Below are 114,381 nucleotides of genomic sequence, written 5' to 3'. Positions count from 1 at the left end.
CCCCTACTGACCGTCTATAGCTTGTTTGTACACCGTAGTCTGAGGGCGGTCTCCCCACCCTAGGGCAGGCTTTTATCTCTTTCCAAAACCCCGGATTACACAAAATGGGGATTTGCTGACTTTTTATGCCTGGTCCAGGCTGTCGCCCTTCCCCCCCATCCCCCACCCTGGGTCGGTCTCCTTCCCCCCTCCTCTTACCACAACGCGCCCCACCCCAGGCCTTCCTCTTCTTCCCCCTAGCTCCTCCTCTCTGCTCCTCCTCCTCCTCCTTTGCCCTGCCTCCCCTCCCTAGGCCGCCTTCCTCCTTTCTCCTTCCTCCTCTTCCTCATCCTCCTCCTTTTCCCTACTCCCCCGCCCCCAAAAGACCTCAGATCGAGGGGTTCCGAGGTGGAGGCGGGGCGGACGGCTGCGCAGGCGCACTTGACGAACTGAGCCTGTCGCCATGGAGCAGGGAGCTCCCGAGCTGCCGCCAGGGCCTCTGGCCGAGCCCCTGGGGGGCCTGGACACCGACCGGGTGGCGGCCGGGGAAGAGGAAGCAGCCGAGATGGGAAGCGGGACCGAGGGCCACCTTACAGGCTCCGGAGACGCTAAGGTGAGGATCGGAGGAGAATCGGGCCGTGCTCGGGCCTGAGCCGGGCGAGGAGGCGGCGGCAGCGCCGGCGCCTTGGTTCCTCTGGACCGGCGGGCGGGGGTGAGGGGAGGCCCGGAGGGCCGGGAGGAGAGAGGCTGGCGGAGCTCCTGACCGGAGATGTTCGAATGTGAACTGAGTGTATTGTCAGTATTGTCAGAGAATGGGTGTGCCTGGGAGCGTGAGTTTGTGCGCGTGAATCAGTGTCAGGCTGAGCTAGTGACTGAATGGGTGTGTCAGCCTCCAGTCTGTGGTCGTCTGTGTGATTGTGAATGCGTGTTTCCCGGTGAGTGAGTTTATGAACGTGTGTACCCTGTGTGAGTTTATGAATATGTGAATGTGTCCGCTGGAGTGTGATAGTGAATGGGTGTGTCCCTGTGAATGGATGTCAGTGTCAGTGTGTGTGAACGTCTGTCTGTATGTGAACATTGGAGTTTGTGTGAATTTCAGTGTATCAATGTCAGTGTGTAAATTCCAGTGTGTCAGTGTCTTCCTGTGGGAAGGGTTGAGTCAGTATCAATGTGTCCATGTGTGATTGAGCTTTTTAGTTATGACATGGGTAGACTCGGGAAGAATTTAATTCAAATCCTGACACAGATATGTATTAACTATGTCATCCTCAGTTTTCTTTTCTGTAAAATGGGGATAACAACAGCACCTGTCTCCCAGGGTTGTGACAATCAAATGGATAATATATGTAAAAAATTTTTTTGATTCAACCTTAAAAGTTCTGTATCAGTGATTTGTGTAGATATGAATGTATGTAGGAGTATGTATGAGAACAAGCCATCAGGTGCAGAGACTGCAACGATAGACCATTGGATAGTAAATGAGGCTCAAAGGAAGAGAAGAACAAGGAAGGAAAATGGGTTAGGGAGTGGGGATTTGAACCCACTAATATTACTTGAGGGTGGCATAGACTGTCCAGGGTAGGCTTGAGTAACTAGGTTTGGAAGGGAGTTGGATTTAGTAAGCCATAAATCTGGGAATTTGGAGAACTACAGTTGCAGTCTGTAGAACTTTGAGCACCAGGTTGGGGATGGTAGTATTGTGTGGGATGGGCTTGAGATGAGTTTCAGTCAATCTAGCAGCATTTACTAAATGCTTATATTGTACCAGGCACTATGCTAAGGCCATGGAGACACGGAGACAAATATAAGGTAGCCCTTGACCTCACAGAGATTATTAGATTTTTGGGAAGGGGGGACATAACATGTATATACATACATACACATTTGAGTGTAGATGGTTCCTGGTGAGAAACTTCTCTGCCTTTTCAGATCAAGTGCCTTCTTTATAATTTATATTCATAGACCTGGGGCACTGAGAGATGGGGTAACTTAGAATCCCACTGTGACTTGATGCCAGCCCTCTTTCCTAGTTGAACGATTTTTTTGTGTTTCTAAGTATGTAGAGAATAAATATGAGTCTCATTTTTTAGGGGAAGGCGTTGGCAGCTGGGTGAATTTCATATAGAACTGGGCACTTGAGGTCAGTTTTAAAGGAAAGCAGAGGTGAGGAGGGAGTACTTTCTGTGGGTATGCGGAATGTGCCAGACTAAAGGCACAGCTATATAGATGGAAGTGTAAAAAATAGCAAGACTTCTAGTTTGACTCTGCTACGGAGTGTAGGAAAGGGAGTAATGTCTGATAAGGTTGGAAAGATAGGTGGAATGTTCTGATGTGGGAGTTTAGGGCTAGAGAATGGGATGGGGGAGGAGTGTACAATCAAGTGACCATGGTTCAGTTATTTTTTCTTTTTATGTGACTTGTTCCTGTGCCTCAAAGACCCAGTATAAATTGATGGGTGTGAAAAGTAGGGGTTGGAAATTTTTTTCTTCCCTCTTTAATAGTGATTTATTTGTCTAATTACTGCTCTCATTTAGAAAACTCTTACTGAGGTCAGTGTTCCTAGCTCCTGACTTTGCAAAAGTTCTTTGGTCTATCTTTTAAGTTCAGCAATCCAACTAAACATTAAGTGATGACTTTGTTCTAGATGCTGTGTTAGGAGCTGGGGATACAAGGACAAAAAATGAAACAGGGTCCTTCCTTAAGGAACTTACATTTCACTGAAAAATATAGCATGTAGCTAGAGAAGTAATACAAAGTAATTTAAGGAAGCAAAAGGCAATCCTTAATAACTGGGATGGGTGTGTGAAATCAAGAAAGGTTGGGGGTGGCACTTGCTGTAAGAAGAAAGCTTCTAGGACTCAAAGATGAGAAAAGAGGACATGTTAGACTTAGGAGAAGCCCAGACTGGGATATGGCATAGCCAGTCCAAGGAACAGCTGGTTGGTAAGTTTAGATGAAATGTAATATGTGAAAGATCATAGGATCCTACATTTAGAGATGAGGAAAAACCTCAGAGATCATTTCGTTCAGCCCCCTCATTTTAAATATAGGCATTTGAAGCCCAGAAGGAGAGGTACATAGGACTTGCTTTCAAGGCCACACAGCTAATAGGTGCCAGAGCTGGGACTTGAATTTGGGTCCTCTGAACTCCAGAGCTCTCTGTGCTTTTCCCACTATTATCACACTAATTCAGGAAAAATAGGTGAATAATACATTATGATGATTTTTAAGGACCAGGATTAGGACTTTGTATTTTATCTTGCAGATAAATAAGGAGCCACTGAAGATTTTGGAAATAGTGGTGTGAGGTGGACAGACCTTATCAATATCACTTTGGTAATCCTGTGGAGAGCCTGGTAGCAGGAATTTCAGTTAGAAGGTTGTTGCTGTAGTTCAGATTAGATATGATTAGGGAATCTGTCAAGAAGTATTTATTAAATATATATTATAGACACTGCTAAATGCAATCTCTCACCCCAGAATACTTAACATTCTAAGTCTATGGACTTTCTCAGAATGTTTTTAAGTGCACACCAAAGTACATACGAAAATCATTTATAATAGGAATACATAAGAAAATCAATTACATTGAAATATAATTATCAAAATAAAACATGGGCCATAGTTTAAGAACTCTTGGAGTACGGGGGTACAATGTGCTTATAGATAAAGAAAAAATATATACATATATATGTGTGTGTGTGTGTGTGTGTGTATGTATATATGTATATGTGTGTGTGTATATATATATATGCACACATACACACAGATTAGATTAGTTAAGACTTGATAACTAGATATGTAGAATGAGGGAGAATAGATTTGACAAAAGTTATTCCCACTTTGTGAACGTAAGTGATTGGAAGAATAGTAATAGTAATACTCTTGGCAAAAATAAGGAAGAGAGGAGGAGAAAAGCCCCAGGTTTAAAAAGAAAATTCTGTTTTTGGATGTACTGCATTGAGATGCCTATGGGACATACATGTGATGATGTCTAGTAGATAGAAGAATCAGGAAGAGGATAGTTTAGGAAAAAACTGGTCAATACAGTCTCCATTGTAGGGATCATAGGTGGCTTGGCTTTGAGTGGTATATGATCAGCCAGTGAGATGATGGGAAATTGAATTGTATCCCATCTTCCCTCTCTTCATAGTCTTTTTGGGCCTTGTCTCCGGCACAAACATTCCAATTCCATTTATCACTTAGGTAAAGTTTTTTGTTGAAATATGACTAATAAATTTCATCTTCCCTGATGACAGTCATTTGTTCTTACAAACTGTTGGAAGACTTCTTTAAAAATACATTTTTTAAACAAGTGGATTCAAAACCCACTATAATTCTTCAGTTAGAAAGTTTTAAAATAAGGTGGAAGTTTCCAAGTTTGTTTTTTTTTTTTTTTTTAATGAGAGTTTTTATAAATTATATGATTTTCAGTAGAGAGGAGAGAATAAGTATGTAGAAAAGGGGTGATCACCAGAATCAGATGCTGCAGAGAGTTCTCACTGGTGATTATATACATAAAGATGTGTGAGAATTGAGAAAAGGCCACAACTAGATGTGGCAATTAAAAAACCATTGGTAAAATTTGAGATAATAAAGAGGTTGAGATCTTGGAAGACTGAAAGATGTGGGTATCCTTAAGAGTAATAGGCACATTTGGAAGAGTAGTGTGTTAAAGCAGGGAAGGTAATCATTTATGCTTACCTTGTGATACTCATTCTTTTCCACTGAGAAAATGAAAAATAAGGGTGTGGGAGTCCTTATTGGCCACTATATCAGAGAGTCTGTCTGCTGATACATGTATGGGTCCACCATGAGGTGATCTAAAGAATAAATAGTATATAATAATTCTGGGCAGGAGGGTAAAGGATTTCATCTGCACAGCTGACGCCATGCTGACATTACCATCCTAAACAAGTAACTTATTCTTCTCCACCCTGGGTGATGGAAGGTAGTTAAGTGAGGAGTGTTAAGGGATTTTGAATGGTGTGGTTGTATTAGAGACAAATGGAAGGTGTCACACAACCCTTTTTTTCATTTTTCAGTTACATATCTTTGTCACAGGCCCGGTCCCAAGACCCCACTTTGAAAACCTTTAGACCACCTTTCCTAATGCCTTTTATCATGTTGCATTCTTCTGCTTTTTTCCAATCACTATGTTTGCTTGAAATCCATGCAATGTGCTGATGTAGAACTTTTCATTCTCCATAATAAAGTGAAAAGGAAAAGTAGCGCAGTTTGCAGATGTTCTAATCTTGAATTTAAGAACTTGTTTTTAAATATCCCAAATAAAACAGTTAAGATAGTGTCTGCTTACCAAGGAAATTCGTGAATTAGGGTGGCTGATTATATATGTAGGGTAGATAAATATTTCTTAGAAGTTAAAAAGAATGTTAAATGTTTAGGAAAATACTTGGATATGAGATCTTCTGGTTATCTTTGTTTTTACTGGTATTTTATAATGCAAAATTTATTGATCCTTTTATTTTGGATATAAGACATTTTACAACAAATCACAAACAAGCCTTTCTCCAATATACATTCTCCCCACATTTGGATTATTGAAAAAAAATTGTTTTTCATACCAATTATTTCCTGATATTGCACAACCTTTCCCTGTTGAACTATTCCTTGTAACAAAGAAATAGTTCAACAAAACTAGAGTATTTAACAATCCTATACACTATGTCCTCTACTTTTTTTACTGAGACAAGTTGACCATTTCATCACGTTAATTTTTTTAATATATCTCCGTTTTGTCTGCCTTCCTATAAACCAAGTAAGCTTGGACCAATGTACTTGGTGTTTATTTTATTTATATCATTGCTTCGTACGCCTTTTAGGCTCTACTTTTTTCCTTCTCTGCATGCATCACTTCATACATGTTTTTCCATATTTCTTTGCATTCTTCATAAGGTGAGCATCTAATCCAGAAGTTCTTAACCTTAGATCCACAGATAGGTGAGAGGATAGGTTTCCATGGGGTGTAGAGGAATATGATTACATTCTTATTTTATTATAATTGGTTTCCTTTGTAATTATAAGTATTTTATATTTTGAAAGTCATATTAAGGGTCCATAGGCTTCACTAGTCTGCACAAGGGGTCCATAACATAAAAAAGGTTAAGATTTCCCTGATATAATGATAAATGGGAAAGAAGCATGTGTTGCTTTTGCATCTTATAAAATATTTGCTGCCTTATAAATTTGGCTTCTTCAACTAAAAAAAATAGTTTACATTTATATGCCATTATATATGTTTGCCTTTAAATTGTTTATGTTAAGTTATAATTTTCCAAAGGAAAGGACTCGTGTATTTTTATTTTCTGTTGACTTTTTCATGCTTTTTCATGCTGTAGTGGTGGTTAGCACATTTTGATTGTGAACCATTTTGAAAACCATTTTGAAAGTGCTTGTAGAATTTTAGTTAACTGTTTGGTTGCAAACATTGTCTATAAATTCATGTTAATAAGATTTAAAAATTAATATTTTCATGACTTGAAGTTTTTCTTAGTTACTTTCTAGAGCTGCAAAGGCAGTTTGGTTGTGCAATGGAGTGCTGGGCTTGTAACAGGAAGACATGGGTTCAAATATGGTCTCATATACTTAGCTGTGTCACTTAATCTCTGCTTCAGTTTCTTCAGCTGTGAAATAGAGATAGCACTTATTTCCCAAGATCCAATGAGATAATATTTGTAAAGTAAATGATTTAATAATAATATATTAATAATTTAATAATATTTGTAAAGTGCTTTGTAAACTTTTAAGCACTATATAAATGTTAGTTATCCTTATTACCTACATATGTTACTTCAGAAGAGAAGACTTTTGGGACACTGTATAGTGGCCCTTCATTTTAATATATTTTAAAGCCCAGAGGTAATAATAGACTAGAGGTTATGAATTCTAATTATATAATATTTGAGATTATTATATTCATATAATATTTTAAGTACATAAAATTCCTACTGTAGTACCTCATCATGGTGCTGAAGTGACCCTGAGTTCTTGAAGGCCATGTCAGTGGGGTACAAACTCAGATAAGCTTCATTAAGTTGTAAAGGCATTAATTGTGAGTCTAGTGAAGAAGTCTGTCACATGAGGAATAATTTGGCAAATTTAGGAGAGCTTTATCATCTAAAGATTGGTTACTAGGTGGTGAATTGTTCAGGTGGAAAAATTAGTAAGATCTTTTGCTGAAGTGTGAACCTTGTTTGAAATTCTGTGATTGTCAGCATAGAAAGTTCCCTCACTTATAAAATTCTGAGGCTTGTGAGGAAAATTTTCAGGCATTTTACAACTATATTACATCAACCAAGGGGCCAAAGGAAAAAGAGCTGAGTTTGGAGTCAGAGATCCAAGGGTCAAATCCTGACTCTGCCACTTCCTGTTTGACCAGGATCAAGTCACTTGATCTTTTTGGTACCTCTCGTTCCTCATTTAAGTGAAAGGATTGAATTTTGTAAGCTGTAAAAATTCTTTCAATTCTAAATCTGTAGTCTATGCTCTTTTGTATTCAATTTATAGTTTTAGAAGTATATCCATCCATTTATTAGTTTATGTTTTTTCTATCAGCAATAACCCTAATAGTTATCAGATTGATAAAGGCTTACAGTCCATAACTAGCAAAAATGAGTTTAATGCCACACAGGGAAGAATACACACAAACATAGCTGGTCCAGAAATATATTCTATTTTGTTAGGATTTTTACTAGGTGCTAAATCACTGGAATGATAAAAGACAATAATTGTCTAATTTAGCATGGTTCAGTATGATTGATCTGATCCTACGAGGAGATGTTACAGAGAAACAAAAACCCATTACTACCATGAATATTTAATCAAAACACATTCCTGCATTGACCATGTTTATGTGCAGTTTGTCTTATTCTATATACTCCATGAATCTTTCACCTACCAGGAAGTGGACAACATACTTCATCATTTAGCCCCCTTTGGAAACATGGTTGGTCCTTATAATGATAAAGGTCTCGTTTATTATACTGTTGTCTTTGTATAAATTGTTTTTTTGATTCTGGTCATTTTACTCTGCATAAGTTCATACCAATCTTATAGGTTTCTCTGAAATCATCCTCTTCATCATTTCTTACAGCAAAATGTACTCCATCATTAAATTATATCCAAACTTGTTTATCCATTTCCCAATTGGTGGGCCCCTACTCAAATTCCCATTATTTTCCATTTCAGAAAAACTATAAATATTTTTGTACATTGTTAGAGTTTGTTTTAGGATTTTTCCTCCTTTAATATATTCTTCCTTCCTCTTGCCCCTTCTATTTTCCATATCAAATGGTGTGATGTTCTTTTTCTCTAAATTATAATTATTCTCTGGGAGCAGATCTCTTGGGGAGCTTCTGGAGACAGTCTTAGTTTCAGTTCAGTTTCATTAATTACCTCAAATGCAGCCAGGAGTTAAAGGCCAGATCCTTTATTATTTCTTCCAAAATCTTATCTCCTTCACTTGGGGCTTGACTAATTTTCTGGAGGCCTTCCTCTCTCCTTAGTTCCTGAGAGCTCTTGTCCGAATGTCTCCAGCCTGCACAAACATGGAAGTGGGAATGACTCTTGACTCTGAATCTCCTCTCAGAGAGTGGGCTTGTGGGTGGGCTTGTGAATCTCCCAGAAGTCCATCCTAGTTGTGAATCTCCCAAAATCTATTAGCAGGCTTTTCCTTTCCTCTTTATATATGTTCTCTAAAGATGTGAAGTCTAATGTGTGAACCAATGAGTGAACTCCTTTAAAAGTGTGAACTAAGTACATAAGTATCTTGTTTCAAGTTCTGGCCCATAAGATCTCCTTGTAGGATCAGATCAATCATACTGAACCATGCTAAATTAGATAATTATTGTCTTTTATCATTCCAGTGATTTAGCACTTAGTAAAAATCCTAACAAAATGGAATATATTTCTGGACCAGCTATGTTTGTGTGTAATTCTTCCCTGTGTGGCATTAAACTCATTTTTGCTAGTAAGCCTTTGACTGTAAGCCTTTATTCTTTGCTTTTTAGAGTGTTATATTCCAAATTCTCTGCTTCATTATAGTGGTGGCTGCTAAATTGGGAGTGATCCTAACTTGGCTTCTCAGTACTTAAATCTTTCTTGCAGTATCTTTTCTTTAACTTGGAATCTCTGGTTGGGGGTCTCTCATGTTCTTGTGAGTTTTCATTTTAGGGTTTCCATCATGAAGACACTAGTTTCTAGAGACCTGGGTAGGGTTGGCTTTCTTTTTTTTAAGATTTCTTGAAATTTGGTGTCTGGGTTCTGATTTAGTTCATGGTATCTAGGTTGTTCCTCAGATCTTTCACTGTTCCAGGCTTCCTTGGGCAGTCACCTTGGTTTGTAACCTCGGAATAATCTTTGATTCTTCAATCTTCCTAATCTCCCATATCTAGTTGATTGCCTAATAGTTTTTTTTTTTTTTTTTTTTTTCATCTCTACAGCATCTCTTGTATCTATCTTCCCAAAAGCAAAACCCTAGTTTGGGCTTTTATTATATTTTTCTCTTAAACTCTCACCATATATATGAATGTTATGGAATATTATTGTTGTGTAAGAAATGACCAGCAGGATGAATACAGAGAGCTTGGAGAGACATGAACTGATGCTGAGTAAAATGAGCAGAACTAGATTTTTGCATTTTTGTTTTTCTTCCTAGGTTATTTTTACGTTCTGAATCCAATTCTTCCTTTGCAACAACAAAAACAAAAAATTCAGTTCTGCACACATATATTGTATCTAGGATATAGTATAACATTTAATATGTATGGGACTGTCTGCCATATAGGGGAAGGAGTGGAGGGAAGGAGGGGAAAATTCGGAACAGAAGGGAGTGCAAGGGATAATGTTGTAAAAAATTATCTATGCATATGTACTGTCAAAAAAAGTTATAATTATAAAATTAATTTTAAAAAAAAATAATAATAAAATAAACTCTCACCATAGCTTCTTGATTGGTCACTTTACCTCCATTCTTTCCCCTTCCCAGTCATTCTCTATATAGCCTCCATTTTGTATTCTTAAAGTATTGGGCAAATGTTATTTCATTGGTTTTCTACACTAAGATAAAATGCTAATTCCTCTATTTGGCTTTTAAAATCCCTCACAGTACCAATTCAATTTATTGTTCCAGACTAATTTCACTTTACTCTCCCTTATATACTCTTATGTTTCAGACAAACTGTATCTGGTATTACCCACACATGACAATATAATTTTACTCTAGCCTATCATGTGTATTAGGAATTTCCTTCTTTCTCATTTGTATTTCTTAAGCTCTTTTCTACTCTTTCTATTCTATTCTATTCTTAACCTAGGATTCATGAATTTGCTTTTGGGAAAAAAAAAAAGTTTTAATGACATTTTTATTTTATTTTTTGTTATTAGCATTATTTGTTATATTTTATTTTCTTCATAATCCTATGTGTTTTATTTTATGCATTTAAAAAACATTTTGAGAGTTACAAAGGAGTCCTTGACATTAAAAAAAGGTTACAAAGCTCTGCTTGAAGGTGTATCTCCTACCTAAAGCCCAGTCTGTTTAGTCCCTACTTGCTAGCTTCCTCCATCTTTTGTAAGTTAGCTTCTAGTTATAATTGTTGTTTACCCCCAACTATGCTGTTTCTTCACAATAAAATGTAAGCTCTTTGAGGACAAGGATAGTTTTGTTTTTTATCTTTGTAATTGCTTTATACAGGCTCAGGCAATTCCAAAAGATCTGGCTGATCATGCCAGGGCTTGGGTTCTGCCTATCAGTGGCCACTAGTTACTAGTGTGGGAAAGTCTTCTTGCCAAATAGTATATTTGACCGCTGCTTTGAAACCCAGGAGACCTGACATTTTGAATTCACTTTGCTACCAAGACAAGTAATGTCTAGCTTTAGTGTGTCTGTACCTAAGCTCTGGTAAAGACACAAAGCAATCCAAAAAGCAATAAAACCTCTTTCCTAGACTTGTATATTTGCTCAATTTGTCTAAACCCATTCAAAACTAAACAATATAGTTTCCATTCACACTCAAATCCAAATCCCTTAAAACTCTAAGGGGACCTTATTTCCTTAGACTTTCCCTGAAGCAATTAGATGAAGACCTTTAGCCACTAAAAATTAAGGGAGATTGAAGCCTCTGGTTCTTGTCTTGGCTTCATTCTTCTGCATTTGTCCTTTTCTACTGAGTTTAGGTGTTTGAAAATCCTTAATTCCCCCAAATTCCGATCATTCTGGTGACTTTGAAGGCAAACTTAGTTCTGAGAATTACTCCAGTAAAACTTGAAGAATGTTTAAATTACCATGCTGGGAGGCCCAGAAGCAATTTAGCTAGTGGTTCTGAAAGATAATTTGCTGCAGTTATCTTTAAAGTATCTTTAAAGTAAAGTCATTTTAAGGACGCTGGGCCTAGTCACCTTGGTCTCTCCTTGCTTAATGATTGTGGGAAGTTATTCTCTAATCTCCTAGGAATGGGTAAGATTCTCATCGCAATTCACTAACCTTCTCTGTAGGCATCCCTTAAAGCAGGAAGCCAGAATGGTCTTTCCCCCTGGTTCATCCCGAGCTTGAGTTCCAAAAATCTGACTGACTATACCAACTGCCCGGACTGGGTCTGACTCAGTCCATTTTCCAGTATATGATCGATAATTAGATATCAGATTAGAATGAGACACCTTTGGGTCATTCATCAGTTTGAGGTTAAAGGAGATTCACTTAGTCATAACAGTAGAAGGGTATTCATCAAGGATATATATGGGTATTAAGAATAGTCTAAATTCTTTTTTGTTGTTCAAATGAAGTTAGGAATTTTTTCATTGTTTTACAACTCACACATGCTAATAATGTAACATTGATAAAATATACAGTTTTCATATATTATTAAAATAATATGTGATAGATGGGCTTATCTATAAATTTGTTCAAACAGTGGACTGTTGCCACTCAATTATTTTTTAACCAGTACTCAAGACTAATATTTTATCTTTAGTAGCTACAGTAGAAAAATATTATATACATAAAATTTTAGGAACAGCAATAGAATTTATATTGCTTTTCGTAATAAAGGATGCTTTTTATTCACCATATCTGAAAATTCACCAGACTATAATTTTCATGTTCAATGTTTATTTCAACAAAGAATAGCCTAAGTTGATTGAACTAAGCCAGCTCCTTTGCCTGGATTGCTCATGGTTTTCCATCAGCTAACATTAGAATCATTGTGCTGGGAGTTTGTCCTGGTGTTTTGAACTCAGCTGATCAGGAAGTGAGGGCCACAGCCTGAGCTTTTAGCCCCCTGAGCCAGTCTGGTCTATTGTTCAATCATTTCAATCTTGCCTGTCTCTTCATGACCCCATTTGAGTTTTTCTTCGTAGACATACTCCAGATGAGGAAACTAAAGCAAACCAATTAAGTTAGTTGGCCAGGGTCACACAACTAGTAAGTATCTGAACTCAAGTCTTTGGGACTTCAGCCCTTTCACTCTCTCTACTGCTTCACCTAGGTAGCTGCCCCTCATCTGATTTAGAGGATGATTGTAAAAGAAAACCAAACCTCTGTGGTGAGGGTTAGGTTATTAATCCCATCTTTTCACTTTTTTCCCATTGCCTACAAACATGTTCAGGTTTCCCCTCTTCTAAAAGTCCTTCCTTGATAGTACTGTATGTCTCTCTCTAGCTGTCATTCTATTTCTCTATTCTGATTTCATTGCTGTACTTCTAATAAAGAACAGCCTATATCTGCTGCCTCTATTTCCTCTTAATTTCCTTCACAAATTTGTTTCCATCAGTCTAATGAAACTGTTTTCTCAAAAACCATTAATACTTTATCTATTTCCAAATGAACTTTTAAAAAAATCTTTATCTGCCTTGACTCATGTATAGTATTAAGCTTAATGTCCTCCTTATCAAATCTCCTACTTACCTCTTTATTTTTCCTTTTAGTCTTCATCTTTTTTTACCTCTCTGCAATGTTGTACTGTTGCCTATTCATCCTCCCATTGATACTACTTTTATATATCTTTTCTTCTGTTAACACTGTAGTTTCTTGATGTCTTATGCCATTATTACTTCTAAGTAAATTTGTCTCTGTGGTTATGCAGTTTGTATTTCTAATTATCTACTATTTTCCTATTAAAACCTCAAAGGTAGCATGCCTAAAACCAAACTTATCATTCCCCATCTCCCCCATAAAAAAGATCCTCAAAGAATCTTTTCTTTTTCCTGATTCTGAGGTTCTCCCCAATCTGTCACCACACTTTTTGTCTGTCTTATCCCAGATTATTTCTCTTCATGTACTGTATATATAGACTAGTGACCAAGTTAAAAACTATGTGATTCTTTCTTGTACATACTTTATGCTTTTCTATTTCTCTGCCATTGTTCTACATTGATTTTTTCAGGATCACATATGGTGATCACATGCACTAATAGTGCCATTGTTACTATAATATGCATTTTTTTATGCTATAACATTTTTAGAATGAGGTATTTTAATGATTTCCCTCAGTAGTATAATTGGATGGCATGTTAAAGTGAAATGGTATTTCACCCTCATTTCTCTCTCACACTATTTTGAACCTTCTGTAATGTGGCATCTGATCTCACTCAACTGGGATTGACTTCCCCAACACTGAGATTGATTGTTTTTAATTGCAAAATATCTTTGTCTTCATCTTTCTTGACTTTGTGGCATTTGACATTGTTGATCACTCTCTCATTCTGAATACTCTATCCTCCCTGAATCTTCATGATTACTCTTTATTTATTCTCTTCCTACTTGTCAGACTTCTTTTGATAACTGGTGGGTATACTCTAGATTTCTTTCTTGATATGCCTTTTCTTTCTGCATTCTATCTGATAGCCTTTTTGGCTTAACCTTGGTTTAATTACCATTTCTATAGGATAATTTCCAGATTTATATTTCTTCCTCTTATGTCTCTTTGAGCTCCATGTCCACAGCATTAGCTGTCTGTTGGACATTTCAGACTGAAATTCCCATAGTCATCTCAAACTCATCATGCCCAAAACTAAATTATCTTTCCCCCCAGGTTTACTTGTCTTTAGAACTTGCTTAGTTCTGTTGAGAGCATTACTATTCTCAGTTTTCAACTTCAGAGTCATCCTTGACTTTTTACCCGCACAAACCCCATATACCATTCAGTTATATAAAAATATAACATTTTTCAATGTTATATCTGCTCTCTTTTCTCTTCTTACGTGGCTAACACTCTAGTTTACCTTTCACCTAAACCAGTGATATCCAGAATGTTTTGATTGCTTATTCATTTTGATATGCACTGTCATTATGTGTAGATTTACTCATTTTAAAATTCATATACTAATAATTTAAACAATTACATAGATTATAAAATTTTCACAAAAGGAAAAAAAATTTAAAGGATGAGGTAAATATTATTATTATTATTTCAACATTTGATCATAGAATCAATTCAGCACCATTAGAGTTTAAGTAGAACAGTGATCCGGTTTTGTGGAGGGCAGATTGAAAAGGAGAGCTAATGAAGGCTGCAGCAGTAATCCAAGAGAGGTAATTAGGAGCTGGTGGAATTTTAAGCAGGAAGAAGAGGAGAGAGATGTGAGAGATGTCATGGAGGTAGAAATGACAAGATTTAGTAAATAATAGCATATGTGAGGTAAGGCAAAGTAAGGAGTCAAGGATAATATTGAGATTGTGAAAGCTGGGTGGTTCAAAGAAGAGTTGTACTCTTCTGGTCAGATGTCCCAGAACACAGAGCCCACCTGCTCAATGGTGCCTGTTACAACCATGAGGTGACCTGAAGGAAAGGGTATAGAGACAATGGTGGGAGCCAAGGAATTTTGCTTGTTATATATGCCTCAGTCCTAGTTATATTAGAACTAGAAGCCAAATTCCAAATGACTTGTAATGGAGAAAACCATCTGTATCCAGAAAGAGGTCTATGGGAACTGAATGTGGATCACATCATAGCATTTCTAACTTTTTTGTTGTTGTTCTTTTTTTTTTTTTTTCATTTGTTTGTTTGTTTTCTTTCTCATTTTTTCCCTTTTTGATCTGTGCAGCATGATAGTTGTGGAAATATGTATAGAAGGATGGCATATATTTAACACATATTGGATTATTTGCTAAGGGAGGGGGTAGGAGAAGGGAGGGAGAGAAATTCGAACACAAAGTTTTGTAAGGGTGAATATTGAAAACTATCTTTGTATATATTTTGAAAATAAAAAGCTATTCTTAAAAAAAAAAAAAAAGTACAGTAGCAGTATTGTTAGCCACTATGAGAAAGGATATTGATATTGTTTACATGTCATATACATCTATCTTATGTCATCATGTAATTATAAGCATATGTATTATCTCCCCAAATAGAATATACAATCTTTAAAGAAAGGGATGCCTTCTAGTACTTCCTGCTGTGCCTAGGACATTGTTTTTCTTATATTAGATATCCAGTAAGTATTGATTAAGAAGTTAAAAAGAAAAAAAGAATTAGAGGCCAGTGTTGGGAAGGGGCAGAATAGGGAAGTGTTGACCGATATTGTATATTGGGAGCAGGGTGTAATTGTGTTGGAGGCAAGCTTATGATTGGTTGCCTCACTGAGATTGGATTGCAGCCCATCTTGCTCTGGAGAGCACAGTCCCAGGCAATTTTCATAACTCACAATAACTCTTCCTATCTTAGATCTCTTTCACTCTGAAATTTATCCTTCATATTGCTGCCATATTGGCTGTCCTGAAATGCAAGATTGATTGTCACTCTCTTAAGTTGTAAATTCTAGTGGATATCCTCGACTAATGGCTTCCCAGAATCTTTCCTAGATAAGTGAGGAGCCAGAAGATCTGCCATTCTTAGAGAGGGAGGGAATCCTCCTTCCTTGACTTCCTAGAGAGGGGAATAACCAACTCTGATCCTTCAGGTAACATGGATGTTCCTGGACCTTACCTGTTTTCCCTTTTACTGCCTTCCAAAGTCTTCAGGGTCCCTTGCCATTTTTTATCTGCCTTGCAGGTGAACTTTCTTTTATGTGTTTTGTCTACCACTTGTGAATTCTTTGAGAGAATTCTCTTTGAAGATCCTCTTTGAGAGGAGGATTATCTAGCTTTTTCTGTTTTTATTCCCAGTGTTAGGTACAATGCTTGGAACATACTGAGCATTTAATATATTCATTTTCTTTCATTCATTCATTCATTGATCACCTTCAAGATCAAATATAAACTCCTATTAGGCATTTTAAAATCTTTCTCACTCTTACCCCACATATTTCTCCAGTCTTGTGAAACGTTAGTGCTCTCTCCAGATACTGTGGTCCAGCCAAATTGTCCATCTTGTAGTTCCTCATACATGACACTGTATCTTTCTGCCAGGCCTTTGTACCTTTTGTCCTTCCTGCCTGCAACAAAATACAGTCAGTACACATTTAAGTTCCTTCTCTTCGCCAAGCTTTGCCCTCTAAGGCAAAGGATCTGCTCAGAGGGGCAGAGAGTACTGATATGATAAATGAGTACCAGGTGTATTCAGTCTTACAGAGTAATAAAATTTCCTAAGGATGAGTTTCCTGGGGAAGGAAGGCAAGCATATGGGGAGAGTTTTGAGGAAGATAAGAATTAGTTGAATTTGTACTGACCAGTTGTTAGAACAGTCTAACCCCAGGGCAGAATTTCAAAATAGGGAGAGTAGGTGACAGGATGCTCAGAGGACTTATCCCTATTAATTATTGCAGCACAATCTACAAAAACTGCCTGGAATTTAAGACTATTTTGAAACAAAGGAGAGTTTGGACTTTGGTTTGAGGCTAAAATAGGGAAACCTTCCTTTCTGAGGAATATGTTTTTTATCTGAATTTTTCTAAGACCCAATTTTTGTTGTAGTTGTGAGGAAAGTTAAATTGCTTTAATAAGTTTGATATTGATACTTATGAGAATCATTTATCATTTGTAAATATTATGTAACAAATCTTAGCAACTTTGGTTAGGCTGAAAAAGGTAACTGCAAATATGGTAGGTGGTAATTAGCTTTCAAAAAATTATTGTATGTCTTAATTCATTAATGACAGTAATATTACTGCCAGATGCCAGTAGTTTATCAGCCAAAAACACAGGTATAAGAGATATGAAAGATAAAAAAGTTTAAACAAGCTAATTTGAAAGATTTATGCTTATAATCTGAAAGGTTTTATACCTGTGTCAAAAATGGCTTCCCTATGTTCCTATGTTATATGTTTATTTTTTCCTCTTTACCAATGTGAAAATTTTGTTTTTCCCTTTTGTTTTGGTTAGATGACAGAAGGTACTTTTTGGTCGAAGAAAATTGAAATAACTGTTTCAGAAGCAGAAAAAAGGACTGGAAGAAATGCTATGAATATGCAAGAAACTTACACAGCTTACCTCATTGAAACAAGGTGGGTTACAAAAATTATAGCAAGTCTGTCTTTTAGCAATTAACAAAGTATCTTTATTCAGCTATAATATTTCAACTTACTACTTTTGTTTTGTGGGGAAGATTTTCTTTCTTTTGGGAGGGGTGGTATGGAGTGGGGTTTGTGGACAAAAATATATCCACATATTTTGTCCAAGCTGATTCTAGTTATATGTGAAAGAATGCTAGGGTCATCAATTGGACCATGAACCAGCTTATAGATAAAAGTCTTAGAATGTGCAAGATAGAAATTTGCAAGAACTGGGGCAGCTAGATGGCAAAGTGGATATAGCACTGACCCTGGAATGAGGAGGACCAGAATTCAAGTGTGGCCTCAGACACTTAACACTTGCTATGTGATTGGGCAAGTCATTTAACCCCAATTCCCCCCCCCAAAAAATGTAAGAACAAAGATTGATAGAAATTGGCTAGGACTAAATTTAGCTGAGACAAAAGAATAAAAACTGAAGAAATAATGGAGGAAAATCTCTAAGGCTTAAGCAGATAATACGTTTGCTAAAGGAAATAAAAGTTCTTGGTGATTAAAAGTTTTTTTGGAACTTAGAATACATTTTTTTCTATATTAATAATATAAAAGGTGATTGATTGTTTTGGTTAACCTACTAAAAAATTCAGCTTGTGATATTGTATCATGTCTAGAGCTGGAAGAGATCTCAGAGTTTCTCCCATTGATTTTTCCCAAGCCCATACCAACAATAATTGATGGGATTTGAATTGAGATCTTCTGACTCCATAGCTAATACTCTTTCCATTGTACCATACTGCCTCCTATGTAGATTTGATACTATTTAAGCAGATAGGCTAACAGGAAAGGAATTCATTAGAAAAGCATTTGAAATGTCTCTTGAGTGAAACCCTCCATTGACCATTAGCTTCTCTGTAAGAAGGAAATGCAGTGGTCTGAAGAATAATTTTTGTTCTCTTTCTCTTCTATCTCAGTATGATACAGGACAGTTTTGTTTATATGTTGACATATATATTGGATATTAAGAAAAAGTTGGTGCTTGTAGAGTACCTAAATATTTCCATGTTAATAATTTTAGCAGAGTTGTGATTTTCTTTCATATTTTTTGATTTCTAAATCCAGCAGTCTTTTCGAATAAGTATGAAGATAAGGAAAATTCCTGAAGTAACATGGAAAGAGGGAACATATAGAGGGGATAGGAGCTTAGTCTGCTGAGGAGCAACATCTTGGTCATAGTTCTCAATTGCTTTCCAGAATGGCAGTACCAATTCATAACTTCACTAGCAGCACACAAATATGTATGTTTTCATATGGCCCCTCCAGTGTTTATCATTTTGTTGATTTGCTAGTAGTGTTGGCTATGAAGTGGAGACTCAGAGTTGCTTTAATCTTCATTTCTTTAATTATTAGTGATTTGTAGCATTTTTTTAAAATATGCTATATCTAGCTAGCTAGGATTTCTTCCTTTGAGAACTGCCTATTTATGTATTTTGACTATTAATTGAGGAATGGCTCTTATTCTTTTAAGTGAATTAGTTTCATATCACGCAAGTGTCTTAGAAGATTTTATATCTTATAAGTTTCATATCTTTCAGTATTTTGTAAATGAGATGTTTATCAAAGAACCTTGCTCCAAATATTTTTCCCAGTCAACTATTTCTGTTGCAGTCTTAACTAGATTTATTTATGCACAAACTTTAATTTTAGATAATCAAAATTATCTATTATTTTCTTAAGAGGTTTCTTATTTATGTAGTCATGAATTCTTCCTTTATCTTAGATCTCAAAGATAATTTCTGATTTGCTTATGATCTGACCTTTTATATTTATGTCATGTATCCATTTGGAGCATATCTTTGTATATGGTGTGTTAGTCTAAATTTAATTTCAGCTAGATTCTTCTCCAGTTTTCTCAGCAGTTTTTGTCAAATAGTATTTATTTTAGTACCTGATTTCTGAGCTTTGGTGTTTTGTGTACCTTATTTGTTTTGTTAATCTACTGCTCTTTTTATTTTACCAAATCATATTTTATTTATTTATTTAACTCATTGGTTTGACCTGTCTTTGAATTCCATTTCATTCTTAGCTAGGGGCAATTTACATTGATTATTATGTATAATATTATTATCACAACATACATGTGATTATTATTATTATATTATTATGATGTAAAAAGCCAGTATCCTGATAGTGTTGAAAATTCCGTTTCTTTCCAGCAATAGTTGCAATCAGTTGGCATTATTGAATAATTATTATTTAAACTCTTATTTAAATTTTTTTTCAACATGTATGTATTGAATCTTGCTTTTTTCTTATTTAATCTCATGTTTAAACATCTGTGATATGAAACATTGATTACTGGCTCTTTAAGATTAAAATGTTTTCAAATCACTATTGATTAGAGAAATACAAATTAAGATAACTCTGAGATACCACTACACGTCTTTCAGATTGGCTAAGATGACAAAAAAAAGATAATGATGAATGTTGAAGGGGATGTGGGAAAACTGGGACACTGATGCATTGTTGGTGGAGTTGTGAATGAATCCAACCATTCTGAAGAGCAATCTGGAATTATGCCCAAAAAGTTATCAAACTGTGCATACCCTTTGAACCAGCAATGCTACTACTGGGCTTATATCCCAAAGAGGTACTAAAGAAGGGAAAGGACCTGTATATGCTAAAATGTTTGTGGCAGCTCTTTCATAGTGGCTAGAAACTGGAAGATGAATGGATGTCCATCAATTGGAGAATGGTTGGGTAAATTATGGTATATGAAGATTATGGAATATTATTGCTCTGTAAGAAATGACCAGCAGGTTGAATACAGAGAGGGTTGGAGAGACTTACATCAACTGATGCTGAGTGAAATAAGCAGGAACAAGAGATCATTATACACTTCAACAATGATATTATATGAGGATGTATTCTGATGGAAGTGGATATCTTCAACATAGAGAAGATCTAATTCAGTTCCAATTGATCAATGATGGGCAGAATCAGCTACACCCAGAAAAGGAACACTGGGAAATGACTGTAAACTGTTTGCATTTTAGTTCTCCTCAGGTTATTTTTACCTTATGAATCCAATTCTTCCTGTGCAAGAAGAAATTCGGTTCTGCACATATATATTGTATCTAGGATATACTATAACATATTTAACATGTATAAGACTGACTGCCATCTAAGGAAGGGGTGGAGGGAGGGAAAGGAAAAGTCGGAACAGAAGTGAGTACAAGGGATAATGTTGTAAAAAAAAAATTACCCATGCATATGTACTGTCAATAAAAAGTTATCAAAAAAAAAAAAAAGATTAAAACATTTTTCCTTGGAGAATTTGGAAGAATATTGATAGATCTGATGTTTATGTTAGGTTGAAATATCTCATCTTAATCGGTGGTACCCTGACCATTGTGTAAAGTTAGAATTGAATTTTGATTCTCGTTTTTGAAAGTTATTTTTTTCCAATAATATTTTGTTTTACCAAATACATGTAAAGATAGTTTTCACCACACATTTTTGTAAAACTTTTTTGTTCCAAATTTTTCTCCCTTCCTCTTTTCCTCCCCCTTTCCTAAGACAGCAAGCAATCTGATATAGATTAAATATATGCAATTCTTTTAAACAGTTCCATATTTGAGATGTTTGCAAGAAAAATCAGACCAAAAGGGGAAAAAACTCACTAGAAAAAAAACAAACTAGCAAAAAAGTGAAAATACTATGTTTCAATCCACATTCAGTCTCCATAGTTCACTCTCTCTGGATGTGATTGGCATTTTTCCTTCCTAAGTCTATTGGAATTGCTTTGGATCATTGCATTGCTGAGAAGAGTCAAGTTCATCACAACTGATCATCTAAAATCAGCCTGCTCATCATATTTTATAGGACAATAATATTCCATTACCTTCATATATCTTAACTTATTCAGCTATTCCCCAGCTGTTAGGAAGCCACTCAATTGAAAGTTAATTTTAACACTTTTCTGGAACAATTTTCATGGATTGAATTTATTTGAATTGGGATTTTGAAATCTCAATTTGAAATTATTTTGGTCATGATAAAGACATCAGTGAAAAGAAAGTTAGATAAATGAGCTTTTACTATATTCTAAATCCATTCTTTTAGATTAATTGACTTGTTTTTAAGAGTACTTTAAAATGTCTTTATTAAAAGAGTTCTCATTAATTTTTTTTGAGGTTTTGTCTTACATAAGTTTAAATATGTGTGATAAGGTTTTTTAAAAATTTTTTTAATTAATTTTAATAATTATAACATTTTTTGACAGTACATATGCATAAGTAATTTTTTACACCATTATCCCTTGTACTCACTTCTGTTCCGAATTTTCCCCTCCTTCCCTCCACCCCCTCCCCTAGATGGCAGGCATTCCCATACATATTAAATATCTTATAGTATATCCTAGGTACAACATATATGTGCAGAACCGAATTTTGTTGTTACAAAGGAAGGATTGTATTCGGAGTGTGATAAGTTTTGAAGTTACCTTTTTTTTTTTTTTTTTTTTTAACGTTCTCATTTTTGTTTCCTTCCTAGATCAGTAGAATCAAGTGATGGCCAGAGTGTTCTTACAGATTCTCTTTGGAGACGCTATAGCGAATTTGAATTATTGAGAAACTATTTGCTAGTTTACTATCCACATATTGTTGTCCCACCACTGCCTGAAAAGAGGGTAAGAAGTTAATAGCTTTTGTTTTTATAGTGTTTATTTCCATTAAATAATTTTTGATATTTTTTTCTTGATATATTTTCTAAAACCCTAGTGTATTCCAAGTTCTTTCCCATACAATGTACCACACCCCCCCAAAGAGTAAAACAAGTGAATATAAACATTTATAGTATGTACATCTTTACATTTGAGTGGTTTTCCACTGATTAAAAAAAGGGTGTAAGTTTATTTTAGAAGTTGGTGCCATTGTTGCCCAGCATTTTAACCTGAGTTTTATTAATATTTAAAGTGAATTGTACTTATATTGTTGTAATAATTGTGTATATATTTTCTTGGTTTTGCTTTTAATATTATTTAGCTTTGAAGCTTTTTTTAAATTAGTGATTGATGTACTTATACAGGCAGAATTCGTTTGGCACAAACTCTCTGCAGACAACATGGATCCTGATTTTGTGGAAAGACGAAGAATTGGTTTGGAAAACTTTCTTTTAAGAGTGGCTTCACATTCTGTCCTTTCTGGAGATAAAATCTTCTATCTGTTTTTGACACAGGTATTTTATTTTATATCATTTTTGATCCTTTTATTTTCTAAAAGCATTTTTGCCTGGGTGATTTTTTTTTTTTTAATGAGTTATTGCATCATTGTTTCTTGCTGAAACTTTAGTTCATACAACTACTGAAGATATTTACTGATATTGCTTAGCTAATTAGAAAATAATTTTGTCTCTTGCTTTTCCTGATGCAGTCATTTAAAATATAGATCTGTAAGAACTCTGGTTTTCCTCAAGAGTCTCTTTTGGATTCTGAATGGTGATAAAGTTTTAAATTTTTAAATTAAGGATTTCCTCTTTTTACTACCTCTTCTTGGGAAGATTTTTTTTTTTATTTGAAGTATTAGCACTGTGATTTTTGTTTTGTAATAATTATGATGACTAAAATTTAGCTTTGTTTTTTAGGAAAATAACTGGAAGGAGACTGTAAATGAAACAGGATTCCAACTAAAGGTAATAATTGTGTGAATTAATTTTGTCATTAGAGAAATTTTATATCTAGCATTTTGGTAAACATTTGAGAATAATATCAGTATAGTTCTTTGCATATTACTAGTTTGTATTAAGACCATATCTGCAATTTAGTCACATCAGAAAATAGTTGAAATTGCAGTGATAGATTTTTTTCACTACATTTCATTTATGTTACTATATATTTACATTTTGTCTAACAATCTTGTCTTTTTAAAATATTTCAGTCCTGTGTATAGTGAACTCTTCCCTGAAAGTGAAGAAAACTTTTATAGTATGTAATCTGTCCTTACATCCTAAGCAGACTCCAAATAGGTCATCTTAGTCTCATTTCATCACCCACTGGCATGTTGCCTTATATAATAAAAAGAGGTGATTCCTAAAAAAATAATTCTACTTATTCTAAATAAAACTTTCTTGAAGACCAAGGAAAATTCAGTCCTTCTTGGGTTTGTCATTAGAATTTGTATTTGGGATAGAGAAATAGTTCCACAAGCATTTTGGAACATGGAGAGGGGAATCAATTACAAATGAAACCCTCTTCCTAAATAAATACACATACACACATATGTATGTACATATGTTAGCATGTGTATATGTATTTATGTTTCTAAAAAGAGATTTTAGGTTGTCATTAGGTCAGATTATACTAGCAAGAAATTGAGGGAAATATTGATGGCTTGATGCCAACTGTACTTCATTCTGGTCCTAAATTCATATCAATAGAAAATAAAGAAACAAATTGTTTAATCTTTCCCCTCTCTTCAGCCTAGAAACTCTACCTCTTAGTCATATTGAGAATGGCTTACTTCATAGATAGAACTAGGCTGATTCTGATCATTATCCAAAAATTAAAATGTATTTTATTAGCTGATTTGACAAAATTTTTAAAAAAGGAAAAGATCCTGTAATGCTACCAGATACAATGTTTGCATATAGGAGAAGTGTTGCAGAAATTTGGCAAAGTGATAGAAATAAGAAGAAAATTTTGTATGTAAATGATGTGATAATTCTACCATACTTTAAAAACAACAATTTCTTAATTGTGAATTGATATATAATGTCCTTATTTCTTTGAAATTTTGTGACAGAGGAAAACTCATTAAGTTCAAATCTTCCTGTTATTATTTAAACCAATTCTAATTTATAAATCATTCACCTTCTAAATGTACATTTTAAAAAATGAAATCTTGCTTGACTTTATGCATTAAGTTTCTGAACTATCTATGGAAATCATCTCTGATAGTGCTGGAATAAGTACGTTATAGTTGAAGGATGGATTTAAAGAAATCTTAAATTTTTAAAAGGATAAGGATTCTGTAGAAATATTTATAATATGTTTGAGACTTTTTAACAGGGCATCAGTAGAAAATAGGTACTTGCTACATATTTATTTGCTGTTAAAAATATTCTATTAGTGATTCATCTAAGAAATTAGTATCCAGAATTTGATTCTAGCTAACTACCTATTATGAAGTTATCAAAATCCTATCCAAAAAAAAAAAAAAAACAACTTTTTTTTGTGTGTAAGATATATTTTAAATCTTGTAAATGCCAAATATGTATTTCCATTAAACCAACAACTATTTTTTGTTTTAAACAACTTAAATTTAATAGTTGATACTTAGGCAAGTTTTAGATTAATAATTTGGTTTGAACTTTAAAAATATCTGAGAGATGTAACATTAAATTTACTACATAATTTGTAATATTGCGTTTTCAATGAGTTTGTAACAAAAAATAAACTAATGCAAAAGACAGGGAAATGTAAATATCTTGGTGTATGCCTGATTTTATCCTTGGTTATTTTTCTTTTAGTGTTCTTCCCTGAGAAAAATGTTAAATTTTTATTGTGTTTCAATATCCTTTCTGAACATATCTATATTTATATGTGATAATATTAGTCACTTATTTGTCAGCATCAACTATCTTGAATGTGACCAAAAATTAGGAAGTAAGCAAAAGATCTTAAGTTGTCAAAATAGACATCATTAAGGTAACATACTTTGCTCTTTGGGATAGCCTCTTGAGCATTCTTTCAGAATCTCTTTGCACATATAAGCCCAATACTAAAAAGCTTACTAATTTGTTTAGTTAAAGGGAAGTAGCAAATTAGAAATAAAATCAGGCAGATTCCTATAGAGGGAAATTCATGTACATTACAAGGGAAGAAAAAAAAAAGTACAAAAAAGTAGATATTGACTAAAATAATATAGGCTGGTACCTTTTAATATTGGCAGAAGAGTTCTTCATACCTCAATAGCCTTTGAGACTATTTGAAGCCCAGATACATTTAGAAAGAATTCCTTCTCAAAAAAGTTAGAATAAGGGTTTGGACATTTAAAGTATTGTGGTATGTTAACAGTTGTTTCAGAGCAAAGAAATGGGAGAACATGGGAGAGAGTAGGTGGAAGTATAAAATTAAGTGATTGTGTTTGTTTTTTATATTTTGTGAGATTTGCTTCAATTAAAAGCCTCAGCAATTTAGTGATGCCAGAGAATATTAGGTTCAAAAAAGACAGGACTAGACCTGTGAAATTCCCTTTACTAATTCAGGTCAGCACTTTATCTGCAAGTTAGTTTACTGTCTACTATGTCTCTCTATAAATATCCACTATATATTTTTTCCACAATTTTTTATCCAGGATTATCCATTTTAGTAAGCTACTATTTATTTGTATAAAGATAGCGTGATCTAGGAAATGGAGGGTTGGACAAGAGAAAGACCTTTCTCCTGATTCACACTGACCCTCAGAGAGACTGCAAAAGATAACCAACTCAACCATTTCTGAGGATTCAGGAAATCCTGGATTCAAGACTTGCTTCACATTTGTGACCACGGGCAAATCGTTTAAATCTCATTCTCCTTGACAATTTTATAAACTCTATAAAACTTTTAAGTTACAGACTGTTTGCCGGTCTGTTTTGGTGGATGGAATTTCCATGCTGAGAATTCCACACATTGATGAAATCATAGACCCAGACAATTGTTATCCCTACCTTCACCAAAAAATAAAAGTGAATGTCTTTAGTGTCTTGACTTGAAAAGCCCTTTGGTTCTTACTGTGTATTTAGTTATAGACTACATAATAATACTAACTCTCTTAAATTTTTTGTAGTCTTTATTTGTAAGAGATTTTGCATACATAGATTCATTTGTTTTCACTTGCTTCACTTGTTATTAAATTATATGTACATGTATGTTGTCTGAGCTGCATCTTCATCATTTTTGAGAGCCTCATCACCAGGTTAGCTGCTGAGTGATTTTTTGACAATAACTTTCAAAGTTCCTTTCCAAGGGAAAGAGAAGTGTCATTGAAGGGAGTGTTCTTACCACCCAAGTCACAGATTTTTTGAAATAGTGAAGTACGTCTCCATTAAGTTTCTGTGTTGAGAAAAGCCAGTCAGAGAGAAAAAGAAACCAGCAAGATCAATGAGAGCCTGAGAATAATTTCTCTTTTAGTTCCCTTTGGTTTGGTTTTCTAGAAATGTCTATTAATGAATATATGTTTGCTACAGGGAGATGCTTTTCAGGAACACTGATAAGGCAGGATTGAATTGGATAATAGTATTGCATTAATAAATGTGGACAGTACCAATGCAGATTTTTCAGAATGGTTAGGATTTTGATAATTGCCTTTTAATAAATCTTTTGGCATTGATGGGTAAACTAACTTTTTAAATATTCCTCATGATTCCTATTTTTGCTAGAGGTACCATCAGAATAGCTACTCCTTTTTCAAAAAAAGAATTTTGGTGATGCTTTTAATTTTTTAATTTTTAGTTTTTTTCATTTCTAGTTATTCATTCCCACTCCCACCCTCTCATTCTTTTTTTCCTCTAGTTTTAAATCCTCCCTTATAACGAAGAAACAGATGAGTAAAAAATAAAGAATGTGGTGATCAAGGTTGACATTTTATATAATACTGTGCCCAAGGAGTCTTCCACCTCCCTGTTAAAAGCTGGAAGGTGTGTTTCGTTATCCATTTTCTGAACCTGTTATTCAGTTTTCAACCATCAGTTAGCTTTTTGCAAGATTTTATTGAGTAATTAAATTTAACTTATTTTGAGAATTGGTTTTATGCATCTATTCTAACTGAAGATAGTTGATAATTTTTGACACTTCATAGCACTTTACGTTTGTTGGAAAGGAATTTGTATCTTGATTAAAAATATATAATTTATTGGGTGCCTCATAGAGTTTGCTAGCAAAGATTATTTTCATCCACTACTTTATTATTTCCCAAAATCCTGGAATCTCAAAATGAAAGAACCTAATATCCTTTTGGTTTATAATAAGCCATTTTGTTTCTGTGACCTGTACTATTATAATACCTGAGAATAACATAGAGATATTTCCCAATACTGTAATTTACTGGGCAATAACATTTCTTTGGCCTTCATAAATGCCTAGTTTACACTCTTGTTTTTGTGGTGTTTTTGAACAGTATTTCTTTGTGAGATTTGTTCACTTGTTCAAGAGTATTTGACACTGTGATATTAAAAAAATTTATTTAAGCATCTTAATTCTAGAAGGAAAGTGAAACTGTTTGATTTTATACCCTGAAATATAATTGTAATTGAGTTAACAAATTATTTTTTCCAGGCAGACTCCAGGTTAAAAGCTCTTAATGCAACATTCAGAGTGAAAAACCCAGACAAGTAAGGTTTTGTTTTAATAACAATTACAGTGTTGTTTTGAATTGTGCTTTTCAAAAACTATTTTAATTTTTTTCATTTCTGAATGTATGCCTTACTCAAGATTTTAAATAGTGACTGAAGTCTGATAAGATTCTGTTTAAACCAATTTAAATTTGGCTTTGAAATTTGAACTTGATGAGATTGAATTATAAGGTATGTTTGACTGATGGAAAACTTAAAAAAACAAGCCATACCATCTCTTTTCAATAGGCTTGCATATTGTTGAAGGGATTAAAAATAGTAATCAAAATAGCTTTCATTTAAATTAAAATATATTTCCTTTTATCCTGCTTTTCATCTAATGAAATGTATTTTCTCTCTCACAAAGAACTGGGCCAGTTTTGTGCTTTAGTTTACATATCCCATGAGAATAGGATTGAAAAGATAATAGGTAATAATATACTAGCACAAATTGATTTCATCTTGATTCTTTTACTGCATGAGAAAACTTATTTACTGATCATTTCTGAAATAATAGGAGTCATTTAAATATAGCTATGTAAAAGGAAGCTATGGAGTTTAGGAATCGACTTCTTATGAGGAGATCAGGGATTCTTCAAATTTTTGGTCCTTTCTACCCTTTGAATTGTGATCTAATCTTCTTATAAACAGGTTTTTTCTATCAAAAGATGAGTACTGGTCCTAGCACTGCTACCAGTGAAAGATAATTTTCTTTCTCAGTTTTCCTATTTGTTAAATGAGAGGATTAAAATTGGTTAACATTTTTGGGAAGAAGAATTTGTTTTCTAGGAAGGTTTCTTTGAATGTTTGTTGAGAAGTGGCTGTTGTATCAAAAAATTGCATTAAAGCAGTATTAAAAAATCAAACAAATAAAACTAAATTCTGTACCACTCCAGAGCCACCTATGAACCACAGTGAGACATTGAAGTAGAGGGTGTGTGTGTGTATGTGTGTGTGTGTGTGTGTGTGTGTGTGTGTGTGTGTGTGTGTGTGTATTTGTGTATGTGATATATTTGATTCATCAGGATAATAATAAATGGGGAAAAAATTGTTTTTTGTTTTCTCCTGAATTTCTTGGTATACTTTTAAAGGTATCATTTATCCTGTAATGAGAAGAGTACTAATTTTGAAAGCTGAAGACTTAGATTCAAATCCTGAGTCTCTTATTTAAGCATTTGAATGACTTCAGGAAGTCACTTAAATTCTTTGGATCTCAATTTCCTCAACTATAAAATGAGAGCATTGGACTACGTGACTTGGATTGTCCCTGAGCTTCTAAAATCTGTGATCCTGGAACTTCTGTAATTTGTATTGCTACTGTATTACTTATTTAAAACTTCCAGAATAATTCTATTCAGTATTCTCAGTTATTATCACCTTATTGCTAAATACGTGCTTTTGCTATAAAAGAAGATACCTAGCCAAATGATCTCAATGATCTCTTCTAGTTTAGGAATTCTGATTTTATCATACTTCTGTGTCAACATTTGTTTTAAATGTGTACAGGCTGAGAATGCTTTAACCAGATGTGGGGAATAAGGCTGTAATAGCTATTAGAATATTTCTAACTAATACTTCAGGATAAGTTAGTTGTAGTTTGTGTAGATGACTTCATAGCAACCCAATTTTACATATTTAGATAAGTTCTCTGATACTTGATTTTATGAAATGTAGTTCTAGATATCTAATTATAAATCTATCAGTTATCTGATTTTCAATAACTAGGTTGATCAGCATTTGAATATCTTTTTTGTAATCAACTTGATTGATATTTTGTCATGTGAAAATATGCTGATAGATTTAAAATAATAAGTTGACTTTTTAAAGGGGAAAAGTATAATTGTAAATAATTATAATTTTAAAATAAAAATAATCCATTGTTGTTATCTTCCTTAAAAAAAAAAGTTTTATAGAGAAAAAATGTCTCTTTGTGGTTAAGATGCAAGATGTTATTTCATCTCTGCCCATTATCGTTGTTATATATTTAAGAAACATTTCCTTCTAACTTACCTAGTTGTTTAAAATTAGCTTTACATATTTATTAAAGTTTTTAATAAATGAAATGAAGAAAAGACACGTCTTTTTCTTCATACTTATTGATATTGTTGATATTTAGAATATCTAAGTAGAAAAAAAGCACAGCTAGATGATGCAGTGGATAGAAGTAGCCTGAGACACTTTCTAGCTGAGCAAGTCACTTAACCCCATTTGCCTCTTCTATAAATTAAACTGGAGAAGAAAATGGTAAACTACTTTGATATCTTTACCAAAAAAACCCAAATGGGGTCACAAACAGTTGGATACAACTGAAACATTGAACAAGGGCACAAAGCATAAGATAAAGGAGATAGGGATAAAGGTGCACTATTCAAAGGATAGCAAGAAATTAAAAAGGATGGAAAATTGCGGAGAGAGTGAGAACTAAGACCACCAGACAGAAATTGCCCTCTTATCTGTGACCTGCCTCTGCTAGACATCATGAGGTTAAGGTTATAGGCTTTTGCTTTTGGATTCTTGTTCCTCTCTTCAGGATGGTCTTTAGCACAAAATATGCCTATTCACTAGTTAAATTGGAAAATTATTTTACTTATTATGAGGAAATCTTGGTTTAGAAACTGTATGTTGCAGAAAATTTTTAGGTATTAGAATTACTTAAATAAATTTGACATGTTATACATTCTCTATTTTTCACTTTCATATAGCTAATTCATTCCTTTAGTCCTTGGAAGGTCACTTGGTTCTGTGGATCACCAGATCCTCATTTTGGGTCCAGGAAGAAATAGTTACTGAAATATAATTTTAATAGTTTTGATCCCCCTTGTATTCTACTTCTGTCTTATTTCTCTAAATTCTTTCTGATTGCCTGAATAATTTTCTCCAAGTCTTTATATTTTTATACCTTTTCCTCTTTAAAAGGCTTTCTAGCCTTTCCCTGTGGCCATTCTCTCTAGCTTCTATCAACCTTTACTTCCTTTTCTCTTATTTTCTAAAATAGCTTCCTTCCTTTCCATTCAGATTTCCCTTTCATTTATGTTTTTTTCTTAGTTCCAAGATTATCTTTTCCAGGGTTGTCTTCTTTTTAATACTAGTTTTCTCAAAATCTGCACTTATATTCAGTTATTCATATTTCTCATGCAAGAATATGCTTATATCTGTTGTAATATAGGAAAGAGATACTGTGTTACAACTTATCTTCTGAATTTCAGGCAAAGTATATAGAGGCCTAACTTTACTTATTCTTTTAATTTCATTGACTATTAGGTGGGCTTTCCCATCTAAAACTGCAGGTATTGCTAACTTTATTGACTGAGATAAATAATAGTTTAAAGGAGAAATTCAGGTTTCATTCTATTTCTTAAATCTATATTACTAGATTTTGAAAAAAAAAATTACTAGATTTTGCCCCTGTAGATCTGCCAGTTTTTTTCAAATTATGATCCCTGTAGGAGGAGGATTAAAAGTTTTTTCCTCTTCCCTCACATTTATTAACCACTATTTATCTCAATTAATAGAAATCAGCTATTTAAATTCTATTGGTATTCTGTAAGTGATTAAAAATATATTTCAGAATTTTTAGACTCAGAAGTTTTGTTCAAATACAGTGTATTACCTTGGAGAGAAAGGAATCTAAAGTAAGAAATTTTATCTAACCTATTGTGAAGAAGTCTTGAAAGACCTAATCATGCCTAATTTCTGTATTCAGGATGTTCTGAAGGTTCTATTTATTTATAGGCAATAGACCCAGAATAAGGCTTACAGAACTATTTGCCTCTTGATGCTCAGCCTAGGTAAATTAGGAAGGAATAAGCAGTGAGAAACCTATTTGGTAGCACAAAACCAAAAAAACAAAAGCAAAAACCCAACAACCCAAAAAACAGCTTCATGTCTCTCATAAAAAGTTATTTGAAATAACATACTTTCTCCTCTTCCACTTAGGATGCTACAAGGAAGTAAGGCTTTTCTAATGATATGTTGCCTAATCATGGCCACCCACTCTGATAAGCCCTGTGGTGTCCCTGACTTGCTTCTCAAAAGGGGGAAAATGATACAAGGAAAAAAAGGGTAGGGTGAAAGAGGGAGGTGAAGAAATACCAAGTAGTTTTAAATTGCCTCTATCTTTTGAAATGCTTATGCATTAATGAGTTTTGCTCATACTCTCAGCCCTGCTTGTTTCCTTATATAATATATTCCATTGAAACTTCGAATTGTAAATGAACTCTCCCTTTGATGACTACACATGAAAGGTAAAATGAAATGAAAGGTACACATGAAATGATAAAAGACACCCAAGAGAGTCTAAAAGCACCTTTAAAACTTTTGGTTTTTTATTTTTAAATCACTAACCATCACTCATTCTCAGTTTATCACTATCCTTCATACTTTTTTCCCTTATTTACCCTGAGATTATATTAGAATCCCTGTCTTTTAAGAGAGAGACCTCAGTTGAAAGAACATTGCCTTTGAAATTAGAACTGGCTATGTGTTTTAGCTTTAATAATATAAACTATGTAATACAGGGCAAGTCACTTCTCTCTGGTTCTTTGTTTCTTCATTTGTAAAATGAGGAGAATTTATTAAATAATCTCTAAAGTCTCTTTAAATTCTGTCTAGCAAGGGAAGTAATTGAACATTTTTATATAGAATTTGTTGTTGAATAACTAAATTTTTAAAAATTCCTAAAAAAAACTTGAGGCAAGTCTGTTCTCCTTATTTAATTCCAAAGTGATTTTTGCCTAAAAAGACCTCACCGCACAATAAAGATTTAATATTATTTGTTCCTAATTTTATTTTTAAAATGTCAAATGAATAAGCATGTGTTATGTTCTCTTAGAATTTTGTTAGTTTTATCAGTTGAGGAAAAATCTGCAGCTAACTTGGAGTTAAATAGTCAAGATCATCATTAACAGTTCTTAGGTCATAGTATTTTCTTTCAGTTTGTTGAATGCTTGCTCCTTAACATATAGTGATACACTGTCTGTGTCCTGTTCCCAGGAGATTCACCGAGCTAAAACACTATGGTGATGAACTACAGTCTGTCATCTCACATCTTCTTCGAGTCAGAGCCGTAAGTGATACCCATATGCTTTTTGCCAGAAAATTTGTAAGACAGTAAATTGTTTAACCTCAATTGGCTAGGGTGGAGTGAGGGGACATGAGGGGAGTAAAGGGAGTCATATGCATGTTCATTAACTTAGATTTTTTTAATCATTCCCAGTACGTTTTGTTAAAACAATTCAAAATGTTTCCTAAATTAATCATTTTGAAAGTGTCTTTGGTTCCATTCATCTTCTAAAGTTTATAATTTAGTATATGTGTTTATTTTGACATATTGTCAAATCTTCCATTTCATTGTGAGAATATAACTGATTGCTTTTGATCTATCTAATCACTTTTTACTCTGAATTTTCTTTTAAAGACTTATAATATTCCAAATATTATAAGAAGTCTTATATCAGTACTCCTAAAATCTCTTTAAAACAAGTTAGATTTGTTGTAATGGAAGGCATAAAAAGTCTTCCAGGAAAATCAGGGCTGGAATTTTAGAAATGATTTATACATATCAAAACAGTTTGACTCCAATGATAGCCAGATGGTTTTGGGTGACTGGATGAGCTGTGGAAAAATACTTTATTCTTACTCTTTGAAATTCTAAAGCCTGAGAAAGTAGCCTTCTTACTAGTAGTCTATGACAGGTCCAGGGAATTTTAGGTTATCTTGGGTCAGCTCTACATTCATTTGAATCTCTAAATTGATAGTTTGATATCCTAAACTGATCTAGCCTTCTAACTAACTTATAGTTTCACTATAATAGGATAGTAAACATAACCTCTTACCTTAGTTTACCTTCCTTATTTTACAGTTAAGAAAGCAGGCCTAGAGAGATATACTAACATGGATGATTGTAATATTTTAGTTCATTTAAGTACTCATACAGGAGCCCAGATCTTTTTTTTTTCCCAGTCAAATGCTATTTTCACTCTAATGCTATGCTACCTCTAACCATGGGTCTGATGGTTTGATTTAATCCAGATGTCTACTCTGAAAGTTAGAGTAGAACTGACCGAGTTTTCAACCCACAAGTAGGCAACAGCAAAACAGCATCTCTTTAATTGCATTCTTAAAAGTATTATTCTTCTAGAGTGAGTTACATTGGAACTAATTGTCAGGGTTCACAGATTCTATGGCTTAACTGAGGGGGGGGATTAAATTCAAAACTGGAAGATCTAGATATGAATCTGGGCTGACATCTCCTGGCTATATTTTTTCCATTAATGAGAGCCTATTAGCATTATTATATATAATACGAACTGTATTCTTAAAGGTTATCCTGTGAATGTTCAGGAACAGACCTAATGGTCATTAATTTTTTTTTTTCCTGAGGCTGGGGTTAAGTGACTTGCCCAGGGTCACACAGCTAGGAAGTGTAAGTGTCAGAGATCAGATTTGAACTTGGGTACTCCTGAATTCAGGGCTGGTGCTCTATCCACTGCGCCACCTAGCTGCCCCCTTAATGGTCATTATTACCCTAAAGTCTATTAGGATATATTAACAGAAGAATACCAAATTTCCTAGTGCTGCCAAATGTAAATATTTTAAATTGGGTCAGAAAGATATGATCTCAAAGTCAAGGGTTTTCAGGAGTGAAACAAGGTTGCCCACTATCACCATTACTATTCAATATAGTACTAGAAACGCTAGCCTCGGCAATAAGAGCCGAGAAAGAGATTCAAGGAATTAGAGTAGGAAATGAGGAAATTAAACTATCACTTTTTGCAGATGACATGATGGTATACTTAGAGAACCCCAAAGACTCTGCTAAAAAGCTACTAGAAATAATTCAAAATTTCAGCAAAGTGGCAGGATACAAAATAAATCCACATAAATCCTCGGCATTTTTATATATCACTAACAAAATGCAACAGCAAGAGATACAAAGAGAAATTCCATTCCAAACAAATGTTGAGAGTATAAAATATTTGGGAATCCATCTACCAAAGAAAAGTCAGGAATTATATGAGAAAAATTACAAAACACTTGCCACAAAAATAAAATCAGATTTAAATAATTGGAAAGACATTCAGTGTTCTTGGATAGGCCGAGCGAATATAATAAAGATGACAATACTCCCCAAACTAATCTATTTATTTAGTGCTATACCAATCAGACTCCCAAGAAACTATTTTAATGACCTAGAAAAAATAACAACAAAATTCATATGGAAGAATAAAAGGTCGAGAATTGCAAGGGAACTAATGAAAAAAAAGTCAGAGGAAGGTGGTCTAAGTGTACCTGATCTAAAGCTATATTATATAGCAGCAGTCACCAAAACCATTTGGTATTGGCTACGAAATAGACCGGTAGATCAGTGGAACAGATTAGATACAAAGGACAAAAAAGGGTACATCTATAGCAATCTAATCTTTGACAAACCCAAAGATTCCAACATTAGGGATAAAAATTCATTATTCGGAAAAAACTGTTGGGAAAACTGGAAATTAGTATGGCAGAAATTAGATATGGATCCACACTTAACACCATATACCAAGATAAGATCAAAATGGGTCCATGATTTAGGCATAAAGAGGGAGATAATAAATAGATTAGAGGAACAGAGGATAATCTACCTCTCAGACTTGTGGAGGAGGAAGGAATTTATGACCAGAGGAGAACTAGAGATCATTATTGATCACAAAATAGAAGATTTTGATTACATCAAACTAAAAAGTTTCTGTACAAATAATACTAATGCAAACAAGATTAGAAGGGAAGTAACAAATTGGGAAAATATTTTTAAAAACAAAGGTTCTGACAAAGGTCTCATTTCCAAAATATATAGAGAACTGACCATAATTTATAAGAAACCGAACCATTCTCCAATTGATAAATGGTCAAAGGATATGAACAGACAATTCTCAGAGGAAGAAATTGAAACTATATCCACTCACATGAAAGAGTGTTCCAAATCACTACTGATCAGAGAAATGCAAATTAAGACCACTCTGAGATACCACTACACACCTGTCAGATTGGCTAAGATGACAGGAACAAATAATGACAAATGTTGGAGGGGATGTGGGGAAATTGGGACACTAATACATTGCTGGTGGAGTTGTGAAAGAATCCAGCCATTCTGGAGAGCAATCTGGAATTATGCCCAAAAAGTTATCAAACTGTGCATACCCTTTGACCCAGCAGCGCTACTACTGGGATTATATCCCAAAGAAACACTAAAGAGCGGAAAGAGACATATATGTGCCAAAATGTTTGTAGCAGCTCTTTTTGTTGTAGCTAGAAACTGGAAGATGAATGGATGTCCATCAGTTGGAGAATGGTTGGGTAAATTGTGGTATATGAAGGTTATGGAATATTATTGCTCGGTAAGAAATGACCAGCAGGAGGAATATAGAGAGGCCTGGAGAGACTTAAATCAACTGATGCTGAGTGAAATGAGCAGAACCAGAAGATCACTGTACACCTCAACAACAATACTGTATGGGGATGTATTCTGATGGAAGTGGAAATCTTCAACATAAAGAAGATCCAACTCACTTCCAGTTGATCAATGATGGACAGGGGTAGCTGCACCCAGAGAAGAAACACTGGGAGGGGAATGAAAATTGTTAGCACTAATATCTGTCTGCCCAGGTTGCATGTACCTTCGGATTCTAATGTTTATTGTGCAACAAGAAAATGATATTCGCACACATGTATTGTACCTAGACTATATTGTAACACATGTAAAATGTATGGTATTGCCTGTCGTCGGGGGGAGGGAATAGAGGGAGGGGGGGTAATTTGGAAAAATGAATACAAGGGATAATATTATAAAATATATATATATATATATAATAAAAAAAAATATTAAAAAAAAAAAAAAAAGTCAAGGGTTTGATTCGCTTTCTACTACCAATTAGTCTCTTGATATTAAAAGGAACCCATTATAGAGTATTATCTGTAACATTCTGTTTCTTAATACATACTTGTTGAATGATCTGTCTTTGACACAATATAGACAGACATGTCTTTGATTCTTTAGAATCCAGTTAGTTAACTACTTTATGTGCTAACACCTTATGAATAGAAAGAAATTAATTTCATTGACATTTTTTCTCATAAATTAGAATGAATTTCTTGGCTTCTTATAGTAAAATTTGTAGCTTTTTTGTGTAATTAGAAAAGTTTGTTTAAGTTGCCAACATAATTGCCATAGCCCAAATTTAAAGAAGCAAAATGCCCTTGAATATAGAAGACATTACTAAAAAATTATGATGCATATATATATATATGTATATAGATATATATGTCTATGTATATCAGTGCACATATATGTAGATGTCCATACATAGATATATATTGTGCAACTATATTCATTGTTTAAGTATTTGTGCAATTTTAAGTTTTAATAACTTCACAAGTATAAATGCTAAAAAAGTTACAGAGAATAACATTTGAAAGATTATTTTAAAAATAGTGATGTTTCTAATTAAAATTCAACGTGACCATCATCTTGTGCTATACACCAATGTAGTTGATTTTCAAACTTTATAAAAAAACTTTCATCATATTGAAAGTTACATTGAAATTACATTTGTCATTATAGCCATAAGATCATCCAAAAATACAATTTTGATGCTTACTTGACAGTTTTGACACTTACTCCACAAGTAAAAATCTAATAGAGCTGATGAATCAGGCAGCCAAATAAGAATATCTCCTCTGGCAAGATATATCCAAATCTATAGAGAAGGAAAAAGTTTATGAGCTAACAAAAGATAGAGAACATTATAAAATGTAGTTTTGAATAACATTAAATCAAAAAAGTAGTACAGACAAGTTTAGAAAGAAAGCAGAAAGTTGGGAAACAATTTTTATAGCCATTGTTTCTGATAAATGACCTTATTTTTCAAATATATAGAGAACTGAGTCAAATTTATAAGAATACAAGTCAATTGATAAGTGGTCAAAAATAGAAACAGGCAGTTTTCATATGAAGAAATTAAAGCTATCTATAGTCATATAAAAAGATGCTCTAAATTGCTACTGATTAAAGAAATGCAACACTTGTCAGATTGACCAATATGATAGAAAAAGAAAATGGTAAATGATGAAGAAGATATGGGAAAGTTGGAAGGCTAATGCATTGTTGGTAGAGTTGTGAACTGATCCAACCATTCTGGAGAGCAATTTGGAACTATGCCTTAAAGGGCTATAAAATTGTGCGTATCCTTTGATCTAGCAATACCACTAATAAGTCTATATCTCAAAGAGATCATAAAAAAGAGAAAAAGACCCACATGTAAAAAAATATTTATAGCAATTCTCTTTGTGTTGGCAAAGAATTAGAAATTGAGGAATGGCTGAACAAGTATGTAAAAGAATTACATACAATGGAAATGGAATATAATGAAATTATACACAGTGGAAATATATAATGTTAATGAAATACTATTTGTTCTATAATAAATGATGAGCAGACAGATTTCAAAAAAATCTGGAAAAACTTACATGAACTGATGTTAAATGAAGTGAAAAAAAAACCTAGGGGAGGATTATACACAGTAATAGTAAGATTATGTGATGATCAACTATGATTGATCTGGCTCTTTTCAGCAATACAATCACTCGTTATCTACATTCAGAGAAAGAACTATGGAATTTGAATACAGTTCAAAACATACATGGTATTTTCATGGGGTTTTTTGTTTGTTTTCTTTTTTTATTGTAGTTTTCTCCTTTTGTTTTGATTCTGCTTTCATGACATATTTCTGATGATTGTACATGTATAACCTATATTAGATTGCTATCTTAGGGAGAGGAAAAAAATTAGAACTCATAATCTTACAAAAATGAATGTTGAAAGCTATCTTTACATGTAACTAGAAAAAATAAAATACTATTAAGTATGGGGAAAATATTTTCTTTGCCAGTTTATCAGTTGAAGGAATTGTCACATGCATTGTATAATCAAGTGGTGCCCCATCTTATTAAAATTAAAAATCCACAAACAAAAATCCAAAAGAAATTATCTAGATAATCTTTCAAATAATGTTTTTTGTAAGTTTGTAACATTTTTACAGCTGACATTATTAAAGTTTAAAACTGCATTGTTAAATTAAATTAATCTAATTAAAATAAGTTAAATTTTAAAAATTAAAATAATTAAAACTGCATAATATTACAAAATGCTTAATATTTGTGTGTGTATATCTCTTTGGAAGGTTATGAATTTAATACATACATATGTATGTATTCATTCTTTTTTTAAAAATAGAAGACAAATACTGTTGTTACTGATATATATGTGTGTGTATACATATATGTGTATGTATACACGCATACACATATATATTTGTATGTATGAAACTTGTTATAAACTCATTGAGGACAGAAATTGTTTTTACTTTTTCTTAGTAGTTAGTACTTAGCTTTATTTTTGGCACATAGTAAGAATATAAATGCTTATTAACTGATGTTTATAAAACATAGCTTTTGTATGTAAAGCCATTAATAAGTAAGCAGCTAGAGATAAGAAATTAACATATTTGGGATAATTACAATGTGTGAGTGTGTATAACAGAGCTTCCCATGTCCATCATAGACTTTGTTCTCTTTGTTAAGATCATTCAGGGCAACAAGTATTGTGGGATTAACCACCAAGCCAATATCAAATACAAATGGCATTGTTCCCAGATAATTAGCTAAGACTTCAAGTGTTTGAGCCTAAAACTACTTTTCCTGGCTCTTAACTTTGAAAATCATTCAAAATAATAATCTAGGTTTAGCAAACCAGACCTATTCTATGTTCCTGACTCTGGCTCATCAATCTGTTTCTGACCTGTATTTTAAAACTTCTTTTCCTATTTGCTTCTTCTTTTCTAACCTAGATTCTAATAATACTACTTTGGACTTCATCATTTCTTCAACAGTAATAATGCCATAAAAATAGTATCAAAGCAATTTCATAGGAAGGGCCCAGACTTTGATATAATTGCCAAAGCACTGGGTTTGAAGCTTTAATTTGCCACTACAAACAAGTGACTTTTCTCCATCTCAGATTGCTCATCTTTTGAATGAATGCATTGGACTAGATGATTTTTATCATTCTTTTAGCTCCTAAATCCTTTCTTCTATGACCTTTCATCTTGAAGTATAAACTATAGTCATACTCTTTTTAAAAATTATACTTTGTTTTAACATTTTTTTAAATTGAGTTCTAAGTTCTCTCCTTTCTTTCCTCTAGCTCCTCCCTTAGTGATTGAAAAAGTAAGCTATATGATATGATATTATATATGTGAATTCATGCAAAACATATTTCCGTGCTAGTCATATTGGCCCTTCTCTCTCTTCTTCCCCCAAAAGGCAAGAAAAATAAGTGAAAAAAGTATGTTTAATTTTGTACTCAGAATTCACCAATTCTCTCTTTTGCATATAGCATTTTTCACTGTGGGTCTATATATATAATTTTGGATAAGGTTTTCCTGAAATACCAAATTTGACATATTTTAACCAAATCTCATCCTAAAGTTGCAAAATCCTACTATACATCATTTATTTGCCTATTTATTTAATATTGATTCCAGGGAACCATTTAGTCTCACATGTTTCCATGAAACCAGTTAACATTAAATGACTACTATATATAATGATAATTTTAGGTGAAGAACAGTATTGTTTTTGGTTTGTTTTTTTCATAGTCTGGTTTTGCCTAACTTTATGCATATCTTTTTCTATACTGCCTTATGTTCATTCCAGTTTCTTATACTGGAAGAGACATAGACCCTTTCTGATGGGTTCCAGGAATATTCTAGTTGGTATCTTCTCCTTGGGTTTTATTGTGAAAGTATACTACAAGACTTCATGATACTGAATTGGTTGATGTCTTTTCCTGAATTACCAACTGCTAAATTAGATATTTCTAACTGGATATTTTCATAGGACATCTCACGCTTAACATATCCAAAATAGAATGCTTTTCTCTCTCCATTCCCTAATTTTATTATTTCTATCAAGAGTATTCCATCAGATAACCAATTTTACAATCTCAAGGTTATTCCTTCTCCTTCATACTTTACATCTGATCAGTTGTCAAGTTTTGCCAGTTATACTTCGAGAATGTATCTTCACTCATCAACCTATTTTAGGTCCTTATCACTTCTTGCCTGCACTGTTCTAGTAATATGTAATAAAATGCTTCCTAGATCACAGGGGAATTAAATGAATTACATGGTTCTTCCTTCATGTAAGATTGCCTAATCTTTAAGTTGTATTGTGCACTGAAAACTTGATTGTTTTACCATAAAAAATATTGAAAAGGTGTCTAAAAAGAAAATTGAAATTATAGTCCTTATTGACTGGGAAGATTAGTTTTCGGCACATTTCATAAGAGAAGCATGTCATTATTATAGTCTGCTGCTGTAAGGGTAGATTGTAATAGATTATTAAATTGAAATATCCTGGGATTAATAATAATAACAACTAACATTTATATAGCACTTGCTGTGTGCTAGATACTGTGCTAAGTACTTTATAATTACTGTGTCATTTGATCTTTTTAAGAGTCTTGGGAAATAGATGTTATTATTGTTCCCCTTTCCTTATTCCTGCTTAATCTTTACCTTTTGCTTAAGTATCATCTGCCTGCCTGCTTTGGTGTCTCATTTCTACTTCATTTTATCAAATCAGGCCAATTTCACTTTAACAGCAGAGACAAAAATCAAACAATACTTGCCCCTAAGAAGCTTACAGTCTAATGGGGGATGGGAGTATAACTGCATTTTTAGATATAAAATATGTACCTACTTTAAAAAAAAAAGTAATTTTATTAGAAGCAGATAGCACTGATAGATGCTGTGGAAAGAATCAGCAAAGGACTCTTCTAAGTTCTGTTTGTCATCCTGATAAAGTTTTTACTTGTGCTAATTACTTTAACTAGAACTAGCTCTTATTATCAGGAATATTTATTCTCACTCAAGTGCAACAGTGTGAGGTTTCCTTTTATAGTCCCCCCAAAAAAGACCCTAAAACAAGGGTTCTTAACTTGGGATCCATGAATTTGTTGGCTTTTTAAAATATATTTTCACAACCCTATTTCAATATAATTATTACAAGAAGAGGTTCGTAAGCTTTAACAAATTACCAAAAGAGTCCATTATACAAAAAAAAAAAAAGGAATTGCTGCCCTCCGTGAATTTCCAACTACATGTTCCAACTACATACCACCTGCTACCTGATTCTGAGCCTCCCCAGCCCCTGGATGCTGTTGTTGCTGCCTACAAGTCCCGTGTCTCCCCTCCTCAGTCTGGACCCCACTGGGCAGGGCCAGCTCTGTGCCCCTTGTCAGTCTGAAGCAGCTCCAGAAGATGAGACCTTCCTCCCTTTACCCAAATGAATTTGGGTCCCAACTGCTTGGGGGGGTAGGGGAGATGAATGGTGTAGATCCTTGGGAGGATATAGCAATAGCCCTACCTGCCCTTGGGAGTGCCACAAACAGTGCTGGCTCTCAGATAACATTCTGTGGGTCAATCATAACAAAGTTTCACAGAATTCAATGATGGGATGCAATTCCCCCTGTAAGCCGCATTCAATACTCCTCAACTCACCTCTAAGACCACTCCTCAATTCTAAGTTATAAAGTTAATTTATCAGTGATGTAGCATCTGATCTCTCTTTTTCTTATAAATTTATCTTCTTGCTTCTGGTTTTTTGCTAAATCCTTTTGGAATTTAGCCCGCTTTAATTGATGCTACAGTTATAATAAACTTTGTCCTTTGACTTGGAGGGGAAAAAAAAGAATTGCTGCCCTTAAACTTAGTATTGCGGTCTTACCAGCCATGCCTTTACTTTGGCGGCAGTCAGGCTTCCCCATCACTTCTTTTTTGGAGCACATCCCTCTATCTTCCCTTTTCTTGTATTAGCCTTGCTATATCAGATCTATAATTTTTTAAAAATTGATTTGCACAACAATTGTCTATTATATTATTTAGAATTTTGGAAAATTATTTTGACCCATTGAATTTCTTTAGGATGTAACCTTATAAGGGAGTTGCATATTCTCCACTTCTCTGGCTAACAATTTCATGAAGACTTTTCAATTTCCCTTCTTTACCATCATAAGAGGATTCCATATCTTGTACCTCTGGTACTGAAGAGTATTAAGTGAGAAAAGGAGATGACCCTTTTGCCTCTTTGAGTTTCTATGGCCATCTCAAACTCATTCTCTGCAAATAAGATACTCAGCCCTTTTGCCATTTAACCTGGAAATTAATTACCTTCAACTAATGTTCCTGAATGTTTGTTGCTCAAGATCTCTCAACAGGGGTTCAAATTTCCTTTTGATCAGATCCTTACAGAGTTCTTAGTTTTCCTGATTGTCAGGATTATTATTTTTTATTATTGTTTTAATTCTTTTTCCTGTAAGAGAGAACAAAATTTACAATCTGAGAAAAAAACATTAACCATTCCTGTCTACCTCTTTCAGGGCATACACACAATAGAATGATTAATCCTAAAAACAAACCAAAACACACACAAAAAACCATCTTTCTTCAAACCTGTTCTTGGAATGCCTGAAGTCTATGTATTAATTTTCAGAGTTTGATGTGCTGCTTTCTTTTGCCCATCATTAGTATTAATCAAAAGTTAGATAGCTTCCTTGTCATGAGCAGAATCAGAAACTGAAGAGTTAACTTACTGGCATTACAAGGAGTGGAGTACTTGCCTTTTCCTCTTTGGGTTAGATTCTGCAAAACCTATTGGAGTAAAAAACTTTTTCTAAAATTCTGAGTTTCATGGTAGATTTCATATTAAATCATGGGTTTTAATACAAATTTATGTCAAACATTTCTTTTGGAGATAAGTGTTGTGAGTATGTTGAACCTAAGATTGTAATTCCTTACTACTCATTTCAATTTTTTTCCCCCTTTTCTCTCATTTGTATTATTTTGGGACAGAATTTTAGGTCATGTAGTTACTAGGAAATAGATTAGGAATAAGAAATGCTATGTGACATGGGGTGGTAGGTAAGATCTAGGAATCTCAGACAGACAACAGGATTTTTGGAATGGTAGAAGCCAATATTCCTAAAAACTTGGGTTCATAAGTTAAAGGTAAGAACTTTGCAAAGTTCCAAATGGAATGTGGACTGTATTTTGCCTAGGATGAATTTGAAAGCCTTTTAATAGATCTAATCTTATATTGATTCTACCATCTCTTATATTTGATGGCCTCAGTTATTTAAAGGACTAGTATCTTCTTTATTTTATTTTTTAAAATTTATTTTTCTCAGTTAGATGTAAAAAAAAAAACATTTTTGTTATAGATGTACATTATTTTTTTTTTAACATATTAACTTATAAATCATGTCAGGAGAGAAAAATCAGAACAAATGGAAAAAACCACAAGAGGAAAAAAAAAAGAAACAGAAGGAAAAAAATTAATATAGCATGTGTTGATTTATTATCAGTCTTCATAGTTCTCTCTATGGATGCAAACGGCATTTTCCATCCAGAGTTTATTGGGATTGCCTTGGGATCATTGAAGTACTGTATCTTCTTTATTTTATTTATATATTTTTAGTATCTTCTTTAAGTCAAAGCTTTACTAGTACTAAGGATCCTTATAGGGTTGTTTGGGAGCCAAATTTTCCTGTTTTATTAATAATATCAAGTATATCCTTAGGATATGGAAGGGTTTCTAGGAACCAGTTAGATACCTATAGTTTGTGTAGCCAGTGCTAGCTAAAGTCTCTGCTTTATATCTTCAGGTGAGGTCTATGACATTTGGGAAATTTTTGTGAAGCTAACTAGTCAAAACATTATATGTCAACATGAGTTTTTATTTAATGTTTTTGGTAAAAAGTTATATTGAATTATGCTATTTGTAAAATAATAATTTTTCATTTTTAGTATGTTGCTTTTGGTTTAAGTTATTAAGGAGATTAGAAAATATTTATCTTCTGATAAAAATAATTTGGTTGGAAACTGACTATGAGATGAATTCAACCTAAATCAGTTTCTTATAAACATTTATTTTAGAGAGTAGCAGACCGACTCTATGGTGTCTATAAGGTTCATGGAAATTATGGAAGAGTTTTCAGGTAAGCATTAACATTCTAAAGTATTCCCAGTATTTCTAGTCCATTTGCCTTCTATATGGGAAATAATTGATCTTTATAAATATGTGGTTCTGGGTGGTAGAACTTTTATAGCATGTGACATTTATGCCATGGTAAAAAGATTAAAAGTAAGAATCTTCTGAAGAGATTGGATTCACTTCTGGTTCTGTCATTTTAGTTGTCATGGGATTTGGGGCAAGTCATTCATCTTTTAGCCTCAGTATCCACTTTTGTGAAAATAAAATTATATGCTTATGTTATATGCTTCACAGGTGTCTTTTTCAGGGAAAGTACTCTGATAAGTAAATGCAACGCACTATACAATTGTGAACTACTGCTCACTATTTTTTATTAATAGTAATCAGAATTCATAATATTTAAAAATACCTTTGATATAAGAAATTCTTTTCTAGTCATAGTGTTTTATTATGTAATTGAATCTTTTTTGTATAAATCATTTGTTCTTATGCAGTTCTCTTTTCTAAATTTAATTAAATTTTGTTCCATTTTGACTGCCATCCTCATTTTCTTGCTAGTCTTTTATTGTAGTACTAATTTTTGGCTGAATTATCTTTTTAAAAAAATTTATGGTAGATGCATAGGTTTCTTGTCTTGTCATTTAAGGATATTCTCAATACATGCCACCTTCTTAATGTGTTACTGGTGTGTTTGTGGTTAAATTTAGGTGTATTTCAGATCACTATTAATATTGTTGCTAATATGTGTAATTCAGATTTTAATGCTTTTTATATTCCATGGAATAAATAATGGATGCTGCTATGAGTTGGTCAAAAATCTTCTCCCCCCCCAAAAAGATTAATGTTATTGTTGTAATTTTCTAAAAATATTTATAATTTGAGGTAACAAGAATGTATTATGTTGAATGTCAACATATGATTCTCTTAATTTCCTACATTAATTTCTGTATCCTTTTAACTAGTTGTTTGAAATTATATTTGCATTGCAGTATTTGAAAAAATCTGAAGTCTGAAAAAATCACAATCATACTAATTGTCTTTCTTTGACTTGTTTCCCAACCAATCTATTTTTAAATTATCTTGATATCAACAAATAAATTAATGTAAACATGTTTGTGACAAATAGTACAAATTAATCAGGCAAACTGATTAAAATTTTTTTTTAAATCACTAGAACTTTTTTTAAGCTTTTTATTTTCAGATTATGTGCATAAATAGTTTTCAATATTCATCCTTGTAAAACTTTGTGTTCCTAATTTTTTTCCTTCCTTTCCCTTTCTTCTTCCCCTAGATGGCAAGTAATCCAATATTTGTTAAACATGTTCAGTTCTTCTATAATATTTCCACAATTATCACGCAGCACAAGAGAAATCATATCAAAAAGGGAAGAAAAGAAAGAAAACAAAATGCTAGCAAATAATAACAAAAAAAGTGAAAATACTATGTGGGGATCCACACTCAGTCCCTACAGTTCCCTCTCTGGTTCCCTAGAACTTTTAAAAATATTATTTGAATTGATGTTATTGAATTGATATCATTGATGTCAGTTTGTAGATTTGCTTTAATGGAAAGAAAAAAGATAAATAACTCCCATTTTTTAGATAAACATGTATATAGTTTTTGCTGTTTTAAAGTTTATTTTGATTAAATAGAAATTAGGTCAGTTAATAAGCATTTATTGAGCACCTCCTGTGTATTAACCAACTTGCTTGATGCTAAGGATACAAAGCAAAATCACACGTAGGGACCATACCAATCTATTCAGGAAAGACAACAATATCTAGGGATATGCCATGTAGACATAAGATAATTTAGAAGAGAATATATTACAATGAGAATGTACATGCCTGTTTTACAAAAGTCTCACTTAATCTGAGCTTTAAAGAAAATTGAGGGGTCTGAGAAACAGGTGATGAAGGAGTATATTCTTATTGTGGGTGGCTGACAGTCCAAAGCCATCAAGATAGAAGATGAAGCGCTCACTTAATGAGAAAGTTTTAAAAAAGAAAAAAGCTCATAATACAGAGTTTGAAGGATAGTAATGTACAATTAGCCAGGAAAGGTAGTCAGGGTGTAAAAAGCTTTAAATGCAAAGCAGGAATTTATATTTGATACTAGAGGTACTAGGCCACCATTAGAATTTACTGAGTGAAGGAGTGACATGATCAAATCAGGGCTTTAGAAAAGGAATTTTTGGCAAATTTGTGAGGGATGTATTAGAGAGGGGAAAAACTTGAAGGGAGACCAAACTTTTAATAGGAAATAAGACTTATGAAGTTTTGTTAGTTCTACAGATTTGATTTCTAGAAAAATTTCGGGGTCAATTTGTGCCAGGAAATTGACTATTGGACTTGAAAATTGACATTGTAAACCTGGCTACTGGGGTTTGCAGCTAGGTAGTACATTGGATAGAATGTTGAGTCATGAGCATCAGGGTTCAAATCCAGCCTCAGATACTTACTGATTGTGTGATAAGTGGCAAGTCACTTAACACCATTTGCCTCAGTTCCTTATTTGTAAAATGAGCTCTTGAAGTAAATGGCAGATCACACCAATATCTTTGCCCCCAAATCCCCTAATGGTGTCACAGAGTTGGATGTGACTAATTAACAAAACAAAACAAAACTAAAAAAATCATGTGATTACAAAAATGAGACAATAAAATTAAAAGTTTAACTACAGAATTTTAGCACTGTAAGGGTGCCTCAAACCCACCCTAGAATTTTATATTCTTTCCTTAGGATTTCATAAGTTGTTTTCATAACAAATTCTAATTTCATTAATAGTAATGAATAATAATTTAATAATAGAGATTTTTGTTACCTGTTTTGTTGAAGAAATAGTATTTTTTTATTTTTCAGAATTTAAATAGAATCAGAGATGAAAGGATCTTTTTAAAACTTTAAAAAAATTTTTATTTTTAAGTAAATTTTTAAAAACTAACTAAATTCTGCCATCTTTTTCTCGTCTTGAAAAAGATAGTAAAGCAGGACTATGATAATATATAATCAGATGAAACATTCATGAATTGATTACATGTGGGGGGGGTGCGTGTGCCTGTGTGTTTTTCTCATTTCACTCTGTATCATTTCATACAAATCTTCATAATTTTTTCATATTCAATATTCCTTAACTTGTTAGTCAGTTCTCCAAAGGGATGGATGCTCTTTAGTTTCTAGTCCTTTGCCACTGCAAAAAGAGTTCCTATAACATTTCTGTATATTTCCTCTTTCACTGATTTTTTTAAGAGTATTTAAAAGGAAGTCTTGTTTAAAAAAAAAAAAAAAAGAAAAGAAAAGAAAAAAAGAAAGAAATGGGGAGGAGGGGAATGCAGCTAGGTGGTATAGTGGATAGAGCACCAGCCCTGTAGTCAGGAGGACCTGAGTTCAAATCTGGTCTTAGACATTTAACACTTCCTAGCTGTGTGACCCTGGGCAAGTCACTTAACAGAAGTTGCCTCAGCCAAAAAAAAAAAAAAAAAAAAATGTTCTGAATTTCCCAAAATCAATATAGATGAACATTTTTGTAGGCAAATAATGGAAAAAGAGAATTGCATATGAAATTGTGAATCTATTATATAAAGCTTTTAAAATATATATGTACATATGTATGTAAATGTAAATATATAAAATATATATATATGTAAATTTAACATAGTTATTCCAGAGCTGAAAGCTTCTTTAGAGACCAACCATATAGTTTACTTTCTCTTTTTAAAAATCACAGGATCCTATGTCTAGAGCTTGCTGGGACCTCAGAAATCAGTTCAGTTCTCTCATTTTATAGATGAAGAAACTGAGCCTCAGGGTTACTACTGCCCAAGGCTACACAAGTAGTAAGCAACCAGACATGGAATTTGAATCCAGGTCTAGTATTTCTCTCTAAAGAAAATCAGTCCAAAGAGGTGACCTGAACTGATCAGGATTGCACAGTGAGGTAATAAAAAAAAAAAAACAAAAAAAAACAACAGAACTAGAGCTATATTCTTTTAGATTCAGATAGCCCAATTTGTGTAGCTACTCCTAAGCAATTATTTTTTACTAGCATGGGAAAGAATTAAAATTACACTAAGACTTATAGGACACCTATACATAGGATCCTTTTTTTTTTTTTTTTTTTTTTGTCTTTGACATTTTGGCGTGTATGCTTAACAGTAGGATCTCTGGGTCAAAGGATAGTTTAGTCACATTCCTTTTTTTTTTTTTTCTAAAGCATATTTAAAATTGTTTTCTAGATTGATTGGCCCATTTCACAACTCTAGCAGTAATGTATTAGTATACCCATCTGACAAAAAGTTTTAAAGTGTAATTAAGTTGGATTTATTACTGGAACATAGTAATTTGCTTGGATATAAAATACACACACACTCATGCATGCTCTCTCACATTTTCACTCTCTCTCTCTAGATGTTATCTGGAAAAAAATAATGTGAAAGACTATTAACTTAGCACATCCTTAATTTACATAATATTTATTTGACTTGTTTCATAGTGAATGGAGTGCCATAGAAAAAGAAATGGGAGATGGACTACAGAGTGCAGGACATCATATGGATGTGTAAGTTCCAAGTGAATGTTTTTGATGTGTCCTAATGAAAGAATTTGTCAGTATTTTTATCTTTTTTTGGAAGATGAATGATTTCAGTTCACTTCAACAAATGGCTTATTGTATTCTTTGTCTATATTGTATGTAGTGTTCAATAGTTCTTGCTACATTGAATGTTTTCATTGAATTTTAAAATGTTAAGGGGATAATAAATCTTTTGAGATCAATCTACTTTGATCTCTATTTTACAGATGAGGAAAATTAAGTCCCAGAGGGGCTAAATTGCTTCTATAGTTAAACATTTAATATTAATATTTGTGTCATTTATCTCATGGGGCTCTTGTAAGAAAGGTGTTTTGTAAAATCTGGAATACTTTAGAAATGTGACTCATCACCATCATCATTATTCAATTGAATCTTAGTGACAGATACATACTAGGACTTTATTTTGGGGGATCTTATCCTGTCACTTGGTTTTATTTTTATGAATGATAACATTGAAACTACTGGTGATGACATCTTAAGTAGAACTTTCTTGGGTAGACTTGAAGTTTGGCACATTCTGAATGTCAGTGAAACCTGTTGCTGAATCTTACTGCTTCTTTCCATTACACAAACCTTCTCATAGTAGTGGCCTTCTGGGTGTTCATAGTAGCTTGGACACTTCATAATATAAAGTGTTGGCATATAGCTTTATTCATCACTTGGTGTCCACTGAGGAAGAATGGCTAGTGCATATACTGAAATCAAACTGAAATTTGTTGTTCATCTGAATTAGAGACATTTAACTAATGTTGAACATCATCCTTAAGAACACTCAAATACTCCCTTTTGTTGCTTCCTGTTTTAAAAGTCAAGTTCCTTTTACAAGATACAGTTATCCTTAAAGGTCTCAATAAATTGTAAAAAGACCAAGAACAAAACTAGTATATACTGCTTTTAGGTTTTCTTGGAAAATAAGATTAAGTTGAGTCTGACTTTAGGTGTTTCTTAGCCTTATGGCTCCAGCTATAATACTACTACTACACCCTTTAGGATTTGTATTCCTAATTTTAAATCAATACCTTGATTCCAAAACTTAAGTCCTTAATCTCTTCCCATCCCCTTTTTTCCTCTCCAAATTTTTTTTTTTTTTTTTTGGCATTTTCTTTTTAAACTCCAAATTCTTTCCCCTGACTTCCATTTTCTCTTCTACCCACTGAGAAAAGTAATCAATTATATGTGTAAAATCATGTAAACCATTTCCATAGTACCCACATTTTTTAAAAAAGCAAGAAAAATCAAGTGAGAAAATTATACTTTTAATTTTCATTCAGAGTTTGTCAGTTTTCTCTCTGTAGGTAGATTGTATTTTTTCATGAGTCCTTCATCTATCTTGCATCCTTGTATTGATCAGAGTAGCCAAGTCTTTCACAGTTGATCATCATTACAACATTTCTGTTATTAATCACAATGATCTCCTGGTTCTTCTCACTTTACTTTGCATCAGTTCATATAAGTCTTGTGATATTTTTCTGAAACCATCTCCTCATCATTTCCTGTAGCACAACAATCCATTATTGGTATGTGCTACAACTTATTCAGCTATTTCCCAATTGATAAACATCCCCTTGGTTTCCAATTTTTTATTTCCACAAAAAGAGCAGCCATTCATGTTTTTGTACATATGGGTGTGTTTCCTTTTTTTAAATCTCTTTGGAATATAGAACTAGTGGTATTGCTGGATCAAAGGGTAAACATGACTTTATATGCCTTTTGGACATGGTTCCAAATTTCTTTCCAGAATAGTTGAATGAGTAGACAACTCCATCAGCAGTTTATGAGTATACCTATTTTTACATCATCTCCTCCAGTATTTGTCATATATGGTAGGCATGAGGTAGTAGCTCTGAGTTGTTTTAATTTGTCTTTCTTTAGCAGTAGTGATTTAGAAGATTTTTTCATATGACCACAGATAGCTTTGATTAATTCTTCTGAAAAATGCCTGTTTTTCAGTTTGGGGAATTTATCAGTTTGGGGATCATTTGTCAGTTTAATGACTTTTTACTTTTATAAACTTGACTCAATTTTATACCCAGTATATTTTGAGAAATGAGGCTTTTATCAGAGACATTTACTGTAAAAATGCTTGATTCTATTTCATTGTCTGCAGTATCTTCTAGCAAAATGTAGGTTCCCTGATTATTCCTTTTACTTAGGTATATTTTTGCTTTTGAGTTCATGATTTGAGATCATGATTGCTAACCCTGAGATTTTTTTTCCTTTAGTTCAGCTAAAGCATATTAGATTCTGCTTCAGTCCTTTATTTTAAGTCTATATGTGTCTTTCTGTTTCAAGTATATTTCTTGTAAACATTTTTGGTTTCTGATTTCTGTTCCATTCTGCTTTTCATTTCCATTTTATGGGTAAACTCATCCTATTAACATGATATTCATAAGATTACTGTGTCTTTTTCTCCATTCCATTTTCTTCTTTTGGTTTTTATATTGTCCCTCCTCAAAAGCCCCATTGTCTCTCTTAATCTGTCCTCCCTTTTATCATTCCTTCCTGCCTTCTTCCCCAACCCCTTCTCTTATGCCTTACTCCTTTTTTTTTTTTCATTTGGGTAAATTATATTTCTGTATACCAGAGAATGTTGTTATAATAACTATAAGTTCTCCTAGCAGGTTAATAGAGGGAGGCTGGGCTAGGTTTGCTAAGCTGGCAAGTAGTCATCAGGCGCACATTAGTGGTAATACTATTTGAAGTCCTCGGGTAAGGATTAAGGTTCGGCTGTGAACACGTTCATAGTCAGTGTTGGCGTGACAGAAGAGTATTGAGGAGGTGAGTCCATGGGCAATCATTAATACAGTTGCTCCTATAAAACTAAGTGGGTATGTATGTATTCTTCCCTCTTTGAACCAATTCTAATGAGAATAATGTTCAAGCATTGCCTACCCCCACTCTCATATTCCCATCTACTATAAAAACTCTTCTTGCATGACTTTTTTATATGATAAAACTACCCTAACAATGATAAAGCTTTTAGGAGTTACATGTATCATTTTCCCATGTAGAAATATAAACAGTTTAACTTTATTGAGATTTTTATAATTATTTTTTCATTTTTACCTTTTTTTATTTCTCTTGGATTTTGTTTGAATGTCAGATTTTCTATTCAGCTTTAGTCTTTCCATCAAGAATATTTGAAAGTTCTTTATTTCCCCCCCGAAGAATTATATTCAATTTTGCTGGGCAAAGTTATCCTTGGTTGTGATCCTAGTTTCTTTGGCTTCTAGAATATTATCTTCTAAAGTCTCTACTTCTTTAATTTAGAAGCTGCTAAATCTTTTGTCATTTTGGTTGTGACTCCACAATATTTAAATTGTTTCTTTTTGGCTATTTGAACTATTTGACTTGGAAACTCTGGAATTTGGCTGTAATTTAACTGGGAATTTTGATTTTAGATCCCTTTCAGGAGGTGATCAATGGATTCTTTCAATTTCTACTGTACCCTCTGTGTTCAAAATATCAGGGCAATTTTCCTTGATAATTTCTTGAAATATGATGTTCATGCTCTTTCTTTGTTGATAGCTTTTAGATAATCCAATAATTCTTCACTTCCATTTGTTCAATTCTAATTTTTAGTGAATTATTTTCTTCAATTAGCATTTTTATCTCCTTTTGCATTTGGCCACTTGAACTTTTTGTGAAGTGTTTTGTTCATTGCATTTTTTTTTTCCATTTCACAAATTCTTTTTTTCAACAAATTGGTTTCTTTTTCATATCTACTTTGTAAGGAGTTATATGCTTTTTCCATTTCATCAGATCTATTTTTTAATTAAAACTTTTTATTCACAAAACACGAATGTATAATTTTCAACATCGACCCTTGCAAAACCTTTTGTTCCAAATTTTCCCCTCCTTCCCCTCATCCCCTCCCCTAGTTGGCAGGTAGTCCAACACATGTTAAATATGTTAAAATATATGTTAAATATAATATACATATACTTATTTATATAGTTATCTTGGGGCACAAGAAAAATCAGATTAAGAAGGAAGGAAAAAAACTGAGAAAGAAAACAAAATGTAAGCAAACCACAACAGAACTGGTATGAACCAAGACAGAATACCCTGTGCCTCCCAGAGCAGACATCACATTGCACCTACACTCAGCTGCCTCCCCTCCCCTTCCCGATTGAAACAGACCTTTTCTGAAGTTCTTCCAAAGTATCTTCTGCTGGAAATTTGTTACACTCCAAATATTTGTGGGTTCTATCACTCCTTAATCACTTCAGAGAATTGATTTGTTGCTGATCTGAGGGACACTTAGGAGGAGCTTGGATAAAGATGTGTTATTCTCCATCTTGGCTCTGTCATTCCTCCCTTAACCCCCCCCAATCCAATAATTTTTAAATTATCTCTCCTCATTCTATTTTTCAGGTCATTTGTTTTTTCAGTGAGCTAGTAAATATTTCTATATTTTCAATCTTTTAACTTTGTTTTGTTGTTAATATCTCATGGAATCATTAGCTTTTACTTACCCAATATTAAATTTGGGGGAATTCTTTTCTTCAGTGAGATTTTATAACTTTTTCCATTTGGTCAATTTTGTTTTTTAAGGAGTTTTTTCCTTCAGTGAATTTTTGTGCCTTTTTTGTCAAGTTGTTAATCCTCCTTTCATAATTTTCTTGTATCATATTTTTTCCCCTAACTTTTCCTCTGCCACTCTTATCTCTTTCTTCAGCTGGAACATTTTTCCACTCCATCTTTTTGTGGATTCCAATGCTCTAGAATTTTAGATTCATTATTAAAAGGTATTTGGAAGAATTTGGGGAGAATGTGGGTGAGTTCCTGCCTTTCTCTGCCATCTTGGCTCTACCCCTTTTTCATTCTTTAACTCTTCCAGGAGTTCTTGCTGCCCTTGGATCCAGTTAGCAATTTTTTGTTTTGTTTTGTTTTGAGCTTTGTTTGGAAGAGAGATTAGCTGGGTTGCCTGTAATCCAACATCTTGGCTCCCCTTTTACCCTCAAGGTCGCTTGAACACTTTTTAATTTGAATTTAACACTCAGACTCCCAAGGATTTTTTTTGACCTTGATTTTGTTTTTTGATTTTTTTTTTTACCTGAATTTTAAAATGACTTTGTTGTTCAGTCTTTCAATCCCATCTGATGACTCTTTGTGATCCTATAAACCATAGCAGGCCAGGCTCCTATATACTCTACTATCTCCTGAAGTCTTTCCAAGCTCTTATATGTTGCTTTTGTGGCATTTTTAAAAAGCAGAAGAATTTATTGAAAGCTTCCAGCAGCCCACTTTCTTTGAAAATGTTAGGCAATAACAGCAACAACAACAAAATTCGGTTCTGCACATATATATTGTACCTAGGATATACTATAAGATATTTAATATGTATGGGAATGCCTGCCATCTAGGGGAGGGGGTGGAGGGAAGGAGGGGAAAAACTCGGAACAGAAGGGAGTACAAGGGATAATGTTGTAAAAAAAAAAAAAAAAATTACCTATGCATATGTTACTGTCAAAGAAAATGTTATAATTATAAAAATTAATTAAAAAAAAAAGAAAGAAAGAAAATGTTAGGCAATATGTAAGGTTTCCATAGTGTTGTCTGTGTATTTTACAGTACACATAGTTCTATACTGGTTCTGTAAAGGAGTGATAATTATGCATCTTAAAAAGCATACTTCAGATGCCCAATTTGTCTATATAATTTCTGGATAACTGTAATTTCGGTGTAGCTTCTGACTCTTCCGAATTGGAAGAATTTCCCAAGTATTGGAAATTCTAACCCTTGTTCAGGGGTTTTTTGTCAAATCATTAAATATGTTTGTAGAGAACAGATTATTTAAAATGTCCTTATCAATATGGTTTTTTAAATTTTTTTGTTTTTTTTTTTGTTTTTTTTTTTTTGCTGAGGCAATTGGCATTTCTTGCCCAGGGTCACACATCTAAGAACTGTTAAGTGTCTGAGGTCAGATTTTAACTCAGGTTCTCCTGACTTCAGGATGCCCTGATATGGTTCTACTTTGTTCCATTGAGGATATGGAATAGAAGAGATAAGGTACTATCTTCTACATGATTTGGCAGCTTTTCAGATGTGGTCTTCTAAGTCTTCACTTACTTGCTCTAATCTAAAGTTTTCTAGACCCATAATAATCACCCCTACTCTACAATCATTGTAGATCAGGAATTTCTGTGTTAGCCAGAGGTTAGGGCAAATTGAAGTATAATTACATTGAAGACATGTCCAGAGAAGACAATGACATCTGGAAATTTTTAAACTAGATCAGGAATAGAGAAAAAAATGAAGTTATGAAAAGAACAGGACCAATTTAAGAAAACTCATTGGATATTATTGTTCTGTAAGAAATGACCAGCAGGATGATTTTAGAAAAGCCTTAAGAGACTTACATGAACTGATGCTGAGTGAAATGAGCAGAACCAGGAAGGAGCTGTTTTTATTTTCAACAGTGACTTCTAAGAATTTGATATGTACATAAAAAAAAGTTCCTCCAAGCCAACATTACAAATTCCTAACCTGTAATTTCAGTGTATATATTTGTGTCTGCCTATTGTACACATTTTAAAATGTTTAATGCCCATTTTATAGAGTTCACAAAAGCCATGGTATATCCTTAACTTTAATGCTACACTAATTCTTTTGGGATGCCTAAATTTTTTTCAAACGCTAACCCCTTTACCTTTTCAATCAGTCCCATTCCCTGCAATAGATTGCTTTCTACAGTTATCCCATTTTTTTTTTTTTACTTAATTTTACCTATGTTTAAGATGGTACCAAGATTTTTGGGACACCCTGTATTTAAAATGACCCATATATTTTATTTTTTTCAAATTGTCTTTTCTAGCAACTTTTGTTGCCTACTTCATTTAGCAGAGCAGGGAATAAATAATAGTTAAGAAATAAATTCTGATTTCTTTTTCTATTTCTTTGGTCATTTACAAAGTGTTTATTTGGTACCTGCTGCCCTCAGTTCTGAGATAAGCACTCTATAGAGTATATACAAAGAAATAAAAAACATGGTCTTTTGCTTTGAGATGATAATTTAAATCTAAGAGATAAGGCTTAACATATTAAATTACTACCACAGAATTTATAATTAGGTGCTAACTTGAATGGTAAAGACTGTAAGGATGGGGATCAATAAAGTCAGAGAAAGCTTCATGAAGGGGAGTTGGAGGCCCTTGAGAGAAACTTAAAGGTTTGGGTGAACAGTGGGGAGTTCCTCCTAGAAAAGAGGAACAGCATGACCAAAGAGACAGAAATCATAATATGATAATAAGAATGAACTGATTAGAAGAGAGGATAATAATCAGTTAATAAACAGTTGTTAAGCATTTACTATTATGTACAAGGCACTGTGCAAAGTGTTGAAAAATGGCACAATGTGCTTTCATATTTTGAGTCTACTTATTTTATAGAATATGAGATATACACACACATACACATATAATCACATTTGTATATATAAACACTTTGTTAAGAGGTATAGGCATTTATCTGTATTACTGAAGTGAATCATTTCCTAAGTTTTATTGCCTTTCTTTACTAAATTTTGAAAAAAAAAATTGGCTAAGTATGCTTGTTAAATTGTCTTAGTATTCTTGGGCATTAGAACATTAATACTTAGGACTATAGGAAAGTTGTTTAATTTATGTGTATGTATTTATAATATGTAGAAACATACTCATTTGTATTTTTTAAAAAACAGATATGCAGCTTCTATTGATGATATCTTAGAAGAAGAAGAACATTATGCAGATCAACTAAAGGAATATCTTTTCTATGCAGAAGCATTAAGGTAAGTATAGTTAAAATTCCTAGTTCCTTGCCTCTTGGTTATTCAGAACTGAGGCTGTATGCTTCAGTAAAACAGAGATAATATGATTTTTCATTAATATCCTTGGTAAATATTTAGAGACCTATCATCTACCTTTTTGTTGAACATTACTAGAAACCCACAAGCTAGTTTAAATCCGCTAATTTCACTACTGTGTATCAAAACCTTCTCTCACCTGGATGAAATGAAATTCTTCCTATTCTCTCAAAAGGGAGGGGGGGAAGTGTGTGTGTGTGTGTGTGTGTATGTGTGTGTGTGTGTGTGTGTGTGTGTACACACATAAATATATGATAAATCAAGGTGGATTGTTTAAATAGTACTTTGTTCTATAGACAGTGATATGATGTGAACAGCAATTTTTGAACAGATGACTACAATAATGAAAACAATGTTTTAAGTAGATTAATCTGGCAGCAAGTTTCCAAGTTGTATTGAAGGAGACTGAAGACACTGAGTTCATTTCAGCTGTTTGAATGGGCTGGATTTGAAGTGACAGTGATTTGAATTAGGTTATTAATAGTAGGGGGAGAAATAAAGAGATACTTGTAAAACCACTATGAGTCTTTTGATTGATATGACTTGGTGACTGAATACGGGAATCAAAAATTCAGAAATAACTCCACATCTTAAAAAGAAAAGAAAATCCTTAGATAAGCACTATTAATTTTCCTTTTATATTGCTATCACTTCCAACTGACACCTTCCCAACAACCCCCAGTATAATCATTACAACAAATACATTCAGTTAAACAAATCAACACATTAATCATGTTTGATGATTCATGCCTCTTTCAGTGTCTTTGTCCACTACTAAGAAAAAGGAATTATGTTTCATCCACAATCTAGTGAAGTCACAGTTAGTCACTGCATTGCCCAGGTCTGATATTTTTCACTGTTATTTTCCTTTTTATAGTATTTGTGTAAATTATTTTCTTAGTACATCATTTTGTACAAATCCTTTCAAATTTACCTGAATTTATTTATATTTATTGATCTGCATGTCAATAATAATATTCCATTACACTAATACATTATAGTTTATTCCTTATAGTATGTCCAATATCCCCAGATACCCTAAATACTCAATTCTTTGAGATACTCACTTCCATGAGTTGTTTTTCCACCTTATCTTAGCCATGCTTTTGATCTCACCATCATCACAAATGTTCAAGAATTCTAAAAATCCCTTTATCTGATTATCATCTCTTTATTTTTCACCTCTCTCTGTACCTTTCCTTAGATAACTTTTTTCTTCAAAGAATGCAGTACTTGTCCATATTTTGTCCATACTTGACCCTCCTCAATCTACTCCCAGGTGGTCTCTCTTGGACTCTAGCCAGTCTCTCTTCTTCTCCTCATCTTGACCTCTTGGTGAACCAGTTCAACTCTACACAGCTCTCCTCTCTTGAATTCTTAGTCCCTGTGTTGGTTATCCGCAGTCACACTCCAACGCTGGGTCACTCTTACCATCCACTGACTTCACTCTTTTCTCCTCATTTTCCTTAACCTCTCTTCATCTTTGACAGTGTTGGTCACTTTCCTTGATATTCTCTTCCCTTTAGGTTTCTAGGACACTACATTCTCCTGCTTCTCCTATCTATCGGACTGATTCTTCTCGTCTCCTTTGTTGGATCTCTGTCCACATCTTATCATCTCACCCTGCTACTCATTAAACTGCAGTGGCTCCTTCTTGCTTGTAGGATCAAATAAATATTGAGAATTCTATTTAGCCCTTCATAACCTATCCCCATTTTGAGTTTTCTTATACTTTAGTCCCTGACAGATACTCTGATCTAGTGATACTGGCTTCTTGACTGCCACAAATAAGACACACTTTTTCTGGACTCCAGGCATTGTCTCTGGCTATTCTGTGTGTCTGGAACAATTTGCCTTATCCTTTCCAACTGTTGACCTCAGTGGTTTCATTTAAGTCTTAACTAAAATCCCATGTTCTATAGGAACTCTTTTCCAGCCCCTCTATTAATAATTCTTGTATATAGTTTGATTTATTAATATTTGCTTATATATTGTTACATATTATTTCTTCTTTCAAATTGTAAGGTTCTTGAGGGCAGGGACTGTCTTTTGAGTTTTTTTTGTATCCTTGTGCTTAATGTGATGTCTGGCATATGTGCATGTGTTTTCCCTAAATATTTATTAAGCATTTACTATGTACCAGGCATTGTGCTATGGTCTAAGTAAACAAAAGGAGGCAAAAGACAGTTCTTGCTCCCAAAGAGCTTACAGTCTCATAAAGGACATAGCACTTAGCCTAGTGCTTGGCACATAATAGGTACTTAATATTTGTTTTATTATCAGAATAGACAAGTGGAAGAATTGGGGAGAAAATGAATCTGATATATTAAATCTAAATCTAGATAAGAAAAATATTCAAGTGGAAATGTGTCATAGATATTGGAAATGCAAGACTAGAACTTGGAAGACTTTGCAGTTATTGAGATCCTCTTTGGAAAGTGCTAATTGAAGTCAGAAGAGCCAGTGAATATTTAAAGAAGAAAGTATATGAAGAAAAATACAAAGGGCTGAAGATGGAACCTTAGAGAATATTCACTTGAGAAGATCTAATAAAAAGTATAGAGAAGTATAGAGGTGAGAAGAAAATCCAGATAGCATATGACCCATGGAAGTCAAGGGAAAGAAAATTTCAAGGAGAGGCTAATGGGCTGTAGTACTTAGTGCTACAATGAATAAAGATAATAAGGGCTGAAAAGGGGATCATTGAATTTGCCAAATTGTTTTAATTTGCATTTCTCTGATCAGTAGTGATTTAGACAATAATTATATGACTACATGTAGCTTTGATTTCTTTGTCTGAAAATTGTCTCTTGATATCCTTTGTGATCAATTGGAGAATGACTTTTACTTTTTTAAGTTAGACTAAGGCTGAGTGAAGTGAAGAGAACCAGGAGAATATTGTACATTGTAATAGCAAGATTATATAATGATCAATTTTGATAGATTTAGTTCTTCTCAGCAATGTGATAATCCAGGACATTGTTAAGTTCTTATCCAATTTTCCATAAAACCAGATTCTAGTTTTATTTCTTAGTTCAATGGTTTTCTTTTTTGTTTTCTTTCAGTTTATTAATCTCTCCTTTGATCTTCAGGATTTCTAATTTGATATTTAATTACACTAGTATAGTTTTATTATCTGTTTCCTCCTGTAATTTATTCAGCTTTTTCAGAAATTAAATAGCAAATAGCTGTACCACTCAGTGCATATATGTTTAATATTGGTAATGACTTCATTGTCTTAGGCACATTTCAGCAAGATATCCTTCCTTATCTATTTTAATTAGATCAGTTTTTGCTTTTATTTTATCTGAGATCATAATTACTACTCCTGCTTTCTCTGCTTTAACTGAAGCATAATAGATTCTTCTCCAGCCCCTTATTTTTAACCTAAGTGTATCTCTCTCCTTTTTTGGGGGGGGAATCATCCCATCAGAGTCACCTTGTACCCACACCCTCTGTTACACATACTCCCTTTTAATTGCTCTTATAGTAATAAAATTTTTAAGAGTTACAAATACTATCTTGCTATATAGAAATATAAGAAATTAAACCTTATTGAATTTCTTACATTTTCTCTTTCTTGTTTCTTTTTTTACCTATTTATGTTTCCTTTGAGTCTTGTTTTTTATTCAACTCTATTTAATTAGGCATGTTTGAAAGTCCTCTATTTCATTAAATATCCATTTTTCCCCAGAAAAACATCTATATTTTGTCTTACTAAGTGATTCTTGATTATTAACTGAACTCTTTTGCTTTCCAGTACATCATAGTCCAAGTCCTTCAGTTCTTTAATGTAGAAGCCAAATCTTTTGTGTAATTCTGACTATTAAGTCCATGATATTTAAATTGTTTCTTTTTAGTTGCTTGCAGTATATTCTCCTTGCATATAGCATACAGATGTATGCTTTAGAATTTGACTGTAATGGTCCTCAGAGTTTTCATTTTGAATCTCTTTTAGGCAGTGATCAGTGGATTCTTTCAATTTCTGTTTGCTCTCTGGTTCTAATATATCAGGGCAATTTTCTTTGATCATTTCTTGAAAGATGTCCAGGCTTCTCCCTCTCTTCTTCCCCTCCATCACGGCTTTCAAGGTAATATAATTCTTATATTGTATCTTTTGGGTCCTTTTCAATGTCAGTTGTTACCAAGGAGAAATTTCACATTTTTTTTCTTTCTTTTTTTTTACTTTTGTTTTATTATATCATGCTATCTCATAAAGTCATTAGTGGAATTATTTTCTTCAGTGAGTTTTGTACTTCCTTTTCCATTTGGCTAATTCTAATTTTTAGAGAGTTATTATTCTCTGTAAATTTTTTAATATCATTTCCCTTGCTATTTTTTTTTCATGAATCTCTTACATTACTCTCATTTGTTTTCCCAATTTTTCTTCTACTTCTCCAATTTGCTTTTTAAAAATCTTTTTAAAGCTCTTCCAGGAATTCATTTTGGGCCTGAGAACAAATTACATTTTTCTTTAAGATTTCGCATGCAGCCATTTTGACACTATTGTCCTCTTCTAAGTTTATGTTTTGATCCTCCATGTCATTATAGTAACTTTCTGTAGTCAAGTTCTTCTTTTGTTTTTTACTCATTTTTTTTCTGCATTTTTTGTAAGTTGGTGTTTTTATGTGAGAGTTGAGCTCTGGTCTTGCACTGCCCCAAGTTTTTTGTGCTGGGGTTTAGGGTCTTACTGCTGGCTTTCATTGGGCTTCAGAACTTTGCTGTTTGCTTTCACTGGAGAGTAAGCTTCTCTTCTGGATTGTCCTAGGGGAATGGGCCTCTCTTTTGGACTGCCCTGGGTATTAGGTTTAGTTGCTGGCCTAGTAACTCCATGGGTAGGGCCTTGTTGTTGGTTTACTAATAGTAACAAAGTCTTTTTCTGGTGGCTGACTCTGGAGGAGAGAACGTGTTAGTCTGCTGGTTGGGCCCTGCTGCATGGTAACTATGGAAACAAAGTCTCCCTGCTGGCAGGCCCCAGGGATGGGTCTTGATGTTGGCTAGGTCTGAGATGGCTTCACCACTGGTCAGCAGAGCAAGCGAGCCCTGGCTGGGCTTGGGACAGGGGAGAAAGGATTGCTGGGTAGCCCCTTTCTGCTCTGCATAGACTGCTTATTTGCTTAGGGGGTTGTTGGTTTGAGGAGGATGGGGCCTTATTGGTGAATTGCCCTGGACTTGGAGCCTTGCTGCAAGTCTCTTGTGACGCTAGCTGCTGTTGCTCTGCTCTTGGACCATGCTCTTCTCCATCCCAGTGAAAGAGATGTTTCCGCTGCTTCCCTTCTAGATTAATTGAGGTGATAGTTGTTCAGAGAGAAATTTGGGAGGCACTTCAGAGGGTTCCTTCTTCACTCTACCATCTTGGCACCAAAAGTCAGGGCACATTCTTAATTGACAAACTGGTACAGAAGATAGAGACAGAAAGAAGGAATGGTTAGCAGGAGCCACTTAGAAAACAAGGATGCAGATGATTGACATCTAAGAAAAAGATGATGAAGAAGAAGAAAGAGGAAACAAGGTGACAGAAACAAAACTTTCAGAAAAGAAAAGGTTTGAGAAACCTGAAGAATTTATATTAGAAGAAAAACTAGCAGATAAACTATGTCTAAAGAAGTTACAGGAGGGGGCAGCTAGATGGCGAAGTGGATAGAGCACCAACCCTGAATTCAGGAGGACCTGAGTTCAAATCTGGTCTTAGACACTTAACACTTCCCAGCGGTGTGACTGTGGACAAGTCACATAATCCCAATTGCCTCAGCCAAAAAAAAAAAAAAAAAAGAAGAAGAAGAAGATGATGATGATGATGATACAGGAGGAAGCAAACTTGAATTAGCACAAGAAAATTTTTGCTGTTGTTAACCCAATGTATGCTGTAGAAGTTATGAATCCATTTCTTTTATTCTAAATTTAAAAGACCAAATAGGCATTTCTATAGTGGGGAGGGGGGGAAGATGATTGTACATAAATCTGCAAATCTATTATGTAGAACTTGATTTTTTTTCCCCTGAGGCAGTTGGGGTTAAGTGACTTGCCCAGGGTCACACAGCTAGGAAGTGTTAAGTGTTTGAGACCAGATTTGAACTCAGGTCCTCCTGACTTAGGGGCTAATGTTCTATTTGCTGCACCTAGTAGCTTCCCCTTTTCCTTTTAAATATATTATAAAGTTATCATGTAACTCCCCATCACCATCACCATCCTATCCTAGAGCTGACTACCATTAGACACAAATTGTGTGTGTGTGTGTGTGTGTGTGTGTGTGTGTGTGTGTGTGAGAGAGAGAGAGAGAGAGAGAGAGAGAGAGAGAGAGAGAGAGAGAGAGAGAGAGAGAGAGAGAGAGGGAGAGAGAGAGAGAATCATTCTATATCAGTTCTTTCTTTGGGTGCAGTTAGCAACTTCCTTCATATGTCTTATAGTTAATTTGGATATTTAGAATATTCACAATGATTTATAAACTCAAAGTTGTTCTTAAAACAATCTTATTATTACTATAAACACTGTTCTTCTTAGTTCTGCTTATTTTGTTCTTTGTTTTATACAAATTTATCCATGTTTGTCTAACTAAGACCAATATCTTATACCATTTACTAAAATAAGATTAAAATGTTTTACATGACCTAGATATCAAGGGAGATATTACAAGAAAATTTGAAGGTGAATAATTTATGAATAAACAGATTAGAGAACAGTGTGAGGTATAAAATGAATTCATTTTCAAGAGATGACTTCACAGAGTTAGGAAAGTTGCTAAAGATAAAAATTGCACAATGTTAAGCATCTCTATATTATGCCAGTTTCTTGGAAGCATTTTCAATTCATTGATAGTGCTATGCAATGATAAGCAAGAAAAGCTAAACTAAAAAGAAAGTTGTGGTTCCTAAGGGGATTAACATGATCATGCAAACTGTGCTTTTTTTGCCTTAGAGGATATTTGCAAGACTTTGAGGACTTGGTGTGACATTTCATCTTCTCCCCAGTCTTCTGTTACCTACTCTATATGTACACAACTTTCCTCTCCTTTCAATTCTGCCAAGTACTTCAGTCAAAAAAAATAGCCAACACAAGATGTTTTTGTGTTGGTTATTTAACTCCTTTCCACTTAAATGCGAATGGTTCTTGCTGCCAAAAGATTAAATTCAAGAAACTTTATTGCTACTTAGAATCCTTTATCTTCTACTATCTGTTTCTAATGCAGCAAAGTCACTAAGTTGGATATAGAGATTTCTATCAGAGCTCCCCCCCAAAAATTTGCCAGCAGCAGAATTCAATAATTCAGCTTTAATCATACCTACATGAATTACTTCATATCTTGTCACCAAAAATAATGTATAACGAGCATGTAGGTTGGATTTAGTATTGAAACTGCTTTGTATTAATGTATAGCCTGAGGATTTTAAATATATATTACAAAGAAGACTGTTTTTATAAGAATACAATGCCTGAAGTGGCTACTCATTTGACAGAAATGTAAATGGCCAAAACCCAATTTCTTGAAGCCACTTGAAGAAGTAAAGTCACCATTATTGCATTTGACAGAACCCAACTTGTGGTATTCTAAGTGTTTAAACAGACTAGTTCATATTTATCAGAATATTTCTACTCATTTAGTTCTTAAGGGGACAAGGAAGAATTCTTAACCTGTTTTATTTACCTGATTTTAAAAATGTCTGAGAAACAAAACTTCCTTTGTTCTCCTAGATGATATTGGGATAACTTTCATGGGGTTTTGGTATTTCCTTTGCTTTACAAAATATGTTTAGCAAACTGCAGCAGTTACTATGATTTGGTGAATTGTTAAATTAATAATTGTGACATCTGCTTTTATAAAGCAACATTTAATAAAATCATTATTTTGAAGATTTCTAAAAAAACAAAGAAGAATAAGTGATGAGGAAGTGAATCCATTTATAAATCATTTATTTAAGAAGCCTGAAAAAAGGGGCAGCTAGGTGGCTCATTGGATAGAGCACCAGCCCTGAATTCAGGAGGACCCGAGTTCAAATTTGGTCTCAGACACTTAACACTTCCTAGCTGTGTGACTCTGGGCAAGTCACTTAACCCCAGCCTCAGGGGGGAAAAAAAAGAAGTCTGAAAATGAAATAAAGGAAAGAAATAGATCTGTAACAGAGCAGAGTCAAATGAAACTTTTTGCAAGATGAATAGACCTATATATGTTGGATGATATGTTGAAAATATAAATAATTTTGGGGTCTAGGGAAGATAAAATAGCACAAGAGCCTAGAAAAGAGGGAGGAAAAATAAAAAATATTTGTAGTGAAAGTGAAAGAAAATAAGTCATGACAGCTGTCATTTGTAAATTGTTTAAAACTTTGAAACATTTTATGTACATTATTTCATTTTATTCTCATAACATCCTTGAGTTATCTATATAGTAGGTGAGTAAACTGTGCAAACTCCCATAATCATATAGTTAAGTATGTTATAGATGGAATTTTAACCAAAAGTTTAGCATTTTATTCATTCTGCCACACTGCCTCTTGTGTAAATACATATAACTAAGGAGAAAGTGCTAACAATTGAAGGAATTCTGAAAAGGCTTATGTTGGAAAGGTAACACCTGGGCTGAATTTTGAAGGAAGTCAGAGATTCAACAGAGAGACTGTGCTTCACAGATGAGCTCTCTATCCATAAGGGCTAATGATGCTAAATTGTAAAATGTGTGAAGAGAAGTAATGTAAAATAAATCTAAAAGATAGGATGGAGCCATATTATAAAGGACTTTTTATAGTAAAAGGTTTTTTTTCGCCTAGAAGAGAGAGTCGTTGAGGTTTGATGAGTAAATCAACATGTCTAGAGCTGTACTTTAAAAGGAAGATAATTCTGGGAGTTGTGTGACAGGTGAATTGGAGAAGAGAGAAACTTGAGGCAAGGAGCCAATTACAAAGTTATTGTAGGCAAAGCCAAGATGATAGCATAGAAGGAAGCATTTCACTGAGCTATCCACCTCCCCTGCAAACTTTCGCAAGTATATGTAGTAAATCCCAGACAGGATTTACATGTAGAAAATCCAAAAAAAAGTAAGCTAGGTCAGTCTAGAGAAAGAGAGATCTGTGGACACTGGGTTCAGGATCTAGCCAGGAATAGCCTTCCTGGGGCATTGCAATTGGAAAAGACATCAAATGGTAGCTCTGTTGCTTACTACCCAGTTCTAAGTTGTAGATCCAGGGCTGACTGAGGAAGGAACCTGCACCCTATAACAGTCTCGATCCCTATCAAGAAAGCAGAAAGTTCAGAAGCAAGAAGCAACTTAGACTTCAGGACTATAAAGGTATGCTGTGGCCCATTCTGAAACTAAGACAAGAATCCCAGACTAAAATGAAGACTATTTCTATCTCTTTGAACCACCAGAGTTTCTTAGATAGCTTACAGGGGCTAAGCCCATCAATAGTCCACTGTTGTTCAGACCAAACCCAAGTGAGGAACTTGCAAAAGCTCATACTAGAAGGCTGCAATCAAGCTTTATCCTGTGGGAGCCCTGAAAACTTGAAGTTCCGCAGCTTAACTTTCCTAGAGATCCCAAAATAACAACACTCAATACTGTGAGAAAACAGCAAAAAGACTAACTTCCTTCCAGAGTATATAGAGCTTGATTCTAACATCAAGTCCAAGGTCAGAAAGTAGGCTGGAGATAAGCAAACAAAAAAGAATCCCACCATAAAAGCCGTTATGATTACAGGACCCTCAAGACATAAGACCAGAAGAAGAAAATGACTCCAAAATATCTACAAGCAAAACCTCAAAGAAAAATATAGCTTGGGCACAAATTCAGTTAGAATTCCTGGAAGGGAGGAAGCAAAAGTTTAGAGGTTTAAAAAAAAAAAAAAAGGTTTAAATGCTTGTATAAATGAAATAGAAATATAAAAGTTTGCCCAAACAACAGATTCCCTGAAAATTAGCATGGATCAAATAGATTCTTCTTAATGACTCCATGAGACAACCAGAAAGATATGAACAGTCAAGACAAGACTGAAAAAAAAAAAAAAAATAGAAGAAAACATAAGGTATTTCATTGCAAAAACAGATGTCTTAGAAAACAGATCAAGGTCAGAAAAATCTAGACATCCTATTTCAAGAAATCTTAAAATCATTCAAAGCTTTTAATGGAAAATAGAAATAATTCATTGGTCTCCTACTGAAAGAAACAAATGAGAACTTCTAGGAAAATATCCAAAATCCAGAGCTTCTTTATTTGCATAAATGTCTTACTTATATACTCTAATTACATAATTTTCCCTAACTTTCCTTTCCCTTCTTCCTGCAGTATGTTCATTTTCTCCCCTTCATTCTTTTCTTAAGGTCACTGGGATATAACAGAACTACCAAGCCTTCTGTATAATTAAGCTTCCTCTGTGACCTCTGATGATAATAGGATTCATTGAGGACACATCAGTGTAGTGAACGGAATCAGAACAATTTGTACAGTGACAACAAGATGGTAAAGATGAACAATTTTTGAAGAATTAGGAATTCTTATCCATGATCAGCCATGATTCCTGAGTACTAAAGGTGACATGCTACCAGTATCCTCCTAGAGAGATGAAAGACAGAATGAGACTTTAATATTATTTGAAATGGTCATTGTGGAAATTTGATTTGCTTGAGTTTAAATGGGTAGTGGGAGTTTTGTTCTTTTGTCTTCAGTGAAATGATATGTTGGGTGAAAGAGAGAGGAGTTAGATTATGTTGGTTTTTAAAAAATAATTTTAAAAAAAGGTGGAATTGTCCTGGTGAGACATGATGAGAGTCAAAATACTGGCAAATGTTTAGATATGGGAGCAATGAGGGGAAGAGAAGAATTGAGGATAATTGAGGTTCTTGAGTTTCGGTGACTTAGCTTAGTTGCCTTTCAACAAAAATAGGGAAGCAAGAGGGAAAGATACTATCAGTTTCATTTTAAGCATCCTGTATGGGGGCAGCTAGGTGGCACAGTGGATAGAGCACCAGCCCTGAATTCAGGAGGATCCGAGTTCAAATCTGGTCTCAGATACTTAACACTCCTAGCTGTGTGACCCTGGGCAAGTCACTTAACCCCAACTGCCTCAGCCAAACAAAACAAATCAAACAAGCAAACAAGAAGCTGTATTCTAGTTTCTCATGAGACATCTGACCCAGAGTTGTTAAAGGCTATTCCAGAAAGCACAAGTTCTGCTGCTACCAACCTGAGGTGCTCTTAATCCTTTTTTGTGTTATGGGCTTCTTGGGCAGTTTGGTGAAATCTGGACCTGTTCTTGCAATGATAATTTTAAATACACAAAATTAAATATGATTACAAAGGCATCCAGTTATATTGGAGTAAAGATCCAAATGTTTAAAAAACCAAGTTCCTGGATTTCAGGTTAAAAACCCCTATAACAAAGGATTTGAATATGGGCCTTGTGATAAACCCTACTTCTGTTACCAGAAAAACCGTCCAGCTGAGTTGGCTATGGGTATGGCTATGAGGAATATTTGAGCCATTGTAACTCTGAGACCATTTGCCAAGTCAGAAAGAGGTGGTGATCTGTGTTGGTCTCCATGCTAATTATGGTTGCTGAGGCATAGATGTCACTGATGAACTCATAGGTCCTTAATGCATTGAATTACAAAAAATCAGCCCTGTGAGATTTTATTTTAATGAAATAGAACTCCAGCAGTGTCAGAGGAAAGAAATAACACCCACCTCACATTCTCATTATGGTATATTGTTTTTAATTATGAATTGTTTTCTAACAGGCTTTTTAATATTTAAATAGTGTCCCCGAGTAAGAGCATATTCATCAGAACTCTTCAATAAATTTTTAAAAAATTAAACAAAATTTGTTTGTTTGTTTGTTTGTTTTTTTAAAGGTCTTAAACACACATTTCCATAGTTATTTCTTTTGCAGTTTCAGCCCATTTCTTGGTGTAGCAGATTAAGAACTGGCCTGGAAGCTGACCAGGATTTAAGTCCCACCCTCTGATATGTGCTGGCTGTGAGACTCTGTGCAAGTCTCTTAAGACACTAAGCTGCAGAGAAAGTGCCGACCAGTGTTGCTAAAAGTAGTTTCTTCTTGGGGAGTTCCCTGTAACAATGGCATCACAGATCTCTTCCCATACATAAAACTTCTTGTATTATATAAAATTATACACACACTTAGAAATTATTAAGGTATGTTTATAACTACTCATATTCAGAGACATAACCAGACTTTTTGACTTTGTCCTGTGTTCTCCTGTTGGTTAAATTTATGAAATTATTTGTATTTATTAATATTGGGTTGTTAAACAAGAAAACTGTAAGTCTAGACATAGGTAGTTAGGTAGCACACTGGATGGAAGTCTGGGCCTGAAGTCAGGAAGATTCATGTCCCTGAGTTCAAATGTGGCCTTAGACACTTCCAAGCTGTGTGACCCTGAGCAACTCACTTAACCATGTATCCCTCGGTTTTCTCATCTGTCAAATGGGGTTAGCAATAGTATTTAATTTAAAGGATTGTTGTGAGGTTTGAATGAGATAATACACTCAATACAATGGTCAGCACATTGTTGGCAGTATGTAGGTATTTATTCCATTTTCTTCCTCCTCCCTTTAAAAATTATGAGAAAGTTAAATGACAGCCTTTCTTTTCCCTCTCAGAGCGGTTTGCAGGAAACATGAACTGATGCAGTATGACTTGGAGATGGCTGCTCAGGATCTGGCATCCAAAAAGCAGCAATGTGAAGAACTTGCAACAGGAGTAAGTGTATTTCATTTAATTTATGCTTTAAAAGACTTACGTTTTAGGAACTAAACTTTTTTAAAGAACAACAAGAAGCAACATATATAATTATCTATATACAGATACTTTGCATCTAATTATAAGAGATCCTGATTCAGAAATATACTTGTATATAAATTTGTGTATGGCCTTTTATTTGAAAAATAAAAACTAAATAATTGGTTTTGTTGCTTAATATGCTATTGAAGAGAACTCTGTAGATACTGTTTTGATACCAGATTTGTTTATATATTTATTGAAGGGATGGGAGTGCAGTGACCCAGACCTGTGATTTTTTTATCTGTGTAGGAAATGCTTCTGGTGAAGAAACTTCCTTTTTAAAGCAGATTGGCAGTTGTTTTGCGATTATAATCTTAACAGTTCTTGGGCCAGTTGTTTAGGAATTAATTCATCCTATAAGGATTTGGTTATTTTCTCTGAAAGAAGATTCTTTTGCATTTAAAAAATTCTTTTTGTGAATACTTGTAAAGAATATTATCTATTTTAAGCTTCATGAGGTCAGGGACCATATACTATTTATTTTACCCTAGGACTATAGTGTTCTGTTGGTGGTGAATATTTATTAGATTGAATTTTTAATAGACTTGATTTATGGGAGTAAGGTATACCTTGTGAGAAGAATCTTTGTTATGCATGCCTTGTGCAACTACATAATAATGGAGTTCTATAATAATAATATGTGTGTGTGTAAATCATTTTTAAAATTTTACAGTACACTTTAATATGATTTTTACACTAGCCCTGTCAGATGAGCAGGATATTTCATATAGTCCATTATATTTTAGTCTGCACTGTATTATATAGTTTCTATATTTTGTGTTTAATAAAATTCAGAATCACAAAATGTCAAAAAGAAATGAGATTTTATCATCTAGTCCAATCCTCACCAAAATCCAGAGAAGTGAAAATGATTTGATCAGATTGGCACTACAAATAGCAGTCTCTTCCAGTTCTCCTTCTGCCATACTTTACTATTCGACTCAGAGAGATATGAATGTATTACTTAGGAAGCGAGGGTTATATCCCATTTCTCCCATTTCTTCCACCTACTCGTCTGTTGTTCTTTCTACCAGGCCATGATGCCCTTCCTTAAAGGAGGTAACAACCAATGTGAGTGGGCCAGCACTCAGTTTTGACCTGTAGTGGTGATGAGATACCATGAGACTATTAGGTATAATTATAGTCTTATCTATTTTTTCTTGGAATTAGTGTGTGATATAACTAATTGTAGTTAAGACAGTAGTTTGTTGAATAGTAGTTTGGTAGTGTTTTTGGGTTGTTTTTTTTTTTTAACTTTAGAAAAATTCCAAGTCCTTCTTGAGTAGTTTCATTCATCCATCCACCATGTAAAAGGTGATTTCTCTCACTGATTTCCAAAGAATGGGGAAAAGAAAAGTAATGCAGTTAAGAAATTTAGGATATTTTCCTTATGCACTACTACCCATTACCAAAGCTTAATTTTCTTGGTTTATGAGTAGATGATGTTTTCAGCCTAAGGTAAGCAAATTTTTTAAAAATTTTACCTTTTTTTTTTTTTTTTAATTTTTTGGATTGGTTGGCTTTTAAATTACATATCTGCTTTTATGTTATAAAATATTACTTGGTAACTATAATTAAACAAAAAGGATGCTTTTTGAGAGTATATCATGGTACAGGATCTTCGGGAGATGGGGGTGTGGAAGGAAGCAACTTTTTATTTATTTACTTAATTGCTTCTAGACTGTGAGGACATTCTCTCTAAAAGGAATGACTAGTAAGCTGTTCGGTCAAGAAACTCCAGAGCAAAGAGAAGCCAGAATAAAGGTGCTAGAGGAACAAATAAATGAAGGAGAAGAACAATTGAAATCTAAAAATCTGGAAGGCAGGTAAAAATGCAAAGAAACTTACTCATTTTAGAACACATGAAATATTACTCATGGTGAACATGATTAGTTTTCCACTGAAATATATCAGAATTAGAAAATTAGAAAAATGGGTGAGCATGTGTAGTGTAGTTTATGTGAAAATGTTCACATCTTGCATGCTTTATATTTTGATGTCTTAAAGTTAATAATTATTGATTAAATTTGACCATGAAGCATGTATAAATGATTGTTTTTATAGCTTGTGTCATTTAATTGCCATCTGACTAGATTTTCTTATTTTGCTTCCGTTAGAAAATAAATGTAGACCCACACTGTAGTATTTCTGTTTGCATTTTTCATTCAATATGTAAATACTTTCATTTCCTCCAAAACTATTTCCTAAGAAATCAGAGTCAATTTAAAAACGCTTTTATTGTTAGAATAAAAATGATTTTTTTTTTAAAAAGATTATTAGTTAAAAATATAAATGCAATTCGCTCAGAATTTTTAAAAACCATAGTCATCCACTAAAACAAACATAGCACATATTTAAGCATTCATTTTACGTATGATGTCTTGGTGCAAAGATGAGCCATGCTCATTTTCACAAAAAAGTTGTGCATTTGCATATGGCCAGTGGAAACAGTTTATGCACATATATCTACAAAATTTGGCAGAATCAATTCAAGTAGCATTCTCTTGTTTTCTTGAAAGGTACAATTTGAAATTGCTTTGTATTTTAAGACCATCTCAGACAGACTTTCTTCACACATTGAAATCACTTGGAAAATACTTGTTGAATTGAATTATGGCATTTTTATCATTTTATCATTATTGTTGTTGTTATTTTAATTAGTATTTTATTTTTCCAAATACATGCAAAAATAGTTTTCAACATTTACCTTTGCAAAACCTTGTTTTCTAGATTTTTCTCCCTTTCCTTCCTTCCCCCTCACTAAGACAGCAAGCAATCCTATATAGAAGGCATATGTTGTTGTTGTTTTTTTATTATTGTAGCTTTTATTTACAAGATATATGCATGGGTAATTTTTAGCATTGGCAATTGTAAAACCTTTTGTTACAATTTTTCCCCTCTTTCCTCCCATCCTATCCCCCAAATGACAGGTTGACAAATATATGTAAATATGTTAAAATATAAATTAAATACAATATATGTATACATGTCCATCCAGTTATTTTGCTGTACAAAAAGAATTGGACTTTGAAATAGTGTATGATTAGCCTGTGAAGGAAATCAAAAATGCAGGCGGACAAAAATAGAGGGATTGGAAATTCTATGTAGTGGTTCATAGTCATCTCCCAGAATTCTTTTGCTGGGTGTAACTGATTCAGTTCATTACTGCTCTATTGGAACTGATTTGGTTCATCTCATTATTGGAGAGGGCCACATCCATCAGAATTGATCATCATACAGTATTGCTGTTGAAATATATAATGATCTCCTGGTCCTGCTCATTTCACTCAACATCAGTTCATGTAAGTCTCTCCAGGCCTTTCTGTATTCATCCTGTTGGTTATTTCTTACAGAACAATAATATTCCATAACATTCATATACCACAATTTCTTCAACCATTCTCCAATTGATGGACATCCATTCATTTTCCAGTTTCTGGCCACCACAAAGAGGGCTGCCACAAACATTCTTGCACATATAGGTCCCTTTCCCTTCTTTAAGATCTCTTTGGGATATAAGCCCAGTAGTAACACTGCTGGGTCAAAGGGTATGCACAGTTGGATAACTTTTTGAGCATAGTTCCAAATCATTCTCCAGAATGGCTGGATGTATTCACAATTGTGAATTCCACCAACAATATATCAGTGTTCCAATTTTCCCACATCCCCTCCAACATTTCGCGTTATCTTTTCCTGTCATTCTAGCCAATCTGACAGGTATGTAGTGGTGTCTCAGAGTTGTCTTAATTTGCATTTCTCTGATTAATAATGACTTAGAGCATTTTTTCATCTGGCTAGAAATAGTTTCAATTTCTTCATTTGAAAATTGTCTCTTCATATCCTTTGACCATTTATCAATTGGAGAATGGCTTGATTTCTTATAAATTAGAGTCAATTCTCTATATATTTTGGAAATGAGACCTTTGTCAGAATCTTAGGCATATATTTTTAAAGAATAAAGTGTGTCTTCACAAAAATGAAATATTTTACCCAGTGATTTAAAATGTACACATACATTCATGTAGTTTAAACCAACAAGGTTAACTGATATAAATGGTCTCATTCATGTAAGTAACCATAATGATGACTGCCTTAATTTCATTACAGAGAATTTGTGAAAGCTGCTTGGGCAGATATTGAACGCTTCAAAGAACAAAAGAACCACGATTTAAAGGAAGCTCTCATAAGCTATGCAGTTATGCAGATTAGTATGTGCAAAAAGGTAGGTCTACAATAATGAAGCTGTAGATTTGTAACTGTACATTTGGGGATTTAGAATTTCATTACATCTAAATGTTTTTCAGTTTTCAAAGCTGTGGGATCTGGCATTTAATTCATGGAACTTAATTCATAAGAATAGCCTTTTTTTTCTCTGCCAAAAACCCTCTCTCCCCTCGTCTTCTCTTCCCCTCCTGGCCCAGCCTTCTGTCTTTATTTTATAAAATGTAGGGAACTAATTTATAAAATGTAGGGAACTATGTGGAAATTCACTGTGAACTCAGGTTGAAGTAACTTCTTTGAGACCAAGTTATTAGCCATTTTCCAACATTCAGTTTCAGTTGTTTTGTTGTTGCTATTATTTTCATTCCCATAACTATGATAAGTGTGTATATAATTTTCCTATTTCTGGTTACTTTGTAACAATTTATTTTCTGTATTTGTCATTCATTTTTTTCTAATGACACAATGATATTACAGTGCATTCATACACCAGAATTTGTTTAGTCATTACCCAGTCAGTGGGCATGAACTTTGTTTCCAGTTCTTTTGCTATCTCAAAAAAGTATTGCTGTAAATATTTCCATGTACATGGAGCCTTTCTTTTATCATTGACTTTTGGGATATATGCCTAGCGATGAACTTTCTTGATCAAAGGGTATAGAAATTTTAGCCATGCTCTTTGAATAATTTTAATTTGCTTTCCAGAAAGACAGGACAAAATCGCAGTTCATGCATCATTGCATTACTGGGCTCATCTTTCCTAGCCACTCCAATGTTGACTATTTCAACTTGTCTTTTTTTTTTTTTTTTTTTTTTTTTGCCAATTACTGAATGTAAGGACAAACTTCAGAATTGTTTTGCTTTTCAATTCACTTGTTACTGATTTGAAGCATTCTTTCATATGATTGTTGATAGTTTGCATTTCTTTCTTGTGAGAACTGTTCAGATTCCTTTGACAACTTTTCTATTGGGGAATAATTAGCCTTTAATCTGTATTTCTGCTAATTGTCAGTATGCTTGGCATCAGACCCTTATCCAGAGAGAATTCATACAGGGATTTTTCCTTAGAAGTAATAATTTTGTTCTTGTAAAACCTTTAAAATTTGATATGTTTGAAATGATCTGTTTTATCTTACATAATCACCTATATTCTTGTTTGATTGGAAATTTACTTCCTAGCCATAGCTGTGAAAGATATCTTCTAGTTTTTATGGGTATAATCTTTATTTTCTTCAATTCAAGTAATCATTTAAATTTATTGTGTATGCTCAATCCTAAATAATAGTAATTCTAAATATTTGCCAATATTTTGTGCTTTACTCAGGAATTCCTTTCAAATAGGAAGTTCTTTCCTGTCTTATATACATTTTTATCTCGTACAATATTTTTAAATCTTTCCTTAATTCCTCCATAAAGAATTCCTTCCATGTTCTTGAGAACTTCCTTTGGTTCCTTCTTTTGTTATTCCTTGGACAGTTTTGCAACATTTAGACTGTACATATCTGTATTATTTCTCATGCTAATTAAATTACTGACTTACTCATTTTCCAAACCTATATGTCTGAAATGATGTCTTTTATATCATTTTTATCATGAATCTTTTAAAAAAAAAAACCAAACCATGCTTCTAATTTTACAGTGGCAGTTCTTGGTGTCCAAGCCACTTGTTCCTGATGTGTGGACAGTATATGTTATGTGTAGTTGGATAGGATAATAAAGGAGTTGTAACTTTCCAAAACTTTCGACATTAACTAATTTATTTGGATTGCTTTTTGTGAATAATCTCTTGGATCTCGGTGCAAAATCTAAAGTACCATGCTTTTCAGAACTCTTTGTGAGTCATCTTTTAATATCTGCATTTTCTTTTAGGGAATTCAAGTGTGGACCAATGCTAAAGAATGCTTCAGCAAGATGTAATCCTATAGGAATGAATCCCTCTTCAATCAAGTGCCCCAGAACAGAAGCACAAGTACATAATGGAGACTTAAGTTGCTACCTGGTATACACAAAAATTTACAATTTAATCATTTGAGTAAATACAGTGTTCTTTATGCTGATTGTAGTTGTTAGAATAGCACAAAAAGAAGATGTTTTAATGAAGATTAACATTGAAATTAAGAACTTATAGTGATCCCCCCAGAGTCATTTGGTATTGTTCAAGAGGATTCTGAACTGACATAACTCCCATTGTGAGTTAACGTTTATTGTCCTTTCAGCCCATCCTCTCTCTTTAAATGTATAAAGTAATCTGGGGAGTTTTGTTAAGATTATATTCTTGAGATTTACCCAGAAAATATGGCCACATGGAAACTCACCAGAGGGCTTGGGGGGGGGGGGGGCGGGTTGATTTTTACTTGCCTTATAGTTGAGCTATTTGCTTGGACAAAAGCTCAGCAGAAACTTAGTGTGAAATCTAAGCGATTCCACCCATACCTCCTCAGCACCCCTGTGAGTAATGTATGCATACACTAGAAAATGCCTTTAACTTTGTGCTTCACCAGAATTTTGATATTGGACAAAAATTTTATACTGCCAACTAAAGAAGACAACCCTTTAATGAGTAGGAGAGTCCATTGTCATGAATTAGTAGAAAGCCTTTTAATTAAATATAATAAGGAAGTTTCCAGATCATTTTTTTCAAACCTGAGTGATGAGCCTAAATTAACTTGGCTTAGCTCTTAACATATGGTGTTTCAGGGTACAAGATGTAACATTTCAGTGTATAAGATCTGTATTGTCAACAATAGATATGGTATCTTCATTATTAACATTCTTCTTTTATACTGCTTGGCTGTAATTTTGTAAGGAAAAATGAATAAATTATATTGATTTTTTTTTTGTTTGGTTTTCATGATACAGTATGTTCAAAAGCCAGGCATCTTCATTTTTTGCTAGCTTTGCAGAATCTTAAATGTGAACTTGCTGTTTCTAATTATGTAAAAAAAATAATAATCCACTACTATTTAGCATTTGACTTTTTTTACATGTTGAAAATGTTGCAAAATATTGTGGAAATTGCCAGACTTAATAAAAGAAAGAAATATTGTACTAATTTTCCTATGAGATGTGTTAATTTAACAAAATGATTCATAACTATTAATACTTCATTATCTCTTGGAATATGTTCTTTAAATTTTATTCTTCTTCATCTTATGGCCCCCTTCCTTCATTCTCCTCAGCTACTTTTATTGTATATAATTTTTTGAAACAAAATGCTTGTTTTAAAAATAAGAAGTTACACTGAAATGTAATTTAACTTTTTTTTTAGTTATTATTCACTTTTTTTTTTTAAGGTAAAACTGGAAAGCCCATCTGTTAAAAGATTTTTATGAGATAAGGCAATCTTTTTATTTGACATTAAAAAAAAAAACAAATGACAGACTAAAAAATGACCTTGACCAAAAGTACAGTGTACTTTTCTCATTCTCATTTGGGTTTCTTTAATTTGAAAAAGGGAACAAAATTGTTCTTTTTAACTCCATTCCATAATAAGATGCCTTGATTAGGATCTTTTTTTGCTGCTTTTTGACCTTGTCATCAAAGGATTCGGTGATGTAGTTTCTCTGCATATTTTAAGAAATTATTTTATTTTTTTTAATTGTTCAGCTTAGTAGCTAAAGTTTTCCTAGCATTTTGGCCTGATTATAGAAAAGAGATAAAAATTATTTAAAGGAACTTAGCAGAATTCTTTCTAATCTTTAAGTTCCATTTAAAAAATAGTTTTCATTTTAGCCTTTAGGTTTTTTAAATTATTTGGCTTAATTCTGAAAATTACAAATAAAAATCAAATGTAAGCAATAAATGATTTTAAAAGTCTTTTAAACTTATTTTAAAAATAAATTCAAAGACAACAAATAACATTGCATCTCAATGACCACACCTTCTTACCTTTCCATTTAGAAATGTGACAATCTACAGTGTTATCTCAACTGAAGTAGTGGTTATTTAAACTTCTCTTTGTAGCTAGATATTTGAGTCTGTGGGAGTCACTAATGATTACAGCATAGCACACCAAAGCAAGGAATCACATTTTAAAATATGTGTTTTTAGGGAAAGACACATTTATTTTTGTATTACAGTTCAAACTTTAGCTGAAAGAGTATCTAAAATTTTCCCAGTCCTCTAGACTGAATAACATGGCTATCATCCTTGACTCCTTACTGTCCCTTACCTCTGAATACAAATTGTTGCTGAGGCCTGTTGATTACGCCCTTGCAAAATCTCTTCAATAAGCTCCTTTCTCACCTCTGATTACTGCCTTCATTTCCTCATGCTTGGACCACTGTAATAGCCTCCATTCAGTTGACAAAGTAATTTTCTTAAATGCAGGCCCAATCACATTACCTCCCATTCCAAGTGTGTCCCTCTTACTTGCAGGATCAAATATAAGTGTTCAAAGCCTTTCATAAGAAAAATGAAAAAGTACAAAACCATATGCACTTTTCCATTCTTCTTATATGCCCTCCTTCCTGTTCCAGGAACAAGACAGTCTGTCTCTTGGCTTTAGTCATGTTCACTGACTATCTCCCTCCTCATCTCTGCCTTCTCTCAGCTTAAATTCCACCTTTCATAGGAACTCTATCTCACTCTGTTGATTATGTCCTGTTTATAGCTTGTTTTATTGCATAGTTATTTCTATATGTTCTCCATTAGATTGTGAGCTCCTTGAGGACAGAGACTGTTCTTTGCCTTTATATCCCTAGTGTTTGGCATTTAGTGGATTCTTTTTTTTTTTTTTTTAATTCATTTTTCCAAATTATCCCCTCCCTCCCTCCACTCCTTCCCCCCGATGGCAGGTAATCCCATACATTTTACATGTGTTACAATATAACCTAGATACAATATATGTGTTTAAATACCATTTTCTTGTTGCCCATTAATTATTAGCTTCCGAAGGTATAAGTAACCTGGGTAGATAGACAGTAGTGCTAACAATTTACATTCACTTCCCAGTGTTTCTTCTCTGGATGTAGCTACCTCTGTCCATCATTGATCAACTGGAAGTGAGTTGGATCTTCTTTATGTTGAAGATTTCCACTTCCATCAGAATACATCCTCATACAGTATTGTTGTTGAAGTGTACAGTGATCTTCTGGTTCTGCTCATTTCACTCAGCAACAGTTGATTTAAGTCTCTCCAGGCCTCTCTGTATTCCTCCTGCTGGTTATTTCTAACAAAGCAATAATATTCCATAACCTTCATATACCACAATTTACCCAACCATTCTCCAACTGATGGACATCCATTCAACTTCCAGTTTCTAGCTACAACAAAAAGAGCTGCCACAAACATTTTGGCACATACAGGTCCCTTTCCGCTCTTCAGTATTTCTTTGGGATATAATCCCAATAACAGCAATGCTGGGTCAAAGGGTATGCACAATTTGACAACTTTTTGGGCATAGTTCCAAATTGCTCTCCAGAATGGCTGGATTCTTTCACAACTCCACCAACAATGTATCAGTGTCCCAGTTTTCCCACATCCCCTCCAACATTCATCATTATTTGTTCCTGTCATCTTAGCCAATCTGACAGATGTGTAGTGGTATCTCAGAGTTGTCTTAATTTGCATTTCTCTGATCAGTAGTGATTTTGGAACACTCTTTCATATGAGTGGATATAGTTTCAATTTCATCATCTGAGAATTGTCTGTTCATATCCTTTGACCATTTATCAATTGGAGAATGGTTTGATTTCTTATAAATTAGGGTCAGTTCTCTATATATTTTGGAAATGAGACCTTTGTCAGAACCTTTAATTGTAAAAATATTTTCCCAATTTGTTACTTCCCTTCTAATCTTGTTTGCATTAGTATTGTTTGTACAGAAACTTTTTAGTTTGATGTAATCAAAATCTTCTATTTTGTGATCAATAATGATCTCTAGTTCTCCTCTGGTCATAAATTCCTTCCTCCTCCACAGGTCTGAGAGGTAGACTATTCTCTGTTCCTCTAATCTATTTATGATCTCATTCTTTATGCCTAAATCATGGACCCATTTTGATCTTATCTTGGTATATGGTGTTAAGTGTGGATCCATATCTAATTTCTGCCATAGTAATTTCCAGTTTTCCCAACAGTTTCTTCCGAATAATGAATTTTTGTCCCTAATGTTGGTATCTTTGGGTTTGTCAAAGATTAGATTGCTATAGATGTACCCTTTTTTGTCCTTTGTATCTAATCTGTTCCACTGATCTACCGGTCTATTTCTTAGCCAGTACCAAATGGTTTTGGTGACTGCTGCTATATAATATAGCTTTAGATCAGGTACACTTAGACCACCTTCCTCTGACTTTTTTTTCATTAGTTCCCTTGAAATTCTCGACTTTTGTTCTTCCATATGAATTTTGTTGTTATTTTTTCTAGGTCATTAAAATAGTTTCTTGGGAGTCTGATTGGTATAGCACTAAATAAATAGATTAGTTTGGGGAGTATTGTCATATTAATTATATTCGCTTGGCCTATCCAAGAGCACTGAATGTCTTTCCAATTATTTAAATCTGACTTTATTTTTGTGGCAAGTGTTTTGTAATTTTTCTCATATAATTCCTGACTATTCTTTGGTAGATGGATTCCCAAATATTTTATACTCTGAACATTTGTTTGGAATGGAATTTCTCTTTGTATCTCTTGCTGTTGCATTTTGTTGGTGATATATAAGAATGCTGAGGATTTATGTGGATTTATTTTGTATCCTGCCACTTTGCTAAAATTCTGAATTATTTCTAATAGCTTTTTAGCAGAGTCTTTGGGGTTCTCTAAGTTTACCATCATGTCATCTGCAAAGAGTGATAGTTTGATTTCCTCATTTCCTACTCTAATTCCTTGAATCTCTTTCTCGGCTCTTATTGCCGAGGCTAGCGTTTCTAGTACTATATTGAATAGTAATGGTGATAGTGGGCAACCTTGTTTCACTCCTGATCTTACTGGGAAAGGTTGCAGTTTATTTCTATTGCATATTATGCTTACTGAAGGTCTTAAATATATGCTCCTGATTATTCTAAAGAATAATCCATTTATTCCTATACTCTCAAGCGTTTTTAGTAGGAATGGATGTTGGATTTTGTCAAATGCTTTTTCTGCATCTATTGAGATGATCATATGGTTTTTATTAATTTGATTATTAATATGGTCAATTATACTAATAGTTTTCCTAATATTAAACCAGCCCTGCATTCCTGGTATGAATCCTACTTGATCATAGTGTATCATCCTGGGGATGATTTTCTGAAGTCTTTTTGCTAATATCTTATTTAAGATTTTAGCATCAATATTCATTAAGGAAATTGGTCTATAATTTTCTTTCTCAGTTTTCGATCGACCTGGTTTAGGTATCAGTACCATGTCTGTGTCATAAAAGGAGTTTGGTAGGACTCCTTCATTCCCTATTTTTTCAAATAGTTTATATAGCATTGGGGCTAATTGTTCTTTAAATGTTTGGTAGAATTCACATGTAAATCCATCTGGTCCAGGGGATTTTTTCCTGGGGAGTTGATTAATAGCTTGTTCTATTTCTTTTTCTGAAATGGGACTATTTAAGCAATTTATTTCCTCCTCTGTTAATCTAGGAAGCCTATATTTTTGGAGGAAGTCATCCATTTCACTTAAGTTATCAAATTTATTGGCATAAAGTTGGGCAAAGTAACTCCTTATTATTTCTCTAATTTCCTCTTCATTGGTGGAAAGATCCCCCTTTTCATTTGTAAGACTAACAATTTGATTTTCCTCTTTCTTTTTTCTGATCAGATTTACCAAAGGTTTATCTACTTTATTGGCTTTTTCATAAAACCAACTCTTGATTTTATTTATTAATACAATAGTTTTTTTTACTTTCAATATTATTGATTTCTCCTTTTAATTTTTGTATTTCAAGTTTAATTTTTGGTTGGGGGTTTTTAATTTGGTCTTTTTCTAGTCTTTTAAGTTGCAAGCCCAATTCGTTAATCTTCTCTTTCTCTATTTTCTTCAAATAAGCCTCTAAAGATATAAAATTTCCCCTTATTACTGCTTTAGCTGCATCCCACAGATTTTGGTATGATGTCTCATCATTGTCATTATCTTGGGTGAAATTATTAATTGTTTCTATAATTTGCTCTTTCACCCAGTCATTCTTTAAGATGAGATTATTCAGTTTCCAATTACTTTTTGGTCTATTTATCCCTAACTTTTTACTGAATGTAGCTTTTATTGCATTGTGGTCTGCGAAGAAGGCATTTATTATTTCTGCCTTCCTACATTTAATTTTGAGATCTTTATGTCCTAATATATGGTCAGTTTTTGTATAGGCTCCATGAACTGCTGAGAAGAAAGTATATTCCTTTCTATTGACATTCAGTTTTCTCCAAAGGTCTATCATACCTAGTTTTTCTAATGTTCTATTTACTTTTTTAATTTCTTTCTTGTTTGTTTTGTGGTTTGATTTGTCTAAATCTGAGAGTGCAAGGTTGAGATCTCCCACTATTATAGTTTTACTGTCTATTTCTTCTTGCAACTCTTAACTTTTCCTTTAGAAAGTTAGATGCTATACCATTTTTTTAGTTTAGTTTAGTATCGATATGGCTTCATTATTTTTGCTACCTTTCAGCAGGATATAGTTTCCTTCCTTATCTCTTTTAATTAGATCAACTTCTGCTTTTGCTTGATCTGAGATAAGGATAGCTACCCCTGCTTTTTTGGCTTTACCTAAAGCATAATAGATTCTGCTCCAACCTTTTACCTTTACTCTATATGTATCTCCCTGCTTTAAGTGTGTTTCCTGTAAACAACATATTGTAGGGTTCTGATTTTTGATCCAGTCTGCTATCCGTCTCCGTTTGATGGGAGCATTCATCCCATTCACATTTACAGTTAAAATTACTAATTCTGTATTTCCTGCCATCATATTATCCCCAGATTATGCTTTTTCCCTTGACCCCCCTGAACCCCTTCCCCAATATTCAATTTATAGACCCCCCTTGTGACGTGCAGCCCTCCCTTTTTTTTTTTAGTATCCCTCCCCCCTCCCTCCACGTCCCTTCCCTTACTCTCCTTTTCCTTTTCCCTTTTCCTCTCCCCCCTTTTAATGAGGTGAGAGAGAATTCTCTGAAAAACAAATATGACAATTATTTACTCTTTGAGCCTCTTCTGATGAGAGTAAGATTTACACAATGATTCTCCCCCTCTCTAAATTCCCTCAGATATGGTGTATTTTCTATGCCTCTTCCTGGGATGTAGTTTCCCTCTTTTTATCACTCCCTCCTCTTTTTCTGATACTACCCCCTTCCCTTTACTACACCCCCTCCTTTTTTTTTTTCTTTTATATCAGTAAAATCAAATTATCCATGCGTACTTTCTATATACCCACAACAGAGATATAGTTCTCAAGGGTTCTGTGTACCTTTTTCTGTTTCTCTTCAGTCTTGTGGATGTAGATCAAATTTTTTGTTTAAGTCTGGTTTTTTTCTTAGAAACATATGGAATTCCTCTATTTCATTGAATGACCATCTTCTTCCATGGAAAAAGATGCTAAACTTAGCTGGGTAGTTTATTCTTGGTTGCAATCCTTGATCTTTTGCCTTTCGGAATATCAGGTTCCAGGCCCTTCTATCTTTTAATGTGGAGGCAGCCAGATCTTGTGTGACCCTTATTGTGGCACCTTGGTATTTAAATTGTTTTTTTCTAGCTGCTTGCAGGATTTTCTCCTTTGTGTGGTAATTCTGCAGCTTAGCCACAATGTTCCGTGGTGTTCTTTTTTTAGGGTCTATTTCAGAAGGAGTTCGATGAATTCTGTCAACATCTACTTTCCCCTCTGTTTCTATTATCTCTGGACAGTTCTCTTTGATAATTTCCTGTAAAATAGAATCTAGGCTCTTTTTTTGGTCATAGTTTTCGGGAAGTCCAATGATCTGCAGATTATCTCTCCTAGATCTATTTTCCAGGTCTATAGATTTTCCCAGTAAGTATTTGACGTTATTCTCCAGCTTTTCATTTTTTTGTTTGTTTTGTTTGACTGATTCTTGGGTTCTCAATGAATCATTCATTTCTATTTGTTCCATCCTGACTTTTAAGGAGTTATTTTCTTCATTCACAGTTTTTAGTTCTTTTTGTAAATGCCCAATTTCATTTTTAAATGAGTTATTTTGCTCTATTGAATTTTTTTCCATTTCCCTAATTTTTTTTTTGAGAATTATTTTCTTTTTCCAATTCAGAAATCCTATTTTCTTGGGACTTTTTTATCTTCTCCAATTCAGAAATCCTATTTTCTTGAGACTTTTTTATCTTCTCTAATTCAGAAATCCTACTTTCCTGTGGTTTTTTTACCTTTTCTAATTCACTAATTTTGTTTCCCTGCATCTCCTGTGAATTCTTTATTTTTTTCAACTTCAATTTCAGGACGTTGTTATTCTCTATCATAGCTTCTCTTTCCTTTCCCCATTTTTCTTCAAATTCTCTTAACTTTTTAATAGTCTCTTCTAGGAGAGAGTTATGGGATGGGGGGCAGGAATCATTCCCCTTTAGGTTGTTATCTGCTGACTCTCTGCTGTTAACTTCCTCGGGGTTGGATACCCGCTCTTTCTCTGTGTAGAAGGAATCTATAGTTTTTCTGGCTTTTTTGCTCATACTTAAAAAATCTTTTGGGGTCTGACCCTGGGGTAGGAAATTATTTATTTATTTCTTTACAAGCTTCCTCCCAGACCGGATGGATGCAGCGGCCCCTGCGCCTGAGCTAAGAGAGAGAGCTCTGGGAGAGAGTTCCCCACCCCCTCCCTGGAAGTGCCTCAGAGGTGATCAGCACTGCTGTGCTTTGAGAGCACTGCTGTGCTTTGAGGGCACTGTGTTTTAGCGGCTTCCCTGAGGTTTTAGATTGGACAGTAAAGGCCACACAAAGCCCGGCCTATGCGTCCCGGTGGGGCGTGGTTGTCTGCAGCAGGTGACGTGAAAAGCCCCTGCGCTCAAACTGGAAGTGTCTGCCAGAAACCGCGGTCCCTAGTTCAAAGGTTCCGCTTCTCTGGGACTTCCGTTCCACAGCCTCCAGCCGAGCCAGGTACTATGAGTTACTGCCCCGCCCACTCTTCAATCTCTTAACTACCCCCAGGTGAAATCCTGGATTGCCTATGTCTGCCCCACCCACAGTGCCGAGATCTGCTGAGTCACCCCCGGGATCCGGGAAGATCCAATCTGGTTTTAAATTTTAAAGTGGCTTAGATTTCTCTTCTGAACTGCTGTATTATAAGCAGAGAAGAGCTAACAGCCTGTGCCAGATTCTTCTATCTCAGTGGCTTCTCTGATCCCAGAGCCCTCCCCAGCGCGATCGGCGCAGTGTGCCACTACCCCACCGTCTGCGCTGGCCTCTCTTCTTCCTCCCCTGGGAGCTGACCTTTCCTGCTGAAACTCCAGATTCTCTTCAGCTGGTAAGTCGTGCTTCCAGTCCTTGTGGATTCTATCAGTCCAACGTTATTTCTGAGGCTGATTAAATCTAGTTGGTTGTGAGGGAAGAAAGGAGCTTACACAGTGGCGTGTATCTTCTCCGCCATCTTGGCTCCGCCTCATTTAGTGGATTCTTAATAAATTTTTGATTGACTAAAGCTTATTGCAGGGCAGCTAGCACAGAGCACTGGGCCTGGATTCAGGGAAATGCCTCTTCCTGAGTTCAAATCTGATCTCAAGACACTTCTTTGCTATGTTAGCCTGGAAAAGTCATTTAACCCTGTCTGTCTCAATTTCCCCATCTGTAAAATTAATTGAAGAAGGAAATGGCAAATTATCCCAGTATCTTTGTCAAGAAAACCCTAAATAGGGTCACACAGAGTTGGGCACCACTGAAACAGCTGAATAACACTTCTTTAGAAATGTAACAGAAAAGCCAGGATTTTGCCATATAGAGTTCACAGTTTTATTAAATGTGAAATCTCCTAAATACATAGCATTTCAGACTTTCCAGTCCCATATTAGAGTGACATTTAGAAGGAGTTTATTATTAACATACTATAATACTAAAATCAGTGTAGTCTTAGTTATTAAAGCTTAAAACTCTGTACTAAGAGTTTTCATATATCCTGTACTTATTTTCATTGCAGGAAAAGCCTTTTGTAATTGGAAACAGTCACTTCTGGGAAATGTATTAATGTTAAATGTACTTTTACAACTCTTAATCATGACTCTTTTTTTTTTTTTTTATTAAAGCGTTTTCTTTTAAAAACATATGCATGGGTTAATTTTCAACATTCACCCTTGCAGAACCTTGTGTTCCAAATTTTTTTCCCTTCCTTCCCCCCATTTCCTCCCCTAGGTGGCACATAATCCAGTGTATGTTAAACATGTGCAATTCTTCCATACATATTTCCACAATTATCATGCTGCACAAGAAAAATCAGATCAAAAAGGAAAAAATGAGAAAGAAAACAAAATGCAAGCAAAAACAATAAAAAATGAAAATACTATATTGTGATCCACACTCAGCCCCCACAGGCCTCCCTCTAAGTACAGATGACTTTCTCCTTCATAAGACTATTGGAACTGCTCTGAATGTTGAAAAGAGCCACATTAGTCATGACTTTTAAGAGCACTTTTTTTGTATCAAAGGATACACCTAATCCATAGACTTTGAAAAACAATCCCAAAACCAAGTTAACTTCATTTTGATTATTTTTGTAGAGACAGTAACTAAACACTATATTCATTAGTTTTTTTTTAATTAAAAAAATTAAATGTTTATTAAAGAAAACTTTCTATCTCTTATCCTCTCCCCAAACTATCTCATCCTTTCCTTATCTCTCTATAGATACTTAATGTGTTTCACCTTCCCTTGATGACTATCTTCCTCACTTGTACATTTCATAAGATAGACCCAGGAGCATTAGAAAGCTAATCAGATGGCATGGATCTCTCCCTTTTCTGAAGGTCTTCTCTTCTGTATGGCCCTCAAAGTCTGAGCCGTGCATATTAATGTTTGATGTCACACACACACACATACACACACACACATACACACACGCTTTTTACATCTTTGCCTCAACACAGCGGATAAGAATCTCAGACAAGGTTTAAACTGAGTTTTTCCCAACTCCAAACCTAATGCTCTAGCTACCTTGTAAGATACTGAAGTGGCCTTGAATGATGGAACCATGGCAAAAATTGGAGCCCAGGAAGCAATGTGATGGAAGCAGCATCTTATGGCAAGTCATCCGCATAGAATATAGAGAAATCAGAACTTTTTCTCTGACTTGGAGGCATTTTACATTTGCAGGATGTCTTGTGGGTACTGTATTAGTACTTAACATTTTTCTGAGAAGTCATATCCCTTTTATATGGTGAAGTAAGAAAAAAATTGTGATCCAGAAAGATGAGTTTGTTTTTTTAGATTTTGTCCAATCATCATGTGGGGTGTGGGTGTCTAAAACAGGGGTGGGAGAGAGAAGGCAGAATTGGGGTGGATATAAAGGCAGAGTCCAGCATCTGGAGAATGAATTTTTAAATTCCTGTTTCCACCACTGCTTCTTGACCCCATCATGCCTGAAAGCAAACTATATTCTCTCTCCTTTTTTGGTTTTTTTAAGAGTGATCAACCTTTCTGCTGTCTTCAAGGTCATTAGAGTACCATTCATCTATTAACTTCCAAATCCAGTAGGTTTCTCTTCCCTCCACCTCTCCTCCCCCCCCCCCCCCACATCATCCCATCCCATCACAGTGATTAACTTTGAATTCTCTGCAGCATTTGGCACTATTGATCTTGAAATGCTCTCCCAACCTTGACTTAGTGATACTGCACTGACTTGCTTCTTTGACTAAATTCATAAGTTTAGGCTTAGAAGGAACTTCAAAGGCTATCTAATCCAATCCTCTCATTTCACAATATAATTTTACAATAGCAAATTTCCTAAGGTCTTTATCACACATATATCTAAAATGGAATCTAGTAGTTGCTTAATTCTATAAACTTAGATAACTAAATTCTCTTCTGTAATATGTCCCTGCTGCCCAGTAACTGTCCATCTACTTCCTTAATCTTTTCTAAACACAGTTCTCATCCCAGCTGAACCACATGCCCTTACCTTACATTTTATGTGGCTCATCTGACCTATATGCCTTTGCCAGTCCAGCCCTATTTTACCCTAGACCCACTCTACCCCTTTTTATTTCTCTGTTCACCCCTTTCTATCTTGTTCCATGGAACTCCTATCCCGAGCAAATTCCTCTTTCCTATAAGTGCTTCCATATCTTTTGTCAAAATATTTTAGAGATACCCTGTTTCCCAGAGCTAGGGCCCAGTAAGCAGCCATGCCCTGAGCTTACCATAACAATGATCTTTTGTGTTCTGATGATATCATCTTCTGGAAAAATCTCTTGCTTAGACCAGCACCAGTTCTGCACTAAGAGATTGAGCTCCTCCCTTCCCAGGGACATCCATCATATGTTCCCAGTCCTTGTTCCTTGTCACTGCCAGGTACCGCACTCCTATTCTCATCACAGAACTCTAGTTCTATGCCTCACGGGGTGGCTATGGCCCCCAAGACTTGAGAGAGTGCTGTTCTCAAAGGGCCCGTGGGAACTCAAGACCAAAAATTGATTGTTAAAATCCTGCCCACTTGTGGTATGCTGCCTTTGGCCCAGCATGTTATGCCCTTCTTCTTAGGAAGAGCAGGGATGTGTGTATTGGGGTGGACAGGAAGGTCCATTTGCAAATGTCATTTTCCTTGCTCTGAAATTAATTAAACTTCTGTTTGTGTTCTGCCTTTCCTGTTTTGGGCTCTGGCCACCCACAGGTTAGAGGCCAATTCCAGTCTAGTTGACAACTTACATTAATTAAAATTTGACTTTCCTCTGAGCTGACATTTTCTTCAATGGAAGCTACTCTCATTTCAAGAGAACTGAAGAGAATTCACCATGTTTCTTGCTTAATCTCTGCTGATTCCAGGCCATTTGCACCAGGCAGTTGGTGGTACAAGGCTTAGAGCCAGAAAGACCTGAATTCAATTCTGCCTCAGACATTTAGTAGATTGTGACCCTGGGCAAATTCCTGAATCTCTCTGTTTTGGTTTCCTCTACGGGAGATGATAGCTCCAACTCTCAGGGTTGTTGTGGCAATCAAATGCGATATTTGTAAAGCACTTAGCACAATGCCCAGCACTTAGTAGGTGCTTAATAAAGACTTGTTCCCTTTCCTTTTGAGGGGCTAATGATATATGTTTAGATAACTCTCTTCCCGGGCTTCATTACCTTCAGATCATGCTCCTAGAAAATCATGTCTGTATCAGAACCTAACTCAGGCTTCCAGTTACTGGGTCATCTTGTCAATCTCAAGATTACGTGTTTCTTGCCAACCCTTTTAACTCTCTAAATCAAGTTTCTTGACTTCCACTAGTGACCCCGATCCCTACTCCATTTCAACAATCACATAATCACACTTTAGATAAAGTATTACCTCCTTTAGATTTTATCTGAAATCCTCTGCATTGTCTCAGATCTTACTTCTCATCATTCCTCCTGACCTTGCTTTTTGCTCTACCACCCAGACCTCCATTCCCCAACTCTTATTCTGCCAATTGTCAACTTCCTCTTGGTATCAATTGCTTCTATCAGCCTGAATCCTTGGTTATGAATTTCACTTTGAAGAAAGAAAGAAAGGAAGGAAGGAAGGAAGAAAGAAAGAAAGAAACAAAGAAACAAAGAAAAAGAAAGAAGGGAGAGAGAAAGAAAGAAGGGAGAGAGGGAGGAAGACAAATACCTACAGCATACCTACAGCACAGTATATTACAAACTGGTTAAGATGCAAAGATAAGAACTTAACTGGGCAGGGAATATGATAAATAACTATAGCGCATAAATACATAAATGACATGTAAAAAAAGTACTCTGTGACATCTAAGGGGGATAAGATTGCTAACAGGGACTAAGGCCAAGAAAGCACTTTGATTAGATTTGGGTTAGGTTTTAAAGGAAGATTAGAAATTCCATAGGATGTAGTAGGGAATTCAAAATTCACAGGGTATAGAGAGGGAATGGCAAAATAGTCTGGGGGATGGGCAGAGGGAGATATTCAAAGTCAAGTAATGTGACATAAAGCTGGAAAAATAGGATGTTGCCATATTATGGAAGTCCTTTTATGTCACTTTATAGCATGTGCTTCTTTGCATACAGCATGTGCTTAATGAGTGTTTGCTGAAGCAAACTGAAATATCATTCAGTGAGTATTAGGCAACCACTGGAAAATTTTGAACAAGGTAGTGACATGATCAGATTTATGAATTCTTTAGCAATGGTGTGAAAGAGGTATTAAACAATGGAGATGGGCCAAATCTTTTAGGGGAAGATGTTGCAGTAAGTAATTGGGTAGAAATGAAAACCTTCTTACAAGAAGCATGTCCCAATCCCCTTTATGTCTAGTACTTTCCCTCTCTATTTATTTCCAGTTTATCCTGTATATAGCTTGTTTATATGTAGTTATTTAGGAAAACTCTCCCATTACATTGTGAACTCCTTGATGGCAGCAACTATATTTTGCCTTTATAATCCCCACTGCTTGGCATAGGGGCCTGGCACATAGTAGATACTTAATAAAATTTATTGACTTTACCTTGTTCTATCACTTATCTCTTCATCTTTTGCATAACCAATTTCTCCCATATTTCTTCTCACAAATATGTCCAGATTTTCCATGTCCTTTGCCTCCCCAGACTATATGTTATTTCTTTTTTTCACAATTAGCTTTTTTTTTTTTTAAGTAGTCAACTCTTTCTGTTGTCAAGGTCATTAGGAGGTACCATTCACTTCCTAACTTCCAATTCAGTAGGTTTTTCTCCTAGTGACTAACTTTTAATTCTCTGCAACATTTGGCACTATTGATCTTGAAAATGCTCTCCCAATCTTGACTTGTGTGATGCTGAACTGGCTTGCTTCTTTAACTAAATTCATAAGTTTATAGATAGAAGGAACTTCAAAGGCCATCTAGTCCAACCCTTTCATTTTACAAATGAGGGGATTGAAGCCAGAAAGATTAGATGACTTCCCCAATGTCATATAGGTCCTAAGATGAGTTAGGAATTGAATGTAGGTCATCTGCTTCCAGAATCAGTGGTCTTTCTGTGGTGATATACTGGCCTCCAATGATTTCTAATTGTCAAGTCAGATGGTTTTTTCCCAATCTGCATCTTTCTTGACCTCTGAAGTCTTTGACACTGTCACCCAGCCTCTGGGTGTTCTATCCTCTGTGAGTTTTCATGATATTGCTGCCTTGGTTCCCCTCTTTGCTATGTGTTCATTTCTATCTTTTTTTTGCTCAGTTATCTGTATTCTACCACCTAACTTTCCTGGTCCCCCTCTCCTTCTCCTCAGCACTCCTGGGGAGTTCAGTGATCATCTTTGTGTATTTGATTGCCAGTTGTATATATCCAGTCCTCTCTCTTGAGCTTCACGTTCTCATCAACAGTACCATATTTTTACCTCCTATCTCCCTTCATCCTTTCCTGTTTTTCTCAATCTTTTAGGCAACAGTCTTCAAAACCTCACTCATCTTTAACTCTTCTTCTTCACCTTGTTCCACATCTGTTCCATAAGGGTCCTTCTTTATTCACATAGACCTTATCACCTCACAACTGAACTTTTGCAATATTTTCTTGGTCTCTCTGCCTCCAGTCTCTCACTTCTCCAATGTGTCCTCTATTTAACTGCCAAAGTGATATTTCTAAACACTTCCCTGCCACTTTCCTGCTATTACCCCAGTGGCTCCCTATTACCTCCAGGTAAGAGATTCTTAACTTTTTTTGTGTCATGGGGCCCTTTGGCTTTCTGATAAAGTCTGTGGATCCCTACTCAGCATAAAACATAAAAGAAACAAATATAATGCATAAAAAGTAGGATTACAAAGAAAACATTATATTGAAATATAGTTGTAAAAACATTTTTAAGCTATGTACATGTACCCCCATGGTTAATCTCTGCTTTAAGATGAAATGCAAAATCCTCTTTCAGTTAAATAACTTCACAATCTGGCTTCAACTTATCATTTAAAAACTATCATACACTGCTCTCCTTCACGCACTCTTCAGTCTTGCCAGACTGGTTTTCTTGCTTTTCCTCACACATGACTCTCCATTCTAGTGCTTTTGTAGATTTCCCCAATTCCTGGACTTGTGCCTCTTAAAATTCCTAATTTCCTTCAAAGAGTAGCCCACAAGCCCTTTTGAGATTTTTCTTGACTTCCTTAAGTTCAAGTACCTGCTCCCACTCTCCCTCCCCCATTTCTTTGAATTTATTTTGTCCATATTAAATGAGACTATATTTGTAAAGTCCTTAACACAGTATCTGACACATAGTAGATGTTTAATAAATACTTATTCTCTTCCCTCCCTTATTTTGTCTGTTTATATGTTACATGTTGCAGTATTCCCCTAGTAGAAGTTCCTTGAATGTATCAACTATTTTGTTTTTTATTTTTGTATCCTTATCACCTTGCACAAGGTCCAACAAATAAGTGCAAAATAAATATTCTTTGATGGATGATTTCAGTCCTCAATGTGAAGAAGGTTGATTAGTTAGCCTAGTTTGGATTAATCATTTCTAACAATACCATGAGAGTCCTGGTGGATTTCCTCCGTTGCTTCAGTCCTAGCTTCACCCTATAGAGTGGAGTCTATATACAACCTAAGACTGTTGGCCCTACTTCCCATGCCCATGGTTTCCAGTTAAGCTAGGATGTCCTTCCCTTGTGGGTCACAGGGTACTGAGGAATTGTACCTAGGCCATCTCCCTTCACTGTAGGTCCCAATAATTGGTTCTGTTTCTAGGAGGGATAATAGGACAAATTCAAGGGAAGCCAACTTTGCCCCCAAAATGGTCCAAGATGGTTGGGGCTGACATTGTTATCTACTTAGGAAGACAAAGGGAACTAGAAACTTTTACAAGTGTCAATCTAGGGCAAACTGATACAAGTAGGAAGCCCATACCCCGGCAATAGAAAAGAAGGGATATACAAAGTTGATTCCTCCTAAGCCGGTCAAGAATGGAAACTGGAGATTTTATTTGAATGCAAGTATGAAATACAGCCTCTGAGAGCCTTTTGGCAAAGAAGGCAGGGATTACAGGACCCAAATGTGCAAAAGACTTCAAATTTCAAAAGAGTGGAAAGAGGCACTCTGGAGGTGTCTTGAGCTATAGACATTCAGCTTACTCCAAATGGGCCAACTACCAGAGACTCTTCTGGGAAAGGGGATTATAGAAGATCTTATGAAACACATTAAAACATTAGAATATTATAAAGAACCTGAGCTATAGGAATTAAAGTTACAGAAGTTGGTGGTTCTGGGAGCTGAGTCACAGAAAGTGGAGCTAGAGGACAACGAGCAGTGTGGGAATTGGAATCTGCTGAGGGAAAAGCAACATGGCACCAGAGGGGCCTCAGAGTGACCATTGATGCAGAAATGCAAACCTTAACTCCTCCTCCGAATAGAACCTCACTCATGGCAGTACTGTAAGGCAGAGATGGATCTCTAACAGCCCCCATAGATGGTATCTCAGTTCTCCAGAGGTTTCGATGTTAAGCCCTTTCTGTGTCTCTGTTTTTAAATAAAATTCTATTTTAAGCTTTAGTGAATTTATATGTGGAGTTGATAACTACCCCTAGAGAGTGCTAGATAGCAATAATAGCTAACATTTATGTAATGTGTTAAAGTGTGCAAAGCGTTTTACAGATTTCACCTCATTTTCAGGTCATCTGGATAGCAGGCAATGAGTTAGAAAAGTTAAAGGTTACCAATGTACCCAGGTCTTAGATGTCTGAAATTCTATCATCCAGAAATTGGAAACTAATTATAAGCCCAAAAAACCTCATCATGAGGAATTAGAGATAAACACTGTTGCTACATCCTATTTACAACCTTAAAAGCTTCCAATTGCATAGGCATTTTTCTATTTACAAAGGTGGAAGGACTTATAATATAAATAAAGGTGTGGATTTTGTGTCTGTGGCCTGAAGACCTGCCTAACACTGTTCAGAAAGAGACCTCACCAGGTTGGCCAGCCACAGCAATACATATTGGGATCAGAGTCTTTCAGTCTTTGCTGTTGTATTCTCAGCACTTAGCACAGTGCCTGATACATAGATGCATACATGCTTAATAAATACTTATTGACTAATTGACTAATCCACCAAAACATTAAAAGGGTTGCTATCAGTTTATCAGTGGGGGAGATATCTGTACAACAAAATCACATATCTCCAAAACTGTAAAGTATATAATGTAATAATATCAAATCAGGAGAAAATGCTTTGATTATCCATTGTTGTTATTAATAATAACTGTCATTTATAAACCTTGCAATGTCCTTTATATCCCATCATCTTATTTGTTCCTCAAAACAATCCTGTGAATTGAAATCCTACAGATTTTTATTATTTCCATCTTATGGGTGAAAGAACTGAGACTTAGAGTACATAAGTGACTTTGCTTAGGGGTCACAGGGCTAATAATAAGAGAAGGGGATTCAAGCTCAAGCCTTCTTGAATCTATATTCAACTTTCTACTACAACAGTGAAAAGGTAAGATCACAGTAGGAGTCATGACAGTCATCATACTTATCAGCCAAAGAAAAATCTGTGACATCATATGGGTATGTAAGAAAATGATGGCATCTCCCTAACATACATCTGACTGGGAAAGTTGACAAAAAAGGAAAATGGTATTTCAGAAAAACTGAAGGAAAGTGGCATTTTGATGCACTGTTGAGGGTACTGTGGATATAAATATAAATATATATATATATATACATATATATATATATATGTATGTATATATATCTCCACAATATAACTACCTAGATCTGTGCCCATAAAGATCAAATAAAGAAAAAGACCCATATGTACAAAAATACAGTTGCTCTTTTTTGTTGTAGAAAAGAAGCAAGGAAAAGAAGTGTCCATCTGTTGGGAAGTGACTAAACAAATTATGTCATATGAATGTAATAGATTATTATTGTACTATAAGAAAGGGAAAAAGGGTTGACTTCAGAGAAAACTGGGAAGACCTATATAAAATGAGGAATGAAATGAGGAAAACCAGAAAAACTTTATACAACATCAATATTATAAAGAAAAACAACTTTGAATTACATGAAAATTCTGCTAGCATGACAAAATATAATTCCAAAGGGCAAATGATAAGATCCCCTACCCATCTTCTTATAGAGATGAAGAACTCACAACATAGACTATGACATATGTTTTGGATATGACCAATGTGGGGATTTGTTTTGCTTGACTATATTACTATATTACATTTATTTTTATTTGATTTTTTTTCCATTGGGAAGTGCTAAGGAAAGATGGAGGTGGGAGGTAGAGACATAAATAGAAAAGGTCATTGATGATACCTAAACCAGGTAGATCGAAAACTGAGAAAGAAAACTATAGACCAATTTCCTTAATGAATATTGATACTAAAATCTTAAATAAGATATTAGCAAAAAGACTTAAGAAAATCATCCCCAGGATAATACATTATGATCAAGTAGGATTTATACCAGGAATGCAGGGCTGGTTTAATATTAGGAAAACTATTAGTATAATTGACCATATTAATAATCAAATTAATAAAAACCATATGATCATCTCAATAGATGCAGAAAAAGCATTTGATAAAATACAACATACATTCCTACTAAAAACGCTTGAGCGTATAGGAAAAAATGGACTATTCCTTAGAATAGTCATGAGCATATATTGAAGACCGTCAGTAAGCATAATATGTAATGGAGATAAACTGCAACCTTTCCCAGTAAGATCAGGAGTGAAACAAGGTTGCCCACTATCACCATTACTATTCAATATTGTATTAGAAATGCTAGCCTCAGCAATAAAAGTCGAGAAAGAGATTAAAGGAATAAGAGTAGGTAATGAGGAAATCAAACTGTCACTCTTTGCAGATGATATGGTATACTTAAGAGAACCCCAGATATTCTAATAAAAAGTTATTAGAAATAATTCACAACTTTAGCAAAGTTACTGGATACAAAATAAATCCACATATATCCTCAGCATTTTTATACATCACCAACAAAATGCAACAGCAAGAGATACAAAGAGAAATTCCAGTCCAAACAAATGTAGAGAGTATAAAATATTTGGGAATTCATCTACCAAAGAAAAGTCAGGAATTATATGAGCAAAATTACAAAATACTTGCCACAAAAATAGTCAGATTTAAATAATTTGAAAGACATCCAGTGCTTGTGGATAGGCCAAGCGAATATAATAAAGATGACAATACTCCCCAAACTAATCTATTTATTTAGTGCCATACCAATCAGACTCCCAAGAAACTATTTTAATGACCTAGAAAAAATAACAACAAAATTCATATGGAAGAACAAAAGGTCGAGAATTTCAAGGGAATTAATGAAAAAAAGCCAGATGAAGGTGGTCTAGGTGTACCTGATCTAAAGCTATATTATATAGCAGCAGCCACCAAAACCATTTGGTATTGGCTAAGAAATAAACTAGGTGATCAGTAGAACAGATTAGGTACAAAGGATAAAAAAGGGTACAACTATAGCAATCTAGTATTTGACAAACCCAAAGAGACCAACATTAGGGATAAAAATTCACTATTTGAAAAAAACTGTTGGAAAAACTGGAAATCAGTATGCCAGAAATTAGATATGGATCCACACTTAACACCATATACCAAGATAAGATCAAAATGGGTCCATGATTTAGGCATAAAGAATGAGATCATAAAATAGATTAGAAGAACAGAGAATAGTCTACGTCTCATACCTGTGGAGGAGGAAGGAATTTATGACAAGAGGAGAACTAGAGATCATTATTGATCACAAAATAGAAGACTTTGATTACATCAAACTAAAAAGTTTCTGTACAAACAATACTAATGCAAACAAGATTAGAAGGGAAGTAACAAATTGGGAAAATATTTTTACAATTAAAGGTTCTGACAAAGGTCTCATTTCCAAAATATATAGAGAACTGACCCTAATTTATAAGAAACCAAACCATTCTCCAATTGATAAATGGTCAAAGGATATGAACAGACAATTCTCAGATGATGAAATTGAAACTATATCCACTCATATGAAAGAGTGTTCCAAATCACTACTGATCAGAGAAATGCAAATTAAGACAACTCTGAGGTATCATTACACACCTGTCAGATTGGCTAAGATGACAGGAAAAGATAATGATGAATGTTGGAGGGGATGTGGAAAAACTGGGACACTGATGCATTGTTGGTGGAGTTGTGAAAGAGTCCATCCATTCCAGAGAGCAATTTGGAACTATGCCCAAAAAGTTATCAAACTGTGCATACCCTTTGATGCAGCAGTGTTACTACTAGGCTTATATCCCAAAGAAATACTAAAGAGCGGAAAGAGACCTGTATGTGCCAAAATGTTTGTGGCAGTCCTTTTTGTAGTGGCTAGAAACTGGAAAATGAATGGATACCCATCAATTGGAGAATGGTTGGGTAAATTATGGTATATGAAAGTTATGGAATACTATTGCTCTGTAAGAAATGACCAGCAGGATGAATTCAGAGAGGCTTGGAGAGACTTACATCAACTGATGCTGAGTGAAATGAGCAGAACCAGAAGACACTATACACTTCAACAACAATATTGTATGAAGATATATTCTGATGGAAGTGGATATTTTCAACATAAGGAAGATCCAACTCACTTCCAGTTGATCAATGATGGATAGAAACAGCTACACCCAGAGAAGAAATACTGGGAAGTGAATGTAAATTGTTAGCATTACTGTCTTTCTACCCAGGTTACTTATACCTTCGGAATCCAATTCTTAACGTGCAACAAGAAAATTGGATTTACACATATATATCTAGGTTATACTGTAACACATGTAAAATGTATGGGATTGCCTGTCATCTAGGGGAGGGAGTAGAGGGAGGGAGGGGAAAATTTGGAAAAATGTTATAAAGGGATAATGTTATTTAAAAAATTACTCCTGCATATATACTGTCAAAAAAATTTTATAATTATAAAATTAAATTTAAAAATTAAAAAAAGAAAAGGTCATTGAGGCATTCTTTTAAATGCACAGAAGAAAATAAAGGGAAGGTCAGAATGAAACAGATAAAAAGGATAGCGTGAAAGTTATAATCAACATAGTAGCAAACCATAATTCTAAAGGACCAAAGATTATGAAAGCTATCCACTGAAAAAATGATGGATTGAAGAAACAGAATTAGATCTTCAGAATATGGCCATTATAAAAAATTGCTTTGCTTGACTATGCATATTTGAAATTTTTATTCTCTCTCTCTCTCTCTCTCTCTCTCTCTCTCTCTCTCTCTCTCTCTCTCTCTCTCTCTCTCTCTCTCCTTCCCTCTCTCCTCCTTCTCCCTTCCTCCTTCTCCCTTCCTCCCTCTCTCCTCCTTCTCCCTTACTTGTTTCCCTTCTCCCTGTTTCCCTCTTCTTCCGTCTCTCTGCCTCTCTCTCTGTATCTGTTTCTCTCTTCCTATCTCTTACTCTCTATGTGTTTTTGCCTGTCTCAGCCTCTCTCCTTGCTTCTCTATTTCTCTCCTTTTCTCCCTCTCCCTCTCCTTTACTCTCCTTCCCTCTCTTCTTCTCTCTCCTCCCCCCATCTTTCCATCTCTCTGTCTCTGCATTTGTCTCTCTCTTCTCTGTCTCTCTCTCTGTCTATTTCTTTGTATAATTGGAGAAGGGGAGAAGAGAGGGAAACGAGAAAAAAATAAATGTTTTTAATTGAATAGTATTTTTTAAAGAAAGAAAATGATGAATTGGCTAACAATGTGGCAGTTGTCAGCTGTTTTCATTTGCAGTGTCTGTTTCATCAATCTATAATAGAAGTTTTAGTCTCTTACTTACAACTAATTAAATATTTATTAAGCATCCACTATGCACCATGCACTATACTAGGCACTAGGGAATACATATGCAGGGGCAGCTATGTGTCTAGGTGGATAGAGTACTGAGCTTGAAGTCAGAAAGCACAGAGCTGAAATCCACCCTCAGACATTTTCTCACAGGTTTTCTGAGCAAGTCACATAATACTGTTTACTTTTAAAAGGAAATGGCAAATCCCTCCCTACTTCTGCCAAGAGAACCCCAAATAGGATCACCAATAGTTGCATATGACTGAAATGACTGCACAACAACATACAAATGTAAATAATAAAGATAGTGGCCAAGTTCAAGAACCATCAGACAAAGGAAAAGATATTGGAAGCTGCTAGAAAAAAACAATTCAGATATGGAGGATCCACAATAAGGATAACACAGGATCTAGCAGCGTCCACATTAAAAGAACGCAGGGCCTGGAACATGATATTCTGAAAGGCTAAGGAACTTGGTATGCAGCCAAGAATAACTTACCCAGCAAGAATGAGCATCGTTTTCCAGGGAAGAAGATGGACATTTAACGAAATAAATGAATTCCATCTATTTTTGATGAAAAAACCAGACCTACATAAGAGGTTTGATCTTCAAATACAGAACTCAAGAGACTTCTAAAAAAGGTAAAAAGAAATCTTGAGAACTATACTTCTGTCAAAAAAATATGTAAAGAACATATGTACAATTTGTCTTAGAAACTAGAGGTGGAAAGGAGATTATATCATAAAAAAGTATAAAGTGGTGGTACTACATCTCATGAAGAGGCAAAGGTAACCTATTATATCTGAGAGAAAGAAAGGAGGGAGATGAACATAGCGTGTATCAATAGACATATTCGATTTATGGTGAAACTTCTTCCACTTCATTGAAAAGTTAAGGGGAAGGGAATACAGTAATTTCGAGGAAAAGGGGTAAAATAAGGGGAGGATCTTTAAGGTGGGGGAGGGATCCTAAAAAGGGAGGGCTGTGAAAAGCAAGTGGTGTTTACCAGTTGAATACTGGATAGGAGGGTAAAAGGGAAGGAAAGGGGAAAAGCATAAGCAGGGGTTAATAGGATGGCAAGCAATATAGAATTAGTCCTTCTAACCATAAATGTGAATGGGGCAAACTGCCTCATAAAGAGGAAGCAGTTAGCAGACTGGATTAAAAGTCAGAATCCTACTATATGTTGTTTACAGGAAACACACCTGAAACAGGATGAGACATTCAAACTAAAAGTAAAAGGGTGGAGCAGAATCTATTATGCTTCAGGCAAAACCAAAAAAGCTGGAGTAGCCATCCTCATCTCAGATCAAGCAAAAACAAAAATTGATCTAATTAAAAGAGATAAGGAAGGGCATTATATCCTGCTAAAGGGAAGCATCAATAGTGAAGCAGTATCAATATTAAACATGTATGCACCAAGTGGTGCAGCATCTAAATTCTTAAAAGAGAAATTAAGAGAGCTGCAAGAGGAAATAGATAGCAAAACTATAATAGCGGGAGATCTCAACCTTGCACTATCAGAATCAGATAAATCAAACCACAAAATAAATAAGAAAGAAGTCAAAGAGGTAAATAGAATACTAGAAAAGTTTGATATGATAGATCTTTGGCGAAAGCTAAATGGAGACAGAAAGGAATATACTTTCTTCTCAGCAGTTCATGGAACCTATACAAAAATTGATCATATACTAGGGCATAAAAACCTCAAAATCAAATGCAGTAAGGCAGAAATAGTAAATGCATCCTTTTCAGACCATAATGCAATCAAAATAACATTTAATAAAAAGCCAGGGGAAAATAGACCAAAAAATAATTGGAAACTAAATAATCTTATACTAAAGAATGATTGGGTAAAACAGCAAATCATAGACATAATTAATAACTTCACCCAAGAAAATGACAATAATGAGACATCATACCAAAATGTGTGGGATACAGCCAAAGCAGTAATTAGGGGAAGTTTTATATCTCTACAGGCCTACCTGCATAAAATAGAGAAAGAGAGGGCCAACGAATTGAGTTTACAACTAAAATTGCTAGAAAAGGAACAAATTAAAAACCCCCAGACAAACACAAAACTTGAAATTCAAAAAATAAAAGGTGAGATTAATAAAATTGAAAGTAAAAAAACTATTGAATTAATAAAACTAAGAGTTGGTTTTATGAAAAAACCAACAAAATAGACAAACCCTTAGTAAACCTGATTAAAAAAAGGAAAGAGAAAAAGCAAATTGATAGTCTTGAAAATGAAAAGGGTGAACTCACCACTAATGAAGAGGAAATTAGAACAATAATTAGGAGCTACTTTGCTCAACTTTATGCCGATAAATTCGATAACTTAAATGAAATGGAAGAATACCTTCAAAAATATAGCTTGCCCAGATTAACAGAGGAAGAAGTAAGTAGTCTAAATAGTCCCATCTCAGAAAAAGAAATAGACCAAGCTATTAACCAACTTCCTAAGAAAAAGTCCCCAGGACCAGATGGATTTACAGGTGAATTCTACCAAACATTTAAAGAACAACTAACTCCAATGCTATGTAAACTATTTGAAAAATTAGGGATTGAAGGAGTCCTACCAAATTCCTTCTATGACACAGACATGGTACTGATACCTAAACCAGGTAGATCGAAAACTGAGAAAGAAAACTATAGACCAATTTCCTTAATGAATATTGATGCTAAAATCTTAAATAAGATATTAGCAAATAGACTTCAGAAAATCATCCCCAGGATAATACACTATGACCAAGTGGGATTTATACCAGGAATGCAGGGTTGGTTTAATATTAGGAAAACTATTAGTATAATTGACCATATTAATAATCAAATTAATAAAAACCATATGATCATCTCAATAGATGCAGAAAAGGCATTTGATAAAATCCAACATCCATTCCTACTAAAAACGCTTGAGAGTATAGGAATAAATGGACTATTCCTTAAAATAATCAGGAGCATATATTTAAAACCTTCAGTAAACATCATATGTAATGGTGATAAACTAGAACCTTTCCCTGTAAGATCAGGAGTGAAACAAGGTTGCCCACTATCACCATTACTATTCAATATAGTACTAGAAACTCTAGCCTTGGCAATAAGAGCCGAGAAAGAGATCCAAGGAATTAGAGTAGGAAATGAAGAAATCAAATTATCACTTTTCGCAGATGACATGATGGTATACTTAGAGAACCCCAAAGACTCTGCTAAAAAGCTATTAGAAATAATTCAGAATTTTAGCAAAGTCGCAGGATACAAAATAAATCCACATAAATCCTCAGGATTTTTATACATTACCAACACAATCCAACAGCAAGAGATACAAAGAGAAATTCCATTCAAAATAACAGTCGATAGTATCAAATATTTGGGAATATATCTACCAAAGGAGAGTCAGGAATTACATGAGCAAAATTACAAAACACTTGCCACAAAAATAAAGTCAGATTTAAATAATTGGAAAGACATTCAATGTTCTTGGATAGGCCGAGCGAATATAATAAAGATGACAATACTCCCCAAACTAATCTATTTATTTAGTGCTATACCAATCAGACTCCCAAGAAACTATTTTAATGGCCTAGAAAAAATAACAACAAAATTCATATGGAAGAATAAAAGGTCGAGAATTGCAAGGGAACTAATGAAAAAAAAGTCAGAGGAAGGTGGTCTAAGTGTACCTGATTTAAAGCTATATTATAAAGCAACAGTCACCAAAACCATTTGGTATTGGCTAAGAAATAGACTAGTTGATCAGTGGCATAGGTTAGGATCACAGGACAAGATAGTGAATAAAAATAGCAATCTAATCTTTGACAAACCCAAAGATCCCAAATTTTGGGATAAGAATTCATTATTTGACAAAAACTGCTGGGAAAACTGGAAATTAGTATGGCAGAAACTAGGCATGGACCCACATTTAACACCACATACTAAGATTAGATCAAAATGGGTCCAAGATTTAGGCATAAAGAACGAAATCATAAATAAATTGGAGGAACATGGGATGGTTTACCTCTCAGACTTGTGAAGGAGGAAGGAGTTTGTGTCCAAGGGAGAACTAGAGACCATTATTGATCACAAAATAGAACATTTTGATTACACCAAATTAAAAGTTTCTGCACAAACAAAACTAATGCAAACAAGATTAGAAGGGAAGTAACAAATTGGGAAAAAATTTTTACAGTTAAAGGTTCTGATAAAGGCCTCATCTCCAAAATATACAGAGAATTGACTTTAATTTATAAGAAATCAAGCCATTCTCCAATTGATAAATGGTCAAAGGATATGAACAGACAATTTTCAGATGATGAAATTAAAACTATTTCCACTCATATGAAAGAGTGTTCCAAATCACTATTGATCAGAGAAATGCAAATTAAGACAACTCTGAGGTATCATTACACACCTGTCAGATTGGCTAAGAGGACAGGAACAAATAACGATGAATGTTGGAGGGGCTGTGGGAAAACTGGGACACTGATGCATTGTTGGTGGAGTTGTGAAAGAATCCAACCATTCTGGAGAGCAATCTGGAATTATGCCCAAAAAGTTATCAAAATGTGCATACCCTTTGACCCAGCCATACTACTACTGGGCTTATACCCCAAGGAACTACTAGAGAAGGGAAAGGGTCCTGTATGTGCCAAAATGTTTGTGGCAGCCCTTTTCATAGTGGCTAGAAGCTGGAAGATGAATGGATGTCCATCAATTGGAGAATGGTTGGGTAAACTATGGTATATGAATGTTATGGAATATTATTGTTCTATAAGAAATGACCAACAGGAGAAATACAGAGAGGCTTGGAGAGACTTACATCAACTGATGCTGAGTGAAACGAGCAGAACCAGAAGATCATTATACACTTCAATAATGATACTGTATGAGGATGTATGCTGATGGAAGTGGATTTCTTCAACATAGAGAAGAACTAATCCAATTCCAATTGATTAATGATGGACAGAACCAGCTACATCCAGAAAAGGAACACTGGGAAATGAATGTAAACTGTTATTTTTACCTTCTGAATCCAATTCTTCCTGTGCAACAAAAAATTCGGTTCTACACACATATATTGTATCTAAATTATACTGTAATATATTTAACATATATAAGACTGCTTGCCATCTGGGGGAGGGGGTTGGGGGAGGAAGGGAAAAAATCTGAATAGAAGTAAGTGCAAGGGATAATGTTGTAAAAAATTACCCATGCATATGTACTGTCAAAAAATGTTATAATTATAAAATAAAATAAAAAATTAAAAAAAAAAAAAAAAAAAAGAAATACCCTCTTTTTCAACTTTTCCCCTCCTTCCCCCTACCCCCTCCCCTAGATGGCAGGCAGACCCATATATGTTAAATACAATATATGTGTACATATCCATACAGTTATTTTGCTGCACAAGAAAAATCAGACTTAGACATAAGGTAAAAATAACCTGAGAAGGAAATAAAAAATGCAAGCAGACAAAAACAGAGTGGAAACGCTATGTTGTGGTTCATATTCGTTTCCCATAGTGCTTTTGCTGAGTGTAACTGGTTCTCTTCATTGTTGAATAAATGGAACTGATTTGGTTAATCTCATTGTTGGAGAGGGCCACGTCCATCAGAATTGATCATCATATAGTCTTGTTGTTGAAGTATATATAATGATGTCCTGGTCCTGCTCATTTCACTCAGCATCAGTTCATGTAAGTCTCTCCAGGCCTTTCTGAAATTATCCTGTTTGTCATTTCTTACAGAATAATAATATTCCATAACCTTCATATACCACAATTTATTCAGCCATTCTCCAATTGATGGGCAGCCACTCAGGTTCCAGTTTCTGGCCACCACAAAAAGGGCTGCCACAAACATTCTTGCACATACAGGTCCCTTTCCCTTCTTTAAGATCTCTTTGGGATATAAGCCCAGTAGTAGTACTGCTGGGTCAAAGGGTATGCACAGTTTGATAACTTTTTGACCATAGTTCCAGATTGCTCTCCAGAATGGCCAGATTCTTTCACAATTCCACCAACAATGGATCAATGTCCCTGTTTTCCCACATCCCCTCCAACATTCCACATTATCTTTCCCTGTCATTCTAGCCAATCTGACAGGTGTATAGTGATATCTCAGAGTTGTCTTAATTTGCATTTCTCTGATCAGTAGTGATTTGGAACACTTTTTCAAATGAGTGGAAATAGTTTTAATTTCATCATCTGAGAATTATCTGTTCATATCCTTTGACCATTTATCAATTGGAGAATGGCTTGATTTCTTATAAATTAAAGTCAATTCTCTGTATATTTTGGAGATTGAGGCCTTTATCAGAACCTTTGACTTAAAAATGTTTTCCCAGTTTATTGCTTTCCTTCTAATCTTTTTTTTTCTCTCCATTATATTATCATGTGGGTTTTGTTTTATTTTATTTTATTTGAGTTTTTTTAATTAATTTTATAATTATAATATTTTTTACAACATTATCCCTTGTACTCCCTTCTGTTCCGAATTTTCCCCTACTTCCCCTCATCCTCTCCCCTAGATGGCAGGCATTCCCATACATATTAAATATGTTACAGTATATCCTAGGTACAATATATATGTGCAGAACCGAATGTTGTTGTTGTTGTTGTTGTTGTTGTTGTTGTTGTTGTTGTTGTTTTTGTTGTTGCAAAGGAAGAATTGGATTCGGAAGGTAAAAATATCCTGGGGAGAAAAACAAAAAAAATGCTAACAGTTTACACTCATTTCCCAGTGTTCCTTTTCTGGATGTAGCTGATTCTGTCCATCATTGATCAATTAGAATTGGATTAGCTCTTCTCTATATTGAAGATTTCCACTTCCATCAGGATACATCCTCATACAGTATCATTGTTGAAATGTATAATGATCTCCTGGACCTGCTCATTTCACTCAGCATCAGTTCATGTAAGTCTCTCCAAGCCTCTCTGTATTCATCCTGCTGGTCATTTCTTACAGAACAATAATATTCCATAACCTTCATATACCATAATTTACCCAACCATTCTCCAATTGATGGGCATCCATTCATTTTCCAGTTTCTAGCCACTATGAAAAGGGCTGCCACAAACATTTTGGCACATACAGGTCCCTTTCCCTTCTTTAGTATTTCCTTGGGATATAAGCCCAGTAGTAGCACTGCTGGATCAAAGGTATGCACATTTTGATAACTTTTTGGGCATAATTCCAGATTGCTCTCCAGAATGGTTGGATTCTTTCACAACTCCACCAACAATGTATTAGTGTCCCAATTTTCCCACAGCCCCTCCAACATTCATCGTTATTTGTTCCTGTCATCTTAGCCAATCTGACAGGTGTGTAGGGGTATCTCAGAATTGTCTTAATTTGCATTTCTCTGATCAGTAGTGATTTGGAACACTCTTTCATATGAATAGAAATAGTTTCAATTTCATCATCTGAAAATTGTCTGTTCATATCCTTTGACCATTTATCAATTGGAGAATGGCTTGATTTCTTTTTTTTTTTAAATTTTTTTTATTATATATATATATATATATATATTTTATAATATTATCCCTTGTATTCATTTTTCCAAATTACCCCCCCTCCCTCTATTCCCTCCCCCCGATGACAGGCAATCCCATACATTTTACATGTGTTACAATATAGTCTAGGTACAATACATGTGTGTGAATATCATTTTCTTGTTACACAATAAACATTAGAATCCGAAGGTACATGCAACCTGGGCAGACAGATATTAGTGCTAACAATTTACATTCACTTCCCAGTGTTTCTTCTCTGGGTGTAGCTACCTCTGTCCATCATTGATCCACTGGAAGTGAGTTGGATCTTCTTTATGTTGAAGATTTCCACTTCCATCAGAATACATCCTCATACAGTATAGTTGTTGAAGTGTACAGTGATCTTCTGGTTCTGCTCATTTCACTCAGCATCAGTTGATTTAAGTCTCTCCAGGCCTCTCTGTATTCCTCCTGCTGGTCATTTCTTACAGAGCAATAATATTCCATAACCTTCATATACCACAATTTACCCAACCATTCTCCAACTGATGGACATCCATTCATCTTCCAGTTTCTAGCTACAACAAAAAGAGCTGGAATGGCTTGATTTCTTATAAATGCTCTGTATATTTTGGAGATTGAGGCCTTTATCAGAACCTTTGACTTAAAAATGTTTTCCTAGTTTGTTACTTCCCTTCTAATCTTGTTTGCATTAGTTTTGTTTGTACAAAAGCTTTTTAATTTGATGTAATCAAAATGTTCTATTTTGTGATCAATAATGGTCTCTAGTTCTCCCTTGGACACAAATTCCTTCCTTCTCCACAAGTCTGAGAGGTAAACTTTCCTATGTTCCTGTTCCTCCAATTTACTTATGATTTCGTTCTTTATGCCTAAATCTTGGACCCATTTTGATCTTATCTTAGTATGTGGTGTTAAATGTGGGTATATGCCTACTTTCTGCCACACTAATTTCCAATTTTCCCAGAAGTTTTTGTCAAATAATGAATTCTTATCCCAGAAGTTGGGATCTTTGGGTTTGTCAAACACTCGATTGCTATTTTTATTCCCTATCTTGCCCTGTGAACCTAACCTATTCCACTGATCAACTAGTCTATTTCTTAGCCAATACCAGATGGTTTTGGTGACTGCTGCTTTATAATATAGTTCTACATCAGGTACAGCTAGGCCACCTTCATTTGATTTTTTTTTTTCATTAATTCCCTTGAAATTCTCGACCTTTTGTTCTTTCCTTCTAATCTTGTCTGCATTAGTTTTTGTTTGTACAAAAGCTTTTCAGTTTGATATAATCAAAATTTTCTATTTTGTGATCAATAATGATCTCTAATTCTTCTTTAGTCACAAATTCCTTCTTCCTCCACAGCAGACATTTTATTTTCATTAAAAAATTTTTTTCTCAATTACATATCTGTTAGGTTCTTACTAAGTGCTAATGAGATAATGAATGAGATATTAGGTTCTTACTAAGTGCTAAGTCGGTACTTGACAATTCTCTAGTTCCGACCTTTACTGGGAGTTTTTACTTGTAAATTCCTGAGGAAGAGCTTGCATGCTTAGGAGGAGCAAGTTCATTGGTTGAAGTAATTTTTCCCAGAAGCCCTTGCATTATCCCATGCCCATTCTCTGGGAGGATAAAAGAGGGAAGTCACTACTCTGGACCAGAGTTAATGGCAACTGTCTGGAGACAACGGTTCTCTACAGGAAGAAGAATCTATCCGAGAGATTTGAGTTGACACAGCAGATCTCCTCCCAGAGAACGATCAGCAGCTTCTGGAGACAGCAGCACGTTACAAATTGGTGTCCACAATGTGGGTCAAGGACTTTTGCTTATCCTGACTCAGGATTTATTCTGAGCCCTTCAGAGGAACTAGACTGGACCATCGCAAATTCCCCTACCTCCCAGAGCTGTTGTGAGGATCAAATGAAATAATGGTAAAACACAGCACAGTGCCTAGTACATAGTAATTACAATATAAATAATTACAAAATAAATTATTGGGGGTAACTAACTGATAAAGTGGATAGAGTGCTGGTCCTGGAATCAGGGGGATCTCAGTTCAAATCTGGCCTTGGACACTTATTAGCTGTATCACTCTCTTTACTCTGTTTGCCTTCATTTCCTTCTCTACATATCGACAAAAATTAATCTTAGGTGTTTTTTTTTAATTTTGAGTTCCAACAGAATTATAGTTTTAAACCATTGAGGAAATGTTTCAATTCTAATTAAACTTTAGTATAAATGAAGATCTGTTTTTTTCCCCCATCCAAGTTTATGGAATCCTTGAAAATCTATCCTGAAACTCCTTGGGCATTCACAGATCCAAAGTTAAGAAGCAAAAGAGCATATAGAGTAACAAGTGCTATTTTGCTTTGGTAGAACTCCTTACTAAGAGTTCTATAAGTCACTGAAGTCACAGATCCAGACCAAAAATATACATAACAACACATGAGAATGAGCAGGAAATGGCATTTGTTGTTAAGCCATTTTTTATTCCTGTCCAACTCTTCCTGATCTCACGATTTTCTTGACAAAGATACTGTAGTGGTTTGCCATTTCCTTCTCCAGCTCATTTGACAGATGAGGAAACTGAGGCAAACAGAACTAAGTGACTTCTCCAAGGTCACACAGCTATAAGTATATGAGGCTAGATTTGAATGCAGGTCTTCCTGTCTCCAGGCCTAGCGCTCTATGCATTGAGCCACCAAACTGCATTGAAGAATATGAGTTTTTTTCCCCTTGTAACAACCTTGTAATGTTTTGCAAATTCTTAAGTATTATTTTAATGTTAATCATAATCATAATTATTAACACTTTTCTAGGGTTAAACTTGTTCATTATAATTATATAATGTTCCACACACCCCCTTTTTTCAATTTACATAGAACATTCATTTTTAAAGTAAAACACTTAATCAGGACTGAAACTATTATTAAAGGAATAGGAAAACACTTACAGCATACATATTCCAGGAATTAGGGATTATCATTGCACAAATAGTGGAGAAAATAATTTCCTCTAAGACTTATGGCCTAATGTGCAGAAGGGGGTGCCAGATTTCTGTTGCCCAGCAAAACCAAAGATTAGGAAGATACATTCTTAAAGTGTCTGGATTTCTATTTAAAGCGTCTGATGTTTTTCATCATCTCATTTGTAAGATGAGCCTCTTTTTGCTGCCTTCAGCTTGTTCTTGGCAACTGGTAAGCAGACTTCACTGCTTGCCTCTGTCATTCTTCCAATATGGAGTACCCCTGTAGCTATAGCCTTTCATCTTTATCCTTCTGAAGTCTCCTGATGCAATCATCTCTCTGTAGAGTCTCAAAAGAATTTAAGTCTTGGGAACATAAATCTCTCCCATCATTGAGAAGGAACCTAATTAAAAATATAGTTTCTTCCTTCTTAGCATATTTTATGTACTCCTTTTGTCAGCTTTTTTTTTTTTTTTTTTTAAACCAGCTGTGACTGCTGGACATGCTATAGCTTCTTGGAGCCAAAGTAAGAGTTAGGAGACCAAATAAACAACAAAAGTGGATGAGCAGCTCTGAAAAGGTTTTGGCAACCACCTCACACCTCTCAGATTTTAGGAAAAGATAATGATGAATGTTGGAGGGGATGCAGGAAAACTGATACAGTAATGCATTGTTGGTGGAGTTGTGAAAGAATCCAGCCATTCTGGAGAGCAATTTGGAACTATGCCCAAAGGGTTATCAAACTGTGTATACCCTTTGATCCAACAGTATCTCTACTGGATCTGTATCCCAAAGAGATCTTAAAGGAGGGAAAGGGATCCACATGTGCAAAAATGTTTGTGGCAGACTTCTTTGTGGTGGCCAGAAACTGGAAACTAAGTGGCTGCCCATCACTTGGAGAATGGCTGAATAAATTATGGTATATGAATGTTATGGAATATTACTGTTCTATAATGAATGAATGAATGCTCAACAGGATGATTTCAGAAAGGCCTGGAGAGACTTACATGCACTGATATTGAGTGAAGTGAACAGATTCCACACAGTAACAGTATACAGTACACAATAACAGCAAGATTATGTGATGATCAAGTATGATACATTTGGCTCTTCTTAGGACAGTGATCCAAGACAATTCCAATAGACTTTGGGTGGAAAATGCCATCCACATCCAGAGAGAACTATGGAGACTGAATTCGGATCACAGCATAGTATTTTCACCTCTTTGTTTGCTTGTTTGCTTTTTCTTTCTCCATGATCTTTCCCTTTTGTTCTTGATTGGTTCTGATTGGATGACATTTTCTCAGTTTATGAGACTAGCCCTAAGTCATATGATCCCTATTGCCAGAGCCAGAAAATCAGGTCTTGGACCCTGGGATACAGGAATTCACATGATCTCTAAAGGTCAGTAGATTACAGGAAGTGACGCAGCAAAGTTGGTGACCATTGGTCAAGGATCCTTTTTGTCTATCCAGTGAAGTCTCAGGTCTTTTGTTTTTTAAATCCTGGACAAGGCAAAAGCTGGCCAGGTTCAGGAACACATGAGGGGAGGTGGGATGTCTCCCAGGTGTGCTTGGTCCTCTCTCTGCAGGGACTAAATGAATGCTTTCTCTTTGTACCTAAAGATGTCTCTGATTAGTTAATTTGGGATCTAGCACCTGTCCCACACAATTGGAAACTGTCTTTACATGTAATTGGGGAAAATAAAATACTATTGAGGGGGAAAAAAGAAACTATTAAAAAAAAAAATCCTCTGTTCAATCCTCTTGTTAACCTATCACTCCATCCCACCCAACTTTTCTAGTTTTCTTAACCTTACTATTCTTCAAGTATTGTTCAATTCAGTGATACTGGTCTTGTTTTATGAGGAAGACACTCCACTTCTCAGCTCCAGGTCTTTTCTCTATCTCTCGTGCCTGGAAAGTTTTTCCTCTTAATCTTCTTCTATTGGGTTTCTGAACTTCCTTTACGTGTCAGCTAAAAGATTTTCTTCTACAAAAAGCCCCTCATAATTCTAGTGCTTCCCTCTTTAAAATATTTACTTTTTTCTTATCTATACCTTGTTTGCACATACTTTTCTTGATGTCTTTCTCATTAGATTGTAAGCTCCATAAGGTCAAAAACTGTCTTTTGCCTTTCTTTTCTAAATCCCCAGCACTTAGCATAATACTTGGCAGATGCTTAATATATGTTTATTGACTGACAAACTTGGGAGATAACAAAAGATGGGTGTATTAAATGTTGAATAGGTTATGGAGAGATAGGCACAGTAATGCATTTTTGTTGGAGCTATGAATTGGTACAACCATTTTGGAAAACAATTTCAAATTACATAAGTGACAATGTTCATACACTCTGAATCAGAGGTTTCACTACGAGGCATATATCTCAAGGAAATTATTGGCAAAAAACAAAAGGCTTCATATGCAACAAAATATTTATAAAAGTACTTTTGTCATGGCAAAGAACTGGTCACAAAGTGAATGCCTATCACCTAGAAAATAGCTAAACAAGTTGTGGCATATGAATGTAACAAAATACTGTTGTGAGATAAGAAATAGTGAGCATAAATAGAAACATGAAAAATTTTGTGTGAAGAAAATGAAAACTGACATAATCAGAAAGAAAAACAATATCCACAATAGTTACAAAACTGAAAATGGAAAGAATGAGAACTGAAAAACAATGTTATGAAATAATAAAGAACAAGTTTAATCCTTGCTCTTTGTAGTGCTCAAAGTCAAAAGGTGTGTCAAATATTATATATAATGTCAGATTTTTTCAGTGTGCTGATGGGACTGGATTTCTTTTTTTTTTTTTTCTTATTATCTCCTTTCCCTCCCTCCTTCTTTCCCCCCTCCTCTCTTTCTTCTTCCTTTTTTGTCTCCTTTCCTTCCTACCTTCCTTCCTTCCTTTTTTTTCTTCCTTCCTTTTTTTTTCCTACTTTTCTTCCTTTCATCCTACTTTTCTCCCTTTCTTTCTTCATTTCTTCCTTTCTTTTAAAGGGTGGCTCACTGGAAGGACAAAATGTGAGGGAGAAAGAAGAAAATCTGGAGATGGTAATATAAAAATAAAAGATACCAAGAAAAATCTATTTTTAAAAGTTTGACACTCAAAAGCCACAAAGAATTTACAGTATTGTGACAGTAAGCAAGTTATTTTTAACTAGACAAAGAGTCAAAAGATTTGAACATACTCCCATCTCCACACACACACCCCTCATACAATTGTTGATACTTTAAAATTTCAGCAGATCTGTGATCTCATTGACGTGAATATTCTTGCCAACTATACAGATCACAGGCCATCTATGCTGTCTCCCCTATGGCTCTTGCTCATATTGTCCTATAAATTTTTGACAAGGGATCCATTGGATATGGCAAAGGGGATATAGGGCATCAGGACTAGAGTCAGAAAGAATGAATCAAATCTGACTTCAGACACAGATATGAACCTGAACAAGTTACTGAAGCAGTTCGCCTATTTTGTCCTTTGTAAAATGAGGATAATAGTAGCACCTGCCTCCCAGGTCTGTTGTGAGGATAAAACAAGCTAATTGTAAAGTGTATAACAATGCCTGCTACATAGTAGGGCTTAGATCAATATTAGCTATAGCTGGGAGCTTTTTTCTTTATCCTTTGACCTTGGTTAGATACCAGTAGAGGCTATGGGTTCTTTATTGACTATCCCCTGCTTTCATTACATGATCGACCTGCTTCCTTTTCTGGGCTTAATATTTCTTTTGTATTTTCTTTTATTCTGCAACTGCTTAGTTCTTCTTTAGTAAACTGCCGGCTTATTTCTCCACATGGTTCTGCTCCACTACCCCCAAAGTGATCAGCAACTTTATTCCTTTGGAGGCTATAATATTCTGTGATTCATAGTCATGTAGTATTACTGAAGAATATTGTTATTAAAAGAGTTGATCTTAGGTACCATCTCACAATGATCACATTGGCTAATATGACAAAACAGAAAAATGTTGACTGTTGGAGGAATATGGGAAAACTAGGATACTAATGCACTGTTGGCAGAGTTGTGAACTGAAGAGAACAATCTGGAACAATGCCCAAAGGGTAATAAAATTGTGCACACCCTTTGGCCCAACAATACCACTGCCAGGTTTATATCTCAAAAACATCCAAAAAAGGAGAAAATGACTCATTTATACAAAGCTATTTAAAGTAGCTCTTTTTGTGGTAACTAAAAATTGGAAATTGAAGGGATACCTGTCAACTGGGGAATGGCCAAACAAGCGATGGTATATGATTGTGACAGAGTACTATTATGCAAAAAGAAATGACAAGCAGGATGATTTCATATTATATTTTATATTATATTTTTATTATATATATATTTTTTTTCATTTTTCCAAATTATCCCCTCCCTCCCTCCACTCCCCCCCCCCCCGATGACAGGCAATCCCATACATTTTACATGTGTTACAATATAACCTAGATACAATATATGTGTGTAAATACCATTTTCTTGTTGCACATTAATTATTAGCTTCCGAAGGTATAAGTAACCTGGGTAGATAGACAGTAGTGCTAACAATTTACATTCACTTCCCAGTGTTCCTTCTCTGGATGTAGTTGCTTCTGTTCATCATTGATCAACGGGAAGTGAGTTGGATCTTCTTTATGTTGAAGATTTCCACTTCCATCAGAATACATCCTCATACAGTATTGTTGTTGAAGTGTACAGTGATCTTCTGGTTCAAGCAGGATGATTTCAGAAAAACGTTAGAAAGATTTACATGAACTGATGCATCGTGA

At 34.5% G+C, this 114,381-nt stretch overlaps 1 protein-coding gene across 1 annotated transcript; it reads left to right on the top strand.

Annotated features, from left to right (window-relative positions):
• Positions 1 to 272: 272 nt before the first annotated feature.
• SNX4 (sorting nexin 4) lies at positions 273 to 77,335 on the top strand. Its single transcript, XM_074301475.1, has 14 exons — positions 273 to 592; positions 17,255 to 17,376; positions 21,934 to 22,069; positions 22,468 to 22,617; positions 23,023 to 23,070; positions 27,695 to 27,750; positions 32,743 to 32,815; positions 44,784 to 44,845; positions 49,333 to 49,398; positions 57,116 to 57,205; positions 69,888 to 69,987; positions 71,749 to 71,894; positions 74,176 to 74,290; positions 76,159 to 77,335. Exons 1-14 carry the CDS (start codon positions 443 to 445, stop codon positions 76,204 to 76,206), a joined length of 1,362 nt encoding a protein of 453 aa, XP_074157576.1. The 5' UTR covers positions 273 to 442; the 3' UTR covers positions 76,207 to 77,335.
• Positions 77,336 to 114,381: the final 37,046 nt, after the last annotated feature.

Source organism: Sminthopsis crassicaudata, chromosome 3 (assembly GCF_048593235.1).
Source record: "Sminthopsis crassicaudata isolate SCR6 chromosome 3, ASM4859323v1, whole genome shotgun sequence".
Lineage (NCBI taxonomy): Eukaryota > Metazoa > Chordata > Mammalia > Dasyuromorphia > Dasyuridae > Sminthopsis > Sminthopsis crassicaudata.
Note: the sequence above shows the minus strand (reverse complement) of the source record. Positions and strands in the feature narration are given on the sequence as shown.

What these genes read in the sequence shown, in the direction of transcription:
- SNX4 (XM_074301475.1), top strand. Translation starts at nt 443, where the DNA reads ATGGAGCAGGGAGCTCCCGAGCTGCCGCCAGGGCCTCTGGCCGAGCCC. An exon ending in CACCACTGCCTGAAAAGAGG is followed by an intron (nt 22,070 to 22,467) that starts GTAAGAAGTTAA and finishes GTACTTATACAG; the next exon opens with GCAGAATTCGTTTGGCACAA. An exon ending in TCTAAAAATCTGGAAGGCAG is followed by an intron (nt 71,895 to 74,175) that starts GTAAAAATGCAA and finishes ATTTCATTACAG; the next exon opens with AGAATTTGTGAAAGCTGCTT.